The sequence below is a fragment of the Pseudorca crassidens genome, chromosome 2 (assembly GCF_039906515.1).
Source record: "Pseudorca crassidens isolate mPseCra1 chromosome 2, mPseCra1.hap1, whole genome shotgun sequence".
Classification (NCBI taxonomy): Eukaryota; Metazoa; Chordata; class Mammalia; order Artiodactyla; family Delphinidae; genus Pseudorca; species Pseudorca crassidens.
The window spans coordinates 107345449-107466519 of record NC_090297.1 but is presented as its reverse complement, the minus strand read 5'-3'; the positions used below and the strand labels follow the sequence as shown (position 1 = coordinate 107466519).

The window sequence follows — 121071 nt, the reverse complement described above, 5'->3', positions numbered from 1 at the left end:
AAATATCAGAGTATATCACAAATAGTAAGTATCATTTTGTGAAACTTGTTGCAATTTATATTCTTTTGTGAATGTGACTAGGAGGCCATGTAAAATGTGTTTCTTTCTGGGGGTTGAGGTCAGGAGAGGTCTGTTCTACTGTACTGAAAGGGTCATAGAACATGCCATCCCAGAATATGCCACTTTGGCATATTGATCATTTTGAGCTGTAGGCACTCGAAAAACAGGAAATGCAGGGACAGACTTTCTTTGAACTCCCCTTATCTGCTTAAGGACAGATTCTCCAAAGGAACTCAATTGTCATAAATGCCCTCCCCGGAGAGTTTCACTGACCAGGGAACATTGACACTTCACAGGATGGGAGACCAGAAGTCGGGACCACACTCAGACAAACTTTGTCACAAACTATCATACCTCCCATCTATTCTTCTAGGGCCTATTCATTTCTCCTCAAAGTCATTTATTCTCCCCTAAGAGGCTTGGATCCCCTGTCCCCTTTCCCTATTAAGAAAGATATTTAAGTCTGAATTCTAAGCCACCTCAGTGTGTTACTCATTTTTATCTTGAGTATCTACCATGTATACATGAGGTATACATTGTTAGTAATCTTTTTTGCTTTTTTCTTGTTAATTTCTCTTTTTATTATGGGGGCCTCACCTAAAAATTCAAAAGGTCAGAGGGAAAATTAGTTTTCCTCCCCTACAGTACATGTATTGATGTTATTTGTATCTATTGTGTATATCACTTTTCCTTGAAACACTGACTCTAATACAAAAAAAAAAAAAGTAAAACACAAAACTTTTTTTCCCCCCTGGCTTTAATGGAAGCAAACTCATGAATAATATTTTCAAAACCTACTTATTTGCTTAGTTCTTTTTTTTTTTTTTTTTGAATTCTCCCAATTCATCACACCACCACTTCCTCCCCTTTGGTGTCCATAAGTTTGTTCTCTACATCTGTGTCTCTATTTCTGCCCTGCAAACCGGTTCATCTGTACCATTTTTGTAGGTTCCACATATATGTGTTAATATACGATATTTGTTTTTCTCTTTCTGACTTACTTCACTCTGTATGACAGTCTCCAGGTCCATCCACCTCACTACAAATAACTCAATTTCGTTCCTTTTTATGGCTAATATTCCATTGTATATATGTGCCACATCTTCTTTATCCATTCATCTGTTGATGGACACTTAGGTTGCTTCCATGTCCTGGCTATTGTAAATAGAGCTGCAATGAACATTGGGTGCATGTGTCTTTTTTTTTTTTTTTTTTTGCGGTACGCGGGCCTCTCGCTGTTGTGGCCTCTCCTGTTGCGGAGCACAGGCTCCGGACGCGCAGGCTCAGCGGCCATGGCTCACGGGCCCAGCAGCTCCACGGCATGTGGGATCTTTCCCGGACCGGAGCACGAACCCGTGTCCCCTGCATCGGCAGGCGGACTCTCAACCACTGCGCCACCAGGGAAGCCCCATGTGTCTTTTTGAATTATGGTTTTCTCAGGGTATATGCCCACTAGTGGGATTGCTGGGTCATATGGTAGTTCTATTTGCAGTTTTTTAAGGAACCTCCATACTGTTCTCCACAGTGGCTGTATCAATTTACATTCCCACCAACAGTGCAAGAGGGTTCCCTTTTCTCCACACCCTCTCCAGCATTTGTTGTTTGTAGATTTTCTGATGATGCCCATTCTAACTGGTGTGAGGTGATACCTCATTGTGATTTAGATTTGCATTTCTCTAATAATTAGCAGTGTTGAGCAGCTTTTCATGTGCTTCTTGGCCATCTGTATGTCTTCTTTGGAGAAATGTCTATTTAGGTCTTCTGCCCATTTTTGGATTGGGTTGTTTGTTCTTTTAATATTGAGCTGCATGAGCTGTTTATATATTTTGGAGATTAATCCTTTGTCCGTTGATTCATTTGCAAATATTTTCTCCCATTCTGAGGGTTGTCTTTTCGACTTGTTTGTAGTTTCCTTTGCTTTGCAAAAGCTCTTAAGTTTCATTAGGTCCCATTTGTTTATTTTTGTTTTTATTTTCATTACTCTAGGAGGTGGATCAAAAAAGATCTTGCTGTGATTTATGTCATAGAGTGTTCTTCCTATGTTTTCCTCTAAGAGTTTTATAGTGTCCAGTCTTACATTTAGGTCTCTAATCCATTTTGAGTTTATTTTTGTGCATGGTGTTAGAGAGTGTTCTAATTTCATTCTTTTACATGTAGCTGTCCAGTTTTCCCAGTACCACTTATTGAAGAGACTATCTTTTCTCCATTGTATATCCTTGCCTCCTTTGTCATAGATTAGTTGACCATAGGTGCGTGGGTTTATCTCTGGGCTTTCTATCCTGTTCCATTGATCTATATTTCTTTTTTTGTCTCAGTACTCTATTGTCTTGATTACTGTAGCTTTGTAGTATAATATGAAGTCAGGGAGTCTGATTCCTCCAGCTCTGTTTTTTTCCCTCAAGACTGCTTTGGCTATTCGGGGTCTATTGTGTCTCCATACAAATTTTAAGATTTTAAAACACAAAACTTAGGCTCAAATTCCATCCTGGCCACTTTTTAGCTGGGTGAACCACAGACCCAGGTGTCTCATCTTCACCAGAAATTTTCTTAACTGTAAGGCAGGGAAACAAACCTCTTCTTCCTTTCCTGAGTTCTTGTGGAATCAAATGAGAGGACATAAGTGAATAGCTTTTGTGATTCATAAGGCACTCAGGAACCCAAGTATTCTTAATGTCTGGGCCACAGTCTAGCAGAATCTCAAGATGCTAATCATCTAGAGATTAAATAATGTACCCATTGTTTCCTATGTATTAGTCTTTCTTTCCACAACATGATTGTAATGTTCCTAAAGGAAAGATTTAGGACTAATATCAATTAGTGTTTATCATAATGTTAATTAAATTGACTAATAATTATTAATTTATTGCCATGTTGAAACTCTGCTCTAAGTCTTTTGCATTACTTGTATTTATCTCATTTTATCCCTATGGTAATCCTATGAGGTGTCTACATTTATTGTCACTATTTTACAGATATTGAAACTGAGACATTGAACTCCTATTCTAGCTCCATATCTTTTCTCTTCCAGCTTTTCCCAGACAAATGAATCCGGGAACATTCTACTATTGCCCAGACAGTTCAGGCTGTCTCATGATTACCAGAGGCATCTAACCAAGGGCCAAAGACATTTCCCTGCACTGCCCCTGAAGCCTGGACTTCCCCATGTGGAGATACAGCCTCTCCTCTAGGCTCCACACTCATGGGCACAGACAGCATTAGTAAAAATGCAAAGCTATTGCTTTTAGTTTTAATACTCAGGTGCAAGTGACTGACAGATGGCCTTTTGGAGGTGGAGAGTTCATGGGCACCTAGACAGAGGGAAACCAGGGGAAGTCTGGGCCTGCTTCCAGAGGGCCCTAGGGGCTCAGGGCTCAGCATCCGTAGTGGTTTGAATAGTGTCCTCCCCCCAGATTCATGTCTACCCGGAAGCTCAGAATGTGATTTTGTTTGGAAATATGGTCTTTGCAGATGTAACTAAGGGTCTTGAGATGAAATCATCCTGGATTGAGGGTGGGATAAGTGAAAGGAGAGGGAGAGTTGGACACAGAGATTCAGGGAAGAAGGTCCTGTGAAGACAAAGGCAGAAATTGGAGTGATGCTGCCAGAAGCCAAGGAACGCCAGGAGACAGTGGAAGCTGAAAGAGGCAAGGAAGAATTCTCCCCTAGAAGCTCTGGAGAGAGCATGGCCCTGCTGATACTTTGATTTCAGACTACTGATCTCCAGAACTGTGAGAGAATAAATTTCTGTTGTTTTAAGCTAGCAAGTTTGTGGTAATTTGCTATAGTATAGCAGCCCTAAGGAAAAGAACACAGCATGCTTGCAGCAGTTTGGGTGTGAGATGTCCTGAAGAGTAAGAAGAGTTTGCCACTGCTGCAGACCACAACGGAGTCAATCTGGGTTCTTCCTGCCCTGGTATGGCCTCAGGGAGCCCTACAGACGTCCATGGCTGGGAGAGGTCAACCAGTGTCTAGAGGCCCTCAGTGCCACTTGTGAAGATGGAGATGCCCTGAGGAACTCTGGGTTGAGCAGGTCAAGGGGCTCATGAAGGGGCCAGTCTGATAGCTGTGGAGTACCAAGTCTCCCATTCTTGAGGCCATTTCTTCTCCTCTGCCATCTCCCTTCCCTCCCTCCCACCTTTCCTCCAAGTACACTGCACACTCTGCTTCTTATCACACTCAAATCTCCCTTCCCACAAATGAAAAGAAACTAGTGTCTTTCATGAATACAGGATGGTGTATTAGTTTCCCATTCCTGCGTTAACAAATTACCACAGATTTAGTGGCTTAAAACAACACAAATTTATTCTCTTGTAGTTCTGGAGGTCAGAAGCCAAAAATGACTCTTAAGGGGCTAAAATCAAGTGCCGGAAAGACTGATTCCTTCTGGAGGCTCTGTGGGGAGAATCCACTCGTCTCTTCTAGCTTCTAGAGGTTGCTGGCATTTCTTGGCTCCTGGCCTCATCACCCCATCCCTGCTTCTGTCATTACATCACCTTCTCCCCACTGAGCCTCGTGCCTCCCTCTAATAAGGTCTGTTGTGATTACATTTAGGGCCCACCCAGATAATCCAGGATAATCTCCCTGCCTCAGGGTCCTTAATTTAATCACATTGGCAAAGTCCCTTTTGCCATATAAGGTAACACATTCAGAGATTCCAGGGATTAGGATGCAGGCATGCTAATGGGGGGCTGTTATTCAGTCTACCACAAATATGAACCACTCCCTAAAGCACCCCCCTTCAAGCACTGACCCATTAAGCAGGTCACTAGTGGTGAACTCTGCCCTCAGCAAAGGTCACCAGAAGCAGGCTAATGGTTGGCTTTAGCCATCTGTGGGCAAGGGTTACAGCCCAGGGAAGCTACCTTCTGCCCTCTTCTGGAGCCAACCTGCAGGAAATTCCTTCCAGACCTGCTGTTGGCCTGCAAATTCCTGAGAGTTCCCTGAGAGCTGGGAGGGGCCTGGATACTGGGTCCTTTTGAGTTAGGATTCAGAAGCCAGGGTTTCTGGGTAAGCAGGAGGAAGAGAGTCCACTGAAGCAATGAGGCCCTCAACCCTGTGTTCAATCAGACACCTCCTGTCATGTCCCTTCCCAGCTTCCAGTACTTGCCCTTTACTTGGTGTTTTCTGCTTAATATGAACTTCGGAGTCCCAGCACTTTGGTCAGAATCCCTGGCCCTGGCACTCACTAGCTGTGAGAGCTTGGGCAAAATACTCAAAGCTTCCCAGTCTAAAATGAGGATGATAGAACATCTACTTGCCTTGCAGGTTGTCATGGTGATTAAAAGAGATACAAAATATAAAGCATAGTCAGAAGTGACTGAGCTTAATGCATAAGTGGTTGTTATTTCTGAACTTCAGTGTACAATATGTCCCTATGATGACCACAGTTGCCCCTTGGGACACTTTCTCCTGGTGGCCCTCTTCTCTTTCCAGCTCTCCTTCTGCCTCTTGGTGTTCTCTTCATCTACCAGCCCCATCACTGGTCCTGCTTGCCCAGGATGCCTGCCTCAGTCCTCTTCTCTTCTCCTTGACCCCTGGGTAGATCTCATCTCATTCCTTGCCTTCTGTTACCCTTATCTATCTGCTAAGGGCGTCCCCCAAAGTAGCTCCAGCTGAGCGCCTTTGCTGTTTAAATTAATATTCCTAACTCTTAGTGAATGTATCCTAGATGGATAACAGGAATCTCAACTTCAATGTTGGAAGGGACTTTATGCAGCTTCTTGGTTCCAAAAGCAATTTCTTCTCCCTAAATTCTCCACCTTAGTGAAAACTACCATTATCTCCTAGCTTCTCAAGCCAAGGAGAGGTTCCTTCCTCTCTTGCATTCTCCAAATACCTAAATCTTATCAAATTTACTTTCTACAATTCCCTCAAGTCCATCACTGTATCTCTGTCCACTCCTAGCCACTGCCTTAACTGAGGCCACCAACAGCTCTGATTAAAGGACACAAAGTCCAATAAACAATCCAGTTCCATGACCAACTTTTTCTGGAAACAGGCTGGACATGATGAAACTTTTAAAAAGAACATGAATTTCTTTTTGCTTGATTTTGTTTTTTGTAATCTGAAAGAGGAAAATTACTTAAGTACCTAAAATAATTAAATTTTGATATTGACATTAAAAAAATTGGGTACTACTTCACCCTAGGTTTTCAAACCAATGATGACATTCCAGAAGTTTCCTATTAGGCCTAGGAAGTTTGACCTTCACAGAACAGTGGCAGGAATATCATCTTTGTCCTATTACCCAAAAGGTGTCAAAGCTAAAATGCCTGTGGCAGTTTGGGAAGCCCTGAAGGCACTGGAGAACTCTTCACACCTCCCAGAACAGGCTCACAGTGAGAACCAGATTCTGTTGTCTTGGCCTTGTGGGGCAAATCCCCCAAACAGCTGCTGATTGGTGAGGCAGCAGTGTTTTGCCAAGGCCTGACTCTCCACTGGGTGACAGGGATTGGGTCAGACAGGCCCACTTCCTCAGAAAGTGAGTGTGTATACACCTGTTTCCACTGCCTGTTGTTTCTTGGCCCCATGTGAGGGCACGGGGCTGTCAGCTGAGTAGAGAACACTTCCATGGTTGAGGCCCAGAGCCCAGCTGTGTAGCAGCCCTGGAAGAGGGATCAATGATGCAGACAAGGCCCTGCCCTTAAGGGGCTCACCTTTGACAGGAAACCAGGAAAGACCAACCAAGGAGGGCCTCCCCTGTTCCACCAGCAAGAGACCAGTGCTCCTCCCTCTCTGCTTTCTTTCGTCATTATCCTTCCACACCCTGCAAGCATTGAGTTTGGTGAGTGAGCAATCTACTGCTGTGGTAGGAGGACAGACGTGGGTAGAAAAATGAGGGGGTGAAGGCAGGATATAGACATTCCTGCTAAGCTAGGAACCCCTGACCTGCCTTAGCCATGACAGATGCCCAGGCTGACCCCAAATTTCAGAGCCACAGGGAGATCTTAGATATCTGCTTTTAAATCTGATGCAGTATCCCTTCAGGGAGTATGATCCTGGGGAGGAAGAGCCCTAACATGGAAATCTATGTGCTCAGGGGTCTGCTGAGCCACTAATGGCTCAGACATGCTGGAAAGTCAATCACCGTCTGAGAACTTCAGGCTGCCTCTTTGAAAACAAACTTCAGTGGATGAGATGCTGGGTGTAAATGTGCCATCCCTGCACAGCCCTGAGTCACTGCTGCTTCTGCTTATATCTCACAGAGTACAGATCCTGAGGATCCCATCTTGCAGTGTTGGTCTGAGCAGGGAATGAAACCCTGGGTCTGTATTAGTTTTCTAGGGCAGCCATAACAAAATACCACAGACTAGGAGGCTTAAACAACTAATTTTATTTTCTCACAGTTCAATGTTAGAAGTCCAAGATCAAGATGTCGGCAGGTTGGATTTCTTCTGAGACCTGTCTCTTTGGCTTGCAGATGGCTGCCTTCTCATTGTGTCCTCACATGGATATCCTTCTGTGTTGTCTGTGTCCTGATTGCTTCTTCTTATAAGGACACGATTCATTTAGGGTCCATCTTAATGACCCCATTTTAAACTTAATTGCCTGTTTAGAGGTCCTATGCCCAAATACAGTTACATTCTGAGGTACAAGGAATTAGGGCTTCAACATATGAATTGTTGGGGGGCAAATTCAGCCCATAACAGGGTCTATTCTGAAAATCTGTGAGCCTGGGGCTGCAAACTGGGGACCCACTGTCAGGAGAAGCTGCAGTCCACATTGCTCTTTTTTTCCCCACACTCCTTGCAAAGGGCAAAAAAGTTTACAAAAGTATGTCTACTTCAGTTTCTATTCCCCTCAGTGAATTCTCTCCCATCTCTGGTAATGCTTTTATCTATCAACTGTGCTGAGACAACAAAAACACAAACTCTGGCCTCTTCCAGATGCAAACAAGCGATGATCAAGGTTAAAAAGAGATAACATCTGAGACCCACATAAGTAGCTCCTATCTGAGTCTTGTGTAGTGTGGGCTCTACAAGATACTGTCCCACTCCCTCAGTTGAACAGGTTCATTCCTAAAAGACAGTAAGAGACCTTGGACTTCTGCTCTCATCTGGTGCAGGAATTGCCCCTCTGAGACCACGTAAAATCTCTGCCCTTACAGATCCTGGGACCAGCAAATGGGTGCAAGGGAGAGGAGCAGGGTCTGTTCTGCCTTCTATTGGTTCACTGCCTCCCACAGCTTGAACTCTGAGCGCCTTGACCTGGATAACTTCTCATATAACTACACAGAACTCACGCCTATGCCTCTCGGGATGTCTTCCAGGAAGAATCAGTCTCCTGCTGTGGAGCCGAGAACAATACCGACAAGACCGAGTCCCCGGGGAGTGGCCTAGGTTATGGCGGCCCTTGAGCTCCCGGCCGTCTGTCCCTTTCCCCACAGCTACTCCTTTGGGCTCAGGCCGGTCAAACCCACCCGACTGCCTGAACTGAATGCCAAGCCGCAAACACCAGATCCTATTTCGTCCTCTGGTCTATTCCTGCACACAGCTACCGGTACTTGTCTGAGTGGGGTTGGCATTTGAAAGAAAAGGAGCAAGGCTGAGGAAAGTGAGAATGTCAAGGGCTTAAAATAACAGGAGAAATCTTTGAGGCCCGCGCAGGAGTTTTGAGAGAGGGTGGAGTAAGGGGATGAATGGCCTCCGCTAAATTCTTCGCTGAGGAGTGATGCCTGGAAATTACCGACAACCAACACACAGGCAGGTTGCAACAATCCCTCACTTTCCCCGGCAGAAACGGGGCGGGACCGACCGAGATGGCGATTTCCCGCCGGAGGCGGAGAGCCACGCGGGGCGGGGCCCTTTCCGGCGGGGGTGAGGAGGTCAGACCTGCGCGCGGCTCTCAGCTGCCTGAAGGCCAGCCCCCGCGCGCTCAAGCCCGCGAATCCTGAGCGTCCCCTAGTGACTCCGCCTGGCCTAACAGCCCGCACCTCCCACCCCCCACCCCCCACCCCCCCACTCCCCCACTCCCCCACTCCGCCACTCCCCCACCCGGGACAGATTACAGTTCTGGGCCAAGGTCGAGTACGAAGACGCCCTAGAAGAGCCCGACCCTACGGGAGGACCCGTGGCTGCCTCCAAGAAGCGAAACTGGGCGCCCTGGCCGCGCCCAAGAACGCAGCGGCAAGCTCGCCAGGCCAGAGAATCCGACTGACCAAACTCAAAGATCTTGACACCCCGGAAGGCGGCCAGCAAGCAGGGGACTAGGCCAGATACCTGGCCTTTCTTTAGCCTATCTGTTGGAGCCCAACGCTCTGCCCGCTCTAACAGCCTCTCCTCCCGGGGTATGCGAGGGTCCGCCGGGAGAGCACGGCCAAGTGGCACAGCTTCTTCCAAGTGCAGTTGTGGGTGGCTCTGAAAAGAGCCTTTGGATATGATGGAACCTCGAGCCGAGCGCACACTTCTTAAGCCCGCTCCCCACGGATGCGGCGGGCCAGCTGGATGTCTTTGGGCATGATAGTCACGCGCTTGGCGTGGATAGCGCACAGGTTCGTGTCTTCAAACAGCCCCACCAAGTAGGCCTCGCTCGCCTCCTGCAGCGCCATCACGGCCGAGCTCTGGAAGCGCAGGTCGGTCTTGAAGTCCTGCGCGATCTCGCGCACCAGCCGCTGGAAGGGCAGCTTGCGGATCAGCAGCTCGGTCGACTTCTGGTAGCGCCGGATCTCCCGCAGGGCCACGGTGCCCGGCCGGTAGCGGTGCGGCTTCTTGACGCCGCCGGTGGCCGGCGCGCTCTTGCGGGCCGCCTTGGTGGCCAGCTGCTTCCGCGGGGCCTTGCCACCGGTCGACTTACGGGCAGTCTGCTTTGTACGGGCCATAGCGAACCGAGACACGAGCTCACCGGCGCAGCGACGCGCAAGGAGAGGAACCGGGATCCAGCCCGCCGCAGCGGTCTTTATAGGCACAGTCTTTTCCCGATTGGGCGGATCAGTAATTGAAAGTCCCGCGCTGGCTGTCCATTGGCTGTGACGTCATCGGCCCTAGCGCCACTGATTGGCTTGGGCAGAATCCCCCCTACCCCCGCCCACCCGCCTCCCTTTCTACTTTCCAGTTTGCCAACAGTTTTCCCTGGCTTGTTTTTCCTTTCTTTCAGGGTGAGAGTTAGTTTTGAGCGCAACTGTGTCAGAATGTTCCTCCTCAGCCCTTCGCTCCCTTGGAACGCGCTACCCGCGAAACCCTCTTTCTACGCTTTCTAGCTCCCGAATTGAACCTCAACCTTCTGTTTGGCCCCGCCGCCCCCGGAACGCCTTGTTGCCTTCTCAGAGCCCCCTAGCTTAGTTGGCATGACGGATCGTTGGGGGGGTTTTTTGTTTTGTTTTGTTTCCGCCTTTCGGTGCTTTTCGGATCGGAAAGTTATGTGCGGCCCCCTCCGGGCGCAAGATTCCGCCTCCGAAACCCTAAGTAGGGACCTGTATCTCCTCCGCGAAGGCGCCTTTTTTTTCCCCCTTTGACACAGTCGACTCACTTAAGCCAAACCCCAGGTCCGCCACACTCCCGAAAACTGTCCGCTCCCCTAACCGACTGGGGTGAACGGGGCGTGTACGTGTGTGTGAGAGAGGTAACGTCCCCTTGGTACTAGACCTCAAGTGTTCAGCAGAGGCCTGGGGAACAACTATACTATAGAGTTGCTCACTAGGCGTCCGACTCCGAGTTAAGGCACCGCGGGTCGCCTGACAGAGCACTTAGAACTGAGTCGACCCTGGCGCCCAAGAGGCTTGCTACCTTCACCCGAGTTAACTAACCTCCCGGATTTACAACCCGTCGCCACCCACCGACCCACCGACCCACCGACCGAAGCATAACACCGGTAGGGCACTCAAAGATTCCAGAGAATGGGCGAATGGCACTCCCTCCCCCTCTGTACCCCTGGGCCGCACGTCTACTACTGAGAAAGCTGAAATTGAGCAAACTAGGTGTTGAAACAACTCTTCTTACTTGAGAACGTGGGTGGCTCTGAAAAGAGCCTTTGATTTCACAGGTGCCCCTTCAGGTAGGGGGCTTGGGAGGGCTATCCGGAGACCGGCCTCACTTGCCCTTCGCCTTGTGGTGGCTCTCCGTCTTCTTGGGGAGCAACACGGCCTGAATGTTCGGCAAAACGCCGCCCTGGGCGATGGTGACTTTGCCCAACAGCTTGTTCAGCTCCTCGTCATTACGAATGGCCAACTGCAGGTGACGAGGAATGATGCGCGTCTTCTTGTTGTCTCGGGCCGCGTTGCCCGCCAGCTCCAGGATTTCCGCGGTCAGGTACTCGAGGACTGCCGCCATGTACACCGGCGCGCCGGCTCCCACCCGCTCGGCGTAGTTGCCTTTGCGCAGCAGGCGGTGTACTCGCCCCACCGGGAACTGCAGACCTGCGCGGGACGACCGCGACTTGGCCTTGGCGCGAGTCTTGCCTCCTTGTTTGCCACGACCAGACATGACAGCCACTGGCACTACAAAATAACCCTGCTTGACGGCTAACAAATTCACTCTCAACAGCGCCGCTTCACCCTTTTATAGGCAGAACGGCGATAGTCTACGGAGCAATTTGATTGGCTAAAACACATCTTTGTCCTGCTGACCAATAGGATAGCTCAACCAGAATCCGCTCATTTACATAACCTCGTCCCCCTCGCAAGAGAGCCGCTGAAAACTCGCGAATCGCAGCGCGGCGTAATCCGAACCTTAATTTGCGTACAGCCTCTATAAGTACCGAGTCGCTTCCGGTAACCTCGGTGCCGCTGCTGTGTTTGCGTTCGTGGTGGTCTCTGCAGCTCGTGCTTGCCGTTATGCCTGAGCCGGCAAAATCCGCCCCGGCGTCCAAGAAGGGCTCGAAGAAAGCTGTCACCAAAGCCCAGAAGAAGGACGGCAGGAAGCGCAAGCGCAGCCGCAAGGAGAGCTATTCCATCTATGTGTACAAGGTGCTGAAGCAAGTGCACCCGGACACCGGCATCTCGTCCAAGGCCATGGGCATCATGAACTCGTTCGTCAACGACATCTTCGAGCGCATCGCGGGCGAAGCGTCGCGCCTGGCGCATTACAACAAGCGCTCGACCATCACCTCCCGGGAGATCCAGACGGCCGTGCGCCTGCTGCTGCCCGGCGAGCTGGCCAAGCACGCCGTGTCCGAGGGCACCAAGGCGGTCACCAAGTACACCAGCTCCAAGTGAGTTCCTGCCGGGATGCGGCGCGCGCACGAGTCGCCGGGCCGCTTGACTTTCCAAAGGCTCTTTTCAGAGCCACCCACCTTCTCAGTGGAAGAAGCTGTCATGTTGTTTTACACGGGTTTTTTGTAGTCCTTCTTTGCTTTTTGGTTTCCTCACCTAGTGAACGTTAATAGCATTCACAGTCGTTAAGTACGAACACAGCCATTACTTCCAGATAAGTGACGGAGTATTCTTACCTAGTTTGGGAGAAGCTGATGGGGTATAGATAGATGTGCTGCGTTTTGTCAGAACTTTTGAAACTGGCTGTTTCAATGATGTTTTTTATGAACTTAGGTATGCAAGGTGAAGTTGGAATATCAAAGGTGCGACCATCTGGTGTTCCCATCCCAAGTGGTAAAACAGTGGTTGTAATTAATTTTTTGTACTGTGTGCTCGGTGTTTATAAAAAAGGAATAACTCAACTTTCAATTGGTAGTAACAACTTCCTTGCATTTGTGTATCTTGCATTCACAAGCACCTGAGTACCCAGTTTATGTGTAGATTCCCCAATAGGGAAATTGGAGCTTGGTCTTGATACCTAGGAATTAACCATTCTTCTGGTAGGTTCTGTCTGCCTCATCTTAGATCAAATCACATAAAACTTGCCTAATACTCGGTGATAGTGTTCTCCCCAGAGAATTACCTCTTAGAAAAGCTTGCCCAATTTAAAAGACATGTCCATACAATGGAAATAAGATATGCATAATTTCCAAAGCAGGAAAATATTTGAAATGTTCGAGGAGCAAAAAGCCCCAATATAGCTGGGAATGCAGAGGAGACTGGCTTCAGAGGTTAGTGTCAGTGCTTTGGGAACCCTTGGATTGCTTTCTGTAGGGACATGAATAACAGGACCTCATTAACCTTAAAGTAGATCCCTCTGGTTGCTACGGTGAATCAAAGATCCTAGACTGTCCATAGTAGAAGCAAGGGAACCAATTAGGAGGGCTATTACAGTGTTGCAGGCTAGAGCAGTGACTCAATTAAAGTCTCTTTTCCAGACCAGCAGTATTAGAATTACCTGAGAATTTATTAAAGGTGGAATCTTCAGACCCTAATAATTTGTGTTAACGAGCCCTCTGGGTGATTCTGATGCATGCTAAAGTGTGAGAACCACTGGGTAGTCTAGACATGCCGGATTGGAGAACAGTAATAATAATGGAGATGGTGAGAAATGTTGCAATTAGGATTATATTTTGGAGGTAGTACTGTGGATAGGAGCAAAACCCCTAGGTTTTTAGCCTGAGCAACTGCGTAAACAGTGGTGCTGTTGATTAGGATTGAATACTGGGAGGAGGGATAGGTTGGGGCATTGAAGGGAGATCCAGAATTCTGATTTAAGATTGAGAACCTTCAATATATGGAGTTGACATTCAACATTCAACTCGATAAATGGAGTTGGCAGTGTGAGAGATGCATCTAGGGCTCAGCGAAGATAACATGAACCTGCTTTTTAAAAAAGTGCACAACCTAAAAATTGAGAAGTAGGTTTTATTCGGTGGACTTAGCTGAGGACTTAAGCCTGGGATACAGCCTCTCAGATCCAAGGGACTGTTCCAAAGAGGTAAGGGAGGAGCCAGGATATAGAGGAGTTTTTGATGAAAAAAATAACCAAACATGTAGTCGAACATCAAAAGATTACTGGTAATCACAAAAACAGACATCTCAAGTTAATGATTTTAGTGCTTTCCTAGGTATGGGAAGATACAAGAGTTTGGGCTTATTGAAACCATTTCTTTGATATGCACCTTAACTATGTAGGGCCATTATCTTGTTTTTCTCCATCCTGAATCTCCTCAGGGTGCACCGTCAGGGGCGGCTGCAGTGGCTGAGGGCTTTTTGGCCACAACATCTTTTGCTTACTGAAATGGCAGGAGACATTCTTTGTCCACACTGTAAACACAGCACTGGGGATGAAGGCTATCACCTTATTCTTCTAGACTTTATTTCTCCTTCTATGTTTCCTTAACGTATTCTTTGAGATTTGATTTCGTATGTGTTTATGTAGTATAACTTAGTAGTTGATAGCCCTATAATGTATGTTATTGACTATGTAGCATTTTTCTTATTCTGTTTTTCTAATTTTATGCTGATTTTCATTAAGGAGCTCACCTAATCCCTTATGTAGGTGGAGCTCAAACTTGACTGCCCATAGGTACCTGGAGAACTTTTAGAAATACTGATGTCTGGGTGCCATCCCCAGAAATTCTGATTTAAGTGATTTGGGACACAGTCATCACTTGGAATTTTAAAATAAGTTCCCCAGGTGACTCTAATGAGCAGTCAAGTTTGAGAACCATTGCCACATGTGTTTCCCAGAAAACAGATCTTATCTACAGTTCTTAGCGTTGGCATGATTGGTTTAAATGTAGTCCTAACCACTTCCCACACTGATTAGCTCAGGAATCTAGACCAATCTAATCAGCACAAACATTTCAGAAATTGAACTACTGGGAATGTAGATTGCTCTTATCTTTTGGTAAAGAATCTTTGCTTTCAGGAGGCTGCAGCAGAATGTAGTGTTATGTGGGTGTGAAGGCAAGAATGATTGTAGGCCACAGGAGGGCAACTGCTGAGAGGAAGAATTGGAAAGCTGAGCCACTCATGGAGTTCAGCCAGCCTCAGAGCCCTACTTGGATCTTGAAATATTTGAGAAATAATAATTTCCCAGAATAAAAGGAAAGATGATAGACCTTTTATCTTGGAAGATCTCAAAGAGGCCAAATAGGGTAGATAAGGAAAAATAGAGGTGCTCCAACTACACATTTGGACTAAATGTCCACGTTTTAAAATCAATATTTGACCAGGGCCAAAGATTAATATTGCCATTAAAATGAAGGACAGTCTAGGATTTTTAAAAATCTGAAATTTTATTTAAAAATTAAATAATTCTATTATTAAAAATTTTAGTTTGCATTAGTTTCTTAGGGCTGCCATAACAAATTCCCACAAACTGAGTGGCTTAAAACAACGGAAATTTATTCTGTCATCATTTCTGGAGGCTAGAAGTCTAAAGTCAATGTGTTGGCAGGCCCCTGTCCCTCTGAAGGCTCTTGGCCAGGATCCTTCCTTGTCTTTCAGCTTCTGGTAGCCCCAGGTATTATTTGGTTTACGACAAACCCTGACATTTGTCTCAGTTTTCTTCCTGTGCATTTCTACATTTTATTAGAAGGACACCTGTCATACTGGATTAGAGCCCACCCTAATGACCTTATTTTAACTTGATTACATCTACAAAGACCCTATTTTCAAATAAGGCCACATTCTAAGGCACTGGGGAGTTAGACTTCAACATATCTTTTGAGGGGACACAATTCAACTTATAACAGTAGTCAACAGCTGGGGTAGGCTGAATAGGGCTCCTAAATATGTCCACATCTAAACCCTAGAATCTGTGAACATTACCTTAAAGGTCAAAGGGGACTTTCCTGGTGTGATTTTGAGATAGGGAGATTATGCTGGATTATTTGGGTGGACCCAAATGTAATCACCAGTGTCCTCATGAGAGGCAAAAAAAAGCCAAGGGAGGAAAAAGGTGATGGAAGCAGAGAATTTGAAGATGGTAGGATGCTGGCTTTGAGAATGGAGGCAGGAACCATGAGCCAAGAAATGCTCCTCTAGAACCTGGAAAATGCATGGAAAAGGATTCTCCCCTAGAACCTTTGGAGAGAGCAGTTTTGAGACCTGCCTGGTGAAACTGATTTTTGTGCTTCTGATCTCCAGAACTTTAAGAGAATAAATTTGTTTTAAGCCACCAGTTTATAGTTATTTGTTACAACAGCCGTAGGAAATTAATGCCACACCTTTATAGCAGGGGTCCCCAACTCCCGGGCAGCGGACCAGTGGGGGTCCACGGCTTGTTGGGAACCGGGCCGCACAGCACGAGGTGAGCGGCGGGCGAGCGAGGGAAGCTTCAACTGCTGCTCCCCATTGCTCGCGTTACTGCCTGAAACCGCCCCCCACGCACGTCTGTGTAAAATTGTCTTCCACAAAACCGGTCCCTGGTGCCAAAAAGGTTGGGGACCGCTGCTTTAAAGGATATTTTTTCGACAATTGGAGAAATTTGAATATAGATTGCATATTGGTTAATATTACTGAATCAATATTAAATTTTTGGCGTGTAATAATGGTACTGTAGTTATATAGGAGAATGTCCTTATTTTTAAGAGAGACATGTAAATAAAGTATTTAGGGAAAAGAATGAAATTTTGCCATTTGCAGGAACATGGATGGACTTGGAGGGCATTATGCTAAGTGAAATAGATCAGAAAAAGATACTGTATAATATTTATATGTGGAATCTAAAAATTACAACAAACTAGTAAATATAACATAAAAGAAGCAGACTCACAGATACAGAGAACAAACTAGTGGTTACCAGTGGAGAGGAGCAATTTAGGGGTGGGGGAGTGGGAAGTACAAACTACTGGGTGTAAGATAGGCTCAAGGATGTATTGTACAACACGGCGAATATAGCCAACATTTTGTAATAACTGTAAATGGAAAGTAACCTTCAAAAATTATATAGGGCTTCCCTGGTGGCATAGTGGTTGAGAGTCCGCCTGCCGATGCAGGGGACACCGGTTCGTGCCCCGGTCCGGGAAGATCCCACATGCCGCGGAGCGGCTAGGCCCGTGAGCCATGGCCGCTGAGCCTGCGCGCCCGGAGCCTGTGCTCCGCAACGGGAGAGGCCACAACAGTGAGAGGCCCACGTACCGCAAAAAAAAAAAAAAAAAAAAAAAAAAAAATTATATAAAAATTAAAAAAAATGTTAAGTAAGGAAAAATGTCACTATGTTTACAACTGATTTTCAAATGGTTCAGAAAATGCAAATGCAGCAAATAGTAACAATTGGTAAAACTAGATGAAGATAATGCTGGTCATTGCAGTTTCTTTCAACTTTTCTAAAGGTTTAAATTTTACAAAACAAAAAATTGAGAAAATTTTAAAAACTTGTAATCAGATTTAAAAAACTAGTACAGAAAACTTTCATAGACGTTAATTATTCCATTTTATTTTTACAGTATAATGTTAACTGATAGAATTTCAACATATGAACATATAAGATTTTTTTACTACATTATATTTAAAAGTCTTATGTATGTTTGAGAGTGATCATCTATATATTAACTAGAACTCTTAATGATATCCTTTGTTCATATTTTGCTACACTTATTAGAGATAACAGTGATTTATGTGGTTGCAATAGCCAAGGGATGCCCAATTAACATTGATTTAGACATTTCATTATTCTGCCTTCTAAGGTTGGAGGTTGAAACTGAAGTTGGATAGGGGATTTTAGTGAAACACTGAGACCAAAGCTAGATATGGAAAAAACCATATCTAGACATGTTATAGCGATTCTAAAAGCGTCCAGAGAAAAAACGATAGATCACCTATAAACGAGCAAGAATCGGGGTTTTAGAATCTACCCCTTTGTCCTTTCTCTTCCTTGAACTCCAGTTCTCATATTTCATATTCCCAACTTGGGAATTTGGTATTTCCTATTTGATATTTCCACCTGGATAGCTACCAGTAGTCTCAAAATTTTGTCCAAGACATTACTCTAGGCTTTCCTCCTCCAAACCTACTTGCCTCTCGTATCAGTAAATTGCAGCTCTTTCCAAGTGCTCAGTCCAAGAACCTGCAGTTAATCCTTGATTCCTCTCTTTCTGTCATAACCTATTTACAATTCATCAGTTTCATTTAAAATATATCTTGACTACTTTTCATCATCTCCACGGCTACCACCCATCTCTCTCCTGAGCTATTACTGTAGCCCTTTTGATATTCTCCCTGCCTCTACTCTTGCTCATCTATAGTCTATTTTTCAACATAGCATCCTGGGTGAGCTTTAGCATAAGTCGAATAATGTCAGTACTCTTATCAAACTCTCCAAAGGCACTCTAACCTACTTAGAATTAAAGACAAAATCTTTGCAATGGCCTAGAGGCCCTTCAATGGCATACATAATGACTCTCAACTACCTTTCTGATCACATCTCCCTGCAGATCTTTCCTTTGCTCACTGTGCTTTAACCACAGTGGTCTTGCTTATTCCTTGAACTCCTCAAACTTGTGCCTGCCTCAGGGCCTTTGCACTTGCTGTTTTTGTTCTTAGAATACTCTTCTCCAAGATATCCTATGGCTCACTTTCTTCTTCAGGCCTCTGTTCAAATATTAACCGAAAGGAATAGCAAAGTGAGACACGACGTGTGTCTAGACTAAAAATTGTCTAGATGAAATGTGGATGAAAAATGTCACCTGCCATATCAGTAATCAAAGGATGTTGTGGCCATCAAGCCATCAGCCGCTGCAGCTACCCCAACTGTGCACCCTGAGGGGATTCGGGATGGAGAAAAACAGGATACTGCACCTAGACAGTTAAGGTGCATATCGAATGAATGATTTCAATCAGCCCACTCTTTCACCTTCCCATAGAGAAGTGCTAAATTCATTAACTTGAGATCGTTTTTTTAAATTTTCATTAATTAGAATTCTTTTGACGTTCAACTACCTGGTTTGGTTTTGCAAAACTGGTATATATTCTGGTTCCTCCCATACCGCCTTGGAATAGTCCCTCAGAGCTATCTGAAAGGCTGTCTCGGGCTTAGTCCTCAGCAAGTCACCGAATAAAATTTGATTCTTAACGCAGATTGTTTTTTTTTTAGTCGACGTATAGATTTTCTATACGTGCTGGGGCGTGGTCTCAAAGTATTGCGTTTTTTTTTTTAAACGGTGTTACATTTGGTTTTCAGAGCTCAAGAAAAATGAATTTACAATCTAATTGCTGCAGAGCAACCACTGTTTAACTTTTTACCCCATCCTCCTGAGTAGATTTACACTGATCATCACCCATCGCTAACCGTTTTACTGGAAAAGGCAAGTTACTTGCATGAGAATGAACAATTACTCTAGCTAGTTCTTGATCGATAGACAAAATCTGGTCCTATCTTGGGTTTTTCCCTTCATCCTAAGGAAAATGGCAAATTTACACTACGAAAAGAGTAAGTGGCACAGAAAAAAACCATAACAGAAAATGAAAATAAATTGGATAACAGCTTCTTCCACTGAGAAGGTGGGTGGCTCTGAAAAGAGCCTTTGGAAAGTCAAGCGGCCCGGCGACTCGTGCGCGCGCCGCATCCCGGCAGGAACTCACTTGGAGCTGGTGTACTTGGTGACCGCCTTGGTGCCCTCGGACACGGCGTGCTTGGCCAGCTCGCCGGGCAGCAGCAGGCGCACGGCCGTCTGGATCTCCCGGGAGGTGATGGTCGAGCGCTTGTTGTAATGCGCCAGGCGCGACGCTTCGCCCGCGATGCGCTCGAAGATGTCGTTGACGAACGAGTTCATGATGCCCATGGCCTTGGACGAGATGCCGGTGTCCGGGTGCACTTGCTTCAGCACCTTGTACACATAGATGGAATAGCTCTCCTTGCGGCTGCGCTTGCGCTTCCTGCCGTCCTTCTTCTGGGCTTTGGTGACAGCTTTCTTCGAGCCCTTCTTGGACGCCGGGGCGGATTTTGCCGGCTCAGGCATAACGGCAAGCACGAGCTGCAGAGACCACCACGAACGCAAACACAGCAGCGGCACCGAGGTTACCGGAAGCGACTCGGTACTTATAGAGGCTGTACGCAAATTAAGGTTCGGATTACGCCGCGCTGCGATTCGCGAGTTTTCAGCGGCTCTCTTGCGAGGGGGACGAGGTTATGTAAATGAGCGGATTCTGGTTGAGCTATCCTATTGGTCAGCAGGACAAAGATGTGTTTTAGCCAATCAAATTGCTCCGTAGACTATCGCCGTTCTGCCTATAAAAGGGTGAAGCGGCGCTGTTGAGAGTGAATTTGTTAGCCGTCAAGCAGGGTTATTTTGTAGTGCCAGTGGCTGTCATGTCTGGTCGTGGCAAACAAGGAGGCAAGACTCGCGCCAAGGCCAAGTCGCGGTCGTCCCGCGCAGGTCTGCAGTTCCCGGTGGGGCGAGTACACCGCCTGCTGCGCAAAGGCAACTACGCCGAGCGGGTGGGAGCCGGCGCGCCGGTGTACATGGCGGCAGTCCTCGAGTACCTGACCGCGGAAATCCTGGAGCTGGCGGGCAACGCGGCCCGAGACAACAAGAAGACGCGCATCATTCCTCGTCACCTGCAGTTGGCCATTCGTAATGACGAGGAGCTGAACAAGCTGTTGGGCAAAGTCACCATCGCCCAGGGCGGCGTTTTGCCGAACATTCAGGCCGTGTTGCTCCCCAAGAAGACGGAGAGCCACCACAAGGCGAAGGGCAAGTGAGGCCGGTCTCCGGATAGCCCTCCCAAGCCCCCTACCTGAAGGGGCACCTGTGAAATCAAAGGCTCTTTTCAGAGCCACCCACGTTCTCAAGTAAGAAGAGTTGTTTCAACACCTAGTTTGCTCAATTTCAGCTTTCTCAGTAGTAGACGTGCGGCCCAGGGGTACAGAGGGGGAGGGAGTGCCATTCGCCCATTCTCTGGAATCTTTGAGTGCCCTACCGGTGTTATGCTTCGGTCGGTGGGTCGGTGGGTCGGTGGGTGGCGACGGGTTGTAAATCCGGGAGGTTAGTTAACTCGGGTGAAGGTAGCAAGCCTCTTGGGCGCCAGGGTCGACTCAGTTCTAAGTGCTCTGTCAGGCGACCCGCGGTGCCTTAACTCGGAGTCGGACGCCTAGTGAGCAACTCTATAGTATAGTTGTTCCCCAGGCCTCTGCTGAACACTTGAGGTCTAGTACCAAGGGGACGTTACCTCTCTCACACACACGTACACGCCCCGTTCACCCCAGTCGGTTAGGGGAGCGGACAGTTTTCGGGAGTGTGGCGGACCTGGGGTTTGGCTTAAGTGAGTCGACTGTGTCAAAGGGGGAAAAAAAAGGCGCCTTCGCGGAGGAGATACAGGTCCCTACTTAGGGTTTCGGAGGCGGAATCTTGCGCCCGGAGGGGGCCGCACATAACTTTCCGATCCGAAAAGCACCGAAAGGCGGAAACAAAACAAAACAAAAAACCCCCCCAACGATCCGTCATGCCAACTAAGCTAGGGGGCTCTGAGAAGGCAACAAGGCGTTCCGGGGGCGGCGGGGCCAAACAGAAGGTTGAGGTTCAATTCGGGAGCTAGAAAGCGTAGAAAGAGGGTTTCGCGGGTAGCGCGTTCCAAGGGAGCGAAGGGCTGAGGAGGAACATTCTGACACAGTTGCGCTCAAAACTAACTCTCACCCTGAAAGAAAGGAAAAACAAGCCAGGGAAAACTGTTGGCAAACTGGAAAGTAGAAAGGGAGGCGGGTGGGCGGGGGTAGGGGGGATTCTGCCCAAGCCAATCAGTGGCGCTAGGGCCGATGACGTCACAGCCAATGGACAGCCAGCGCGGGACTTTCAATTACTGATCCGCCCAATCGGGAAAAGACTGTGCCTATAAAGACCGCTGCGGCGGGCTGGATCCCGGTTCCTCTCCTTGCGCGTCGCTGCGCCGGTGAGCTCGTGTCTCGGTTCGCTATGGCCCGTACAAAGCAGACTGCCCGTAAGTCGACCGGTGGCAAGGCCCCGCGGAAGCAGCTGGCCACCAAGGCGGCCCGCAAGAGCGCGCCGGCCACCGGCGGCGTCAAGAAGCCGCACCGCTACCGGCCGGGCACCGTGGCCCTGCGGGAGATCCGGCGCTACCAGAAGTCGACCGAGCTGCTGATCCGCAAGCTGCCCTTCCAGCGGCTGGTGCGCGAGATCGCGCAGGACTTCAAGACCGACCTGCGCTTCCAGAGCTCGGCCGTGATGGCGCTGCAGGAGGCGAGCGAGGCCTACTTGGTGGGGCTGTTTGAAGACACGAACCTGTGCGCTATCCACGCCAAGCGCGTGACTATCATGCCCAAAGACATCCAGCTGGCCCGCCGCATCCGTGGGGAGCGGGCTTAAGAAGTGTGCGCTCGGCTCGAGGTTCCATCATATCCAAAGGCTCTTTTCAGAGCCACCCACAACTGCACTTGGAAGAAGCTGTGCCACTTGGCCGTGCTCTCCCGGCGGACCCTCGCATACCCCGGGAGGAGAGGCTGTTAGAGCGGGCAGAGCGTTGGGCTCCAACAGATAGGCTAAAGAAAGGCCAGGTATCTGGCCTAGTCCCCTGCTTGCTGGCCGCCTTCCGGGGTGTCAAGATCTTTGAGTTTGGTCAGTCGGATTCTCTGGCCTGGCGAGCTTGCCGCTGCGTTCTTGGGCGCGGCCAGGGCGCCCAGTTTCGCTTCTTGGAGGCAGCCACGGGTCCTCCCGTAGGGTCGGGCTCTTCTAGGGCGTCTTCGTACTCGACCTTGGCCCAGAACTGTAATCTGTCCCGGGTGGGGGAGTGGCGGAGTGGGGGAGTGGGGGAGTGGGGGGGTGGGGGGTGGGGGGTGGGGGGTGGGGGGTGGGAGGTGCGGGCTGTTAGGCCAGGCGGAGTCACTAGGGGACGCTCAGGATTCGCGGGCTTGAGCGCGCGGGGGCTGGCCTTCAGGCAGCTGAGAGCCGCGCGCAGGTCTGACCTCCTCACCCCCGCCGGAAAGGGCCCCGCCCCGCGTGGCTCTCCGCCTCCGGCGGGAAATCGCCATCTCGGTCGGTCCCGCCCCGTTTCTGCCGGGGAAAGTGTGGTATTTCTGGGGTTCAAGTGTCGGTAATTTGGGGCCTCACTCCCACCCTCTGCTTCGAATCAAAACCCGGGGGTTGGGTGGAAGGGTGTTTGTACAGGTCCTAAGCCCACTTTCGTGAGCTGGGCGTTAAACATATTGCTCCTTTTCTGCCGAGTTCACAGTGAGACTCACTCTACTTCTCGAAGTAATCCCTAAAAGCTTCAACCTGTGTTTGGATTCTCTTCCCAGACTTGGTAGTGTCTCTACATGTTTTATTCAGACATGTGGGAAGTCGGTCCCCAGGTTTTGGATTACTCAGCGAAAGAACAGAAGTGGGGCTCTGAGTTCAAGTTTGGGGAAGAGATCAAACAGGCAGAACATGGTCCTCCTTTGGGGAGAGGAAGTTACTCTCATTAGGAAATAGTGAGAATGGAGGCCTTAGAGATGATTCTTGTACCATTTGGGAGGTGGAAGTGCAAGGCCTCTAGTGGGCAGTGGCGTGGGGCAAGGTCTTGTAGAGCCCATCTCCACAGAGCTCAGATACAAAGGCTGTACAGGTCTTAGGTGACACCTCTTAACCTTCTCAGTCACTTATCTGAACTTGGAAAAGGCCAAGACTTATGTTTTCTGCTTTGTCTCAGCACAGTGCCAGGTTAAAAGCATTCATTATAGAGATCAGTGAGAATTCACAGAAGGGAGAGGGAAAAGGAAGGATATTTACTTTTTGTTTGTTTGTTTTTTAAACTTTAGTTATGTCTTTTGAGATGTGTCAGAAAACGGGGGAGCAGTGTAGGGACTGCGGCCCCTCCTGCTACAGGTTGCAGTGTGTTTCTGCTCCAGGGTCACAGTAATTTCCAGAGCATGCCTCTGGGTCTCTGCCTAGACCCTTATCACCTGCTTAGGCCCCCAATGCAGGGTGGATCCAGGGCCTGGGTCTGTACTCTGAGTTAAGAAGTAGTGAATTCAAGGGATGTGTGGGGCACCAACTTTGCATCCGTCTTCTCATGCATCCTCATGGTAAGACTTTCAGGGACATACAGACATAGGGCTCTCTGAGGTACAGCTTGAGGTTCTCTGGTGAGTGAATTGTCTAGCATCTCAGGTTCAGGAGCAGCTGAGCAGACCCCGGAAAACTGCAATTTCGTGTCAAGTGTTAGTGCTCCACATCCTCTGCCTGCCTCTGAGATCACATTGCTTTATTTTACCAGTCTGGGCACCCTTAACATCCAGGAAGTCTTTCTGTATGAATCTCAAGGGAAGTTTAGTGGCATTTCTTTTTTTTTTTGCGGTACGCGGGCCTCTCACTGTAGTGGCCTCTCCCGTTGCAGAGCACAGGCTCCGGACGCGCAGCCTCAGTGGCCATGGCTCACGGGTCCAGCCACTCCGTGGCATGTGGGATTTTCCCAGACCGGGGCACGAAGCCGTGTCCCCTGCATCGGCAGGCGGACTCTCAACCACTGCGCCATCAGCCCTGGCATTTTTTATATCCAGTCAGGAATAGCATAAAATTTTGTGTTCCTGTCACTGTAGAGGCCTACCCTCACAGCAATCTTTCAAATCTATTTGTTTGGGAGACCAGCATAAAAGAAGTTCATCAATGCAAGAGAACAATATAAAATGTAAGTTTTATCATTTAATCATTTCTGTACTTAAATCATTCTCTACTCTCAGATTGAGAGTTAAAGGAAAATTAAGGGCAAGGTAAATAAATGCTTTTCCTTTAGTGATTAGGTTCTATGTGGTTAGATTGGTTTCAAGGAAAGTCTGCCCCAAACCTGGGATTTTTAGGAATAGAAAAACAGTATTTGTTCAGGTTTAATTCTGCCTTAGTGAGGGTAGTGGGGTACAGGTGCATGGGTGTGTGCAGAGAGAAACTACATGCCCTGTTGATTCTACCTTTGCTTCCTTGGAAGAGGACTTGGCCTTCGGGTTCACACCCTCTCCTGATCATCCTTCTCCTTCTCCAGGTCCTCATCTCAGCCTTCTCATGTTCTCTTTCTCTTCCAGGCCGCATCAATATTTCTGGTTGTTTCACCCATGCTGACCTTGGCTGTTTTTTTTTTTTCTTCTCTCCTTGAAACTAAAGTGAGATCACGGCTTCCCTACTTTCCATATCTCTGCTCTCTGTCAAGTGCTCCCAAATTGGTATCTTCTGAGACCCCTGTCCTGAGCTCTACACCAATATTTCTAACTGCCTGATGGCCAGGTCCTTCTGGATGGATAATAGGCACTTCAAACTCAGCTTCTTTCCAAAACTGCATCATCTTGCTTCCCAAAGCTATTTTTTCCCTCCTATATTCCCCATCTTAACTGAAAGGCACCTTCACTCCCTCTCCCCCATCTGTTCAGGTCAGCAGTTCCTTTTTTTTCTCATTCGTCCAAATGTCATGGGTCAGCAAGTATTATCAAATCCTCTACCTGACTTTCAAGTCTATTACCCTCTCTCCATCCATCTATGGTCCCTGTCTTAACTGACACCCTCACCAGCTCTGTTCTAGAGGATTAAATATTCAGACTTGACTCTGCTTTGCTACGAAGCATCCACTCTGTGTGAGAGCTGTCTTTTTTTAAAATGCATTTTTTTTGAGCCTGTCACTTTCATTCTTAAAAATTTTCTGCCTCCCTCTCTATTCCCTTCAGAATAAAGTTCACCTTCCTTTGCATGGCAGTCAGAGCAGTACAGGTTAATAACTGGTAGGGACTCTGGAGTTAGACAAACCTGAGTTTGAATCCTGGTCTCGCCCATATAACAGGTATCTGAGTTCAGCAAGTAAATCTCTGTAGGCCTCATTTTCCCATTTGTAAAATGGGGACAACAGTATCTTGCTAATAATGTTGTTGGAAATATTAAAAGTGACAGTTCCTATAAAGTAGCTAGCACAGTGTCTGGTCCAGAATAAGTATTCAATTACTTTTAGTTACTCTATTAATAGTTATTAAATTTAAAAATCCCAATAAAAATTATTTTAATACACATCTAGTTCCTGGTATTTCCCAGAGCCTCCCCAGGTTTCAGGTGCACTGCCAACTGAACAGAAGGTTCTAGCCCCTCAGAACAACTGCAATCCCCAAGCATACAATGTCTTCACACACTCCATTTCTTCTCTCCAGAATGTCCTCCCCTTTTTAGGTAACCCTGAGAATCCCTGCTCATCCTTTCTTCCCTTTCTCCTCTTTGCTTTTATCTCTTTAGGCCCTCCTCCTTGCTTCTCCCTCATCCTATCCTAACACCCCTTCCTATTCCCTACTCTTGGCATTAGGCTGGCATCATTCCTCAGGATGAGGACTGGTCCTTGTTCATTTCTGTGGCACCAGCACCCAAGCAGTGCCTGGAACACCATAGGTGGTCAAGAAATGCTTGATGAGGGACCAATTCTCCTGGTCTTCAACTCTTTGTTTTATATGAGGGAGCTGAGCAGAAGATGCTCCCAGTTCTTGGAGTACTTGAAGTTACAGATCAAGAGCTGGCCTGGACTGGATATCTGGGAAGAACTTCCAAAGTCCTTGGGGGGGTCCCAGAACATGGGAGCAGGAAACTGTCTGTGGGCAGGATGCCTGGAAAACCCAGGTATCCCTTGCCCATGAATGGCCCCAGTCCCAGACAGCCTGCTCCTGGTGACAGGAACTGAGAGAAGAGTTCACTGAGCTACATTCCCGCCAGTGCCCCCAGTCTGTTCCTGAATGCAGAGCATCTGGGGAGGAGTGTCTGTTTCTATACCCACAAAGATATCAGATTCAGCCCTACTGACAGGATTTTTGGGGATATGGTATGGGATTGGGATGTGGTCAGGAGCAGAGAGTGAAGTATGTATAAAGAGCAGAAAGAAGGGGAGGAAGGATAGTAGAGGAGAGAAAGGGGTTGGGAAACAGAAGTCTAGGGTCCTCACTGCAATGAACTGGGGCTGATACCTGAGACCCCTTACAGCATAGGGCCAGGGCTCCTGACCCTTAACCAGGAAAAGGCTGCAAAGAGAAAAGACTGCGATCTCCATTTCCTCATATGTAAAGCAGGATCCAATTGCACCCACTTCAGGATTGCTGTGAGGATGAAAAGAGATAATACAGCCCATACAAAGTGCTTGGAACAGAACCTTACATATGGTCATAAATCAATATTAGTAGCATCATTAATATCAGTGATGTAAATATTAGTGACATTAATGTGAATTGATGTAAGTCACAGTTATAATCATGTCATAGAAAAAAGAATGACAGGCACACACACATACAAATTGGTGAATAATTTTCAACACACAGCCAGCTTCTAGACTGTGCACCCCAGGAAGTAAGAATACCCAGATCCCTAGATGGCTTATGGCTCATCTTTCACTCTCATTCAATTTCACAGTATCCCAGGATGGGAAGAAGGGCGTTTAAAATTTCTGTTGAATAGCTGAAGAAACTAAAGCTGCTGAGGGAGAGACACCTGGGAACGTGGGTCATACAGCTGGAAGACAGCAGATGTGGAACTTGAGCCTGGGTCTTGTGTTTTCTTTTTGTATTAGATTCATTGTGTCAGAAGAAAAACACACACACAATAATTACACGTAGAGATACACTATCACTATATATGTATAGTAGCTCTGATTTCTGCTGACTCCAAACTATAGAAAGATATAATTTTATATTACTACCTGCTGCACATTCACACATATCTAAAAAATGGAAACAAGTTATACAAAAGGATATTTTTTTGGTTTGGGATGCACCTTGATATTTTCAACCCTATTCTGTTTCATTAATAAAAGATACTGGTTCCCATTCTCTAAATTGATTTTATCATCTGCTCATGGGTTACAATCTGCAACTGAAAAACACTGCAGTAGAGAAAATTACAAAGAATAAAGTAAACTCATCACTCAAATTACTGTTTTGTTCAACAAGAAGCCTGGCTGGGACTTCCCTTGTGGCCCGGTGGGTAAAACTCCGTGCTCCCAATGCAAGGGGTCTGGGTTAGATTCCTGGTTGGGGAAATAGATTCCCACATGCATGCTGCAACTAAGAGTCCCCATGCTGCAACTAAAAAGGTCCTGAATGCCACAACTAAGACTCGGTGCAGCCTAAATAAATAAATAAATAAATAAACAAGAAGCCTGGCAACTGTTCATAGCTGGAGGCATGTATATGAGTTTGCAGAAATGGGAACCAGGTCCTTAGGCTCTGTGAGAAGACATGCACTATAATGAAGGCGAGCCGTGGTAGGCAGTGGAGAAAGGTGCAGATGAATTATCTGGAAGGTCAGAGGGAAAGGTCAGTTTTAACCGAGGGATCCACGGAGCTCTTCTTGTAGGACAACTTGAGGTGGGGTTCAAGAGAAAGACAAGGAGAATTGTGAGTGGTGGCTGGTCCACAGGGTCCAAGGCCAGAAATGGGAAATGACTTTTCAGGGGTGGTATTTTGAGGCCGGCTTATTGGGGGTCTTGAATGCCAAACTGGGGAGGGGGTAAATTTTACTCTGTAAACAGTGTAGGGGGAGGGATTATAGAAGAGGAAACAACAAAATTAACATACATATGTAGAGATGCTCATAAATACTAGTAATCAGAGAAAGGCAAATTAAAGCAATAATGAGATAATCACTTTATACTCGATACTCTGGCCAGTCGTGGAAAGTTGAATAATGCTAAGGGTTGGCCAGGATGTAGGACTTAGGTGGTTGGTGCTCAGCTGGTGGGGTGTGACCTGGGGCAGCCATTCTGGAGAGCAGCCTGGTACTTCTTAGGCCAATTAAGGTTACACATCATGGGAACCAGCAGCTCTGTTTGTACGTATTCATCCAAAAGAAATTCTCACACAGGTCTATCAGAGACCATGACAAGAATGATGGAACATCAGAAACAATGTGGGCATTCATCACTGGAAGAGTTGATAGAGAAAATGTGGTAGACACACTCCATGGAGCGCTCTGCAGCAGTAAGAGACAGCGGATTATATGGAAACATAACAATAATGACAGATCTTAAAAACATAGTTCTGAGAGAAATAAGGAAATGAGATCTAATAGAATATTATTTATGGAAATTTTAAAAATTAATAGATTTTGCTATCACACATAGAAATTAAAAGATACTTTAAACATAGTAGAATGGTTTTCTGTGGGGGGTGATGGGGAAAAGATAGGGAAATGGGGACAAGAGAGTAAGAAAAGTGGGGAATGCCCAAACGGGGCAATGCCTTAAGCAGGTGGGTAACATAATCAGGGCTGTGTACACAGAGGGTTAATCCGTAGTGGGGGTGCAAAAGGAGTCAGAAGTGAGCAGCGGCCAAATCCCAGGCCTCAGGGGTGTAGCAGATGAGAGGTGCTGAGCGTGAGGAGAACAAGGCAAGCAGCCACAGCAATGGACTGGAGGGAAAGTTTTGATGTTATTGCAGGTAGAAGATCGCCTGAACCTGGATGGGGATAGAAGGAGGTGGTTATGGCAAAAAGTAATCAAAGGTGTCTTGAGACCTTCCTGCCTGAGCGACTGGGAGGATGAGGCCACCATCAAAGGAATAGGCAGGCTGGGATGGGTAGCTGCTGAAGCGTTCAGGCCACATTGGGTCAGAGCTGGCACCAGGCAGAAGCAAGTGGCCATGTCCTTCCGGCAGCTGGGATTGTGGATCGGGAGGCGGAGCTAGAGACCGGCTGGATTTTCCTATCTGCCCAGAGGAGCTAGAGGAACCAGTGGGAGTGCCTGGGAAGAGCTTATAGGGAGATCAAAGAAGGGGCCTCTCAGGAATCTACACCACTTAGGGATCTGGTGGGGAAGGGAAGATAGAGTAGAGTTTTGTCCTAAAAGCAAAGGAAAAATATCATGAGGACATTGGATCAGATGATTTCTTGGGTCTTTTCCAGAATCAACATTATATGGTTCTATTAAATAAATGTAGCAAATGTATTAAAGATCCTCAGATTATTTGGGGTTTTCAAATTTTAGGCAAATATTTTAGTAAGATTCAGGAGCATCGTAATGTATCAGAGAATGCCAAGTTATTTAAACTGCATGAACGTTAGTTTCTTGCTTTGAAAATGGGGATAACTACCTTTTGGGGTTGTTCTGAAGATTTGTAAACTATGCAAACAATATAAATGGTACATAGTAGGTATTCAATAAATGGGAACTATTACTCATTATTCTCTTGTTTAAAAGTGAATTCAGGGACTTCCCTGGTGGCACAGTGGTTTAAGAATCCACCTGCCAATGCAGGGGACATGGGTTCGAGCCCTGATCCGGGAAGATCCCACATGCAGCAGAGCAACTAAGCCCGTGCGCCACAGCTACTGAGCCTGTGCTCTAGAGCCCGTGAGCCACATCCACTGAACCCTCGCGCCACAACTACTGAAGACCATGCCCAGAGCCCATGCTCCACAAAGAGAGAAGCCACCGCAATGAGAAGCACGCCCACTGCAACGAAGAGTAGCCCCCGCTTGCCGCAACCAGAGGAAGCCCGCGCGCAGCAAGGAAGACCCAACGCAGACATAAATTAATTAATTAAAAGTAACTAAATTAAAAAAAATAAAAATTAATTCAAATCAAAGAGTGGTACCTAAATTCAACGCCAATGGCCACTTCATGGTTAGAGAAACCAGAGGTTACTGTGCCTCCTTCCATCTCCATCTATTTTTCTCCTTCAATCTTGCTGCCACTATTCTGGTCCAGGGCCCTATAAGGCTTGCAACAGCCTCCTAACTCATTTCAATTTCTAATTCTCTGTCCCCTTCAGTCCACCTTGCACACCTCAGCCAGACTAACCTTCCCAAAATATCACTCTCAACTTGCTCAAGAATCAACAGAGATCTCCAGGCTCTATTCTACTGTGTCTAATCTCCTCTGCCTGATTTCAAGGTTCTCCAAGATTCATCTCTTTAGGGTGTGGTGAGCCCAGCTGAGAAGCAGACCTATCATCAGGCCTCATTAACTAAAAAAAAAAAAAGACTGGTATGGAAAATCACCCAGAGGATTGCCTGCTGAAAAATAGACATATGTGTAGTGAATTCTTTTCCTTTTCAATTTATAAAATTGAATTCTTTTTAGTAAATTCTTTTCCTTTTCAATTCATAAAACTCTATTTTTTAAGATTTAACTAAGATTTATTGTCTGCCATGTGCCAGGCACTATGCTAGCCATTTTGAGATGGTTTATCCCCCTTCCTATATTTTGAAAACATTGAGTGTTTTTTATAATAAAGACTTTCAAAGGAAAAACAAAGTGGCTCATAATCCTACTCTCTAGATTACTTCTGTTGATACACACACACACACACACACACACTAAAAGTGATACTTTACTTGAGAGAGAATCCAACAGTATAGAAAGGAATAAAATGAAAAGTAAAATCCTCCTCTTCCCAGTCTCCTACTTTGTTTCCTCTTCATAATGGTAATAACTGTTAAGATTTCTAATATGTACTTCCAGAAAAATGTTCTATTTATTTACCAATACAGTTCTATTTATTTACCAATATTCTTTTAAGACAATTTACACAGAAGACACACTATCCTGCCCTTTGTTTTCTTTTTCCTTAAAAATATATTTTATATAAGTGAAATATATAAGTGAAAAAAGTATATATATATATATATATTTTTTAATACAAAAGTGAAAAAAGCAAGGGGCATGACCTTGAGATATATATATATGAAGTCCTTCTATCTCAACCCTTACAGATATAAAAGTGCCTCTGAATCAATCTGCTTTATTCTCTTTAAAGGATGCACAGCTTTCACATAATGGATATTTCTTAATTTATTTACTCAGACTCATATTAATTAATATTTAAGTATTTTCCAGATTTTTACCACTAAAAACACTGTTACAACTTATTATCCTTGTGCATATAATTGGGGTACATTTTCAGTATATCTGAAGGGTTTTTTTTGATAGGTATCGCTAAACTGTAAGCTTCCAATCTAAAAGTTTTGGTACAACTGACTCTGGACATTAGCAACTAAATTTGGTCAGTTTGTTATTTAGTTCTGAATCTCAAGGTCCCTCTTAGACAGGATGAGCAAAATGTTAAGTGTTTCCTGATCTTGCAAAGTTTCTTTCTTAAGGCCGTGGGCCCTCTCCGACCAATCAGAATCCCTGCTCAGGGCTAAAGTTTGTGAACTCACGATTGAATTTTCCTCAGTCAGGTTTTGATTTTGGATTTGTGTTTCTTTGATTGATTTTTCCCCCCTCTTCTCTTCCTCTGCTACTTGGATTTTGTGTTTAATGGTTGGGAAGTTATTGCATTCAGTCTTATTGCATTGTGAGGTGGTAGAAAGGAAATGAAGGGCTGGTGGCCACTCGTATGAGAAAATTGAACTTTGGCAAAATTAAGATTTGCCATGGTTCATATAGCCCAGACTATCTTCCTAACTATCTATGTATCATCTATCTATGTATCATCTATCTATCTATCTATCTATCTATCTATATCTTCTGATTGTCTGGGGTGGGGGGAATTGTACATTCTTATTTTAAGACAACCAAACAATTCAAAATGTTCAACGAATATAACAAAAACCAACATCCATAAATCACTCAAATTTTTGTGAACATTCTTCCTGATAATTCTCTATACATCCATACATATTTATATATACTAGTAATATTCTGTATTAAGGATAATTCTATCCTTTTGGCTCAAGTAGAGAAATAACATGTTCATCAATAGATAGAATATAAAGCTCAGAGTAAAAGGTTTCAAAGGAAGCAAATAAGAATGTTGTGAAAGATGACAGGAGCATCCAGTCTTCTAGAGCATAATGCTGCTATTCAGAGAAATAGGGAGCCTGGAAAGGAAAGGTAAGACTTCACACTGGTCCATTGTGAAGTCTGATTAGCCAGTGGGACACTTAAGTGCCTCTATGACCATGGTAATGGAAGTAGACATGCAGACCGGGCAAGAATCATTTGTATACATATATCCTAGTGGAAGTCTTGAATTCACCCAGAAAAGGAAAGACTTGGCAGCCAGGGCTGGCTTACAGAGATTATTTGTGACACTCAGGGGTAGAAATGGGAAGGAAATTATTTTATTAGCAAATCAGAGCATTGGGACTTCCCTGGCGGTCCAGTGGTTAAGACTCTGTGTTCCCAATGCAGGGGACACGGGTTCAATCCCTGGTAGGGGAATTGAGATCCCACATGCCCCGCAGCACGGCCAAATAAGATAAAATTAAAAAACAAACAAGCAAAACAAAAAAGCAAATCAGAGCATTAATTCGTCACTGTTACAGATAGTTAAGAACAACAACAAAAAAGCCATTTATTAACACAAAAATATGCATAATGCATATACTGTAATTTGGCAATATTCACAGGCTGGATATGGCTAACAGAGGATTCGGTCATATCCTATTATAATAGTATTTAGTGGAGTAGACGAAGTGGGAACAGGGATCACTATTAAAATCACTGTAAAGAAGATGTATAATTAATGGTTAAAGGACAAGATCTTGGAGAAATTTAGGAATAAATAAAAGAAACATATCCACTGATTACAAAATTCAATACTGACAAAAACACAAACCAGTAGAGAGCAAACGTATGGACAGCAAGGGGGGAAAGCGGCGGGGGTGGGATGGTGGTGTGATGAACTGGGAGATTGGGATTGACATGTATACACTAATATGTATAAAATGGATAACTAATAAGAACCTGCTGTATAAAAGAATAAATAAAATAATATTCAAAAAAAACCCCACAAACCAATAATATTTAGTAAAACAAGCTAACTACATTTTTAATTCATACTTCTTTTTTGCCCCAAATGCTTTTAGGAAATAAGCTATTTTAACTTTTTCCTCCTGTAATATTTTGTCCTACAAAATTTTATTAGGATCATTCACCTAATGTTTTTCTTTTCCATCAAAGAAAGCAAAATTTAACATTATGGTAAAAAATTAGGGTAATATATACTCAGATTCTAAATATTTTTGTTTGATTTAAAGAAAAACTGTTACCTAGATCAGTCATTCTCAAACTTTAATGTGTTTCAGAATCAACTGAAAGGTTTCTTAAAATACAAATTGCTAGGTCTCACCTCCCAGAGTTTCTCATGCAACAGGTCTGGAGTGAGTCCAAGATTTTGCATTTCTAACAAGTCCCAGGTGATCTGATGTTCCTAGACTAGAGACCACACTTTGAGAACCACTAGTTTAGATAATGAACATGTTTCCCCACCCCCTTCCTTTATTCTTTGGTTTCTTTTCAAACTTTTGATATCTCCTTCTCCAGAGTATCTCAGTGAGGATCAGATATATTCAATCTGCATTGCCTTTAAAGTTAAAAAAAAAAAAAATCACAGTGATATTTGAAATACAAATGCCATCAGTTGCAGTTGAGATTTTAATCTAAAGGGACGACGAAACATCTTGACCATTGAATCCTCTTATTTATTTCTCACTTGGACATCTTCACAAATGTTAGTCTTGCCTCTCACCCCCTGATCCTCCCCCTCCCCGTTACTGTATCTCTTAATAGGATACCAGGCATTTAGTTCCTTCTTTTTTTTTTTTTTTTTAATATTTATTTATTTGGCTGTGCCGGGTCTTAGTTGCAGCATGTGGGATCTAGTTCCCTGACCAGGGATCGAACCCAGACCCCCTGCCTTGGAGCTCCGAGTCTTAACCATTGGACCACCAGGGAAGTCTGTCAGTTCCTTCTTAACAGTCTGACACAAGCCCCACCTCCACAGCCAAGCTTGCTCATTTCCCATCAGCCAGTGACTTCTGTAGTGTTAAGACTACTAGAGTAATCATCGGCTACATTTCTCATACCGAATATGTGCCACCATGTACTTTTGGGCTGTGTATGTTAGTATGTATGCATGTATATGTATGTATTTATGTATTATTTTTATCCCCTATTCTGATAATAAGCTATTACAGGCAAGTCTCACATGCTTTGACTTTCTGGCATCTCCATTGCTAAGCACCATGTTTTAAACCTAGCTCACCAAGTGTTTGATGCTAATGAGAGCTGCCGAGTGTGGAGACCAATAATGCAATAGCTGGCTTATCTTTTGGGAGCTGACAGAATTTCTTCTGTAGAATTTTTTCTTGGCTACATACAAGACAAATTTAGCTGTAAAATCATAAGCCTAGATAGAACACTAAAAAAAATCTTTTACTTGCAAATGTAATAGCTGCAAAACTATAATTAGGTTTAAGGACCAGAGGCGTGGACCTACATTTCAATTCAAATCAAGGCGATTTAGAAATGATAGTATAGAGAATGGCTTCACATATATATATAAAGGAGAATTTACTTTTGCCTTGTCAAAAATTAAATTGTGCTTTCTGTATTGATGGTGGGTATGTTTCTGCCGGTCTCTTACTCTAGGCTACAACAGGCCCTAATGGAAAAGTCACATACCCGAACTGTTTCTTGAAGACTTGCTTTCACATTAAGGTTATATAGTTTGCTCAGATTTTATATAAGGTTCATACTTAGTTGCTTCTGCATTTGTCTCTTTGTAATGTTATCACTGAAAGACAAACCTCATAAACTAAATTCTCCCTTAAATGTAGCGTACGCGTGCACGCACAGGCACTACTCTCGGCAGATAATTGTGAGGGGCCTTTAACACCAAAAACACAGGAAACCAAAAATACTTTCCATACACTAGCCAGATAATTTCCAGATGTACTTAAGTATTGTATTAATGAGCTCATCTCTGGTCTAACAACCTATATTTGTTTCAGTTTTGAATGGTTGGTGACTGGATTTGGTTTTGCTAGTGCTTTTGCACCTTTCCAATTGAGCAGACTGTAATGACACAATAACCCAACGTGCACACAGCATTAAGCCACCCAGCCCACCTCCTCACTGTAGACCTGGTAAGTAAAACCCACACACACACCACTTTCCACAGTCTGGTCCAACGATTACAAATGATACACGCCCAAAAGCAAACTGAAAAATGCTTTAAATCTGGAGCACGTATAGCCTCTCAGGCTAGCAAAAATTGACGCAGGCAAGTGAAAGGCAGCTTTTGGTAAGTGACTCGGGTTTTCAGGGCTGTTAGCACTTTTGGGCATCGGTACCTCCTAGACTCCTGATCCCACTACTAACCAGCCCCCAAATTCAAAGTTACCTATACTTTAGGCAGGTGTCTAGCTCTTCTGATGACTGGGTGGTTGGCCCTAAAAAGGGCCTTTGAGATTGTCACGTAGCACAGAAGCTGCAGCTTAGCCTCCGAAGCCATACAGGGTGCGTCCCTGCCGTTTGAGCGCGTACACCACGTCCATGGCAGTGACCGTCTTGCGCTTGGCGTGCTCCGTGTAGGTGACCGCGTCCCTAATGACATTCTCCAGGAACACCTTCAACACACCTCGGGTCTCTTCGTAAATGAGGCCGGAGATGCGCTTGACCCCCCCGCGCCGAGCAAGACGCCGGATGGCGGGCTTGGTGATGCCTTGGATGTTATCTCTCAAAACCTTGCGGTGGCGCTTAGCGCCACCCTTGCCCAAGCCTTTGCCGCCCTTCCCTCTTCCAGACATAGCTGACAAGGTCTGAAAACACCTTTGAGACAAGCAAGGTCGGCTTTTTCCCCTGATATACAAGAGCAGCGGACCAGATTGAAAACCGAAAGCGCGCGGGCGGGAAGCTGTCTAAATGGGCCCAACCCCCTCGACATTTCGTCATTTCTTTTCTGCTGTTTCCCTATCCCTCCTTCATCCTCCACAGTTCCCTTCAACGGACTCTCACCGTTTATTTTTATTTATTTATTTAACTTATTTATTTTTGAAGTATAGTTGATTTACAATTTTATATCAGTTTCAAGTGTATCGACAGCGATTCAATATTTTTATAAATTAGACTCCGTTTAGGTATTATAAAATACCAGTTACATTCTCTGTGCGGTACGATATATTCTTCTAGCTTATTTATTTTATATACAGTAGTTTGTATCTCTTAATCCCCTAACTCTTATATTGCCCCTCCCCTCTCGGACTCCAATCTTTTAAAAGATCTATTTGCCAGAGTCCCCGGGAGAATTCGGATCCCAGCTTCCGGATCCCGTCGCTGTTTTCGCCTCTATCTCTCTCCCTGTGTGCCCCCAGAAGGCATTAAATTTAGGCTAGGAAGAAAGGAATAGTGGAGATGACCAGAGGAAGAGCAAATGGAATCCAGAAACGGAAAGGAGAACAAAGCACCAGCGCCGTGTACAACACCGACAGAAGGATCCCAGGCTTCGGAACCACGGTTACATAAAACTGCAGCAAAGGCGGTTGCCACAATTAGACTGACAGACCCAGTAGGCGATCTCAAGAGCAGCGGCACCTTGGATGTGCGTGGAGGCGGAAGCAGGGAGAGCGCCGTAATTCCCGAGTCTCGTCTCTGTTTTGTTGATATGAAGCATGGAATTTCACCTCATCTAGGAGAAATTAGATCCTAGGAAAATTGGTCTGTATACTGCAAGACTTCTAACATGGAGGTCAGTGAATCCAACTCACTGTCATGCAAAGCTCTGCTGAAAGAAGCAATATATATAGAAAGAAGACTGAAGAGCCTCTGTACCTCCGTTTCTACAGATCCTCTAAATCTGACCCTTGTTTTCAGCCAGAATTCAGTGCCCAAATCGAGGCCCTACATGGAGCTAGCAAAGTTTGCTGGATTGGGTTTCACAAGAGGACATCTGCTCCATATTGAGAGTCATTACCAGAAACTTCCTTATGAAATCGGGATTCTACTGATAACACGTTCATTATCAGGGCCTTCTGTAGAATACAGGAGGAGATATGGTTTCTGCGTCAGAAATAATTATGTTTTTTTCTGAGACATTATTATTTTTTTGATATTTAAAAAAAATAACAACGACAACAAAAAACAACTTATGTTCCTTCTTTCAGCTCTCCTTTAGCTCAACCTTCTATATGCTAATGAATCTTAAATCTATATCTTTATCCAAACTTCTAGGCTCCAGACACGTAGATTATCCTGGGGGTTCTTTAGTCATTTTAAACTCAAAATCTCCCAAAATCAAAATGTTTAAACTTAAAATCTCCAAGGTATGACTCTCATGGGGGCTGAGGGAATATATTCTCCTCCCCCCCACCCCATAAGAATGGGGTTCTCTCTCCGCTCTTTGGATGGTGCCACCTTGCATCACATGCCTAAATCAACACCCTGGAATTCACAATAGATGTTGAAGGGTAGTAGCATATGCCACCCCAAAACATGACTGTAGGAATCCAGGACATGCTACCTCAAAATACACTGCTTTGGTGTATTGATTATTTTGAGCTGTAATACTTTGAAAAACAGCAAATGCAAGGACAGACTTTCTTTGAACTCCCCTTATCTGCCTAAAGTCAGATCCTTGGAAAGGAACCCAATTGACAGAAATCCCGGCCCCACGTGGTTTCATCAACCAGGGAAGATTAACTCTTGTCACAGGAGAGGAGACTAGAAGTCAACACCAAACTCAAACTTTGTCACAAACTATCATACCTCCCATCTATTCTACGGGTCCGTTCATCTTTCCTAAACATCATTTACTCTCCCTAAGAGGCCTACCTGACCCCTCTTTCCTGTTAATCTGTCTTTGTTAATTTTCAGACCCAGCCAGGGACCCTAAGGGGGTCAAGGAAAAATTTTCCTCCCCTACACAACCCCTCACTGTACAGTACAGGCAGTAGTGTTAAGGACTGGTAGAAAAGAGGACGTGTTTATCAATGAGTAGGATGTTGGGGGAATGAGTTTAGTTCAGAATGGGGTAAGAAAAAAATCTCAAAATCATGGCTTCTCAATTTGGTCTGGGGCTGCAAGCTACTCAAAATGAAAGGGAAGCAGGCACATGGCCTGACTAACCCACAAACCAAAGATTCAGTCTCAAAATGGGATAATTGAAGCCCTGGCAGTGCTTGAAGTCAAAAACTAAACACAAACTGCCTTCCTGAAACATATATTTTAATTTAGTTCATTACTTTTGTATTAAAAAGAAACACATGCGCATACAAAACATTATATGCCTAATAATTCACTTACTAACATTTTCTCTTGCCTGTTTATTCCCTATGGTAAAATTTAAGCTTCTCATCCCTGTTTTCTTCCCCTCATCAGTACTAAATAGTGAAATTTCAGTGCTGTCTCAAAACTGCAGATTCTTATTATTTCTGATGAAAGAAACTTCAGAAGTATTAAAGGAGAAAAATAGTCCCTCTTCCTCACAGCTGCAGCAAAGCAGAGGTTTTTCTTTATTATAAACTTGCTTCTGATAAAGTGGTGTATTGAGAATGCTCACAGGAGTATCACTCTATTGTCCAATGTGGAGAATAGGTGAAGTTGAACTAATATGAATCAGAATTCTGTTATTAAAGACGACTTCTAAGGCAACCATATATGACATTGTTATATTCAGAGAAATGTTACCTATGACCCATAATGATATACTATTCTGATTATCTTATTTGATTTGTTGCCCTGGAGTTAATATTTAAATTGGCATCACTGTTCTTGAGTAGAAATTCTTATTCAATTTCTTTATTAAGCCAGAGGAAGACTCTTGGAATTTTCTTATTCTCTACATTATAAAGGTAATATAAGTCCCATTACTGTTAGATTCTATATAAATAGCTTGAGAATCTTTTTCTTGTTTAAATGAACACATCCATACAGCTTGGCCAAGAGTGCATACATTAAAGGAAAAAAAAAAAAAAGAACATTTCAAAGAAATGTGTCATTTGGTTGGGCAGCTTTGGACTGTCATCGACACCTGCCCTGGGGTAGTTTCCTCTTCTGATGGGAATAGTTCAGTTGAGTAATTCGATCGTATGTTGTGAAGAGTCTTCAGTGCTTTAAAATATACCCCAAGCCTGATGAAACTGGAAATCCATTATAATTTCATTCTTTTGCTTTAGAATATTACGCAGGCCTGGTTGCTTATCCAGGATGAGCCATAACTTCTCTGAGACTCAGTTTATTTATCTGTAAAATGAGGAAAATAACATCTATTTCACAGAGTTGGGATTAAATGAGATAGTGTATGTAGAGACTTTTACAATACTGAGTAGTGCTCTGTATATGTAAGACATTATTACAAAACCACCACAGGAGGGGGTAACAGTTGTTCACATCAGCTACACTTTTGTGCTGACAGTTTAGCTCTTCTCCCTAGAGCAGGAGATTGCTGCTGCCTAAGGAGACTTCTAATATGAATCAGAATTCTCTTATTAAAGGTGACTTCTAAGGCAGCCATACATCACAGATTGTTATAAAGATAAGTTTCTACCTTGTGTTTAACGTTCAGGAAATCCTTTCAAAATCACTTTTATTTTATTTTGACTTCAGGAAGATGGTCATTCATACTGACACCATAGAGGTAAGTTTTGAGCCTCTTGGGGCTGCTTTTGTTCTCAGGCTTGAGTTTTTATAAGATTTGGATGCAATAATTTTTTTTAATCAAATAAGCATACGAGTAAAAGTTTTTATGTCAGTTATTACAATTTAAAGCATTGGTAACCTTACATAACTGCTGTTTTATTACATGTAATTTTCCGAGAAATTCTTCAAAGCATATGAAATAAAAGGCAAAGGATCTTCTATTTCCTTACCGAGAATAGAAAAGATATGAAACTTTAAGCGTTAGAAAACACTTTATTGAAGAAAATATGCTAGCAACTCAGTAATCAACGAAAAATTTATTTGCTTTGACACTTTAAATTTAAATCTGACTGATAAGCAACTTTATTTAAAACTCTTCACCATTGTAAAGGAGAAATTAATATTTCTGGTCTTATCGTCCGTTACTTAAAGCGTTCCATCTATAGGACCAAATTAGCCATTGATGGATTGAGGAGGAGGAAACCGCATTCCAAGGGGAAAAGGCTGAAGGCTCTACTCTGTAAATTGGTACCAGTCAGCACACAGCTTTGGCGGAGATCCGAATCAGGTAAACGTTAAGTTTAGTTTTTGGTTCCTTCAACCACATATTTTGTTGAACCTCAGTCATAATGTAACTCTGACTTGCTTAGCTCGGTGTCAGAAGCTAAATAAATGTTAGCTATGGGAGAGGAGTTACAGTAACTAGTAAGTGGAAATGCAGGCTGAAACCTAGGGCATGCTTGCATTTCGAAAGAACCTGCTAATATATAAATCCCAAGCGTGTAAAAACACTTTATAAATTGCTCTTACAAACGTTACAGCAGTTTAAAGAAAAGGTCTGAAAAGAAAAATCTGTGATCGATAAGATTATAGAAAAGTACTGGAAGGGGGAGGTTATAAAAGATTAGCATAACAATCTTCTGCGCAATAAATAGGATTGATTTCTAGCCAATGAGATTACATTTTCGGAAATTCCTAGTTTTTCTGGCCCAATCAAGACGAGGCTATGTCTATAAATAAGACTGCCTACGGGCTGGTGAGTAAAACCAGTGAGCTATCATGGCGCGTACAAAGCAGACTGCCCGGAAGTCGACTGGTGGCAAGGCCCCACGGAAGCAGTTGGCCACCAAGGCGGCCCGCAAGAGCGCGCCGGCCACTGGCGGCGTCAAGAAGCCGCACCGCTACCGGCCGGGCACCGTGGCCCTGCGGGAGATCCGGCGCTACCAGAAGTCGACCGAGCTGCTGATCCGCAAGCTGCCTTTCCAGCGGCTGGTGCGCGAGATCGCGCAGGATTTCAAGACTGATCTGCGCTTCCAGAGCTCGGCTGTGATGGCGCTGCAGGAGGCGAGCGAGGCCTATCTGGTGGGGCTGTTTGAAGACACGAACTTATGCGCTATCCACGCCAAGCGCGTGACCATCATGCCCAAAGACATCCAGCTGGCCCGCCGCATCCGCGGGGAGCGGGCTTAAGGCACACGTTTTAAACTAGACGATTTAAAGGCTCTTTTCAGAGCCACCCACGTTTTCATAAAGAGCAGCTGTTTTCATAAAGAGCGCCCACGTTTTTATGAAGAGCAACAGGAACTCACCAGCTTTAAGCTTGGTGAGTTCCTAATGCACAAGTGTTAAGGGTAAAGTGGATCGGGGCGTCTCGCACGTGTTGGGTGGTGAGGTTATGGAATTAAGGCAGACAGACGCTAGAGGGACCACCAGAGGCAAGGTCTGGGTCGTGTCTGTCAAGTACTGCTTTTATCTCCTGGCTTGATTTCTTAGTCCAGAGCGCCAACCTTGCTAAACTTCGCAAGAGGATAGAATATGTTCTACCAGTCGTTTGTAACGCGTTCCAAAGTGCTAGTACAAAACGTTAGCACAAATCTGAATACTGAAATTAAGTGACACTCTAGAAGGCCGTCATTATGTGATAACTGTTGGGATGGCAATCTGGGTTTTCAGCCCGATTGTACAGTTACTAGAACTAGGCCGGATGTTAGATAAAATCCTCGGTCCCCAAGTAGTTACTCGGGATTTCAACTAAGAATGGGGGCAAGAGTCCCGAGATGTGTAAGAACCCATCTTCCTCGTTGCATAAGACAGGAGGCGCAAACCGCGAAAAAAAAAAAAAGAAAATGTGGGCTGAGGTATTGTTGCAAAAACCGTAATCAAACAAACTTCCACAAAGTAGTACAGAGGAGTAAAATGATGCAAAAATGAGAAAGTTAACTTGTCTTTATCTGGCACTTCAGATCTCCAAGTAAAAGTGAAAACCAATTAACATCAAAAGACCACAAACAGGTGAAACTACTTTTTACATAATTTAGTGGTTAGTGTGAAATGGAACATTTTGATTGGTTAACAAGACATTTGTTCTAAGGGCCACTGAGGGAGCGCAAGCAGAACCTTATTTACATGGACTCCGCCCCTCTATGACGACACTGTTGGATATTAACCAATAAAAACGTAATACTGTGCTAGTCTTCATTTGCATACAGGCTCTATAAGTAGCGCGTAACCAGCCTGCTTCGGTGTAGTCGGGATCACTTCTACTGGCGTGTGGGGATTCTCCTGTGTGAAGATGCCGGATCCAGCAAAATCTGCTCCTGCTCCTAAGAAAGGTTCCAAAAAGGCTGTCACGAAAGTGCAGAAGAAAGACGGTAAGAAGCGCAAGCGTAGCCGGAAGGAGAGCTATTCTGTTTATGTATATAAAGTGCTGAAGCAGGTTCATCCAGACACCGGCATTTCTTCGAAGGCCATGGGCATTATGAACTCCTTCGTGAACGACATCTTCGAGCGCATCGCGGGCGAAGCGTCGCGCCTGGCGCATTACAACAAGCGCTCGACTATCACGTCCCGGGAGATCCAGACGGCTGTGCGCCTGCTGCTGCCCGGCGAGCTAGCCAAGCACGCCGTGTCGGAAGGCACCAAGGCGGTCACCAAGTACACCAGTTCGAAGTAAGCGTGCAAGAGACGAACTAGAACATCTATTTTACCCCAAAGGCTCTTTTCAGAGCCACTTAAATTATCGGGGAAAGTGGCTGTAAACACTTGATAAAAGGTGGGTTTAGTTGTTGGTTGGGTAGGGTGGGCCCATGATCACGAGTGCTTTTGGACTTGGGGCTAGATTGGGACAGTGATTGAATGCTTGCCCTGTTAAAATCTAGGACCTCCCATGGTCCAGTGGCGCCACCTAGTGGTATGTGTCATGTCGCTGGTAACAAGTGATTGGTCCTTAAGGTGGTTCCTACCTAGTCTGAGTCTTCAATGGGAGCTTAGGTACGGAGGAGCGGGGAAGGGCTGTCTCTTATTAAACTATTAAACTAGTAAGTGAGTTGGGTTTTATTTTATTCTAGCGTACAGATAGCCCTATAGTTTCCCCAGTTGCCGCTGTTTCTTAATGTTTTAATCTGTTTTTAACATAAATCTCTAGGTGTCTGTCACAAACTTTCAACATCACCAGGTGCTTTAGTACGTTGGCCTACCTAGCCCCGTGACCCTCAACCAGATAGATTTCCCACCCCACCCCCTCCATCACACTCCCCATGGGATATTGGCAGTATCTGGAGACATTTTTGATTGTCATCACTTGGGGAGAGGGGCGCTACTGGCATCTAGTGGGTAGATGCCAGGGATGCTGCTAAACATCCTATAATGCCTAGGAGAGCCCCCACTACCAAGAATTATTTGGTGAATGATGTTGACCCTTGCGCCAAGGTTGAGAGACCCAGTGCCCAAAGACTTCCCTTCCTTCAGGATATTTTCCCTTCTGGGTTTAATCCTCATTTAGGTCAAACCTTTCCCCACTCCTACCCTGCTTTTGGTGAAAACTGAGCAGCACTTAACTTACACTGCTTGTTTACACTCCTCCACAGGAAAATTATCTTCTCCAGGGCAAGGACCTTGTCTTGGTTCTGTAACTCCTGGTTATAAGGCCCATCTCCAAGCTTGCTAAACATACTTCCAGGTGCCTCTCCTGAAGTTCCCTGATAAGGTCCCGTTGGAGGTGGGGGACTGGTGAGGTGGTTTTTAGTGTTCTCAGGTGTATATTTTTAGAATAGATTTTGGGGGCATGGTGTACAAAAGGGCAGTTAACGTGGGATGAATTTCTAAGGCCCTCTCAGTTCAAAACTTGCATAACTCAAGACCAATCCCGAAAAAGGCTGGATATTCTACCAAATAAAATATACCCTTGAGGCAAAAGGAAAAGTCTTAGCTTCCAATTCACTTGACAGTCGAGTTTTGAAATTAAGCCATTCCTGGTTAAACTTGGGGGAATTTAAAATGAATTTTTTAAATGCTTAAAATGAATTTTATTCATTTGTAATGTAGGAGTTCGAATTTACATCTAATTAAAAGTTGCATAAAGTGGGCTGTATGTGATTTCTTTCACTGGGAAATTAAGATTCTCAGTGAGTCATCTTTCCCTAGAGACTATCAGACAAGCGACCAGGGAAAGATGACTCAACTGAGAATCTAAAATTTCTAGTTGAAAGAAAAGAAATCATTATACAACACATTCTATGGTAGGAAAAATCACTCTATAAGTGAGAATTTACATGTGCCAGACCCTGTGCTAGGTGATGGGGATATACAGGTGCTCTCCTTCCCAAGTCCATGAAGTGCACCTGGAATTTTATTTGCGACCAATATATCAAGTATCCTCTGGGAAGTTTTTTTTTAAGTTTTAGTTTTACCCAATTTTCACTGTAACATCTTTCAACTTTTTAATCATCTGATTTTTGTAAAATGGAATTCTTCATCGTTCCCTTTAAATTCTGTGACTAGGTGTCATTATTTCTGTACTCCTCATCCAGGTTGTAACATTTTCTTTTCACTTTAATATGTCTCTTTAAACTTAAAATTTTCACATAGACTATTTTTTAGGGTTTTTCATTATATTGGAAAGCTCTGGCTGTCCCACCCTCTTGCCCGCAAAGCAATTTAAGTCACATTGTACTTGGCTCCCAGCATCTCAAACCTGCTGAAGCTTTCTTTGTTCACCATGATCCTAGCTTGAGAGAAATTTTATTTTCTTGTTCCCTGTGAGATTCATTTTCTTTTGCAGGGGGTATGACTATAGTAAAGCATGGGAATAAGCCTTTTCTCAGTCATCCCAAGTAAAATTTATCAGAAAATATTGTTGGCTTAACATGTCCCATATCCAACCATACTTGACACTTCACTGCTGTCTTCCCACTCCAAGCCACCATCACACCTCCCAGGTATTTGCAATGACTTTCTGACTGGTCTCTTTGCTTCCGCCTCTACCCTCACTCTATCTTCCACAAACCAGCTAGAGTAAACTTTCTGAAACCTCTAAGTCAGATCATGTCACTCCCACACCATCCTGCCCAACTGAAAATCCCCATATGGCTTCAGAGAGAAGGTCCACACTGATACAATGGCCCACATCCACCTCCTCTCTTACCACTCTCCCTTTTGTTTGTTCTGTTTCATCACTCTTGTCTCCCTGCTCTACCTCGAATACACCAAGGCCCTCCTATCTCAGGGTCTTTGTGCTTGCCATTTCTTCTGGAAAAGCTTTTCCCCCAGATATTTATACGACTGGCTTCCTCATTTCTTAGGCTTCTGCTCAAAACTTCCATTACTCTTCAGTTCTTCCTTGACTTATGTAAGATAGCAAGCCCACCTCCCTCTCTCCCCCCATTTCTTGGTACTCCTTGTCCCCATACCTTGCTAAATTTTCTTCCGTGTATCATCCGAATACTAATGTATTTATTTACTTATTTGTTTATTACTGAATCAGAGACTGCTACTCATAAAAGCTGTTCTTCTTTCCTTACTTTAACCCTCTGCTTTATGGGTGCATGCCTTCTCAGTTAAAGGCTAATTTACCAGCTTTTCTTGCATCTGGGTTTGTTCATAAGACAAAGTTCTGAGCCAATGAGATATGAATGGAAGTGATACATATTATTTCTAGTTTGTGTCCTAAAAAGGAATAGATATGTACTGCCCTTGCCTTTTTACCCTCTCCTCTGGCTGGGTTACAGATACAATGGCAGGAACTATGGCAGCCACTCTGGGCCCAGAAACAGAAGCCATGTGATGAGAATAGCAGAACTGTTCTACTAACCCTGGACATGAGAGATGAATAAACTTGTATTTTGTTTAAGCCACTTCTTTTTTTTAATATTTGGCACAATAATTTAGACTGTTCTCCAACCAATACATTGTCTGACTCTCCTCCTACCTTCTTAGAGTAAGTCCTATGAAGGTAGGTACTTTGTTTTGTTCACTGCACTTTGCCCATCATCTCGAGCTGTATCTGGAATAGAGTGGGCACTCAGTAAATACTGATGGGATGAATAGATTGATGAGGGAAGGAGTGGTTGAGAGGGAGGGCAGTGGGATTGGATTTATGAGATGCAGAACTCTAAGAGTTGGCTTTAACAAAAAATGATTTTAAAAATCTTTTGCCCTCTGAATGGGGAACAGCACAATATGGAGTGAAGGTCTAGGTGAAGTTGCAGACACCATGGTCCACAAATCAGTTTAGAAGCTTCATAGTGTAAGTTGTTGGGTATTTAAGGATACTTACCTACACTAACTCAGAAGCAGTAAGAGAGTAAAGGAAAACTTTTGTTTCCTCTACTATTCTCAGTACTTCTGGCCACCAAGTATGTGGGTTTTCCACACCAAGCAATCCTGACATTAACTACGTGAAGTTAGTGCAGACCCCACAGGTTAAGGGCTCAGTCCAAAAAGATTGCCCCTCCACCCCCTATACCAACTTCAGATGCCAATCACAAGTAGTGGGTCCCTAGGTTACACACACCTCTGTCAGTCTTGGCTACAAATCAGGAGTTCCCACAACCCTCTCCTCAGACTCAATAATTTGCTATAACAGCTTACAGAACTCAGGGAAACACTTACATTTACCAGTCTATTATAAAGGATATAGTAAAGGATACAGATGACCAGCCAGATGAAGATGTACATAGGGCAAGTGTCCTGAGTGCAGGAGCTTCTGTCCCCGTGTAATTGGGGTGTCCATGTGGCTTCCTGGCATGTGGATATGTTCACTGACCCAGAAGCTTTCTGAATCTCATAGTTTAGGGGTTTTTATGGAGGCTTCATCAAGTAGGCATGATGGATTATTAACTCAACTTCCAGTCCCTCTCTCTTCCCTGGAGGATGGGGGGTGTGGGTTAACAGCTTCAATCTTCTAATCATAGCCTGGCCTTTCTGGTGACCAGCCCCTGTCCTGAAGCTCCCCAGGAGTCCACCAAGAGTCGTCTCATTAAAACAAAATATGCTCCTATTACCCTGGAAATTCCAAGGGATTTAGGAGCTCTATGTCAGGAATTGGGGTCAAAGACCAAATATTAGAACAAATGATGTCCTTAGCACCCTTATCACTCAGGGAATTACAAGAGTTTTAGGAGCTCTGTGTTAGAAACTGGGGGAAGAGATCAAACATACATTTATCATGTCACAGTCCAGCCCCTGGTCTCTGGCCATGGACCCCTTATAGCAAACCAATTATAAAAGTCAAAAGATACTGGCTGAAAGGCAGTGTACTGTAGTAGTGATGGGCATTAGCTTTGAGTCCCAGCTAACCCACCTAAGAGCTATATGACCTTGGGAAAGTTTCTTTACTCTTCTGAACCTCAATTTCCTCATCTGTAAAATGAGAAAAATAATGAAACCTACCCTCAAGACTTGTGAAGATTAAATGAGATAATGTACTTAATGCACTTAGTACAGCAGCTGGAACATGGCAAATATTCGATCAGTGTTTCTCCCATTATTGTGGCTGGGAAGGCACTTGCATGAGCACCCTTGTACCTCCAGAGCACATTTCCTTCCCAACAAGTTGTGCTTTAAGAGATCTCTAGTGATTTGAGAGTCAACTCCCTAAGCATCTTGCAGTAGAGCAGTAAGACCTTCTTTATCTTAAAAACATCCAAGAAGGCAATGCCACAATTTACTTGTTGGGCCTCTGACACTGTAGAATCTTTAAGTATCTGCTATGTGTCCCAAAAGGGAAAAAAATGAATTAAATAATAAAAGACCTTATTTCTAGTGTCTGTTACTAGTGCTCTGTAAAGATGAATATAATCTTTGGCAAATAACTTTAAAAATATATATCAGATGATGTTTGCAATACCTCCCATCAATGCTTTCAGAAAAAATTGAAATACTTTCATCTCAATACTTCTTTCTGATTTCTGAGTTGAAAGCTCTGAATTTTGAGGATTTAACACAAGAGCAAGCCAAATGAATAGAAATGATATAGGCATACTATCAGGTAGCACAGAGAAGGACACACCTTATAACCAAAAGGAGAATGTGGAGATATTTGGGAAATGTTTAATTAGAAATTCAAAAATGGGCTTGTGGAGTCAGGTTGATGACTTTTGAGTTCTTCATTACTGCTTGTTAATGTACTTCATGTTTTTCCTCTCAGTATTTTCAAGATGAAGCTCCTGTTCCTGTCACTATTCAGGGATGAAAGTTTCCCCAAGAATATAAGACTTTCTTATTCAAACTACAGTCCAAGGAGTGGTAAACAAGTAAGATGGCAGTCCCAAGACCTCAATATTTCTTTTCTTTGACCAAGAACTCATTACACAATAGATGAGATATTTCAGATGGTTCTGCTAAAAAGAAGCATAAGAATCTAGAGAGTATCACTCTCAACCAATCCAAGGAACTTTGCTTTAGATGGCCAAAACCAGAAACAGAGAGCAAAGTAAGAGAACTCATAGAGCTTGAGCAGTTCTTTAGCATTTTGCCTTGAAGGATCCAAACCTGGATGCTGACGTATTGTCCCAAGGATGGTAAAGAGGTAATGGCTTGGGACTGGCTGAGTATTTTGAGAGAGAGAGAGATTGACAGATCAAGATCTCAGTTGATCTTGGGACTGAGGCAGCACAAGGCACCCAGAAGAAGGAATCCTTGTGGCAAAAATGGAGGATGCAGATTTGTGAAATGAAATAAGGAACAATTTATCTCTGTTGTTTTACATGATCAAAGGCAATAATTTTAAATTATCAGAAGGTAGGGGAAAATCCATATCACTCTTTTGATATCAGTGTTTTTAACATTCAGGGGAACAGAAAATACCTAAAGATATCAGCTTTATTTTTTGTTGTTGTTGGCAATGATGTTTGAGCTTTGTGTAGGTCTTAGTTTCCAGTTAGTGGGATTATCATTTTGAAATGCATTGAAGGAAAACTCCTTAGGCCAAGAGGGAATGTGAAACAGAGTTCAGACACACCACAGATATAACCCTGGACAAAGGCTGTTCAGTATTCTTAATAAAATTCCCAATCCTAGGGATGGGCCTTAAACTACTTGAATTTCTCTCTGGAGTTGTATATTTCCTACAGTTTGGCATGTCTACTTACTCAAGACCCCTATTATAACATGTAGAATAAGCAGGAGAAAGGCATACTGATTAACTTGTATATGCATCAACCATAAGATTACTTCTAGCGAGGGAGCATATCCTTGTTTTCGTAGGCTTCTTCCTTCTCCTCCCTGCTGCAATATGAAAATCGAATAAGAATGATTTTGCTTATATGAGCTTCTTTGTAGGGAGCTTTTCCTGTGATGTCTTTTTAAGTATTTGAATTTTGATTTTCACAATTTTTTCACATTAATATCAAGGAACTGGGCAACAGAATTTATTATTATTTTTAAATTTTATTTATTTATTTTGGCTGTGCCAGGTCTTAGTTGTGGCATAGGGGATCTTGTTTTTTTTCAGTTGCCACATGCAGGCTTCTTAGTTGCAGTATGCGGACTTCTTAGTTGTGGCATGCATGGGGGATCTAGTTCCCCAGCCAGGGATCCAACCTGGGCCGCCTGCATTGGGAGAGTGGAGTCTTACCCACTGGACTACCAGGGAAGTCCCCAGAAATTATTCTTAAGTGAATTTTTTTTTCAGAAACAGCAAGTATGCATAGAGAACACAATTTTAGGATTAGCAGGAAAGTTAACCAAGGTAGAATTGGAATTTCAATTCTTAGCCTAGGGGTAAAAAAAGGAAGGAATCTTTTCATTTGTCTAAGGGAATTTCATTGTATTTATGATTGTGGGATGTGTTTAGGCAGGAAGGGGCATATAGATAATCTTTCTGGATTAGCATATGCAAATCATTTATAATGGGAAATAGCAAAGTCCCAACGATTATAAGAGTAAAACAAAACAACTCTGACTATTCTTCCTGACAGGAGAAAACAGTAATATATATGTACATGAATTACAAGCATGACTGAGTCTTCTAGATTGAGTTGGTGGATAACCATGTAGCAGGGCCCCACAACAGCACAGAGGTGTCAAAGTAAATACATAATCTGGCAGTGTAGAAGGATGGTGTGTTCTTAAAATCTTCTGAGTATGCCACTGTATTAGTAAAGAGCACAAGCTCATAAAACAGATCACCTGGTTTGTAACCCAGCCCTGCTCTTTATCAGTAGTGTGACTAGGGCAAGTTTTTGGACCTTCTATGCTTTCTCCTCATCTTTTTTTTTTTTTTGGTGGGGGGATGCTGTGCAGCATGGCTTGTGGGATCTTAGTTCCCCTGCCAGGGATTGAACCTGTGCCCTGGCAGTGAAAGCACTGAGTCCTAACCACTGGACCGCCAGGGAATTCCCTAGTTTCCTCATCTTTAAATTGAGAATAATATAATGCTTACTTTATAATGTTTTTTTTGAAAGGTGAATATAGTAAATACATATAAAAATTCTTAGACTGATGTTCGACACAACATTTCAATAACTGTTAGTTGCCGTTGATAGTAGGGAACTCCTGTTGAGTGCTATGTAAGTTTTTCATCTCTAATGTACAGTGAAATATCTACTAATTCAAGATAGTGTCCCAAACATATGTTGCATTCTTCCCATTTTGCACCCCAAATTCCTTAAATGATAGAAAACTGACAAAAAAGACAGCAAATGGGTTAAGAGTGAAGAGTGCAAAAACAGTAAACATCTTGGAAATTTAAAATTTGGTTATTGACACAAAAATTCAACAGTAGGACTGAGTCCAGAATAGAATCAATACAACTGGGAGAAAATAGGGGAGCTGAAAGATGAAGCCTAGAAATCCCCCCACAATGCTGTATAAAAAGATATAAAGGTAGAAAATATGAAAAAAAGTTAAATGACATGGATGATAGATTCAGATGTTCCAAAATTCACCCAGTAGGAGTTTAGAAGGAGAGAATAGAAATAATGTAAAAAATAAAATACAGGTCTACCAAATAAGGTTTGCTGATTGTACACTGCACAGCTTCAGGAGCACCATTTAAATTATAATCTTTGTGAATGGTATCCCCTGCAGTTGTGCAGTGCACAACCCAAGTGTCATACATGGTGGTCCTGAGGAAGTAAAGAAAAGGAGACTTTCACAGAATATATATCTTCAGACTGCAAGGTCCCATTAAATGCAGAGCATATAGATATGAACTAAAAGTATCTTTACCTAGAGACATGGCAATAAAATTTCAAAACACAAGAGTTAAGGAGACAATTCTAGAAACACCCAGAGAAAATTCTTACAAAGAAATAGAAATCAAATTATGTCAGACTTTTCATTTGGACAACACTGGATATAAGAAGACAATCGGTATTTTTTTAAATCTAGGGAAAATAATTTTGAAACTAAATTTCTATATCCAGCCAAACTATCATCTAAGTGTGGGTGACTTTTCAGACCCTCCCTGAAAGAATTTCTGGAGTTGTATTCCTGCAAGAATCAGAAAAGATTCTAAGGGGAAGATGTGCGATACCAGAAGGGGGCCATGTGCCCAGTAAAATATATTGCTAAGTCTAAATAAGTTTAGATTCTAGAAAAATTTCTTTAAGGCTTAGAATACTTGGTATTTATTCATCCACCTAATTTCAAAATTAAATAAATTTATTGAGAAATTAGAAATCAGGTGATAGGAGAGAGATGAAATAAATGAAGCAGAAAAGGTTCAAATAACAAAGAAATATAATACATATACCAAGTTACCTGTAATACAAATTTAAAAAGAAATGTGCTATAAATGATAGATACAAAGTACTGTGAGGTTAGAGATACAGGTGACATTGTTCATGATATCCTGGGTCATACAAGAAGCATTAATTTATTGTATCCATCATGTATTGAAATCTCCCTCTGTTTTGATTACTGATTCAAGTCTGGATTTTAAGATTTTTGTTTATGTAACTGTGATTACAGAGTTTTTTTACATGTATGGTTTCTGCTCCGCATTTTGTCTCCTATTTTGAAGAAACAAGAGCTCAAAACTGTTAGTGACTTCAAATATATATGTCCTTTGGTGTAGATCCTAAAAAATTGAAAAGAAAATCTGAACTTCAAATTCCAGATGATATTGACATGGCAAGAAATAAAATAAGCTAACTAATATTTATGTTATATTTAGGAGGAGGATATAGATATTATTCTAGAAGTTGTTAGAAAAGTGTAAGTTTAAATATATATGTATATACAAAATGTATATGTATAAAAGCTGACTATAAAGTACTAGAAGAGGGATATTTCATATTCAGAAAAGCAGAAATCCATTAAGCAGTGATCAAGAATTGTTTGCACTTGAAAGGCGATTGTAGGAAGAAAAATTCCACTTGAACTAATATGAAACCCATTTGCTAATTGTGGGAGGGGAAATAAAGCTTTTAAATTATACAATGTAAAAAAAATTGTTTGCACCTAACACAGGTACACACACATGCATAGACTCATACGCGTGTACATACAACAAAGATTTCTAATAAGTCAACAATCATAGTGGTGATTATGTTAACACAGACACATCTTGCTCAAGAATTAAAAGACCAAGTCGACTAAAACTTGTTTGAAGATATAGAGGATTTGAAGAACATAGTTAACAAAAGTAATCATAAGATTATACCTATACCATCTTGTATCCAAAATGGAAAAAGTACCTTATACTGAAATTCACATGCAATACTGATTCAAAACTGACTATGTGTGAGATGACAAATGAAAACTCAACAAGTGTTGAATAAGCTGAAACCATACAAGATATATTTACTAATCATAATGCAATGAAATAACTAAAAATACTCTCCTTGATCTATACTGTTAGGGAAAAGCACATGGTTAAAGAAGATATTGAAATAAAAATTATATAGTATTTAGAAATAAACAAAGTGAGCACTATATATTAAAACCTATATGAAGAAGTCAGAGGACCTCTTCATAGCTTTAAATGCATTTATGAGAAAATAAGAACTTTTAAAAATAATGAATTAAGCTTTATATTTAAAAGCTAATAAAGGAACAATAAAACCTGAGGAAAGTAGAAGGAATAAATTAGGATAGAAATCATTGGAATAGATCATACTTCCCCACTCTCCCCAAAACAGAATTAATCAATAAAACCAAAATCTGGTTCTTTGAAAGAAAATTTAAAAGTTAATCCTTTGGTAAATTTAATATTGAAAGAAAAATTACACAAATAACATCAGCAAAATTAGATATTGAAGTATTAAAATGGTATGTATATTTTGATACAGATATTTACAAATGTAGACAACTCATTTTTCAATACAAATGATCAAAGTTGCCTTAAGAAGAGTAGAATACCTGAATAAAAAATTAGCTATAGGAGGAACTGAAAAGATAGGCAAAGATCTACCCTTAAAAACAGCACCAGGCCCAGACAGTTTTACCAGACACTGGGGGAAGAGACAATACTTATTATATAAATTGATCATGATAATGGAAAAATATTAAAAGCCACCTACTAATATTATGGGGCAATGAGAGCAACAAATATTATTAAGATTAAGCGAAATAACCCCTGCAAGGCAAATGAAAGAGTATTTGGTACATAAAAATAATCCATAAAAGTTAGATATTATGAGCCAGAATATAGATTTCAAAGTAGAAAGAGAGGTAATTGGGATAAGAAACTGCAACACAAGGAGTTATTAAGTGTAAGGTTAAGATTTGAATTCTAGTTTATTGTGCCCAAAGCCTGTGAAATTTCAAGAAATTATTTCTTTAAAGTTAGAAAATATTATTTTCTAAAATAAATATGATACTTACAATCCCATTGTACATACCTATTTCTTTTCTTCAAGGCTTTTTTCCTGCCCGTGCAGAAGTTGTCCTCAAAGTTACAGCCAGACTCCAGATGATTGCTGTTTCACTGGAGATCATGCCATTGCTTCCTCAAAATTAAATTATCTTTTCAGAATACACCATATTTGGGGAATTTATTTCTCCAGGATGTGTAAACCAATTATTTCTAGCCTTTCTTAGAGGTTTTCTATCTCCATTTAACTCACATACCGTGTTTTGGCATCTTTCCCTTCCACACATGCTCCTTCTCCAGAATTTATTCTTTCGTATCCTAAGCCAAAGGGTTAAGGAATAATACGTGCTTAGTGTGACAAGAAGCTGAAAGGGGAAGACAGGAAGATGAACTTCTTACCCTTTTGGGGATTTGACCTCATATTTAGAAACAAACAAAGATATGAGGAATAAAGGGCAGCAAACAATTTTATTGGCTCCAATTTTACTGCCAGTGTGCATTAACAAAGAAGTCTATACCTAAAAGACCTTACGGGGCTCCAGATTTTCAGCTTACTAGCATTTTCTTTTTGACATCCTGCTTTCCATTGCTAACCTTAATATACATCTCTCTTAGGTAGGGTCTTTCATTTTTTATACTATTATCGCTGTGAGACCTTTTTCTGTTTTTTATTTGTACTTTCCACTTAGATTGTCTCTCTAGTCCCATGGCTCTGAATACCACATATATATGATGATTCTCAAAAGTTTATCTCTAGTTCAGGATCCTTCCTTGAGCTCCACACATGTATCCATTGCTTTCCCAACAGTTACACTTAAATGTCAAATAGGAATCTTAAGATGTTCAATACAAAACTTTTGCTTCTTGCTACTCCTGTCTCCCCTGCTCCACCAATTTGCTCCTGCTGTTTCCCAGCTCAATCTATGGAGTCAGTTTATTGCTCAGGCCCCAAATCTAGGATTTGTACCTGATTCCTCTCTTCCCCATATGCCCTACATGTAATCAATCAGCAAGCTTTTTTTTTTTACACTTCCTACAAAGTACATTCCAAATACCACCACTTAACACCTCTACTGCTACCACGTTAGTCCAAGCTACGGTTATCTCTCCCCTGAATTCCTAACTTTTTCTTGCTTCCACTGTTGTCCCCTTACTACCCCTGAGGGTCTGCCTCCAACTAACTCTGGTGGCAGTGAGGACTGCCAGACACCTTCCAGCCAGCTATGCCTCCAGTGTCTAATTCTTAGACTTGGAATTACAGGATAGGTCTGGCTATCTTTGGCTTCTTGGGGGAAAATTTCTAAATCCAGTAGGCACTGGTTTTGCTCCAGGCTGAGTTTGGGAGCCAGGAAAGACCCAGAATGGAACCAACTCTTCCTGTTTTCCCAAAACCAGTCGATCCACTTTGGTGATTCCTTCTCAGGCTAGGAAACTTCTGAGTGTTCTGAAATGGGCCTGGACTCTTGTAGAAGCTCCTGTGGTCCCCAAATGAGTTTAGGGCTCATCCTACAGAGCCTGGAAGGTGAGAAACGACCACTCTCCTCACACCCAGTTGCCTGTTCAGCTCCGTAACTGTCTACTCTGGAGAGTTGTGCTTAGGTCTGGAACAGACCCGGGGATTACAGGATGGGCCCAGGAGCTTCTCAGATGAAGCTCTAAACTTCTAAGATGAAGTCTCGATAGGTCCAACAGGCCCTGGGTGTTGTCCCTGCTGAGTCTGAGGGCGAAGGAAGGAAAACCCCACCTTCCTCCTCTCTCCCAGCCAGCTGCATCAATCCCCTCTGGGCCCTTGTTCTCAGTCCTGGAAACTTGTCTTCCGGGATAGGACAGGGCTTGGACCCTTGAGGGAGAAGCTCCATGGTTCCCAAATGCATTTCAGAGCAGCCCGTGAAGAGCCTGGGGGCTCCCTGCCCACAGGCCTGCAGGTTCTGCCGGCCCGGGGTCCCTTCCTGGCTCTTGATGGTGGTGGAACCAGCAAGGAATTCATCAGGGCTTGACTGGACAGCCGTCTCGTACTCTCCACCTGCTCCCTCCCTGCTGCTACCACCGCCTCCAGCCGCCTTTATTCTTGAGGTCTCGCCCAGACAGCCAGCGACCCTCCCCTTCCGGTGGCCCCCTTAACCAGGCCTCCGCGGAGGCCACCGCCAGCCGCAAACTCCCGCACGCCCCGCGCCTCCCGGCAGCACCTGCGCTAGGCGGCAGCCGAGGCTGCAACCGCAACAGGCGTCCGTGGGGTGGCGCCGCCGCCAGGTCCGTGAGCTGGATCGAGCCCTCCCTCCATCCCCCCTGACCTACGAATGGGTTTTTCAGCTGCGCGGTTCCGCTGCAGGTGCCCACCCAGCTCATTCGGGAGTCGGGTTCTCACACCTGCCGGCCCAAGCAAACAGTTACGTCGGATATGAAGGAGCAGCCCCCGAGTTGGGTGCTTTTTTGGGTACCGGGGCAAATCTGACACTCACAACCCCTTTCTCTCCTCTACCCGCCCGCCGCCTCTGCCGCCGACCTGACCAGAGCTAATTTCTTGCCCCTGCCGGCTCTGAGGAAGCAAGTATTTCTCACGGGGCTTTGGGGGGAGGTTGCAAAAAGCGTGCACCCGGCCAGTCTCCGCGCCCCTGGGCCCGCGCGCACTGGCGGTTGCAGATTCTGTGGAGAGCTAAGGTCGCAATGTGCACAGGAGACCACAGGGTGGCGCCAGTGGCCTTCCGTGGGATACGCACAACGCCGCCGCGACGGATCCGAGAGCTACCGCCGTGTCTGTCCATCCGGGAGCCCGGTTCTAGCCAGTAAGTGTGGAGGTAAAAAAGTGTATTAATGACCGTTGGTAAGTAGCTGATTTACAATAGAATCTACTAACACGTCCCAGTTAGGAAGAGAAATGACTGATGAGTGATAACAAGCAGATTTGCAACCAAGTAAAAATATAAATATGGATTTACGCTATCTAGTACCCCCTTTTTTTTTGGCAAAAGTTAATGAAACAATCCCTTCTAAATTGTTACAGAAAATGGAAAACACCAACTTACCTTCAATACATTCCTTTTACTTGAAGATATAGTGTTGATCTGTTAGAAGTAAAAGGGCTTTTCAGGTTTTTATGAAATCATGCAGACTGCAGCTGAGAAACAGACTGAGTCATGGATGAATGAGATCAACCTCTTTACTGAGGATGGTGATAATGCAGGAAGACTGCTCTTTGAAGTTAGTTGATATTTCCCAGCATGCTTTTTGCATATCACTCTTTGTGATGGCATTTATGCTGTTCTCACAATATTTCTAGCTTCTTGCCTTAGCTTACTTTAGGATTTTACATCCTCTTTGTGTTTGGGTGGAGCTGTGTAACCACTTCTGACCAGTGAGTTGGAAGTGGGAGTGTTGCGTGTCACTTCTGGGCTGGAGCATTTAATTTCTGGTTTGAGATGCTCCAGAACTCTTTTTCACTCTGGCACAACAACTGGCCTTCTTCCTCCCTCTCAGTTGACCCTAGTGTAATATAAACAACAAAACTTTGTTGGTGTAAGGTGCTGAGATTTTGGAGTTGTCTGAGCCTTAACATACCCTAGCCTATTCTTATACAGCCTAATTCATAGATGAATAGACCAGGTATAGAGCTGTGCATGTTTGTTATCCTAGATAAGGTGCGGTTGTTATCAGTATTTCTTACTTACAATTTCTTTGCCTTGCTCTCAGAAGACTTTCACCTCAGAGCCAAGCATTTTTTTTTTTTTTTTAAATAACAGAGCAAGAGGCAAGGTCTTTAAATAAAAATTGTCATGAAATTTTCCCTACCTCTCTACAGTATACTAGGACTCAGAACATCTCAACATGGGCTAACATATCCATTTCTAATACCTGACTTTGCCCCTAACACCCATAAGTATAAAATAGAGAAAGACACAAAAACTTACCTCTGGTTTATAGTTCCTTTGTCTCTTTGGTACACTCAGAGATTTTTTTTTATCCCCAGGGTAGTGTGTCATGATTTGGGATGGGTGAGAGATATGCCTTTCTTTTGTAAACTGGGAGAAGGGTGAGTGGGAAAGAGGAGGTGGAAAAGGTGAACCAGCTTCAAGCATTTACAACAGGCATGTTCTTAGGCTGCACAATGTAATGAAAGAGTGCTTATGGAAGTTGATGTTTGGGGGTTGATTCCCTTAAACTATCATTGCCAATGTACCTGTTAGAACATCTTTATATATCCCTGTGGGTTCATACACTCTTGGGGAACACCTATGCTGGTGAGTAAAGCAATCCATATGTGTGACAATAGGGAGTGGTGGTGACTATAGAATAAAATGCTGTATGGTGCTTGTTTCACCAGTGTTGAATAAAATCTTATTGACCCATTTCTTGATTCTACAAATAAAATTAGCAGGCTTGCATTTTGCTTCTAGTGTTAACTAGTGAAATTGCAAACCCTAACCTTAAAATGCAAGCCTTCATAATTCATAAAAGTACAATTAGAAACAAATGAAGATGTTCCCTCTCCCTTACAGACAGAGGGAGAGAGAACATTCTGCATCATAAACCAGCTCAAAAAATCTGATTTGATAAGGTTTTAAACCAAAAACATTCACAGGAATATCAAGCTTATTCTCCTGTGCACAGTGGAGCTGTGGTGCATATTTTCTAATGTTAACAACTTGTTTTGTTCTCTGTTAAAATAAATGTGTCCCTAGAAGTGTTATTTGAACAGTCTTATAAGACTCCAAAGACTTTATAAATTGTTGCAGTGGCATACAAAATGCTCAGGATGGACTTTCTGGAAGCAGAGGCTGAGATAGAGTTTAGGGTACAAGGTGATTATTAGGGATGAACCCTTGTGAAAGGAAGAATGAGGACATAGGATTGGGCAGAGGAAGAAATCAGACTGCAATGAAGGCCTGACAGCCTTGATCGACCTGCTGAGGAGCTCTGGAGCAAATACTACTCCTGATAAGTTATTTGAAAAAGGCAAGGTGCAATGGTGTGTATATTATGCTAACATTTGTGTACAAAGGGAGAGAGAGGGAAGGATGTCTCCCTTTATTTGCCTATAAAAGCATAAAAGTCTCTGAGATGACAGAAAACAACCAATAGTAATTATCTTTTGGAAAGGACATTAGAAGGTGCTATAGACTGAATATTTGTGTTTCCTCCCAAATTCATATGTTGGAATCTAGTTCCCAAAGTGATGGTATTAGGAGGTGGGGCCGTTGGTGAGTGTTGAGTCATGAAGGTGGAGCTCTCATGAGTGGTATTAGTGCCCTTATAGAAGAGACCCCAGACAGCACCCTCACCCTCTGCATGTGAGGACACAAAAAGACAGTCATCAATAGATCAGGAATTGAGCTCTTACCAGACACCAGATCTGTAGGCACCTTGATCTTGGACTTTCCAGCCTCCAGATCTGTGAGAAATAAATTTCTGTTGTGTCCAAGTGACCCAGCCTATGGTATTATTTTATAGCAGCCCAAACAGACTAAGAGAGAGGGCTAGGAGTCCAAGATGGAAGGAGATTTTTAACTGTATATGTTTTTTTTACATTTTGGATTTGACCATATATTCAAAAAGAAAAACAAAAACATTCTTAAAAATACATAATGGGATGTTAAATGTTCAATAACTGTTCTCAGCTATTCTGAAAAGAGCATTGTGTTAAAAACATGTAAGACCTTCAGGATGGCTGCACATAAATCACTTCATATAATCCCCATAATAACCTACCCCTGCCAGGGATATGAAGTCTATTTTATGGATGAGGAGACAGAAGGCATGGAGGCTTACTTTCTATGGCACAAAGCAATCATGCAGCAGAGCCAGTTTTCAACACAAGTCTGTCTGGCTCCAACCCACCCTCCACTTATTAATAATAATTATAGTTAACAGGAGTGGGGCACTTACTATGTGCCAGGCACTCTGCTAAGTATTTACTCATTTATAGCCACGATATTCCTAGGAGGCAGGTATTCCTTTTGAGTCCATTTTCCAGATGAGAGAACTGAGGTTTGGAAAGGTTGGTGACATGTCCAAGATCACATAGCTAATGAGCGGCAGAGAAAATATGACTCACTCCCCAAGCCTGCGTTCTTAACCCCTGTGATATGTAGCCAAACTGTCTCTCCGAATGTCCAGTCCCCCTCCCCCGTGCTCCCCTTGACACAGGCACACTGGTGGTTTTCAATTCCCATCCCAGACCAAGCCCCTCCCCACCTCCCAGCCTCTGCATGTGCTTTTCCCTCCACCCAGAAAGCTTCCTCTTGGTCCCTCCCTTATTTGCAACCCTAGTTCCTCTTCTTCCTCCAGGTCTGAGTTTCAATGTCCCCTCTTCAGTGTAGTCTTCCCTGACTCTCTACTTTGATTCTTCTCTCACTCAGATCCTTGTTTTTCCCATCAAGGCACTCATTACAACTTACCCAAAATTTTATGTTAGTTTCATTTTACTTGTATTTTATTTGCCTTTCCCGCTAGAATGAAAGGCCTATGAGGGCAGAAATTTGTCTGTCTTGGTCCCTGACATATCTCCAGTAGCCAGAAGATTCCAGGTATTAATAGGTGCTCTGTAAGTATTTGATAGATTATAATCATTAGAATTTGCAGCTCACCAATAGAAGAAAGCAGATGGTTTCCAACCCCAAGCTAAGAGCTCTCTTGTGTTTAAAAAAAAAAAAAAAAAAAAGGTTTCAGCTTCTGCTGCTCCAAGAGGTAAGTTAGCACAGCTAGCACAGCCTCGATGGAGTCCTCCCAGTGCCCTAGCAGGAAGTCTGCTCAAAGGTGTTCACCCACAAATCCCACACCAGGGACCTTGGGCCACAGAACAACCCTGCTTGGCCTCCTTAAAGCTTCTTCTCCACAGGGAGGGATCACACAGAGTCTGATCTGCTGCCCAGAAGCTGCTGCATACCAGGGCTGAGCTGGATGCCTCATGGTCATGAGCCAGTTCATTCTTTGCCATCACCCCAGACGATAGGCATCTATCCCTATTTTACCCATTAGGAGACTCAGGTTCACAGTGGTGAGATGGCTTTCCCAGAGCCACGCAGCTGGTAAGTGGGAGAGTCACTCACTCCCCCTTTAACATTCTTCAGTGGCTCCTTGTCACCTTCAGAAATGAACTCCAAATTCTTTAGCACGTAACAGAGCAGGACCCTATAGAACTTTCCTGGGACAGACCCTTCACCACCTTGTCCTCTGCCTGCCTCCTTTTTGTAGAAAAGCTGTAGTCTCCCAGGCCGCCCCTGAGTCACAAAAGCCTGACTCAAGAGTTAATGACTGAGAGGGTGTGAACATGTAGTGGCAAAAATAGCAGTTGGGCCAGGAGAACTGATAAGAATTTAAACAGTAAATCAGCCATATGGCACTCACAGCATCTTTAGTTCTTATCTGAAGTATATAGATAACAGTATCTGATGCACATTTCCTGAGTTGTTTTACAGATGCTAAAACCCCCACCAAATGGAAGAAGTTAACTACTTGATGACCATGAGCACTGTAGCCCCCAGAGCTACGGAGCCTGAGGATTGATAATGTTAACCTCTGTGACACCACCCTGTTACCTCACCATCAACCAATCAGAGAATTGTGCAAGAGCTGATCACATACCCTGAGACTCCCCTCCCTCCCGTTGCCTTTAAAACTGTCTCCCTGAAACCCACAGGGGAGTTCAGGTTTTTTGAGCATTAGCTGTCCCAGACTCTTTGTCTGGTGCCTTACAATAAATGGTGCACCTTCCTTCACCACAACCCAGTGTCAGTAGATTGGCTTTACTGCGTGCGGGTGAGCGGACTCATTTGGTTTGATAACAGTAAATGTTGTATTAATCTTCTTCTGACTTTTCAGAGGGTAAGCACAGCCTTATTGTAGTCAAAAGGGACATAGGGAGACTTTTCTTTTTACAACTATAATTTAAGATATTATATTAGAACTCAATAAAGACCCTGTTTAAGTCACAGCATTTCAGATTGGATCCTCTGGCCTTCTCACCTGACTCCATGAAGATGGCATAATATAGATACAATGCATGGTTTATGTCAAGGTTTTCTGTTGAACACTATTCTGGAAGGAGAAGAGCTATGTTTGTGCCCACTGCTGAGCCACAAAGGCTTGAATGGAATCTCTTAGGAGCAGCATAAGTAAGAGGATGACAACTACTAACTCAGGGAGGATTGAGATGGTTCTTAAGTTACAACCATATACTTTCCCTTTCCACTACTCACTTCTAGATCCAAGTCTTGGTTCTTTTGATTTTAGAGACATCACTGCCCCAAACATGGCCCAGTCTTCAGTTCTGTCTCTACAGTTTCAAGAACTATGAACTATAAGACCAAATGAAATTGATAAGATTAGACGTCTAGGAGTACAAGGACTTCCTGGGATCATATCACTATTCTCCCTGTTTTGGTTAGGAATATTGTTATCCTAGCTCAGATAGATGGCAGTTGGTTCAGTTCAGAAGACTCACATGGGGAAAGGCCATTTCCAGTGTCAGATCTGTGGCACCCCCCCTCTCTTCCCCAAGATAAGTGAGTTTAAGGGTGGTTTTTCCTTCACACATATTAAAAGAAAAAAATTATTTCCTCCGCTCACAACACTCCTGACACCAAATGTATGAGTTTTCCCCCCACATTAAGCAATTCTGATACTAATTACTCAAAGCACAGACCCCACCTGGTAAGGGCTCAGTCCCACAAGACTGCCCCCCGAGTTCCCACAACCTCCTCTTCAGGTTTGTAAAAATTATTGATAATATCAGGTTGGAAAGAATGAAAGAAAATGGATACTTTTACACACTGTCAATGTAAGTAAATTGGCAAAGTCTTTTTTTAAAAAAAAATATTATTAAGCTGTGTATAAGCAAATCTGAATTTTGCCCATTAGGTTAATCTATTATATTGAGCCATATGAAATTGCCAATATTTGAAAGATTTTGACTTAAAAATGAACTTAAAGGGCTTCCCTGGTGGCGCAGTGGTTGAGAATCTGCCTGCTAATGCAGGGGACATGGGTTCGAGCCCTGGTCTGGGAGGATCCCACATGCCGCAGAGCAACTAGGCCCGTGAGCCACAACTACTGAGCCTGCGCGTCTGGAGCCTGTGCTCCGCAAAAAGAGAGGCTGCGATAGTGAGAGGCCCACGCACCGCGATGAAGAGTGGCCCCCGCTTACCGCAACTAGAGAAAGCCCTCGCACAGAAACGAAGACCCAACACAGCAAAAATAAATTAATTAATTAATAAACTCCTACCCCAACATCTTCTAAAAAAAAAATGAACTTAAAGATAAATCAAAAGAAACTATCTACGTTGAAACACAAAAAGAAGAAAGAGTGAAATGTTTTCAAATTTTCAAGAGCATATGGGTCAGAAAAGAACTAAACCAGATCAAAATTTATTTTTCATCTTGGTAGCTCCATCTACTGGTTAGGTAAGGCAAGAATTTCCCTCCTACATAGCACATAAGGGGTGGATGGCATAATTTCAATTGCTCTATCAATTTCTCTATCTCCTAAGAGAACACTCTTGCTTTCCTGATTCCCAGTCCATATACTTCACTGTCATTTACGGGAGTATTTTATTGTGTCTGATGTCTCCAGAGACTACTTTTCACCTAAAAATTGAGAATGTGGTCCTAAGCCATTATTTCTAGATATCATTTTGAAGCAGGAAATGAGATGACCGTTCAAATAGGAAACACTAGTAATAACAACTTCCAGATACAACATTAGATAATGACTTATTGAATAGGCTTTATGATAGTCAGAATTGCCAGAAATTAGGTTTCTTGGGTCCTAAGATATCCTTAGGGTTGGAAACGATCCTAGGATTATCCCACTGTAGGGTCACAACCACCAAAAGGATCTCAAGGATAAAAACTGGTGAAGATTTCTCTATCGTTTCCTTGAAATCCTAAGTAAACCCTCTACTTTTGTACTCTAGAGTCCTTTGACAGCAGAGCTACTTTCCTTGGCCGACTCAGCTTCTGTTTATTTAAATCTTTATTTCTGTCACTTGAAGGCACTTGGAACCTGGCACCATTTGTTATTTCTACACGACCTGTCCTCTGGTAGGTAGCTAAAAACTTCAAGGACACTGGAAAATGCCAAATAGTGTGCTCTCAGTTGTGGTGAAACTAGGCTATGCCATCTTATTCAGACAAGTGAAGTTGAGGCTGATGGTTCTATGGTGGCATTCTTGATTCTCACTTGTGAAAACTTATCTCAATTTCTAGCCAACATATACATGTGCATCTGTCTACTATACTCTTTTAATTACATAATAAAAATAAACAGTTTAATTTTAAATGATGTGACTTGATTTTCTTATCCAAAGTAAAGGCTGAACATGTATAGATTGCCATCTGGGGGATCCAAAGGGAAAAAAAGTTAGATTTTGAGACTGAAGCCTTCGATTGCATGGCCCAGAATAGACTGGTAGCTGGAATGAGTTAAGAAAAAGAGGGGAAAGAAAATTCTGTAGTAATTTTCTGTAATAAAATCTGTATTTGTAGTGGTCTGACAGTTTTTACAATGGTTGAACTGTGATTTGTACTCCGTCTTGTGGTGTTAGCAACTTAGATTTAAGTCAGAGCCATAGCAGTAAAGCATGACCTTATTTTTTGAGGCATTTAGTATATTTTAAAAGTTGATGATACATTTCTGGTAATAGTGTCTAGAATATTTAAATTAACCTTCCTTCTGAAAACAAGTAAGTGTTGGATAAAATACAGAAAACGTATTCTTAAACGCATTAAGGTGATGATTAGATGATAAAGAATCACCAGGTCTAAAGTAAGGAAAAACTGGAAGCCAGAGACATACAAGAATAGAAGCCACACTTTTTGCTAAGGGCACTTCCTGATCCTGCAAATTTGGTGTGACAGCCTCCTGTGGCTAATAGAGCAGAAATAAAAGATCAGGCTCTGCATAAGTTGGGGTGTCTACCAGAAATGCATTCCTATCAAAAGCTAGGACCCCAAATGGCTATAATCTTAGGATGAAGGTGAACTAGAAATGAAACATCCCCGCTGTAATACAATTAGCTTAGAGCATCTTTCACACATTCTACTTGGTTTAAGCTTGTTCTAGGCTGGGAGTGTTCCCAGGTGCCTGGCAGGAAGGCCTTCATTGTAAGTCTCAAATTATTACAAAACTGTTTTTTCAGATACAACATGTAACACATATTCAAAGATAATGAAAACAAAGAAACTAGATCTATGCATGAGAACCAGCAGACACATCAGGCAACAGAAACTTCCCCTTGAAATAATAGAGATATTGGAGTTATCATAAAGACTGTAAACAATGATGTCTACATTGTTCATGAAACAAGTGAAAAATCTGAAACTACTATAACTCAGAAAGATACCTGCACCCCCATGTTCACTGCAGCATTATTTACAATAGCCAAGATATGGAAACAACATAAGTGCCCATCAACAAATTAATGAATAAAGAAAATTCAGTGCGCACACACACACACACACACACACACACACACACACACACACACACAGAGCAATATTACTCAGCCATAAAAAAGAATGAAATCTTGCCATTTGCAACAACATGGATAGACCTTGAGGACATTATGCTAAGTGAAATAAGTCAGACAGAGGAAGACACATACCATGTGATTTCACTTCTATGTAGAATCTTAATAGAAAAAAACCCGGAGCTTATAGTTACAGAGAACAGATTGGTGGTTGCCAGAGGTGGAGAGTGGAGGGTGGGCAAAATGGGTGAAGGGAGTCAAAAGGCACAGACTTCCAATTATAAAATAAGTCATGGGGATGTAACATATAGCATGGCAACTACAGTTAATTGTACTGTATTGCATATCTGAAAGTTGCTAAGAGAGTAAATCTTAAAACTTCTCATCATAAGAAAAAAATTATGTGATCAATGTTAATTAGACATTGTGGTGATCATTTTGCAACATATAAAAATATTGAGTCATTATGTTGTACACCTGAAACTAATATAATGTTGTATATCTCTTATACCTCAATAGAAAATTTTGTTTTAATTGAAAATTTGGAAGAATTTTGCCTATTGGGGAGTTTTCTTAGCTTCAATTAAACATTCAGAATCACAAGACTTTCATAGGCCACACATGGCACCAGTCTACTCAGAAAGATAAAAGATAAGAACTACAGCTTCCTGGCAGGGCAATCTCAGGCATTATTCTTCTGTGGAAGTAGTCTTTGCAGCAGTCTGCACTGCCACCCAGGAGATACTATCTTGGTTCTCTGCCCCTCACGTTCCATTCCAGAACAGATGAAGAGTGAGGTGTAAGGGAAAAAGATATAGTGGAGCCACCCTGGCTTTGAAACTCCAGGTCCCAGGAACCAATATCTCTTGCAAAAACTTCACAGTGTAAGCAGATAGGGTGGGGGTGGGGGGGTCCCTGGAGAAAGAAAACCAGGCATGGCTTTCTTGACATAATAGAAGCCATTTTTGGCCTAAGCCATTTTGTGATCTAAGCCTGGCCACACTGCTTGCCCTTGAACAGGTCTCAGTAATAATGATCTTAAGGGAACAAAAGAACAAACTGTTATCAAGCAAGAGAAGTAACAATAGCAAAGATAATAAATCATTTGTAAAGACTCCCAGTTCTGTTTCTATGGTAAAGACTAGCCTGAAGCATCTTCTTGAGCAGATTTGCAGAATTTAACACCCCCTACCACCCCCCCACCCCCCAAGCTCAACCACCAGTTCAACAGGAACCTAAGGGATGATGAGGTTGGCCTTTTCTGACCCTCCTGACTTCAATAAACTAAAGCTTGGATCCTGTTGGATTCCCGACCCCCTTTATGAATATGCATGTACCCTTAGCTTAAAACTTCCCCAATTTTGCTGTCTTGGGAGGGGAGACACTGCTTTGGGAAGGATCCCTGGTATTCTCCTTACTTGCTGCAAGCAACAAACCGTTCCTTCTCTCAGTCTTTAGCTCGGTTGTCTTTTGACTCAGCCCTCACCAAGAGATGAACCCAGTTTTCAGGTAACAATAACGTAGTTTCCAGTGTCCATGCAAGGTTTATGCAAGTTACAAGAGTCACTGCATTCAAGGAAGCTCAAAGTATACCTTCTCGCCAGATGCTTATTTTTCCAAGTCCAGGTGTCAATCAGGAGTCTTTTTTTATCATGCAATGTAGTTTAGTAATATAGTTGATATTTCACCCCAAGATTCCAGGAAAACAGACCTAGAAGGTTAATTAAAGGTCAAATTGTCATGCAGAAGGGGAAACATTTTGTTTTTTTATTAGTTTAACATTTTAACCACAAAATGGAAATTATAAAAAGTGACAAAACGGACTTAGAGAAGAGTCAAACAGAAATTCTAAAATGATAAACCCATCCAAATGAGAATAAGCTAAAGCTATTTATTCAGAACTTGCTATAGCAAAGGTGTCAGCCACCATCCTTTAGGTTTAGTAGAAACTCAAAGGCAAGCAGAAGACTGGGAAAGCTTTATGGAAAAAAGGGAAGGCTTCAGGTATGCTGTGATTGGAGGCTGCTGGCATGGGGAAGCTGTAGGCAGGCTAACAGCTTCCAGCATCCAGCTGTAGAAGCAGGATGTCCTATATGACTGGTTAAAGGTGCATTTTTGGCCTTCTCTGGTTGGTCCTAAGTTAGAAGCAGGGACAAAAATTAAAGTTATTAATCAAGTCCTGGCCATTTGGGACTGATTATTACAAGGGTTTTTGTTTGGCTTCCTGGATTGTTTGCTGAGAAGATGGTTGACTTTCTACAACTCTGACTTATAGATAGTAGGTTGACTTCCTGGGCTGGTTAGTGTAGATAATGGGTCGGTTTTCTAGGCTGGTTACTACAAATTGTGGGTCAGAGTTCTACTTTTATTTGTTATCTGGCTATTGTCCATTTGCATATTCAGTCTCTGATCTAGAACTTACTAAAATCATGCTTTTATCCCCATCACTCCCCTGCAACTGCTCTTGTCAAGGTCACCAATGACTAATTTTGCTAAATCCAGTGGTCAATTCTTACCTTCATTTATGTATCTATCAACATTTATCTAATCTATCAACAACAGTTGATCCTTCCCTCTTCCTGGAAACGTTTTCTTCACTTGGTAGAAAAAAAAGAAATTCTGAAACAAAATAACTAAAATTTAAAACTTAGTGGAAGAATTTAACAGGAGAGCAATCATAGCTGAAAAGAGAATTAGTAAAGTGGTAGATTGGGAAGAAGAAAAAATTAAAAATGTAGAACAAGAAGGAAAAAAGTAATATTAAACATAAGTGAAAAAATAGCAAATAGAGTGAGAAGGTCTACCTTATTTTTTAGTTAGTCTCAGAAGTAGAAGAGAGAGAAAACAGGGTAAATATTAGAAGAAGTAATGTTTGAGACAACATGAAACACACAAACCAACAGATTCTAGAAGGCCAACCAATTCCATACAAGGTAAATAAAGGGACATCAATACTAGAGCGATCACACTAAAATTGCAGAAAATCAAAAACAAAGACAAAAATTATACAAACACCCAGAGAAAAAAGAGAGGTTACATTAAAATCAGCAGCAATTAGACTACTGACTGACTTTTGAAAAGCAAAAATCAAATGCAAATATCTTCAATGTTCTGATAGTAACTGCTTCTAGACTCCTATACTTAATAAAAATAGTCTTCAGTAATTAAAGAAAAATAAAGACTGTTTCAGAGAAAAAAAGCTGAAACAGTTCTTCACCAGGGACCCATACAGAAGAAATCTCTAAACGATGCTTCTCAAGCAGAAGGAAAATGATTCCACATGGAAAGACAGACACAAAAAAAGAGAAAGATAACAGTAAATACATAGATAAATCTAAATTAACATTGGCCATATAAAAATACATAAAAAGTCTTATGGGGTTTAAAAATGTTTAGAACTATAACAAATGATAACAGCATATACATAGAGTGAGACTAAATGGAATAAAAGTATCCCAAGGTCTTTATACTGTTCAGTATGACAGTAAGGGTCATAATTATTACTATGCTTGATAAACTAAGGATTAAGATTGTAATTTTTAAACTAATCACAAAAAGGATAGAAACGAAGTGAAATACAATTAAAAATTTAGAAGGAAAAAATTGAAGCAAAGTATATATAAAACAATAAAAAACATAATATTGTAATAGTTTAAAAGATAACCAATTAAAAAGAAACCCAAGAGAGAAACAGAAACACAGAACAAAAAGGACAAATAGAAAAAGATAAAGCTGATAGATTTTAAATTAATTATATTAACAATTACATAAATATAAGGAGATCAAGTTATACAGTAAAAAATAAATATTGCTAGGCTGGATTTAAAAATTAACTATATGTTGTATTCGAGAGATACACCGAAACTATAAAGTGACAGAAAGGTTGAAAACAAAAGGAGAAAAAACAAGCTTTATTGAAAATATTAACCAAAAAGTAGCTACATTAATAGACTTTAAGGCAAAAAACATGACTTCAGAATATGTCTCTTGTGGAATACAACCATCCATTTCTAATTGCCTTTTATGCTAACCGGTTATTATGGGTAATGATATATAAATTAATCTCCATGAGTCATTTTGTTAGACAAAGAACTTTGATATTTTCTTCTTCACCCTCCAACTACAAAGGCATAATAAACTAATAAATCTTTAAAGATACCTTATCTTTAAAATTTGTGTATGTAATTACAGTCATCTTATAATTTAGGATGATTCCCATGCCACAGCAGGCCCTCAGAATTTCTTCCCTAGGCAAATCTTAGGTTATTAACTATCCAGGGTCAGGGGAGACTGTAGGGAAAAACCCAGGATGACACTGTCTCTGGCATGCAGATGGATGGATGGCAGTGCCAGTGCCAAACTCCTTGCCTGCTCTTGTCCAGCTTCCTGCTGCTCTTTCGTCTCTGCCTCCCATAGTAAATCAAATGCTCATTTATGTGGCTTCTCTGAGGCCAACTGCTTCACTTATCACTGGGCCAATAGCAGGAGGTATTTGGACCAGAATAGTCTTCCACCACCCCACCGAACTTCAAACATTATCCCTTCCTCCCTCTTAATTTTGTCTCTTCAGAACACCAAAACTGGTGAGGACAATTTCCCCATCCTTATTGTTTGGCTAACCCCTAAATTCCTGTGTTTCCTATGCATGTACCAAAGAAGCAGAGGTCTTACACTCTCTTGCACTCTCAGCCTTCTGGAGCTGGCAGATTTGGACAGAGTAAAGATAAGGTGGACATGTTCTCGGTTTCAGCAGGTGAACTGTCCACATTACCACTTGATGTAGTCTCATCTGTGAGGAGTGGCCATGTGGTCAGTCAGTTAGGGAGTTATGCTGTTAACTGAATGGTTGGCAGTTAAAGCTGATTGGCTTTTGACTGCCTTTAGCACTTTCTAGAGCTACCCTTCAGTTTCTCTCTCATTCTAAACAGCTTTTGTTCTGTATCTGCCATGCCCACCTAAGTCAGAAGTTCTGAATATTCCTCTGTTGACTGTAATTGTCTGATAGGCTGTTAGAAGAGGTAAATAATTAGAATTCAAAATGAACAATTGACTTCTCAGATACTAGGTTCCAAAAGTTAACTTAATGTATGATTTTGACCATTTGTGATATTGTGGTGACCTGTACAGTAACCTGTTGAGAGAAGTGTCTTTATTGGCCAAATTCCTCATCTTTCTGGTCCAGTGTAACATACAGAAGGTTCAAGAAAAGTTTATGGAATGGCAACCTAAAGGAGAGGGTGAGACTTCCTCTATGTTCCTCAAATCTCTTGGGGTACATTTACATGCATCATGACAAGAGAAAATCAGAATAATATAGGCATGACAAGGGAGGGAAATCTTCTGATCTTTTTCCAAAGCTAACTTCCAAAGACAGAAACACAGTAAAGTTATTCCTCATATTCTAGGACACTCATTTGTTAGTAGGTGATGTCATGGTGTCAGAGGTTATACACATGAGAGTAGCAAGGATTTTAGCTCCAAATGTTACATGTCCCAGCAACACACCGAAACTTACTTCCTGCCTTGGAAGATGCACCCCAGAGGAACAGTTGTGTAACTCATGCCAGGCACTAATCTTTCCATGATCATAGCCCTATCCCAGTTCCAAGGCTGTCACGTTACTGTTTAGAAACGGTCTTTAATAATTTTTGTTCCCAAAACACTGTCCATTTCCCTCCCTTACCTCAGCTGACTGTGTTGCCCCTGCCTGTTGGATGTTTGATGAGACTTGCCTTTGCAATAAAGACTTAATAGAGGTAGTAATGAAGCCACTATGGTGCAGAAAGAAGAAAAACAGTTGTACGTTTTGGCCTGCACTCAAACTTGGGTCACTCAGGTGGGAGATAAAATGCTTGCTATTGAAGCACCAGTATTCTTAGTTTAAGGTGTTCTTCACAGATCATAACACATCCAGTAATTCATGAGATTGATTCTCCCACAACCACCAGCAGGTCATACGACTTCATCTACCAGGATTCTTCAAAGAAATGGAGCCACCTGTCCACACCCTGGACTCAATGACTGCACAGATTCCAGCACATTAAGCAGCCCACTGTTTCTGGAGCTTGGTCTGGGATGGAAGAGAACTGCAGGTAGGACCCAGCTCCCTCTAAAGGATGAAAATTCTCCCCTGAGGAACCCAAAATTGTCCCTGTGTGAAGACCTCTGTGCTTCTAGGAAACCTCTGATCATTACTACTAAGAATTCCCATAAGACCAAGTTTCAGAATGTTTCTTCCAGAGAACTTCCTACAGGGGCCTTTTGGTGGCCTTTACCCCAGCTGCTAGGAAACTGACTTGGTGAAACTGAAAAGTCAAAAGGACAGGTGTACCAGCACAGTGACTCATTTTTATCCTTGCTTCCTAATTTCCAAGCCCTGTCAGAGACTTGTGCTTCTCCAATATGTAAATGTTTTAAAGCCAACATAAGTCCAGAAACCACTAACTCCAGACGCTGATCTATTGCAATTATTTTCCCAGCACCTCCCACAGTCTCCAGGGCTCTAATGACCAAGGGAGGGAGGACTACTGTTGCTTGGCTACTGTCTTGGTTGACGTGGATTTAGGTACAGGTATGTCCAGATTTATACCACGGAATAGTCAATCAGAATGCAGTGTGGCAAAGGGCCTGGAGTAGACTAGACTCGCTGTAGGGAGGCCAGTTTTTGATCTGCTTAGATTAATGGAGGTAAGAGGTGATAGAGGAAGGGTATAGTAATGAAGTGGAGGTGAATCTGTAGAGAATCCTATAAACTTAAGCACTATTTATTAATTATACTGGAAATAAACTTCTGTGCTGGGAGGATGAGAGAGTCTATCCAAAAAGGATAGTAAGATCTGGTATGGGCAACAGGCTTGATGGTGGTGAGGATAAATGTACTAGGTAGGGATGGCAAGAGGTCTGGGTATGGTTTTACTGACGGATTGAAACACGGGACAGTATACTACTCCTCTGGGGATGCAGTACCTGGGTCTGATCACAGAGTGTTGAGGCAGAGGGTGATGTGTGATGCTGACAGGGAACTCACTGGTATGTTGAGTTTTAGCATTTGTGACTCTAAGATGCATTTGAGGCATTGACCTGTGAATTAGGAGTTGTGAGTTGGAAGTATAGGTTTGTAGTTTAGAAAGGGATGTGGGAATACATGTAGATCTGGTTGACGTAGGTGGTAACTGAAAGCATGCTGGCCAGAGCTTGTGTGTGTCTGGTGTGCTGAGCAGAGGGCAGACAGAGCCAAAGCGCTTCAAGGTCAAGGTGATGGTTGTTTTCCTTGTTGAAAACAAGTTTATGACTCAGCCTGGAACTAGCCTGGCTTCTCAGCAGGAGAAGCATGATTGCAGGTTATAGCTCCTGTCTTTCAAAAAGTCCTAAGTTCCAAAATGTGGGGGAGCTCCCCAGGCTCCTTTCATCAGTTTAATTTCCCCAGGGAAGACTGAGGAAAGAGACCTCTATACTATTTGAACTTCACCAAAAGATCACCATGCTAATATTTTAACAATCAATATATCTTTAAAATAGTCTATGCCTCATACAGCTAATAAATCAAAGCCTATTAATTTAGGAAATTGAATCCTCCCCAAAAATTAAATACTGATTGCAAACAATATTAATCTTTTCATACTATATACCCGTTCAAATGTTTTATGCACCTTAAAAAGCAGACACATAGTATTATTATAATTATCGTAAGACTGATCATTACTCTTTCACGAAAAAAAAAGCCTCAAAGGACCAACTCCAAGAACCAAAATTGATCTCTTCACTATCTCTATCTTGATTCTGTCCCCTTTCCCCCTCTTTCTTCTAATTGTAATTCTGATTCTGATTCCTGTTTCTTTCCTGGATTAGAATTGTGCCTTACCTAACCTACAAGTTAGCTTACCTTCTCAGGCAACAGTTAGAGGTTGACAAGTGAAGATTTAGGAACAGAAACAAAGAACCTGGATGAATTTCTGATGTTCTTCTATCAGAATCTGTTGTGCAGTTACACAGAATCTTTTTCAGAGTTAAGAGTCTGATCAGATAAATCAGATATTTTGTTATTTATAGTTTTGTCTACGATAAGTCTCCTATTAAAAACCTTTTGTTCTGGTGTCCTTGTTAGCTATTAGCACCATAAAAAGCTTCTTTTGGAACTACTGCTGGGTCTTTCTGGACACTAATTACTCTGCCTGTGGTGTAACAAAGGGAAGCATTGGCGGTTCAGTGGTAGAATTTTTGTCCCCAACACAGGGAAGGATCCTGTGTACCTGATTATGTGTGTCAACAGGTGTTAGCCTGAAAATTATATTTTTTTAAAGGGAAAATGAACTGAGAATCTGGCAACTGTTTATAGGGTTTTGTTTTATAGCTCTTGACACATTAGGAAGCTCCTGCGAAAGACTGCCATTTAAAAGTAATGGGTGTTGTGGGAAGCAGCCGCTTAGAACAGGGAGATCAGCTCGGTGCTTTGTGGCCGCCTGGAGGGGTGGGATAGGGAGGGTGGGAGGGAGGGAGACAGAAAAGGGAAGAGATATGGGAACATATGTATATATATAACTGATTCATTTTGTTGTAAAGCAGAAACTAACACACCATTGTAAAGCAATTATACTCCAATAAAGATGTTAAAAAAATAAAATAAATAAAAGTAATGGGTGTTAATGTGTTAGAAAGACAACTTGGTGATTAATCTTGTTCCAAAATTTTTTCACCTAAGAATAGCTTAGAATTTAAGTTTTTTTAACCTATTTTCAAGCCAGCTACATTTCTCTTTTTAATAATAAATTTATTCATATTCAAAGGTTTCCTTATTCTGACATTATGTCTTTCTACATTTTGTTTATAAACTGATGGTGATTTTTTTTTTTTTAAGCCTTAAACTGGCATACTGTGTTGAAATCATCAGGGTTATTTTACTATTTGTTTGGGAACTTGTTTGAGAATCTCTGTATTTGTTGAATAAAAATTGTAATGTGTTACATACAAGAATTAGGCTTTAGAGAGAACAAACTAGGGGACTTGATTTATAAAAAAGAAATGATTAGATTACTTATATGTTGAGGCAAAATGAAAGGATTCATCAGGTATCGGGGAAAATTGAACCAGGATGATCAACTCCAAGACAATATCATAGTAAAACTCTTAGACTTTAAAGATAAAGAAAACAAACAAACAAAAATAAAGAAAACATCCTTAGGCTTGCCAGGCAAAACTGTGAAATAAGTTACAAAAGCAACAGAATTAGATGAGCACCAACATACAAAGCAAGGCAAGAGTGGAGCAGCGTTTTCAAGGAACTTATGTAAAGAAAGTGCAAATCAAAGATATCATGTCCAGTCAACCTCGTTTTCAAGGTTCATGGTACAGGGGAATAGCTCTGGTGTGGTACTCCGGTGACCTTATACTTCTCCACATAGGCCACATAGGCAAGGCTCAATTGGAGTCTGACCCAAGTCTTGGCTGAATGCCTCGGAACATGGAAAGATAGGCAGTCTTGTGAGGAGCTATCATAAGGCTCTTTCTCACTGATCTCTTATAGGAGCTTCCCTACCTTGGGACAGGCTACCAGCAGATAGTTTCTCACCTGCCTCCTTGCTTTTGTGAGACATAGAAATTTCCAACCTTGCCCCCACCCTCCTAGGGCTCAACTATAAGCTATAAAACTGCTCAGCTGTAACATGGAAACTGGCTCCTTCGTAACAGAGCAAGCCATCACTTGTGTCTTCTTGTCATCTGATCCCTCTAGTGTGGTGTGATTTTGTGGAATTATGGATGTCGGGAGCTGACAACATGCTACATTTACTTATGCTGTGTGTGTAAATAATGAACTACTTCAGTTCATTTGAGCTTGTTGTCTCCTTACTGACCAATTCTACAGAAGTGTGACTAGCAGCTGCCAGTATACCATTGTCTAGGGACTGCTAGACTGCCTGACTAATTTGGTGCCCAGTGTAGGGCCAGTGAGGTCACAGTACCTTCTTGAAGAAAAGACAGAAGGGTCTGTGTAAGCCAAGTTAGGAGATATGAGAAGGCTCCCTGGGAAGTTCTCCCCCAAGTGGTGGTTATGAGCAGGAGCGGGGAGGGAATAAGGATCCTCCAACTATCCCACGAGTTAGTGAACATTTAGAGGCTGGGCAATGACAAGGAAGGATCGAAAACAGTCACCTAAACAATATTTTAGTTGTTCTAAAAATTTGTTGAGACTGAGTAGACAGCCTCTTAAAACCGAAATGCAGAGCTGTGCTTACTGCTGTGGGGCTGCCACCCTCATGCTCTCCAAACCCTCTCTTCTCCTCCTCCTGACCTCAGATAATAAGAAGCCACCCACTGTTCCAACTGACCTCACAGACTGGTCACACCTCCTTGCATTTCCTGAACTTTCTGTCAAGGGGGTAAAATGGTCTCTTGGCTGCTGCTGTAACCCATCAAGTGCAAGTGTTAAACTCCTTGGTCTGTGTTCCAGCAAAAGAGAGCGTGAATTCAACTGACAGAGTTTGGGTACAACTTGCATCAAAGAGAAAAACCAAGTTAAAGTTATGAGTGAGGCCTCTGAGTCAATTCAACACATAGCTGTGAAAATTTGTAATTGAAATTAATGAGTTACATGCTTATACTTTGAATGCTCTTAAAGTGTTAGAGGAGGTTCTTCTGTTCAGGGTACTGTCATGTGTAAAAAAAAAGTGCTAATGGGATAAACTCCCCTGGGGTTTGCCACCAGTCAATGGGTCAGAGTTTAGCATGAGTGCCTGTACCCTCTAATGTCCAAAGTTTCACCGTGTAAATAATATCCTCTTGGTTGACAAGTCAAAAATTTTAATATCAACAGCTCTGACTGCAGTGTTATCAGACTGCTACTAGGAGGAGTGACGGATAAACCCCAATAACAAGCAAGTAGCTTGCTTGTCAAGTAAAGTTACTTGGAACTAGGTGGATCAGTTCTCCTGGCCATTCTCAATCCCTCTGGCAGCCAAAAGAGAAAAACAAAACAAAACAAAAAAAACCAAAACTGCTTTCTCTCACAAAGTAAAGAACTCTGTATTTCTGATATGGAAGCCACCACTGCATGCTAGACTTATAACTCCTGCCAAAGTTTGACCTGTTTGTTTTATAGTAAAAACTGTTGTTCACGGTCTTCTGGCCTCCATACTTTTTGATGAGAAATCTCCATTACAATTAAAATTTTAAAAATACAGAAATAACATTAAAGTAATAATCTCCATTGCCTACAAACTGGACTTTCTAAAATAAAGTGTTTAAAATATGGTGGGTGTAATTTTAACAAATGGTGGAATTAGAGCACTTAATTGGTGGTGTTTGGCCAGAGGACCAAAGAATTCCCAAATCTCAACCTGCCAATAACTTAGATTTGCTGGTTGGTGTGGGGGTCCCTGAGGGAGATATGTACACAAAGAAAAGTAGCAAAGTTGTTATTGGTTATTACCAATAACAAACTTCCATTGGTAGGGCTTGTGCCATAGTAGAAGGAACTCCAGTAAACTAGACCAGAACATAAGGCTCAGTTCGAGGTCTGAGAGGTTTTTCCTTCTGTCTAAGCACAAAACAACCTTTACCAAACTTCCCCAAATTAATCTGACGGTGCAAGTCCTATGAGAGGAGAGGGCCAGAAAGAAGGCAGATGGAATGGGGATGCATGGTTGGAACCTCCCCCTGACACCAGTTGGGTTAGAATTTTTGCTGCTCAGGTAGAAAGCGGCAGTAATAACCACACCCTTTGGTATGATGTTTTAATATACTCTTGACCTCAACAATTAGAAAGGGAAGCTCAATATCTGTCCTGGATTGTGAAGAATGAGAAGTGTTTACTCCCCCATTGGGTATTAAGGGTTGGGGAAGAGGAAGAGCAGAGAATGTCCCTTTTCTACATAAATGTTTCTCTTGACTTTCTGATGTTATTCTAAGTAATAATAAGAGAGAGATATTAGGTAAGTCCATCAAAAGGCCACTTTCTTCCCATTGTCACTCTTCCTGTGTTTAATGCTGGGTCAGGAAATGGGCAACAAAACTGGCTAAGGAATGTCATTTTAATATTATAGCATAGCCTTCTAAAGTATGTGAGAACATGGCATAAAATCAGTTAATTTCAGGGCTACACTACCTAAGAGGTTACCAACACCTTCCCATTATATTTCCCTTCTTGAATTATAAATAATTGCATTATCTGTCTATCTATCTATCCATATGTAAAATATATACAAAATAGTACGTATTACTACATATTTGAATATACTCATCAGGTAATGTTATACAGTGGGCAATACATGACAGCATAAGCCAGCTACATCAATGTGAATAATGTAAGATGTGAAATCTTATTATTAAATTTTATTGTTATTATCACCATTATAGTACAATTTTTTATTAAGTTTCCTTTAGATAAATAACAATATAGAAAAATGAATGATCCAATAAAGAAATTTCCCTCCACTAATGTCCTCATCAAAATAGATAAAGTGGCCATCAAAATGAAAATTAAATTATGAAAGCAACTCCTCTCTGGTTTTAAAAAGTCTCCTGTGGATATAAACTACTATATATAAAACAGATAAACAATAAGGTCCTACTGTATAGCACAGGGAACTATATTCAATATCCTATACTAAACCATAATGGAAAAGAACATGAAAAAGAATATGTATATATATGTATAACTGAATCACTTTGCTGTACAGAAACTAACACCACATTGTAAATCAACTACACTTCAACAACAACAACAAAAGTCTGCTGTGGTTCCAACCAGTCTTTGGTCTTCAGGAGCTGTTACTTTTATTTCTGGTGTTTATTTCTGCCAACACTTCCAAAAATGGATCTAGGGATCCTCCGATGTACCACGTTTGTGAAGTTCCTAAAGGTAAAGTATACCCGTGAACCTATCCAAGCTACAACTCCATATCCACAAAATTTAGAACCAGTGAGACCGCTGCAAGCAAAAAATCCAGGCTTACATTTTTTTTTTTTTGCGGTACGCGAGCCTCTCACTGTTGTGGCTTCTCCCGTTGCGGAGCACAGGCTCCGGCCGCGCAGGCTCAGCGGCCATGGCTCACAAGCCCAGCCGCTCTGCGGCGTGTGGGATCCTCCCTTCCCGGGCCGGGGCACGAACCCGTGTCCCCTGCACCGGCAGGCGGACTCGCAACCACTGCGCCACCAGGGACGCCCAGACTTACATTTTTTATTGCGACTTATCTTACCTGGAAGGGTGAACACCAAAACAGAAGAGAACAGAGAAAGAGTCTTAAATTCAAGTTTGCAGAAATACTAGGCAGTTCTTTTAGTTTGTCTCCTGCGGACTTAAAAGACTATGGGGAAATTGTGAAGAGATTGATGGTAAATAAAGTTCAAAATCATATCTAAAAGATTGATAATTTCTAGTGTTGGTTTTAAATGTGGGGAGAAAATTGCCTCGTACAATTTGGGGCATGTAATTGGATTTATAATTTGGTGGTGGCCGCATATGAGAGTTTTAAATTCATACTACATTTCACCTACCTGATCCACTTTCTGGAATGTATTCTCGGTAAACAGTCAACCCCATGTCTCCTCCAGTCGTGGATAAAACGAATGATAGCGGTTAGAAAATGTCAAACCTAGTAAGAAGCAAAGCCTCCTTCCCTGACCGGGAATCGAACCCAGGCCGCAGCGGTAAAAGCCCTACATCCTCACCACTAGACCACCGGAGAACCGCAAATCCACACCTCTTCTCCTTGCTTCTGACTACAGTGACCTTTTCCCTTTGCTCTGGAAGGCCTTGAGCCTTCCGGAAGGGTCACCCGTCGTTCCAGAAATCCTTTCCTAAGGTCGTTCCCTCCCTGCTTCGTCCAAAAAAGGAGCCCGCAGGTGACGCTCCGAGCGCGCGCGAGGCCAGCCGTGTCTGCAAGTCCCGAGCGAGTTGCCTCATCCTGGCAGCACCTCAGAACTGGCCTGGTGACGCGTCTTTGTGAGGTGGCTGCGTGTGGAGAGAAGGTCACCGGTGACCGGGGAGCGTGCTAGGGGCCCACTGGAGGCGGGAGGGAATGTGCGCGGGGAGAAAAGGGGCCGCGCACCGTGACCCGGCATCTCCATCGTCCAAATGTACTCAGGCGGATGTAGCAACGGAGACGGCTAGGATGGAAAACGCTTTCAAATCAGGCTCCAAGGCCCTGAACTGGATTCTGAATCTTTCCCATACAACCTGCTGCACCTGCAGTTTTCTTACCTTACTTGAGGGCAACTCCATCCTTCGTGTGCTCACGCCAAAAAACTTGATGCCGGTCTTTCACAATCCACAACCTAATCAGTTAAGAAATAGTTTTTCCTTTCTGATTAATTGCGCACTTTGATCCACACAGTCTTCTTCTTGGTCTGATTTTGGCCCTCGACTCTCCTGATAAAGGCGTGGAAATCGATTCAACTCGCGACGCTCGGTCCGCTAAGACTTCAGGGTTTGAGACCTTAAACCTCGGGAGCGTGGGGCCGGGTCGCGGTTGAGACTTTTCTTGGCTCCGCCGGTCCAAATCGGCCTCTTCCGGGCCTGTCCTCGGGGGCCGGGGGCAGGGCGGGGCCGCCTCAGCTGGGCCCCTCTCGCCGGGTCGGGAGCCCCACACCTCGCGTGGCGCCGGCAGAGAAGCTTCCGGCGGTGTTGATTCAATTTGCCAGCGGCCCGCGAGACGCAGGGGCGCGGTGCGCGCGGGCGCACACGGCGACTTTGTGGTTCTCGGGCACCCGCTGCCCTCCCAGCTCCTCTCGTTCTCCCTCGCGGGCAGTAACGTCCGGGCAGGAAGAGACCTGTAGGAGACGGGAAGCCTCTCCTTTAAGTCCTGTCCAGTCAGGATCCAAAAACGGTCTTGAAGAGACAGAGGGCGAGGTGAAAACAGATTAAGGGAAAAGAAGAAATCCCATGCGAATTCCTCATCTGAACGCACCCTGAAGATGAAGTCGGCGTCCGCAGCGACCCGGTCCTCCCGGCGTGGTGAAGGTGAGTCGAGTTTCCGTGAGCAGTTGGAGCCAAAGCAGACAACCGTGGCCAGGCGGCCAGCGAGTAAGCAGCCCCTTTGCCTCCCCAGATGGGCAGCACTGGAACTTGTAGCACTTGAACGTCTCTCCCTTGGCTTTTGATGGATTCCAAGGATGCAACAGATAGGTCAATTTTTTAAATGCACTTACTTGGGGTAAGAGTACTTTAAAATCTTTTAGCAAAGGAAACGGTTTATGGCTGGTATGAACTACGACTTTCAGGTGTGGGGGAAATACGAAAGCCAATACACTAGGGAAAGCAACTACTGTTAATGACACAGACCCAGGAACGGCACTTCAGCCAGGTAGGTTTGTCCCTTAGGTTGGGACCAGTAATCTAGGACGTTCACAATGAATATTTTAATTTTAATAGTTTTCAATGGAAATCCACATTCCAGAAGTCATATAACAAACACATGAGGCCAGCTTTATGCCAATTTTACAAAAACGAAAAGGAAAGATGATATATAAATGACAAGGCCTAATAAAATGCCTTTAAATATTGTTTTTTTCCACCAACATTTTTTCCGCCTTTGGATAGGTAGCATCTAACTCCTTTTTCTACGAAATCTGACAATCACTGCAAGATCCTAATATCAACTTTCTAGTTCCAACTTACTCTTCCCTAAGCCTTTCCTCAGCATCTCCCCATCATCTTTTCTATACAATAAAAGTAAATTCTACTTCAGCCTTTAATTTGCAACCCCACACTCAACCATCAGCCTAGTAAATTAGGGTAGGCCTTCCAGGGGACTGTCCCTACGAAGAATAGAAAATTGCAAATCAAACAATTGTATTCATGGGTGTAAGGAAAATGAAGTTTTTTTTTCAAAAAAATCTAGATTCATTGTTGAATGTTGCAGATATTTTGTCTCTCAATCAGCTCTGAAGGTAACTGGAGATTTTTCTCTGGAGGCTGCAATAGAGGATCTTTGGCTAACAGGTCAGCCATAATATGTGAAGGCACGTATCCTGCAATTAAATGAGAGGGATTAAGTGACAGCATATCTTGCTGTGCATGGTGGCTACTTTAGTATATACACATTTCAAAATTTATTGAGCTGTGTGAAAAAGTCAACCCTGGAAGACTTTAAGATTTACTATCAAGCTGTTTATTACTACAAACAAGATAGTATGGGAGTGGCAAAAGGATACATGTATAGATAAATGGAACTGAATTGAGACACCTGAAACAGACCCACCTTATATGGTCAAATTATTTTTTTAAAAAGACACTAGAGCTATTCAATGGGGAAAGGAATATCATTTCAATAAATAGTGCTGGAACAACTGGATATCTATGTAGTGAAAAAACCTACAATCCCTACCTCACAATATACACAAAAGCTAATCTGAGTTGGATCATAGATCAAACCATACAAACTAAAGCTATAGCATTTTATAAGAAAATACATGAGAATATCCTTGTGACCTGGTAGTAAGCAAAGATTTTCTAAATATGACACAAAAAGAAGTAAAAAATACAATGATACATTAGACTTTAACAACATTAAAAAGTCTTCTCATGAAAATATACCATTAGGTAAGTGAAAAGTCAAGTCACAGATTGGAAGAAAATAGTTACAAAAGATATCTGACAAAGACTATGTCTCCAGAATATATAATGAACTACTACAGTTCAGATTAAAAACGGAAACACCCATTTTTTAAAACAGGCAAAAGCTTAAACACACTTCAAAGAGGAAGATATATTAATGGCCAGTAAGCACATAAAAAGTGTTCAATATCATTAGCTGTCAGGGAAATAGATATTAAAACTACCTTGAGATACCACTCCACTCAGTAGCATGGCTAAAATTATAATGTCTGAAAACATCAAATCTTGGTGAAGATGTGGAAAAACCGGAATTCTCATACATTTTTAGTGGGACTGTAAAATGTTATAACCACTTTGGTTTGACAATTTCTTATACATTTAAACATAAATTTACATAAATATCCTTTTGTTCCCAGAAACACTTCACCTAGATATTCTTCTAAGAGAAATAAAAACACATGTCCATACAAAAAAAATTGTAGTGAGAATGTTCATAGCATTTTTATTCACAATAGCCAAAACTTGAAGCAACCCAAATGTCCATTATCAGGACACTGGTAAACAAATTGTGGTATATCCATGCAATGGAATACTACTCAGCAATAAAAAGTAATAAACTTTTGATGTACTCAACAATATGAATAAAACTCAGAGCCATTATGCAGAACACAACAGGTTCATATTCCATTATTCCATTTACAATAACTTCTTGAAGACGTAAAACTAAGGTGCAAAATATCAACATAGTGTTTTTCAAAAATAATGCAGAGAGGGCTTCCCTGGTGGCGCAGTGGTTGAGAGTCCGCCTGCCGATGCAGGGGACACGGGTTCGTGCCCCGGTCCGGGGAGATCCCACATGCCGTGGAGCGGCTGGGCCCATGAGCCATGGCCGCTGAGCCTGCGCATCCGGAACCTGTGCTCCGCAATGGGAGAGGCCACAACAGTGAGAGGCCCGCATACCGCAAAATAATAATAATAATAAATAAATAAATAAATAAAAATAATGCAGAGGATAATGACAATGAAAACGATGATTCTACTAAGTATAACATTATTGATTGAGTAGCTACTAAATTTAGGCACAGCTAACAATGGCAGAATGAAGTAGACTGCTCCTATTAGGCCCATTTTACAGAAGAAAGAATTGAAGCACATAAAGTTTAAGTTACTTGTCCAAGGCCACACAAGGGCTGAATCAGTTTTACAAACCAGAACCTGTGCTCCTGAGCACAGATTGACCAGGTCTTTCTTCTCAGTTTTAGGTTTTTCTGGTTTTCTCAGCTGTAGGGATACGAAGGGGAGAGAGAAGGAAAGAGAGGGCCAAAGAAAGAGTGAGAGGTGGAAGTACAAGGATCTGTAGTTATCAAAGAGCAGAGCAGGAAACTATTGTGAATGTGTTTACATCAAAGGTTGTAAAAATTTGGGGGAGTCTGGGTTGGTGGTCTGCAAGCAAGCTATGGATTCTATAGTGATTAAGTATTATGCTGAGGTCAGGCGATGAATCATATATGTAAAAGCTGAAAGTTAAAACATTAAAGCTTCTAGAAGAAAATGTAGGAAAATATATTCACAATCTGGGGATAAGAGAGATGTCTTAGAGTAAGATGCCTTAGCAATAAAAGAAAAAATAAAGAAACTAGATTTCATCAAAATTAAAAACTTTTGCTCATCCAAAATCACCATAAAGTAAAAAGGCAAGCCACAGACTAGGAGAAGATATTTGCAATATTCTTAACTGAAAATGACTCTAGTATTGAATGTATAGAGAACTCATAGAAATAATAACAAAAGCTAAGCCATATAAAAATGAGCAAAATACTGGAATAGACTTTCTTCACAAAAGAGAATTTCTAAATGGGCAAGAGACCTAAGAGATGTGCAGTATCATTACTTATTAGGGAAACACAAATTAAAACTACCATGAGATACCTTTATGCACCCATAAGAATAAGTAAAACTTCAAAGACAGAGAATGGCAAATGCTGACAAGAATGTGGAATAACTTATATCTTGCTGCTGTTGAGAAGGTAAAATCGCACAGTCATTCTGGAAAACTGTTCTGGCAGTTTCTAATAACGTACACCTACCCTGTGACTGAGCAATTCTACTACAAAGTATGTATTGAAGAAAAATGAATGCACATGTCTACAGAAAGGAATTATACAAGCATGTTCATAGCAGCTTTGTTCACAATAGCCAAAACTAGAAATAGCTCTATTATCCATCAACAGTGATATGGACACACACAGGAATAACCTTCATGAATAACACCAAAATAATACACTCAAAAACACAGATGCATCAAAAACATTATGTTGCATGAAAAAAAAAAAGCCAGACACACACAAAAAGTATATTTATTTATGTGAATTTCAAAACAGTCAACACTAATCTATGAAGATAGAAATCAGATAGTTTACATCTACTTAATTATATGTTCTTGTTGAAACATTTTGAGGCATTTACAGACATCATGATCATTGAACCTAAGTACTTCAACATGCAAATGACTTCATCTCTTTGATTATCATTTATGGACTCCAATATTCTGTTTTTTAATCCACTAGACTGCGGTCAGCAAACTCTTTTCTGAAAAGTACCAGATAGTAAATATTTTAGGCTTTGCAGGCCATATGGTCTCTGTTACAACTGCTCAACTCTGCCATTGTAACACAAAAGCAGCCATACATAATACATATGTGAATAGGCCTGGCTCTGTTCCAAAAAAAATTTTACAAAAACAGGGTGTGAGCCAGATTTGGCCAGTAGGCCATAGTTTACTGACCCCTGCACAAAAATCACAATTCCTTTTCATGCTCAAATTATCACAACTTATGCCACTGGGAATTCCTTAAAGCTGGCTATGTGTTTTTGAAAAGATCCTAATAGTTTGTTAATGAACATTGCTTTCTGGTCCAAGCTTTCCCATGCTCACCTTGTAATTCCCCTGCACCATTCCTGGAAGTAGTCATTTCTTTAAGAAGTCTGCTTCATTTTGTGGGTAATGGTATTAAAGACCAAAACCTGGACACTGTGGATACTCATTGAGCTTTCGGTGATGTTGCTTTTAAACCAATTCAGTTTACAGTGCTAAAATAGATTCTAACTGAATTTATTTCTTTTACATGTATCAAATACCCATTTAAAAATAACAGTGTGGGGCTTCCCTGGTGGTGCAGTGGTCGAGGCAGGGGACGCGGGTTCGTACTCTGATCCAGGAAGATCCCACGTGCCACGGCGCGGCTGGGCCCGTGAGCCATGGCCGCTGAGCCTGCGCGTCCGGAGCCTGTGCTCCGCAACGGGAGAGGCCACAACAGTGAGAGGCCCGTGTACCGCAAAAAATAATAATAATAATAATAACTGTGTGTGTGTATCTATTATAGATTTTTGGTTTGTGATTACCAGAGGTTTATATATAGTAATCTTTATATCTGTATCTATGTATGATTATTTTAAGTTGCTGATCTCTTAAGTTCAGACGCATTTTAACAACCCTGCATTTTTACTCCCCTCCTCCTATGATTACTGTTTTTGACATCATATTTTACATCTTTCTGTGTTTCCATTAACTACTTATTGTGGCTATAGATGATTTTACTACATTTGTCTTTTAACCTTCCTACTAGGCTTTATAAGTAGTTGATCTACTACCTTTATTGTATATTTGCCTTTACCAATGAGATTTTTCCTTTCATAATTTTTATATTTCTAGTTGTGGCCTTTTCTTTTCTGCTTAAAGAAGTTCCGTTAACATTTCTGGTAAAACTGGTTTCATAGTGCTGAACTCTTTTAACTTTTGCTTGTCTGTAAAACTTTTGCTCTCTCCTTCAAATCTGAATGAGAGCCTCGTGGGGTAGGGTATTTACGTTTTTCCCATTCATCACTTTAAATATATCATGCCACTCCCTTCTGGCATGCAGAGTTTCTGCTGAAAAGTCAGCCGATAGCCTTATGGGAGTTCCCTTATATGTAACTTGTTTTTCCCTTGCTGTTTTTAATATTCTCTCTTTATCTTTAATTTTTGCCATTTTAATAACGTGTTTTAGTGTGATCCTCTTTGGGTTGATCCTGTTTGGGACTCTGTTCTTCCTGGACCTGAATGTCTGTTTCCTCTCCCAGGTTAGGGAAGTCTTCAGCTATTATGTCTTCAAGTATGTTCTCTGTCCCTTTCTCTCTGTCTTCTCCTTCTGGGACCCGTATAATGCGAATGTTAGTATGCTTGATATTGTCTCAGAAGTCTCTTAAACTGTCCTCATTTTTTTAAATTTGTTTTTCCTTTTTCTCTTCAGCTTGAGTGTTTTCCACTGCTCTGTCTTTCAGTTTGCTATTCTATTCCCCTGTATCATCTAATCTGCTGTTGATTCCTTCTAGTGTATTTTTATTTCAGTTATCCTTCAGCTCTATTTGGTTCTTCTTTATATTTTCTAACTCTTTGTTAAACTTCTCACTGTGTTCATCAGTTCTTCTCCCGAGTTCCTTGAGCATCTTGACCACTCCCTGTCCTTTAATATTTTTGTTGTGAAAACATCCACAATGTTTTCCAACTTTGTTCTTAAACAACTACAGGTTCTCGCACATTTCTCTCTTTCAGGTCCTCTCTCTCCATTTCTCCCTCCCCATTCTTATACAGAATAAAAACAGTTCTCTTCTCTCAGGATCTGGCCTGGGTCTCTGCACAAGCCTCCTGGGAGGTCTTCTTGTCCTTGACCATGCCTCCCCTTCTTCTTTTCCTCCTCCTGAAGTTTCCCTTTTGGCCCTGACCCTTTCCCCATGCCCACTCACTGACCCACCACCCACTGAGACTGAATGCAATTGAGTTGAGTGCGTGGAGCACTCAACTCAATTGCATTAAGAAACAAGGTAATCCCTCTCACTCCTGTTGTGCCTGTGACTCTCTTTATAGTCTCAGCTGCTGTCACTAAAAACTATTGCTTGCATTTGCCATCCATTCCCTCCATTCCATGGCCTAGGTCTTACTGGGCTCCGTCAAGGGCCATTTCCAATGGCTTTTTGGCAGCCCAGGCAACTCTATCAAGACCCAAGTGAAAGAATAAATAAATCTGTTAGATTTTTTAAATCGGCACCAACATTAAGTATCCATTAATCATATTAAAGGAGATAAAATATTTTAAGGGCTTTGACAAAGTGGAAAGTAAATTGTAGATGCAAAAACAATCATCTGTTAAGTAGCAAAGTTGGGTGAGGGTGGGAGTTCAGAAAGTTAAAATTGACTTCTTGTTAAATGAAACCCCTACATGTTTCCCTACTTCAAGGGAAAGAAATCCAACATTGCATTGGGATATATTAATTATTATGGAATGAAAAGATTATGATTAATGAAAAATCATTATGCTAGATTTATTAGTCATACTTCAAACATATACTCCAGTTTTTGATCACTCTGCTCTTAAAAGAATATAAGGGGCTTCCCTGGTGGAGCAGTGGTTGGGAGTCCACCTGCCAATGCAGGGGACACGGGTTTGTGCCCCGGTCCGGGAAGATCCCACATGCCGCGGAGCGGCTGGGCCAGTGGGCAATGGTCGCTGAGCCTGTGCGTCTGGAGCCTGTGCTCCGCAACGGGGGAGGCCACAACAGTGAGAGGCCCGCGTACCGCAAAAAAAAAAAAAAAGAATATAAGGATATAAGGAGCAAAATCTGGAGAGTTCCCAAAGAGAAATGGTGAGAATCACTAGAAGCCTTAAAAAATTCATTTAGGGGGCTTCCCTGGTGGCGCAGTGGTTGAGAGTCTCCCTGCCGATGCAGGGGTCACGGGTTCGTGCCGCCGTCTGGGACGATGCCACATTCCGCGGAGCGCCTGGGCCCGTGAGCCATGGCCGCTGAGCCTGCGCGTCTGGAGCCTGTGCTCCGCAATGGGAGAAGCCACGATAGTGAGAGGCCCGCATACCAAAAAAAAAAAAAAAAAAAAAAATTCATTTAGGAAAAGCCACAACTGTTTTTATTGAAACTATCTTCAAGAAAATAAAAGGTGTTGAGAAAATATTATTTGTTCGATGTTTTCTATGCAACAGCAAGATTGAACAAGGAAAATATGCTTAGATTTTTCTTTAGAATTGATTGGTTGGTAGTATGAGCAAAAGAATACACAGATACTAAAACTGGCTGGTAAGAGAGGTGGTCTTTATTGATAGGGACATCCAGGGAGAAACAGGTAGCCTTGTGTTGAGTATGGCGGGCCATCAGAAAGCAGGGCTTCCTCAGGTTCTGTAGCTACTTCCACATTCCAATTCTAGGATTACAACTTGAGACCAGACACTCTGAGTCCTTCCATGGTGCTATTGTTGAGTCCCAGTTACTGAGATTTGAATTCTGACATCTCAAATTTTGTTTCTGCCTACATGACTGTCAAAACTTAGGGATGATAAAAAGGCTTTCTGATTTCTGAAGGGACACTCCCAGGGAACTTTATCTCAACTGTAAGAATCAAAAATACTATCCTTTAGCCCAGTTTAAAGCCCATTTATTTTCATTTGTTTACTTCATTGTTTGCTTGTTTTTAGTTCTAAAACTTCTCTGGACCGTCCTCTTCCTCTTCATAGCAAGCAGCGTCTCCCCCTACTTGCTGCATCTTTCCTTCAACCCAGTGGATCACCAGGGTCTTCATGGCTGATAAAGAACTGTTCAAGGGGGCACATTGTAGGCTTCATTGTTTACTTTCTTGTAGGTTCTGCTCTTGTGATTTTTATGCTCCTAGGGGACCCTTCATAGTAATCCAGCCTCTTTAAACCATTATTTTGTTTTGATTCCTCTAGGTAGCTTTGGAGGAATGTCTAGCCATTGTGGAGACCCAGATACATTTCTTTTCTATCTTTCCTTTTAAAGGAGGCAGTAAGAGTGTTCTTTGTGAGAAAATGCTCCAACTGAAGACTGTGATGCATCAACCCTTAGAGAAGAAGGGACCTGCTGAGCGGGGAGTGAATGAGCAGAAGACTCAGCCTGAGAAAGCAGGATTCTCCTCTGTGTCCCACAGTGGGTAAGAGACTCTTTGTTCAGAGACTTCTTCTGTCAGAATTAAGTCATTGCTATCGTAGCACCTTTCAGGGTCTGTATTCAGGCTTTGTACCTTAACTGTAGTGCTTTCTCTTAAGACCTTCCTGGAAATTCTTTAAAGAAAAGTCTATAGTATTTTTATTTTATTTTATTTTTTAAAAAAGGTCCACAACGTGGAACCAAGTTGTGTTTGATTTTTTTTAAGATTTTTTGATGTGGACCATCTTTTTTAAAAGTCTTTATTGAATTTGTTACAATATTGCTTCTGTTTTTTGTTTTGATTTTTTGGCCATGAGGCATGTGGGATCTTAGCTCCCTGACCAGGGATCAGACCTGTACCCCCTGCATTACAAAGCAAAGTCTTAACCACTGGACCACCAGGGAAGTCCCTGTGTTCTTATTATTAATTATTTTATATTATTCAGAGTAATTTGGTTTTATTCTAGCTAACAATGCATGTATTCACCAAATATATGATATCATGGGTACTTGAGATTTCATGGAACTCTTCCAGTCACTTGAGTAGTGTCTCTTTTCTTCATTGATGGGAGCACATACGAATCTCCTGTTACCTGAGATGTTTTGATGGTGAAAGCTGACCCACATCAGTGCCTGAGGAGGTAGACTTATATAGAGGCTCCTCCATCTCCACCCCGTTCTCTTGGAGGCTCATGACCCTGGTTTCTAGAATGGCAATTTGGATAAACTCAACATTTTAAATTTATTTTTTATTGAGGTAACATCGGTTTATAACATTATATAAATTTCATGTGTACAATCTTATATTTCTACTTCTGTATACACTACAGTGTGATCAGCTCAATTTTACAAATAAGCCTACAAAATTGCCAAATAATGGCCTGTTGGCTAGATTTGTCAGTCTGTCTTTAATGGCTGTTTGCCTATAACTTTTGGAAAGCATTCAATTAATATGGGGATAATCTATTATACAGTTACCTGTGAGCACCAGTTACTGAAATACTAAATCATCACTAACTTGCTTAGTGGTTGAAGTGCAGCTTTGGAGGTGGTTAGATTTTGCTTCATACTCCATTGGGTCACTGTCAATATGTACCACTTAAATTTCACTGACCCAGAGAATAATGTTAGAGCTAAAATAACCTGAGAGTTATTTTAGAACTGAGAACACTCAGGCCCAAAGATATGGTTGCTTGATCACGGTTGCACAGTAGCCTTCAGCAGAAATAATATCAGAATCCTGGGCCCTCAATTCACAAAGCCTACACTCACTTTGTCAAACGCATTGAAAAAATTTATATTCTTGTGATCATTCTTTTTAAAAAATAGACTTTATTTTTAGAGCAGTTTTAAGTTCAGAGCAAAATTCATGGAAAGTACAAAGAGTTCCCATATACCTATCCCTTGCCCCGCACGTGCATAGCCTCTTCCCCCAATGTCAACATCCTGCACCAGTGTCGTATATTTGTTGATATTTGTTGCAATTGATGAACATCATTATCACCCAAAGTCAGTAGTTTACATTAGGGTTCATTCTTGGTATTGTACATTCTATAGGTTTTGACAAAAGTATGATGACATGCATCTACCATTACAGTATCATATAGAATGACTATTCACTGCCCTAAAAATACTCTGCTCCACCTATTCATCCTTCCCTCCCTTTTAATCCCTGGCAACCACTGACCTTTTTACTGTCACCATAGTTTTGCCTTTTCTAGAATGTCATATAGTTTCAGTCATACACTATCTAGCTTTCTCAAACTGTCTTCTTTTACTTAGTAATATGCATTTAAGGTTCCTCCATATCTTTTAATAGCTTGATTGTTCATTTCTTTTAAGAACTGAAAAATATTTCATTTTCTGGATGTACCACAGTTTATCTGTTCGTCTACTGAAGAACATCTTGGTTGCTTCCAAGTTTTGGCAATTATGAATAAAGCTGCTATAAACATTGTGTGCAGATTTTTATGTGGACATAAGTTTTCAACTCATTTGGGTAAATAGTAAGGAGTGTGGTTGCTGGATCATATGGTAGGAATATGTTTAATTTTGTAAGAAACTGTCTTCAAAAGTAGCTATAGCATTTTGCATTCCCACCAGCAATGAGTGAGAGTATCTATTGCTCCACATCCTCACCAGCATTTAGTGTTGTGAGTGTTCTAGATGGCCGCCATTCTAACGATGTATAGTAGTATCTTATTGTTGTTTTAATTGGCAGTTCCATGGTGACATTGATATTGAGCATTTTTATATGCTTATGTGACCTCTGTATATCTTCTTTGGTGTCTGTTCAGGTCTTTTGCCCATTATTTAATTGAATTGTATGTTTTCTTATTGTTGAGTTTTGAGAGTTCTTTGTGTATTTTGGGTAACAGTCCTTTATCATATATGTCTTTTTCAAATATTTTCTCCATGTCTGTGATTTTTCTTCTTACTCTCTTGACCATGTCTTTTGCAAAGCAGAAATTTTAAATGTTAAAACTTGGTATTATATCTAAAGAGTCAATACCAGCAACAGAAACCAACACACCATTGTAAAGCCATTATACCCCAATAAAGATGTTAAAATAAATAAATAAAAAGTAAAAAAAAAAAAAAAAGCAGTCATTACCAAACTCAAGATCATCTAGATTTTCTGTTGCATTATCTTCTAGGAGTTTCATAGTTTTGTGTTTTACATTTAGGTCTATGATCTATTTTGAGTTAATTTTTGTGAAGGGTATAAGGTCTGTATCTAGGTTCATTTTCTTTCCATGTGGATGTCCGATTGTTCGGCACCATTTGTTGAAAAGACTGTCTTTTCTCAATTATATTGCCTTTACTCCTTTGTCATAGATCAGTCAACTATATTTTTGTGGGTCTGTTTCTGGGCTCTCCATTTTGTTCTGTTGATTTGTCTATTCTTTCACCACTACCACACTTTCTTGATTACTATAGGTATATAGTAAGTCTTAACATTGGTAGTGTCTGTCCTCTGACTTTGTTCTTCTCCTTCAATATTATGTTGACTCTTCTGGTTCTTTCGCCTCTCCATGTAAACCTTAGAATCAGTTTGCCAATATCTACAAAATAACTTGCTTGAGATTTTGACTGTGATTGCCTTGGGTCTTTAAATGAAGTTGGGAAGAACTGACATCTTGACAATATTGCATTTTCCTATCCATGAATATGAAATATCTCTTCAGTTATTTAGTTCTTCTTTGATTTCCTTCCTCAGAGTTTTGTAGTTTTCCTCACATGGGTCTTGTACACATTTTGTTAGACTTATACCTAAATATGTCATTTTGGGGGGTGCTAATGCAAATGGTATTGTTTCAATTTCAAATTCCACTTGTACGTTGCTGGTATATAGGAAAGAAGCTGACTTTTGTATATTAACCTTGTATTCTGCAACCTTACTGTAATCACTTATTAGTTCCAAGAGTTTTTTGGTTGATCCTTTGAGATTTTCTACATAGACAATAATGTCATTGCAAACAAAGACAGTTGTATTTCTTCATTTCCATTCTGTAAACCTTTTATTTCTTTTCCCTATCTTATTGCATTAGCTAGGAATTCCAATATGATGTTGCAAAGGAGTGGTGAGAGGGGATAACCTTACCTTGTTTCTGATCTGAGTGGAAAAGCTTCTGGTTTCTTACTACTAAGTGTAATGTTAGTTATATGTTTTTTGTAGATATTCTTTATCAAGTTGAGAAAGTTTCTTTTTATTCCTATTTTGCTGGGAGGTTTTTTTTTTTTAATGATGAATAGGTGTTGGATTTTGTCAGATGCTTTTTTTTTGCATCTATTGATAAGATCATGTGATTTTTCTTCATTAACCTATTGATGTGATGAATTACATCAGGTGATTTTCAAATGTTGGAGCCAGCTTTGCATGCCTGGAATAAATCTCACTTGGTGTGTTGTATAATTCTTTTCATACATTGTTGACTTCAATTTGCTAATATTTTGCTGAGAATTTTTGCACCTATGTTCATGAAAGATATTGGTTTGTAGTTTTTTTCTTATAATGCCTTTGTCTGGTTTTGATATTAGGGTAATGTTAGCTTCATAGAATGAGTTAGAAAGTAGCTCCTCTGCTTCTATCTTCTGGAAGAGACTATGGAGAATTGGTATAATTTTTTCCCTAAATATTTGGTAGAATTCACTAGTGAACCCATCTGGGCCTGGTGCTTTCTGTTTTAGAAGGTTATTAATTATTGAATCAATGTCTTCAATAGATATAGTTCTATTCAGATTGTCTATTTCTTCTCGTATGAGTTTTGGCAGATTGTGTTTTTCAAGAAATTGGCCCATTTCATCTAGGTTATCAAATTTGTGGGATTAGAGTTATTCATAGTATTCCTTTATTATCCTTTTAATGTTCATGGGATCTATAATGATGTCCTCTCTTTCATTTCTGTTACTAGTAATTTGTGTCTTCTCTCTTAGTTAGCCTGGCCAGACGCTTATTGATTTTATTGATGTTTTCAAAAAAACAGCTTTTATGCAAAAAAATTACCTAGATACATTTTAATTGTTATTGTGATAAGAGCTGTTTATTATTTGGAAACTGGCTGAGAGTAGATAATAGACCTATAGAATCCAGCATAATAAATGTGTTTCAGAAAAGAGCCTTGTTTTAAAAGTAGAATTAGCTTTATTTATATCTCAGTGACCCCTGAAAGTCAGAATAGGATGCATGGTACTGATAAAGATACTAGGTTGGGAGTTTGAAGCCAAAATTTTTAATGATGGCTCTTCCACCAACCAATTATGGGGGTTCAGATATATCCCCCCTCAGCTTTATTGAGATATTTTTGACATATGTCAAATATCTCTCTTATTCTTTGTGAATGTCTTCATCTGTAAAATAAGATGAAGTCCCTTCCTGAACTAGTATTTTATACCTCTTGATGTTAAAGTGTCTGTTATCTTAGTAAATGCAGCCAAGACTGGGCCTTGGCCCCTGATGTATATCTGTGTGTTGTGTGTGTGTTTCTTACAAGGAACACTACGCTAATATTATATCCTGAGATAGAGCTGAAAGAGCAGATAGGAGAAGAAGCATCTTCTTAGTTGGAAAAAGAGAATAACAAGAAGAAGGATGGAGATGATGGCGCTGGGATGGGAACGGGTAGCCAAAGTTGGTGTGAATGAGAAAGTTAGAGGGAACTGAGTGTAAAAAATCCAGAAATGACAACATTGAAACTATTGGATCACTAAAAATAGTAATTAGTAAGAGTTTATTGTGCACATAAAAACAGTCATGAACTGGGAACTCTTAAACGGACAGTTAGAATGAGGCTCAGAAGTATATTGTTATAAGATAGCTTATATAGTAAGAATGCAGAGGCTGTTTATTATTTACAATGATTTGTTATAACATTAGCGTTTTCCTAATGATAGAGGTTTGGTTAAAACTGGCCACCTCATGCCAGTTTGGGGGAACAGCTTAAGTTTTGTTTATGATTTTCAAAGGCACTTACGAGATGCAGCCCAATGTAATTTTTTCTTGTTTTGCAGATTAGGTTGAGTTTAGCTTCAGTAATTTTCTTAATACTATAACCAAAGATTTCATTGTCATTATCTATTTTAAAATCTGTGTCATTATATATAGGAGTTCAGTCTCCATCATCTGAGTCAAACCAAAGAGTGCGAATAAAGAGTGAGTCCAGAACATGTCCTAAATCAAGTCCAGTACCATTAAGGTTTTCTATGCATAGGGACAGATTGCCAGCAATGAAGTTTACAGTGATTACAGGCCATCCTTTGGCTTCTGAAGCTTCCTCTCAATGGCAGATTAATTGGCCATCAGTATTAGCTGAATGGCCAAAGGATGGATACTAAATCTTTCTGTAAGGCCATTTTTCCTGTCATCCAAGTATGTGTAAAACCTGGTTCTAATATTAATTGAGAGTCTCCCTGAGCATTTTAGTGGCTACACTTAAATAATAATAACATAACAATCATTCTGATTAGTAAAGGAGGGTATGCATTGAATGGCGGACCTCAGTGGGTAGAGAAAATCCCTAACAGAAAAAGGAAAATGAGTTTGAATGTTTTGTGTTTGTAAAATTGCAATATCACAATAATTGTTATAAAAATAAGTCCTGGAAGAGAATGGGGAATCCAGCAGAATCATGTTCTGTGATCTTGGGTGTAAGCTGTCTACCTGATGTTGTCATCTGCTTTGAGGGAAGATTTTTTTTTTCCTGGAAATCTTTCATTTTAAGTCAGCTGAAGGTTGACAAGTTCAAGAGTCTGGTGGTGGTGCGGGGAGGCGTCTCCTCAGTTGAGAGACATGGATCCAAGTTTCAATATCCTGTAATTTAACTGCTGTGTGGGAAATTTAAAAAAACCTGGTAGGCCCCTTTCCATCAAGGTTCAAGTGGAGTTTTTCATTGATATCTCTTCCGGAATACCTAGTCTCCAGGTTCCAGTGTAAGGGATACAAAGTCCTCATGAGACCAAGGATCTCTGAAAGTCTCCTTGACCTGTTGACTGTAAGCTTTTGAATATTGTATTAGTGCCCTACAGTATTGGGTCGTATTAGAATTTACAAGGGTAGGATGTGCATGGGGTTCTCTTATCAAAGGCATGGGTTGTCCAGTGGTGATTTCACAAGGGTGTTAATTTATGTTTCCCAAAAGGTGTTGACCTCATTGTCATGAGGGCTGAGGGTAGCACTTTAGGCCAAGTATTCCTGTGTTTTCAGTCAGTGTTGCCAATTTAAATTTTAGAATGCCATTGGTACATTCAACTTCCATAAAGACTGAGGCTGATAAGGACAATGATAATGCCATAATGTTTGAATAACCTTGGTTAGTTGTTTTAAAACCTGTCTAGTGAAGTGAGTCCCTCTAATATTTGAAATTTCATTTGGGATTCCCCACAATGGAAAATCATTTTCTAATAATTTCTTGACTACAATGTTGGCATCAGCTTTCCAACATGGGAAAGCTTCTATTCCTCTAGACACACCATTACAAGTACATATTGATAGCCCCTAAAGGAGACAATTGAAAAAGTTTAATTGTAAATATTCAAATAGTCCAGACAGTGGGGGAGCAGCCCTTGGAGTTACATTAATGGTTTTACCCATGTTATATGATTGACAGTTTAAACATTGATTATAAACGTGTCTTGCTAATTTAGAACAACCATATCACTAATATTTTTTCATAATTTGAGTCATTTTGTCAATTCCATTGTGGGTAGTCTCGTAAAGTGCTTGCAAGAGTGGTAGTTTGAGAGATTCAGGAAGCACCAGACAGCCATTTGGGCCCTCTGCAAATCCTCTCTTTTATGTTAAATATTCGTCCTTCTTCATGACACTTTTGTATCTTTCAGCATCAGATACAATTTTTTGCCTATTACCCAAATTGTCTTAAGTAATCTGATTTGGCTCTACCGTGGACGGTAGGTTGTGGAAATTCAGGAAAAATGGCTATGTGCCATTTTATGGAGTTCATTTAAATTACAACGTTTTGGTAGCTTAGTAATTTCTTGAGCAGTAGCCTTAGCATGAAAGTCAGCCATCACATTTCCCTGGTATTCAGGGTCTGATCAGTGGGTATGAGCCTCAGTTTTTATGACAGCAACTTGTGAGGGCAATAACAGTGCAGAGAGGAGGTCAGCAACCTGAGGTCCATTTTTATAGGTGTATCACTGGACTTAAAAATCTTCTCTGTTCCCAGAGCATACCAAAGCCATGGACCACTCTGAAGACATACCTGCTATCAGTGTAGATATTTGCAGTTTTTTCTTTTGCCAATTCACAGGCTCAAGTGGGGTAGACAGTTCTGTAGGTTGAGCTGAATTAAACTGAGGAAGGGACTCCTCTTTCTAACAGCTCGTGTTGAGTAGTTACAGTATATGCAGCTTGACGTTCCCCTTCAGAATTTGTGGCATAGGAGCCACCAACACAGAGTACTAAATCTGGGTTGGCTAATAGGGTTTTCTGTAAAACTCATCTAGGAGTTAGATTTGGGGAGCCAAATTCAGCACCGTTGAGTCGCTCTCTGTCAGATAAGTGTAGGAAGGTAACAGGGTTTAAAGAGCGGCAGCAAAGAATGCTCAGATTAGGAGGCAGAAGTAGAGTCTCATGTTAATCTACTAGCTAAGAAATGGTGTGCACGCTCAATGTTTAGCAAACTGCCTACAACATGAGGAACCTGTAAATTTAATTCACTTCCCTGAACAAGTTTCCAGGAGGATCCCACAAAGGAATTTAAAGGCTGCAGCTACTTCCTTTAAACAATTTGGGTATGCCCGGGCCACTGGACCTAATTGTAGGCTATGGGTCTATTTTTTTCCTCCAGATTTTTGCATAAGAACTTCCAAAGCCTGATTATGACATTCCTAAACAAATAGCATGAAAGGTTTAGGGTAGTTGGCAGGTTGGGGGCCGGGGGGCGGGTCCCAATGCAGGAGGATTTTGTAAAGCCCGTTAGTTTCAGTAAAGCCTTTCTCATATTTTGTTTCCCAAGGAAGAGGTTCTTGAGTGTTATTTGTAGTCAATTCCTACATAGAGTGGAGTAGCTAACAAGGAAAAGTTAGGGACCCTGGCTTGTCAGTATCCTGCAGGTCTGAGGAAACCTCTAAGTTCTTAGTCATAGGTTGGGTTACTTGGGGTGGTACTTATCTTTCTGGAGACAGAAAGTGTCCTTTTAGAGATAAATCATGACCTAGGTAATGTACCTTTCCTTGTGAAAACTGAAGTGTATCTCACGAGGCCTTATGGCCTTTATAAGCCAGTCGTAACAAATATTTTGAATTAACTCCTGAGTTCTCTCTAGATGAGGAACACAGAAGTAAGTCATCTGCATATTGAAGTAGAATTTCTGAGATTTTGCAGTGTGCTTAAATCCTTAATGCATCTGAAGCAGCAGCAATAATAGTATTTTTCTGTACTTATATTACATTTGAGAAAGGCTTTTATACGTAATAGCTCATAAATGTTTACTGAATGTATAATTTGCTAGATACCATGTTAGGCACCTGGAATCAATAAGATCTGGTCTCGGGCTTCCCTGGTGGCACAGTGGTTGAGAGTCTCCTGCCGATGCAGGGGACGAGGGTTCGTGCCCTGGTCCGGGAGGATCCCACATGTCGCGGAGAGGCTGGGCCCATGAGCCGTGGCCGGTGAGCCTGTGCGTCTAGAGCCTGCGCGTCCAGAGCCTGTGCTCCGGAACGGAAGAGACCACAGCAGCGAGAGGCCCGCGTACCGCCCAAAAATAAATAAATAAATAAGATCTGGTCTCTTCCATGGAGAAACTCAAACCGGTGGGGAAGGAAAGTATACGAATAGATAGCTTCAACAGAACACTCTAACTGTTCTAACCTCTGGGTGTTTTGGAAGCCCAGATGAAAAGAGTGTAGGACAAGGCCATCTCTTCCTAAGAAGCTGTCACCCATTGAGATGAATTTCTGAAGACAATCCCATTTCACAGACCTCCGCACAAGTGAGTGCAGGGTCCTTCTTAAGGAAAGGGTTTTCTGCGTCAATGGAGAATCCATAGGCTCCCTGAGAGGACACTTAGAACAGGAACACAGGGAGAGATGAGTGGAGGTTTGCAAGCACTTCTCTTTTCCATTATTGAAGAACTGTTTACTGAGAGCCCCCTCTGTGTTTGCCTGTGTGCGTAAGATGAATAAAAAACTCCCAGCACTGAAAGAATTCTTAGCCTAGTAACCAGTATAGCTGCTTAATGACATGAGAATTGTTGGACAGAAATGTGAATAAGGTGTAGGGTGGGTTAAAAGGTTCAAAGGGGGTTTTATGCTACTTGACCTGCCCTGATCCCCATTCAGGCTCCTTCCAACACCTGGATTGCCTGTTCCAGACCAGCGACCCTGGGCCTCAGGCAGATTTTCGCTTCTCAGAAAACAAACACCTGTGCTTCCTGCTGGCACAATACAGACAACACTGCCTAAGTCTCCAAGAGAAAATGGTGAAATCAGAAGCCGTTGGTTCTGCTCTGGCACATCTGTAGAAACACAGAGGATGTCAAGTTGGTCTTATAAGTTCGCCATTACCAAAGTAATGAATGATAATCTGTCTTCATTTTGATAAGTTAAATGCTTTATAGGCTTTGCTCTACTCATCCCAACATTTAAAATAAATTTCAATCCTGACCGTATTTCTAAAAAGGCAAAGAAGCTAAATGACTCTCACTTTGCAGATAAAGAAACTGAGGCACAAAGTAGTAAAGTGACTTCTCAAGTTTGCGGTGGGAGGACAGGGTGCATTGGGCTTGCTGATTCCTGCTCATACATCTAACCTCTTTGCCTCCCTCAGGAACAAGATAAACTAAAACCTTCTCTTCTACTCTTCTATATAACAAATAGTAGTTATATTGGCCAAGATATCATAGGATTCTAAATTAATTCAGAACATTTTTTGGAGATCATATTTTTCAGATCATTCTTTTGAACCCTATGGGCAAAACTGTAGCTGTTACACTGGAGAATACAGAAGCAATAGTATATAGTGATTAAATTAAGGGCTTGAGGATGTCTTGCCAATCAAGCCTTGGCTGTCTATGGAAAAGGCACAGATAGGTCCATTCTGGTGAAAGAAGAATCCCGCTGCCTAGACAAGCGGTCTCTTCTCTCACATAATGATTTTCCTTTCAACTTTTCAATTAACACCTAGCTTTGTTTACTGTATTGAAATGGATTATAAGCTGAAGAGAGGGACTGGGGGCAGATTTTACAGTAGAATTAGAGAAGAAAGCCATTTTCAGAAGTATAGGGCAAGGGGAAAGATGATCTTAGCAGGGGTCTTTCACACAGAGAAACACATCATTCTCTTTACACATCATTCTCTTTACCACATTCCGGTCACTAAACACGTGCTAGAGTTCAGCGTGGAGGCTCTTTCGGTGAAATCCTCAAAGCACCTTCTGCTGAAGCGCCATAATCTATCAGTCACCCCCTTCCACCCTTAACTGTTTCTTTCCCGCCTTAGGAAATATTCCTTGATCCAGGATCAGGCTCGAGAGTTGACCCACCTGCGGGAAAAGATGAGGATTGGGAGGGCTGTCTCTTCCCTTCTCATCCAGCATGTCAAGAACACAGTGAAGACCTTTGAAGAGCTCCTCAGCAGTAATAAGATTGACTGCTACATGGAGCAGCATTTCCGTGAGCAGCTGGCCAAGGGCAGCCAGCTGGCAGAGAGCCTTGCCAGCAAGTTCAACACAGGTAATCTGGCCCCAGGCCTCAGGAGGGCCTTTAGTCCCTCCCAAGGACCTACGCTCACACAGGCCCACACTCATCCACGAGTGACTTTTCAATCTGGGGTCCTGCTTTGTAATCACCATCTTGGGGCCAGAGTCAGGACTGGCTGGTTAGGAGCAACAGAGCGGCACATGGGGTTGAGGATGCCATGATGATTACTTGCTCCTCCATCTCTCATGGAATGTGGCTGCTATGGCAGGAGGGATCAGTGGGGGGACAGCATTTATCTGAAACTAATTGAAAGAGAGGTGTAGTAGGGACAGCTGGTTGTCATGAAAAGAGCCCTAAACTAGGAATCTAAAGACTCTTGCTCTAGCCTGTATGTGATCATTACTAGTTCTGGACATACTCATATTCTTTTTGATATCTGTTTCCTCACCTAAAAAATTAGGTCAAATAATACCAGCCCCTAAAGTTTGCATGATTGTTCTTAGGACAAATAAACAATATTAATCAGAGTACTTCAAAAGAATGATAAAAGGGCTTCCCTGGTGGCGCAGTGGTTGAGAGTCCGCCTGCCGATGCAGGGGACACGGGTTCGTGCCCCGGTCCGGGAGGATCCCACACGCTGCGGAGCGGCTGGGCCCGTGAGCCATGGCCGCTGAGCCTGCGCATCCGGAGCCTGTGCTCCGCAACGGGAGAGGCCACCACAGTGAGAGGCCCGCGTACTGCAAAAAAAAAAAAAAAAAAAGAATGATAAAAGAATCATGCTGATTTGGTAATGATTTAGGCGCTCTGTGTATTCGTACCTTTAGTGGAATATTTATTTCAGGAGCCTTTTACGTAGAATATTGCCTGGAGACCTGAGGGCGCATAGTAAGAGCAGGCTTGAGGCCACTGTGCAGGCTCCTGGTGGCAGATGCAGAGGTGGGACAGGGATTTCTGTCACCTCTACAGAGGCAGGAGTAGGTTCTGCATGAAAGCTGTGATGGGACACACAGACACGGGACTGGGAACCAGCCTTGTGGCAGGACTTGGAGACTCTGGCCGGAGTGGTCCAGAGGCCAGCTGGACAAGTATCCCATGACCTGTGGGAAAAGAGACATTTTCAGCTTTTTACTCTGATTCAGGGCAGAGCGAGTAGAGATGATGATCTTCACGGTGGGTTCAGGAAAGTCTGCCAGACAAGTTCTCTAAAGACTCCACCCAGTGTCTCCTGAGAAAATTCAGAGTATCCTGGACTTGAGAGTCAAGCAGCTATGTGTCTCTGATCCCAGAGGGAGAACCCAGTGTGTGTTTGTATTTGGTAAATGAGAGCTGTTTAAATTATGACTGATCCTTTTTTAAATTTGCTTTTCAGATGACTGTATAAGTAAGAAGAATCAAAGAGAACAGGTGCTGCGGGACCTCAGGTAAGTCCAAATTTTCAGGGGCTATGAAAGATATAATCTGGTAGAGGATCCAGAGCGAAGGCCAGAAGATCAAAGGAGCAGGAGCGCTCACCCTCCGTAAAAACCAAACAGCTGATTATACCATTACACCATTATGTATCCTGAGCGACAACGTGGTCTCATTTCCTATTTTTTTAATTTATTTTTCTTTTGGTTCCCAGTCTCGTATTAATTCACTAATTTAGTAATATAGAGCTGCTCTAGCCTAACTCTCCAGTCTTAGGAGTCTCCTGTACTCCCAGGAATCACCTCTGATTTCCCCTAGATCTTTAAAAACTGGAGTGAGATTATACCTGATATCTTCAAGTGTGACCCAGCGAGTGCTGGCAGGTGTTAAATGGCTACAAATTTTCTTTGAAAGAAAAAAGATTTATACTATAAATATGACATAGATAGATTTATACTGTGTATAACTATACTTAGGGAAGGAGGTCTAGAAACTACAAGACACCCAGAAGGCAACATTGCCTCAGGAAGCAGTTTTAAATACTATTCAGTGGATTATGTCACAGAGTATGTTGAAATCTTACGGGCCTGTGGGTGTCTTGTGAAGGAACCATTAAGTGTTGAAGAGCCTGACGGGTCTTCTCTCTTTCTCAGGATGTTTGTGGCCAAGGCACTGGACACTGTTGTTCTCTCCTGCCTCCCAACTCTCTACCCCCAAATGGAAATGGATTGTTTGGCTTCTTCCCTAAAGGAACAGTCTCCTTGACTCCTGGGGCCTCCCCTGTGAGCCCCCAGGTCAATACAGCTGTGGTGTTCGGGTGACTTTCACTTTTCCTTCTGTCTTTCTTACCCCCTAGTATCTTAAGGGAGTTGCAGAAGAAGGGTAAAATGACAGAAGTCCTAGAGACCAAGCAGGATGCCCGGCCCCAGACTAGGCCCCAGACCCACTCCAGCAGCCATGCCCAGTCCGCTGCCCATCGCTCCCCTAGCAGCACCTCTCCGCTGTTTGATGAGCAGGAAGTGCGCCCTGCAGTGGATGTGGCCAGTAAGTATGCAGAGAGCCTCCAGTTTCTGGGTGCTCGCTTATTTGTCTAGGCCAAGCGGAGGCATCTTGGCAGCCAGACCCTGCAGATCCACTGTGATGCACCTGGTTGAGCACAGGCCTGGGACTCAGTGCTGAGCACAGGCCCCAAGGGTGTCAGATAGCTTTTCTCCATTCCCAGTCCCCGACGTCGTCAGCCACCAGACCCCATCAGGCACATACATGGTATTGGACTTGAGGGGAGGGGTCGTGAATTGGGGACGGGAGGGGACAGATGCTCCTCATCACTGCAACACAGTCACGTCATGTTTCAGACTATGGATGCAAATATCATTAACATTGGGCCTCTGATCTTGGACTCTTTTGGGTAAACAGCCACAGTTCCTATTTTCTATTCACCACTAAATATTCTTTATCATTTGTGGATTTACAGATCCCACTCATCATTCTAATAATTCAGCTGTAATATCCTCTAAACCATCAGTAACTGGGACTGGCTGAATCCATCACCAGCATGCCCCTCTCCAGAATTCCCCAAGGAGGGCTCTTAGGCAGCCTTGCTAGGGATAGGAGGAGGAGAGTAAGTTTAAAATCAAACCTTCGTTTTCTCCTGCTAAGCCTTCTCTTTATTTTCCCTGCTGAGAAAAGCATTTGAATATTTAGGCAACTGTATGAGTCAGATTTTGGTGTGAACAACCAGGGACCAGGAAACCATCCTTAGTCCCTGGCTATATCTGGGTTTTTTTTTTTTGCTTTTTTTGTTGTTTTCTTGTTTTTACCTGAACTGACTGTTTTAGGCATGAATAAGCCATAATGGGTTTTGACCTGGTACTATTCCTGTTTCTTATTTTACCCTGAGAAGCAAGGCAGCATAATGTTTCCTCACAAGTATAGCAGCCAAGGGAAGACAGGAAGTACACCTTTATTGAGCACCTGTTATGCGTATATTATTGACCACTACACATATGTTGCTTCATTTAATCGGGACAGCAGTCCTCTTAAGTTGGTGCTGGTGTTCTGATTTTACAGCACAGCTAAGGACACTGAGGCTTGGTGAAGTAAAGGAACCTACTGAAGACAGCCCAGCTTGGGGTAACGTTCACTGTGAGCCTGCCTGACCCTAACGCTTAGACTGTCCACTGAACGGCAGCCTCAGCATTCAGGGACCAAGCAGGGAGGGAGTCACTCCGTCGCACACCTCTTTCTCTAGGCTTCTGGGGCGAGGGTTTTCCCACATTCCACTCTTTCTGCCCCTATGCCCCACACAAAGGCCTAGCCTCTGCAAAGGAGACAAGACCCTAGACACATTGCACTTGCACCCATGAATTTGTAAATGAATGGGGTGCCCTTGATGTGTGTGTGACATCATCCAAGGGCCTATGGGAGTTTTGAGTGCATCCTTGGACTCAGCTGCCCATAGGCACTTGGTTCCACCTCAGCGCTGCCCTGAGGGACAGCAGGAGAAAGGCAAATACACCTTCTCCTTACCTGAAATTCCTGCCACTACTTGTAAGAATGGCCACATTTAAAATGTGGCTGCTGGAGTGGCACTCTCAAAGTATTGGCCTTATTTTCTGTTATTCCTATCTTTTCAGAGGGAGACTGAAGCCCTTCTTTTTCCCATCTGAAGTCATTATTTTCTCAGAGGGGCAATGGCTTATCACTGCTCCTTCTTTGCTTTTGGGGTCAAAATGTCTAGGGTAGTTACCAAATGGTGTGTGGCAGCTTCACCGTGAGGCTGAATTCCTCTCACAGGAGGCTCTTCTCTGCTGCTTTCCACATGTCGTGTAGGGCACACTCCCTGTGTTGTGTGGCCAGGGGAGAGTGGGACAAGAAACGCTGATCACTGTTAACTGACAGACTTGAACCCTCCTACGCTCTCAGCTGAGAGTAAGTTGATTTTCTGGGGAGGGGATAAAGGGGCTTTGAAAGGGGTTGGGAATCACATTTTGATTGAGTTCCTACTTTAAGTGAGGCTCTGAACTGAAGGCTTTCCTCTTTATTTCACTGTGATGTTAATTACATCTGGTATTATGTAAACTGGGGAAGGATACTGACTTAAGTAGGCAGTTCCCTAGAGGAACTTGGCTTGGTTGAGGGAAATAGAACTTCACTCCTCCCTGCTTAGAGGAGAAACCCGACTACTCTGTGGACCTTGATAATAATCCTTGAAAGGGGCGACTCTTGAACTTTTCTCTGAATTATGGCCCTGCCACCTAGCCAGGTTTTTTTCTAAAGGGAGCCAGCAAAGGACATGATGATGTTCTCGTAGGATCATTGAGCTGTAAGATACCGTATATTGTTTGGTTCTACAATCCCCCATGCAGAAATACCCAGGTCATTCTTTGGACGGGAGCCAGACAATCAGCTATATTTAAGAATTATTTTTACAGTCTCATGAGCCATTCTGGGTGGGATGCAACTCACCACTTGCTTTCCTCAGACACTCCTTCAGCCTCAGAAGGCATCCAGAGTAAGCTGAGGCAGGAGGAGTGGAAGCCACCCGTCTAGGTTTTCTGCGCATCCGCCGGAAGTAGAGACAATTTTCCCTTCCTCACCCTCTTCCAACAGCCCCAGTACAGAACAACCCCAGGAAGGACTAGCTGCTCTGTTGCTGGCAAGAGCATAGACTGTTGGGTGAGTGGATCACCTGTTCACAGACCAGCAAATTGCTTCATCTCCTTAGTCTCATGACTTACACGATTGGCAATGAGTCCTGCTGTTGGAGGACACATTTCTGAAGTACCTCCCTGGGAACATTCCAGCATTTTGGGGATCATAGAGGGAGCTAGGAGAGGGGCCCCTGTACTTTTCCTGCATGTGCACTGTGACCCTCAGACACTACATCTAACAACTACTTCTTGATATCATAGGCCAGGAATGCCAGTAACCTTGGGGTGAAATTTATGGTCCTTGAGAAATGAGTTTTCAGCTGATACTCAGTACTAGGCTGGGGGTCACTGATATCCACCTTAGTCTTCATTCCACGAATTACTGCATTCGTTTTCTAAGGCTGCTGTAACAAAATATCACAAACTGGATGTTAAAAACAACAGCAGGGGCTTCCCTGGTGGCGCAGTGGTTGAGAGTCCGCCTGCGGATGCAGGGGACACGGGTTCGTGCCCTGGTCCGGGAGGATCCCACGTGCCACGGAGCGGCTGGGCCCGTGAGCCGTGGCTGCTGAGCCTGCGCGTCCGGAGCCTGTGCTCCGCAACGGGAGAGGCCCGCGTACCGCAAAAACAAACAAACAAAACAAAACAAAAATAAAAACAACAGCAATTTGTTCTCTCACAGTTCTGGAAGCTAGGAGTCTGAAATCAAGGCATCAACAGGCCATGCTCCCTTTTCCTTGCCTCTCCCTGACTTCTGGTGGTTGCGGGAAGCATCCTTTGCCTTGAAGATGCGTCAGTCCCATTTCTGCCTCCACTGTCATGTGGTCTTCTCCCCTGTGTATCAGTCATGTTGGATTCAGGGTCCACCCTAATCCAGTATCATCTCATCTTAAGTAATTATATCCATAAAGGTCACAGTCTGAGGTTCCAGGTAGACATGAATTTTTGGAGGATACTATTCAACCCAGTATAATTATTTTTAAAACACTTCATTTCTGACTTCTCTGTTTGTTTCTCACTCATATTCCTTTCTGGACAGATGAGAGCCCAGCCACTCCTGCTGATTCAGGTTCATTGCCCAGCAACCATTCAGAAGCCATGTCTGCTCAGCCCTTCTATCCTTTGAGTGGCACCACACAACTGAGTGGGACACCAGACCCTGGGCTTCACGGCAGCAGTGGCCCATGGGACGAGATGAGGCCTCAGAAGATGAATGCATCTGGGAACCTATCCTCCTTCTCCTCTTTATACCAGCCCAACTCCAAGCCCTCTGGTAAAACACAAAGGAGCAGTTGGTGAAATAGAGCCCATTGACAGGAATGATACATTCCTTTCCTGGCCAGATGGTTTTTTGTTCCTCTGTTAGACCCTGGCTCACAGAAAATGGGTGAGAAGATGAAAGGCAACATCCCGTGGGTCAGCCAGAGAATGAAGTCCCAGCTCAGTGTTGGTCCTTTCTATGTGCCTCTCCCATTTCCCCTACCTAGGGACTTACTCTGGGCAGGACAATAAAGGAAGGCACTCTGAGGCACTCTGTAGGGAGGTTGAGTTGCCTCACATTTGTGTGTTCCCTTCCATGGGGAAGGTAGGTCTTCCTTAGGTCAAGAGCTATTGCAGGATGGGAGACTATTTCTACACACACACACACACACACACACACACACACACACACTCTTTGTATACAACTATAAGCCAGTCCTGCCTCTCAAACTTTGCCATTGGGTTTGGAGCCAGGCATCTGGCACCCAGTGGCTAGGGGTTCAGCTGTGTAGAGGAATGCCTTGAAGCAGCTCAGTTTCTGGGATGCAGACAGTGTAACAATACAACATTTGAAATTCTCAGAGAAAAAGCTGGCCCTAAGCAAGATGTCCTGGTGGATGAAGCTAATTTTGGTCTTTCTACCCTTTCCTTTGTGCATCTTTTTCTCTCCTTGAAGGTGTTCCTTTCTCTCACTCCTCCTTCAGGTCCTGATACCTCCCCAGGCTCTTCCTTGTCACTTCTCACCAAAGGAAAACACTCAGTGTCACTCATTATTCACAGCCTGATCTAATTTCATCTCCACTTACCTTAGTCTTTCTGTCAGTGAGTGGATGTGATTGAGAGCCCAGGAGCTCTTTAAACGAAGTTGCCTGGTGTTTCCTGGGTGCCCAGGTGTGAGGAGGAAGTTGACGGAAGTATAGATATGGGCAGGGATCTTGCAGGGGGACCCTGGGCAGAACCCCCTACCTGCCCATGAGTGACAGCCTTCCCCATTTCCTACCTCTCCCATGTCTTGGTGGTACGCAACAGGGGCCGACCTGCTGGAAAAGAATCTTGTTGAGATCCAGAACCTGCGCCAGCGCCTGGAGGAATCCATATTCATCAATGACCGCCTGCGGGAGAGGCTGGAATATGTGCTCAGCAAAGCTCACCAAGGAAAAAGTAAGAAAAGTCACCAAAACCTCCTGGTTCTGTCCACATCTAAGAGTCTCAAGAGGGCATATAGGTTTGCAGTTATAAAACACATTGGTGTGCAGTACTCCACTCTTCCTCACAGTCAGCCCAGAGAGGGAAGCAGGACAGGCACTATTGTCCCTACTTTACAAATACTGACCCCAAGTGGCCTGCCCCAGGCAGGGCTAGTTTTCATCCTCAGGGCTGTCTGATGTGATGCCCATTCTTGTGACTCCCTATACTACCTGGTGCTGCCCCTGGGCTTGTGGCCTGACTGTCAAATGATAGAGCGAAGGCTTCCATGGTGCCCACTTCAGCAGAGGGAGGACCACATCCCACCTTCATGTTACTACCACATGCCTTGGATAGCACCTGCCACTCCCCCGCCCCATGCAAGTGGCCCGTATTTCCACACTTTCCACCCAGATGTTCTCGCTGGAAGACCAGTACTTCCCATTCCTTCTCCCTTGTCAGGATCAGAAAAAAGGTGACCAGAGCCCCTACAACATCACAGCAGCAGCCAATTAGGGGGAAAGACCCTGTTCTACAACTGCAGCCATTGACATGAGTGTGTGGCCCATCATGGACTCAGCCACATCATACTATTGTCCCAGTGCATGAGGCTCCCAGGTTTTCTGTTTGACTAGGGCTGAAACTTTGGTGAATGCAAGGAACTATATCTTTGAAAGAATCTGTTACCCAAATGTGTGACTTGACTGGGTTTTTGTTATTCCCTGAGAAAGCATCCACCTTTGGCTTCCATGGTTAGAACCCAGAGTCCATGCCTCAGCTCTACAACAAGAAAAGGGCCTTCAGGGAAGCCAGCTGGAGTTTTCAGGTCACTTCCATATTCCTCCTTTCCACAGCAATACTCTGCTGCAGAATCAAAGAGAAGAGGGTAGAGAGTACAAAAATTGCCCAGACCCACACAGCCCAATCTAGATAAGGCTGCTTCTTATGAGATCCCACCTACAAGTCCCTAGACTCACAAGCTCTAATTGTGAATAGCACTGAGAAATTCACATTTCATATATAAATCCCTTCTCCCATCTTTGCAGATAACCAGAGGGTCACTGGCTGTGAACTGAATACCAGCTTGGTGTCTATTTCTCTCCCTTTCCCATTTCCAGCTGAGTGTAAATGAGGAGGGGAAAGAATGTCAGTTTCTGTCTGGAGCAGTCAGTGAAGAGAGTACCCTAAGTCCCTCCAGACTTCATTGCAGCTCTGTCTCTCCCTCCCTAGGAACTGCACAGCCAGCTCCAGATATCTCCCTTGCAACCCCTCATTCATACACTGAGAGTCACTATTCTGCCTCTGGTAAGGACATCTTGTGACATGACAGCAGGAGGGTCTAGAGATATGTTCTCCAGATTTTCCAGCCCTATCCAACAGCATTCGTGGATGTAAACTTGGAGGCATCAGATGTTACCTTTAAATGAATGGATCAATTTAATAAATTATTATTTAAAACTTGTTTACACGTATTTATTGAGTGTCTATAAAAAGTAAAATTTGGGCAGGAAAGAATAAAACCCAGAATGGCCTGAAATTCATAGCAAAGGTTAAAGGAAAAAATACATTTTCTCTATTAGCTATCTCTATTTCAGAGAACTAGACCAGAAAGGCCGATGCTGGGAAAATGTTGGAGCTATTAAGAGTGGGGCCGTGGGACTCCTTGACCCCCATTACATGCTTGGAAAGAACAGAAAAACTATCACGTGAAAATATAGTAGCATAAAATCTGAACGTTTATAATGAAGACCATTTACCAGACCCGGGTGCACTCCCTTCAACAGAATGACAGAAGCTGCTTCTCAAAGTCATGAAGATCAGAGTTGCCTCAAGCCTGGAAAATAGCAGTTGTCCAATTTTCAGAAAGGTAGAAATAATATATTTCAATATATATAGAAGAGTAAATTTTATTTTGATCTTTTTCAAACTAAGAATGGATTGGTATTAATTAGATGACATGTAAGCACATAGAAAAGATGGGCACTGATAAGCAGAATGGGTTCACCAAGAGCAAGTTAAGCCATATTGATAACTTAGCAGGTCAGAAGAATGCCCAGAGAGCTGAGTCAAGGATAAAAGTTAGGCCCATGTGCTCTATATTGGTCATGGCATAACTCGGTTTTAAGAGAACTTCTAGTTGCCAACTAAGAGACATAGTTTTGCTAGTTTTCAGAGGATGACAGAGTATTTCATGAAAAAAGGTACATGAGAAGAAAAGATTCTGAATACAGGCTCATCAAATATTGGAACAGCTGCCATGTGGAAATGAAATTAGACTATGGAGTTAGAGGGCAGAGTGAACACCAGTGGGTGAAAGTGACGTGAAGGCCAAGGTGGACTTGATGATGAGAGCCATTTCTACCAACTAGAACTGTCCAATGACAGAAGTAGCGTGCCTCATAGTGGAGAGAGCTCTCTGTCCTTGGAAGTATTCAAGACCAGAGTACATGTTTCCTCATGGAGAATGTCTGAGAGTGAATCCTTGAAAGGAGAACTTGCTGAGATAGATGCCTAAGGCACAATCCAACTGTAAGGTTCTATGATTCTTTAATCGATATTCACGGCTTGGTCTTTTAAATAGTTCTATTGCATAGTTTTTATGTGCTTGTCTTTACTGGATGCTACCTTTCTCAGTAGGTTATCGCAAAGGCACTCACACCATCTCAATAGCTCTCTTCAACCCCTGTCAACCTCCCACAAATAAACCCAGCACATCTCCTGATGCCTCGGTACTAAGCTCAGTTTCCCTGAATTTAGGTGCCACTCTTATTTCTCTGAACCCAGATAAGTGCAGGTCACCCCAGGGGCCATTATATGGCCCTAGCTCACCTCAGATACCAATAGTGATGCTTCCTTCCACCTTTGCTTTAGATCTCAATATCAGTGTGGGTGTGACTGGGCTCACCTTCCAGCTGACTGCTTTGCAGTGATGAGAACCCAAATTCCCCTTCCTTTACCCCTTTCCAACCTGGGCTCACCAGAACACTCCAAGGAGATGGAATTCCTGAGGAGGCTCTGCTATCCTCTCAGTCCCAGCTTCAAGGGCTCAAATGGAAGGTAGAGCAAAAGAAGGTGGAGTGATAGTAGCTTTCATAGAACTGGAAGGAGAAGCAACAGGAGAACTTGTTTTTCCAGGATGAATGTCATTCCAGATAAAGACACCAAATGAAGTGGCCCTCATTTCATGAGCTGGAAGTGACTAGGGCAAGACAAGTGATGCCTGTATTTTTAGAATCCAGTATATGTATTTGATTGTGGGATACAATCCCAGTACTCACTGGAGGTGTTGTGTAATATAAAGGCTGTGCTTTATATTATTTTCCTAAAAGAATAACAAATTCCGACATCTTAGAAACATCTGGCCCAAAAGATTCAAATAAAGTGTCATGAGCCTTTACTGTATTAATTACAGCTGCTTGTCCCCACTATTTGCAGGAGGTTCTGGTTTGCCACTACTTTTTTGGTTTTTGCTTTAGACAAACAATGTAGGCTCTCAGGTATTTAAGCCAGTCCCAAATTCCTCATTTCTAACACCATAATAAAAAATCTACCTCATGTGGTTGCTGGAAGCATTAAGTGAGTGAGATAGTGAGATAATGCCAAGCAACATAAGAATCACTGAATTAATGGCAATGCATATTCATTATATTTAAGATCTATCTCTTCTGTTTTGGGGTACATTGAAATGTACAAAGTGCTTTCACGTGCATGATTATTCCATGTGGTGTGCGTCCATTGTTTTGCATTATCACATCCCTCTGGGCTCAATCTTCTTTGCTTTCTCAGGAGGGCACTCTTAGTCCTTCTCTTATTCTTTCAGTATTCTTTCTCAATCTAATCTCCCCTGTCTTCAAAAGAAATGTGGATACTGCCCTTAGCAACCCAATCTCCTTACGTATTTAGTTTTTGGGGGAGGTAGGGGTGGGGATGGGGGGGGACCTGCGCCACGCAGCTTGTGGGATCTTTGTTCCCCAACCAGGGGTTGAACCCAGGCCTTCAGCAGTGAAAGCACAGAGTCCTAACCACTGGACCACCAGGGAATTCCCAAGTTTCTTTTTTAAAAAAATATAGTGGGCTTCCCTGGTGGCGCAGTGGCCCTGGCCAGGCAAGATCCCACTTGTTGCGGAGCAACTAAGCCCGTGCGCCACAACTACTGAGCCTGAACTCTAGAGCCCGCGAGCCACAACTACTGAGCCCGCGTGCCACAGCTACTGAAGCCTGCACGCCTAGAGCCCGTGCTCCGCAGCAAGAGAAGCCACAACGAGAAGCCTGCACACCACAACGAAGAGTAGCCCCTGCTCACCTCAACTAGAGAAAGCCCGCGCACAGCAACGAAGACCCAACACAGCCAAAAAATATATATATATATATATATATATATATATATAGTAGTGTTTAGTTATGTCTTCCCTGTATCCATTCTTCCTGCTCTCCTTGCCTTCCACAATGTGAGCCAGCCCGCTGTCTCAGTCACTGTTGTACATGCTTACATTCCATGCAGGCTTGAGCAAGAAACAATGCCGTACTTACTAGAAAAAGAATAGTTTTAATCAAGATGCTGTCAACAAGATGACTTGTCTCTTGAGATCAGCCCAGGGCACAGAAGTAATCACATCTGTGGCTCTTGGGTCCACTTATTCCTTATTGCCACTTATAGCTCAAACTGAAGGTAAAACAAAAGGTGAGTGACAGTAGCTTTCACAGAACTGGGAGGAGAGGTGACCACTGTACTTATTTCTGTTCCCCATACTTGCCAATCACTAGTACTTTTGTGTAGTCTTACATCTATTCTGGGTTTGGCTGCTATGATGGCCATGATAATTTGCCTTATAGACCTTTGTAATACATAGATCTTAATTGCCTGAAGGACCCAGCTATGCTTTAAAATCTCTCTCTGAGGCCACATCTCCCATGGGCTGCTCCCTGCCAGTAGCTGAGTGCAGTGAGGATGCAAAGGCAGACTCATTCCTGGGAGACATTGGCTGACTTTGGCTCAGTGACTCCACAATAACTTTGATGAATTTAGACTTCATGGCAGGCAGTCTTGGACACTTTCTCTCCCTGTCTTCCTTATTCAGAGTCAGATTTGCTTCATGTTCTAAGGTGTCTCCCATCCTTCCTAAGTACCTTCCTATTTCCTTTCACATAGGTATTTTCCCTAATATAGTCCTTGTATATTTAATCCTGCTCAGCATTTGCTTTTTGGAGAATCTGGAATAACATAGTTGTCATGCTGCCAGCCCCTTCTATGGCTATGTGCTGTGGGCACTTTGAACTCTGTTCCAGACATGACTGTCTTGATATTGCTCCCCTTTCCTCACCCTGCCTCACAGCCACAGGGGAGTCTGTGCACTGTTATAATTAGTAGTTTATTTAAGCCCATAAACATAGAAGGTGCTGTGTTGATCACCTTTATTAGCTTATAGTCACCTGGCACATACCCATGAGCACAGGACATTCAAAGAGCAGAATAAACCATTAAATCAGAAAGAAATGAAGGTACTTCATACTGACAAATCATGGGAATGCTTAGAGGTTTGGCAGCCATGCAATTTCTCAGCCTTAAAAAAAAAAAGATGAAATCTTGCCATTTGCTACAACATGTATAGACTTGAGGGTATTATGCTAAGTGAAATAAGTCATTCGAAGAAAGACAAATACCCTATGATTTCACCACATGTGGAATTTTATTTTAATTTTAAAATAAATGAACAAGCGGAACCATACCAAAACAAACACATAGGTACAAAAACAGGGCAATGCTTACCAGAGGGGAAGAGTGGAGGGGGGAGGGAGAAGTGAGTAAAGGGAGTCAACTGTATGGCAAGAGATGGAAAGTCAGTCTTTGATGGTGAGCACACTGTAGTGTATACAGAAGTTGAAATATAATACTGTATGCATAAAAAATATTATAAACAAAAAGATGAGTAAAATGATATCCTGGCAGGGCACAGAGAGCCAGGCAAGAGCCAAGGGGCAGCTGCACTTCCCTGAAGGGTCCCTCCCAAGGTAGGCAGTTCTAGCACTCAGGCTGACCCAAGACCCCACTGCCCGCCAAGGCAACCAAGCAGAGTCTGCAGGGCAGCGGGTTCTGGGGGCAGATTACAGCCTAGTTGTGTTCCTAAAAGCTCAACGCCATTCTGGCCTGCACTGTCAGGGAGAGCCAAATAAATTTCCACCTGAAGCTTCTTATGGCCTGCAGAGAACAGGTCAAGAGGGGCCTCCTTGCCAGGACAAAATCTCCCCTTGGCCTTGGAGGACAGGTACCACAGAAACTGGTTTTGAGGGAGCCGAAGGAAGGGAGCGACAGCGGCTCCAACAGTGATCTTGAGTTGAGATGTCTGCAAGTTACTCTCAAATGGTGTAGCAAGTCATGTACATGGAGAGAGAGTCAGAAAGCAAATGTGAGGAAATGTTAAATGGTGCATTTAGGTGAAGAACATATGCTGTTACTATTCTTGCAAATTTTCGGAGGTTTCAAAGTAGGTTTTTTTGTTTGTTTTTTTAAGGAGTAATTGGTACTCAAGTCCCAAGTTCTCTTTAGATGGACACTGAAAGTGAGGCTGTAGGTATCTGAGATGATGGGAGGACTGGAGGCGAGGGAGTGCCCAGGCTGCTCATCACATCTCCCCTCTCCCCACGTGGGAGCTGCCTTGGACCCTGGGGACCGACCTCAATGGCCTCAGGATTCTGTGCAGAGACTTTACTGCATCTGGACGTTGGGGCACAGCACACTTCTGTGGAAGAAGTAAAGGCAGCTGCGTGTGACACTTCAAAAAACGAGCTTCTCTGACCGGGAATCAAACCCGGGCCACGGCGATGAAAGCGCTGAATCCTAGACACTAGACCACCAGGGAGCTGTGCACTCTGCGTTTGTAAGCAATGATAGGAATCCTGCGAGGGACTGCCAAGGCTGTTCATCACATCTCCCTTCTCCCAGCCTGGGAGATGCCTTGGACCCTGGGTCCAGACCTCACTGACTTAAGGATTCAATGCAGAGATCTACTGCATCTGCACCTTGGGGCACATAACACTTGTGAGGAGGAAGTGAAGATTACTGAGTGCTGAGATGCCACACACACACAAAAAAACTTCCCTCACTGGGATCGAACCAGGATAGCAGCGGTGAAAGCGCCGAATTCTAGCCAAGAGACCACCAAGCAGTTGTACGCAAGCCCTTTGTTAAGTGATGGTAGGAAGCCTATAATGAGTCTCTGCTGTCTCCCGCCCTCCTGTTCTGAGTGCCGCACCTCCCTCCAAGGAACTGTACCCGAAGAACGTTCCCTCCCTGCTTTCTCCAAAAGAGGAGCCCCACGCAAAAGGCCGAGCGCTCTGCGGGACAGTGGACGCGACCGCGAGGCCCGCCGGGGCCGCAAGTCCCGAGCGAGTTGCCCCGTCTGGGCCGCACCTCAGAACCGCCCTGGAGCCACCCCTTTGCCAGGCGACCGCGTGTGGAGAGCAGGCCGCCGGGGCAGGGGCTGTAGGGGAGGCGCGCGGGATGAGACGCCGGGATCCCCAACACCATAAAAGACTCCCGGCGGATGCAGGATCGGGGACGGCTGGACGGAAAACGCTTTCAAACAAGGCTGCGCGCCCAGACCTGGATTCCGGGTCTTCCCTTCACTACCTGCGGCGCCTGCCGTTCTCCCGCCTTAGATGACGCCAACTCCAGGTCCTAAGGCTCCGACCAAGAGTTGTCTCTGACGCAGCGTTTTCCTCAGACCCCACATGCAGTTAGTTAGGACTTCGTGTTTGCTTCTCAGTCCAGGTGGACTTTGGCCCACACAGTCCCTCCTTTCCAAGACTCTGGACTTGGGCAAACGATTCTCCTGATAAAGGCGGGGAAATCAGTGTAACGCTCGGCTCCCTCACCCTGAACCTCGGATGGGGGGGCGTTGGGCGACCCTTGCGCTTTTTCCTGGGCTGCGTCCATCTTCCGGGCCCGTCCTCGAGGCCAGGGCCGGGGCCGGGTGCCCTCAGCGTGCTCCTCTCGCCGGCTCTGGAGCCCCGCGCCTTCCCTTGCAGCTGCAGGGAGGCTCCAGGGGCCGCCTGATCGGGTTTGCGGGCCCCAGCAGCGCGGGTGTGTGTTTGTGGTCCCTCGGGGACCCGCTGTCCCTCCGCCCCTGTCGGGGAAAGGACGACCGCCCCCTCGTCCTGTCCACGTGGGACGGCAGCGCGCCGGACGCGACCGAAAGACGGCGAATCCGTTCCTCTGGCTGCGCGTGGGAGGTGAAAACTGGAACCTGGAGGGGAGGGAAAAGGGGGAAAATCTCATGAAATGTCCTGATCTAAAGCTATTTTCAAGTCCGCCTCTTTGGGGACTCAGCCCTCCAGCGCTGGCGAGGATGCTGCAGTCCGGTCGCACCCTCGACGGCACTTGGAATCGACGCGGAACAAGGCAGAGCCCCGCGGCTTGGGGGTCAGTGCGCATGCTGCCCGCGCCTTCCTCGGGGTCGCAGCACTTGAACCTCACGTGTGAAGGAAACGCGGTGACCGCCACAATAAGAAAGAAGAAAAACAACTGCTGGAGAAAATGGCACATGCTTCCCCACACTTGTAAAGCTTTACTTTTAAAGGAAACCAGACAGGGAGACACAGACACACTGACAGACAACATTACATTAAAGTCTTTCAGCAAAAAGAAAGTCGTCTGCCTACTGGCCGTGTGCTGTGAGGTGAACACGAAACCCCCTCCAGACACCGGCTTTCTGGGAAAACCGCCTTTACCTCTTTGTCTTCCTAGGTTAAAATTCGCTCTCAATGACCTGTTGAACTGGAAAATTATAAAAGGCAAATAAAAGACGTTTCAGACCTTGTAAAAGGTAAAACAAAACTGTTCCTCAAGAAGAATGTCAAGTACGATGAGGGAGGAATGAACAACGGTGAGATCGGCGTGGACCGCGCCTGCGTCCTCCGCGGCTGGGCCTGGTCTTCAAACGAAGTCAATACAGGCCTGGGTTGATGTTCGATGTTTTTCCAACAGCCAAATGACCTGAGACGTCAACCTTTGCTACGGTTCCTGCTAAACGTGAAAGTGTGATTAAAGTACTGGACTTCAACTACACAACTAGAATAAGCCACAGGGGCACCTGAGCAAGCCCCTTTGCAGGGAAGGACACCGGAGAAGCGCTGCTGCGACAGGGCTTTCGAGGAAGGAGCGCGCGGGTCAGGCGCGACAGAGCAGAGGGGAGGGAGGAGAGGAAGAGGAGGGAGGGGAGGGAGGGAGGGAGGGGAGGCAGCGAGGGGGAAGGGAAGGTAGGGTCCTATGGTTCCCAGGTGGAATCGAAGCATCGATCATTTCCGAGAGCCCAGAGCACTGACCGCCTGCGCCGTGAAAAGGGCCACCGAGGCGCGGGTCCGCAGCCGTGGAGGGGTCGTGTCCACGCTGCTGGGATGCGAGGTCACCTGGGGCTCAGGCTCACCTAACCCCCGGCTCCTGGGGCTTCCGGGAACTGGAGAGTCCGCGGGGGCGACCCCTGCACTCGGTGCATAGCTGTGTGTTGGATGCGGCATTGGGAAGTGAAGCTCTGGGGGCCCCAGGGACCTCGCTTCGGGGGAGGCGAGGAACCCTAAACTAGGGCCTCTCGGGAGCTTCAGTCTCCTTACCTGAGGGCTCGCCTGTGCTCCCAGGGTCCTTTGCTTTCGAAAATATTTGTGGCCAGTCGTTGCAAGAGATACAGTTCTTAGATGTGTCATCAGGGGCTTAAGAGGTATCTGTTTCCGTAGTGTAGTGGTTATCACATTCGCCTAACACGCGAAAGGTCCCTGGTTCGAAACCAGGCGGAAACACGTCGATTCTTTTCTGAAACTAACATTCACGTTTAAACACCAAAAAACGGGGCGAGTGGGATGGATTGAGGTAGCGCGTGCAGCTGTATTTTTATCCCCCCGAAATACAGGAGGAGTTCCCTTATTGCCTGAAAGCCTGCTCAGCACTAGCAACCATCCCTCCTTTGTCTGCTCTGTGTCACTTTGAAGACAAGGCCACACACAGACCAAGAAGGGCACAGGACAAAGCCAAGTTAAGGTTATCTTTACATTCGGAAATCCCCTCACCTTCTCATGTGGCGCCTAAATCTCCTCTACAGGCTGACACGTATTTTGTCTCTGGAAACAAGAAGTTTATCCCTGTGAAGCTCACTTGCTTACCCCACCTCAGCACGCTTGCGGAACACGTTGATTTGCGTGACAGAACAAGAGAGACCGACCCAACTCCGCACCGGGTGCTCGACCCAAAGACACGTAGACGAATTTCAGGCTCCAGAATTGCAGCTGGTAGGGGCACGTAAAGGAGTCCTTACACGTGCCTGTATCAGGAGAGCCCCTGTAGTGAGCTCAGAGATCAGGAAGTAGACGGAATCGCTCATCAGCCTCTGAGAGCCAAGTCAGCACCTGACACATAAGGAAACCGAGGTTCAGAAAGAGAGCATGACCTTGGCTTTGCCGCACACAGCGCTAAAGCTAGACCAGGATGGAACCCAGCCACATACCTTGCGGCCTGGCCTCAGAGCCCAAAGCGTCACCCAGAACAGGAGAGGTGAAAAGTGATGAGCAGCGGCGCAAGGGCTGGAAGCCCTGCAGAGCTGCCTTCAGCCGCGGGCCGCTGGGAATCGCCTCCTTTTCTGCTCTGCCATTCTCAAAAATCTAACCTTACTCTTACAGTTTTCAACTGGAGAAGCCAAATTATGGAGGTTTGTTATGTCTGGTTGCCTGGTAGCTACAATTTGGCGTTTTACTGCTGCGGCCCGAATTCGATTCCAGGTCAGCAAAGCTCTAAATTGTGCTAAATCTTCCTCTTCCCGAACAGAGGTAGTTTGCCAGAAGGGCGATGCAAGACCCTCCTCAGGGTTCCTATTGCCAGGCACCCTTCTTTTCTTCCTTTATTTCAGAAACCTAGTGTCTCACATATGGAGTTTTCATCCAAAGAGAACCTGGGACTTAACTTCGAAAAACTCATTAAGAAAACAAAAACATAAAACCTTTTAAATATACAAAAATTTGAAATACTAACATTGTCTATTCTGTACCTAATCTCACAGTTAACATTTTCCAAGCTTGCTTTCTCACTCTCTCTCCATATACATGAATTGCTACACCATTTGAGAGTAACTTACAGACATCTCAACTCAAGATCACTGGTTAGGTCACTGTTGCTCCTTTCCTTTGGCATCTCCTTCAAAACCAGCTTCTGCGGGACCTGTCCTCCAAGGACAGGAGGAAGCTTTGTCTTCGTGAGGAGGCCCCTCTTGCCACTTCAGAAACCTGGAATCTGTTCTCTTTAGGCTGTAGAGGAGCTTCAGGTGGTGTTTTATTCGGCTCTCCCGCAAGTGCAGGCCAGGCATGCCCTGTGCTTTTAGGAGTCCCCCCAGACCGTCTTCCCTCCAGACTCCTCCTGGTTCCCTTGGTGGCCAGTGAGGTCTTGGGTCAATCTGAGTGCTAGAACCACCTACCTTGGGAGTAACTGTCAGGGAGGTGCAGCTGCCCCCTTGGCGCTTACCTGGCTCTCTGTGCCCTGCAGGGAGCATAAAATGTTCTGACTGGATAGAAAGGTGAAGGATCTTTCCTGTGGTGGGAGGATGAGTGGAGCAGGTGGTAAATACATTAAAGGGAGAGGGAAAGTTCTCAAGAGCTTCCCAGAATTGTCTGCATGGGTGCTGTCAGGGGGGTGGCTGCCCTGTGATAATGGTACTTAGTCTTGTCTTGGCCTTGACCTGGGCCAGGGTCCAGTCTGAGTCCAAGCAGACAGAGGCATCCTGGTTTGCAGAACATATTCCATTGTGCCTCTCTCCAAAGTGGGGTAGTCACTGAGCTTCTAGTTCCAGGATCCCAGGGGATGGCATCCGTGGGTTGGGTTTTGTTCTTGAACTTTCTTTCTTGGTGACATGTAACTCGGGGCAGGGGGTTGGGGGAAGTTTAGCTCTGGATAAATTTGTGGTCTTCAGTGCTAGGTAAAAAAACAAAAGCAAAAACAAAAAAGAAAACAAAACACTTTTAAAGACTTTAAAGAATTCTAATAATTGACATATAATGGCATAGACAATGTTTTTGTCATGTCATACTTATAAAGATGACTCCTTTTATGCATCTCAACGGTTTAATAATTTCTAAGAGCTATTTTCTTCTAATAATGAAGAAAATATTGGTAGCAAAGAACTCCAGTTCTATTTTTGTAGAAGTCTCAGATTTATTTTCTCTTCAAAATCCTAATGACACTGAACTGCCTAATTTTGCTATATTATTTTTACTGGTCCAATAAGCAAACTTAAATTCCATAAATATTTAAGTTTATAAGATTTAAAATTATGTGTTGCAGTAAATTAAATATACCATATGATATCTTTTAAATGGAGATTAAGTCTTATAATTCTAGAAGTAACTGTGTTAATTATTCCACCTACCATTTTTCAGTCATTTGCCTCATATTTTTATAGAATATAAAGTGGCCATATGGTAACAGGTTAAGAGGAAATGTCAGTACTTTAAGGGATGTTTGTGAGCATGGCCAACACTGTCATTTTTAAGAAGTGTAAAACACATGCAATGTCTGCTCCAGGAATTAAGGAGCTGTCACTGGACACTTGCTGTTTTCCTGAAGTGTTTTTATTTTTTAAAAATTTGTGTAGGGGGTTGTTCTTTGCTACCTGCCTTCTAGATCATGAGTCACCCTTTTCCCCTTCTTTGTTAGGCTTTCCTTGTCTTCTTTTTCACTGCTAGTGCCCCGGGAGAGGGGTGGGAGGACACACCTTGAAAGGACACAGTGCCAAGCTGTTGTGCTCCTGCCACACTTTTTTTTTTTTTTTGGATGCCTCCAGATGTGGGCTCAGCAGGGCAGGGACCTTGGGTTTGCTCACTATGCAGTATCTCTCCCAGAGTAGGGCCTGGCATTTAGCAATCCCCTAATATGTGCTCAGTGATTGAAGGCATTCTAATGAGAGATCCTGGAAAGCAGAAGAGGAGGAGAGAAAAGTGGGTAAGATTGGGGGCAGTCTAGAGTATGAGGGACAGAGAGAGACAGACAGACAAAGACAAACAGAGAGAGAGAGAGAGAGAGAGAGAGAGAGATTGAGAGAGAGAGTGATTGTCCAAGAACCATATTTAGTGTGTAAAAGCCAAAGAGCTCAATTATGCTCATGAGAGTCAACAGAAGAACCAAGGGAAGGTGAGCCAATAACTTTGTGTCCAGGTCTGCACCTGATGCATTATCAGCAGTAGGATTCTGTTGGTTCTAATGATTTGTCTCAAATGGGGTAATTTGT

The 121071-nt window shown here is 43.1% G+C and overlaps 9 protein-coding genes, 1 long non-coding RNA gene and 1 other non-coding gene across 25 annotated transcripts; 6 read left to right on the top strand and 5 right to left on the bottom strand.

Moving 5' to 3' along the window:
• Positions 1-9058: 9058 nt before the first annotated feature.
• Positions 9059-10840, bottom strand: H3C15 (H3 clustered histone 15). The gene has a single exon (XM_067727590.1). It carries the CDS (start codon positions 9875-9877, stop codon positions 9467-9469), a length of 411 nt encoding a protein of 136 aa, XP_067583691.1. The 5' UTR covers positions 9878-10840; the 3' UTR covers positions 9059-9466.
• Positions 10841-11010: 170 nt separating this feature from the next.
• On the bottom strand, positions 11011-11773 carry LOC137219270 (histone H2A type 2-A). The gene has a single exon (XM_067727592.1). It carries the CDS (start codon positions 11475-11477, stop codon positions 11085-11087), a length of 393 nt encoding a protein of 130 aa, XP_067583693.1. The 5' UTR covers positions 11478-11773; the 3' UTR covers positions 11011-11084.
• On the top strand, positions 11714-12369 carry LOC137219271 (histone H2B type 2-E-like). The gene has a single exon (XM_067727593.1). The coding sequence runs from the start codon at positions 11828-11830 to the stop codon at positions 12206-12208; it is 381 nt and encodes a 126-aa protein (XP_067583694.1). The 5' UTR covers positions 11714-11827; the 3' UTR covers positions 12209-12369.
• Positions 12370-17235: 4866 nt separating this feature from the next.
• On the bottom strand, positions 17236-19904 carry LOC137219272 (histone H2B type 2-E-like). Its single transcript, XM_067727594.1, has one exon. The coding sequence runs from the start codon at positions 19774-19776 to the stop codon at positions 19396-19398; it is 381 nt and encodes a 126-aa protein (XP_067583695.1). The 5' UTR covers positions 19777-19904; the 3' UTR covers positions 17236-19395.
• LOC137219269 (histone H2A type 2-A) lies at positions 19833-20593 on the top strand. The gene has a single exon (XM_067727591.1). It carries the CDS (start codon positions 20127-20129, stop codon positions 20517-20519), a length of 393 nt encoding a protein of 130 aa, XP_067583692.1. The 5' UTR covers positions 19833-20126; the 3' UTR covers positions 20520-20593.
• Positions 20594-20763: 170 nt separating this feature from the next.
• LOC137219267 (histone H3) lies at positions 20764-22545 on the top strand. The gene has a single exon (XM_067727588.1). It carries the CDS (start codon positions 21727-21729, stop codon positions 22135-22137), a length of 411 nt encoding a protein of 136 aa, XP_067583689.1. The 5' UTR covers positions 20764-21726; the 3' UTR covers positions 22138-22545.
• A 6515-nt stretch (positions 22546-29060) lies between these two features.
• H4C14 (H4 clustered histone 14) lies at positions 29061-36300 on the bottom strand. The gene is made up of 2 exons (XM_067727587.1): positions 35883-36300; positions 29061-29207 (listed from the first exon to the last, which is right to left on the bottom strand). The coding sequence occupies exon 1, from the start codon at positions 36286-36288 to the stop codon at positions 35977-35979; it is 312 nt and encodes a 103-aa protein (XP_067583688.1). The 5' UTR covers positions 36289-36300; the 3' UTR covers positions 29061-29207; positions 35883-35976.
• Positions 36187-109238, top strand: LOC137219263 (histone H2B type 2-F). Of its 13 annotated transcripts, XM_067727577.1 has the most exons (8): positions 80054-80567; positions 89004-89154; positions 100111-100343; positions 101680-101731; positions 102574-102761; positions 106410-106643; positions 107660-107791; positions 109046-109238. In XM_067727577.1, exons 1-8 carry the CDS (start codon positions 80522-80524, stop codon positions 109135-109137), a joined length of 1128 nt encoding a protein of 375 aa, XP_067583678.1. In that variant the 5' UTR covers positions 80054-80521; the 3' UTR covers positions 109138-109238. The 13 variants fall into 13 exon arrangements, 10 of the variants coding, with proteins under 10 accessions (XP_067583686.1, XP_067583677.1, XP_067583681.1 ...); XM_067727576.1 differs by lacking the exons at positions 80054-80567; positions 109046-109238 and adding an exon at positions 43030-43166 and having other exon boundaries at positions 107660-109038; XR_010941046.1 differs by lacking the exons at positions 107660-107791; positions 109046-109238 and adding an exon at positions 105330-105395 and having other exon boundaries at positions 102574-104648; positions 106410-106463.
• Positions 40702-41627, top strand: LOC137219264 (histone H3). The gene has a single exon (XM_067727586.1). The coding sequence runs from the start codon at positions 41174-41176 to the stop codon at positions 41582-41584; it is 411 nt and encodes a 136-aa protein (XP_067583687.1). The 5' UTR covers positions 40702-41173; the 3' UTR covers positions 41585-41627.
• LOC137219266 (uncharacterized) lies at positions 54603-79917 on the bottom strand. 3 transcript variants are annotated; one of them, XR_010941050.1, is made up of 4 exons: positions 79103-79352; positions 67208-67325; positions 59488-59538; positions 54603-57632 (listed from the first exon to the last, which is right to left on the bottom strand). It is a non-coding gene; the product is annotated as an uncharacterized lncRNA (long non-coding RNA). The 3 variants fall into 3 exon arrangements; XR_010941048.1 differs by lacking the exon at positions 59488-59538 and having other exon boundaries at positions 67101-67325; positions 79103-79917; XR_010941049.1 differs by lacking the exon at positions 59488-59538.
• An 8293-nt stretch (positions 109239-117531) lies between the features above and the next one.
• Positions 117532-117604, top strand: TRNAV-AAC (transfer RNA valine (anticodon AAC)). Its single transcript has one exon. It is a non-coding gene; the product is annotated as a tRNA-Val (tRNA).
• The last annotated feature ends 3467 nt before the right edge of the window (positions 117605-121071 follow it).

Coding starts and splice junctions, on each gene's coding strand:
- H4C14 (XM_067727587.1), bottom strand. CDS start 36,288: ATGTCTGGAAGAGGGAAGGGCGGCAAAGGCTTGGGCAAGGGTGGCGCT.
- LOC137219267 (XM_067727588.1), top strand. CDS start 21,727: ATGGCCCGTACAAAGCAGACTGCCCGTAAGTCGACCGGTGGCAAGGCC.
- H3C15 (XM_067727590.1), bottom strand. CDS start 9,877: ATGGCCCGTACAAAGCAGACTGCCCGTAAGTCGACCGGTGGCAAGGCC.
- LOC137219272 (XM_067727594.1), bottom strand. CDS start 19,776: ATGCCTGAGCCGGCAAAATCCGCCCCGGCGTCCAAGAAGGGCTCGAAG.
- LOC137219264 (XM_067727586.1), top strand. CDS start 41,174: ATGGCGCGTACAAAGCAGACTGCCCGGAAGTCGACTGGTGGCAAGGCC.
- LOC137219269 (XM_067727591.1), top strand. CDS start 20,127: ATGTCTGGTCGTGGCAAACAAGGAGGCAAGACTCGCGCCAAGGCCAAG.
- LOC137219270 (XM_067727592.1), bottom strand. CDS start 11,477: ATGTCTGGTCGTGGCAAACAAGGAGGCAAGACTCGCGCCAAGGCCAAG.
- LOC137219271 (XM_067727593.1), top strand. CDS start 11,828: ATGCCTGAGCCGGCAAAATCCGCCCCGGCGTCCAAGAAGGGCTCGAAG.
- LOC137219263 (XM_067727575.1), top strand. CDS start 80,522: ATGAAGTCGGCGTCCGCAGCGACCCGGTCCTCCCGGCGTGGTGAAG. Junction 100,344..101,679: donor TGCCAGCAAGTTCAACACAG/GTAATCTGGCCC, acceptor TTTGCTTTTCAG/ATGACTGTATAAGTAAGAAG. Junction 102,762..106,409: donor CCCTGCAGTGGATGTGGCCA/GTAAGTATGCAG, acceptor CTTTCTGGACAG/ATGAGAGCCCAGCCACTCCT.